The sequence below is a fragment of the Neopelma chrysocephalum genome, unplaced genomic scaffold (assembly GCF_003984885.1).
Source record: "Neopelma chrysocephalum unplaced genomic scaffold, ASM398488v2 Primary Assembly neopelma1_71, whole genome shotgun sequence".
Classification (NCBI taxonomy): Eukaryota; Metazoa; Chordata; class Aves; order Passeriformes; family Pipridae; genus Neopelma; species Neopelma chrysocephalum.
The window spans coordinates 13978509-14122687 of record NW_020897731.1 but is presented as its reverse complement, the minus strand read 5'-3'; the positions used below and the strand labels follow the sequence as shown (position 1 = coordinate 14122687).

Genomic DNA, 144179 nt, shown 5'->3' with positions numbered 1-144179 from the left:
GTTTTGAATGAGATTTATTATTTTCCATAAAAGCTGGCAGGTGGTTTCACAGTGGCAAAGCTAATTTAATAGTTCCCTTGTGCCCAGGGGTGTTTGTTCCAGTGGGTGAAGAATGGCAGAAAATTACTGCCTCAGAAATTATGCCAGTTCAATGCTTGTGAGCTGTGCTGTAAACCCAGATTAATTCTCTTATCCTAAAAGAAAAAAAATGTACAATCTTTCTTTCTAAAGTCAGAGAGAGACTCTGAGATAAAGCCTACCTCTGGAAAGTTTGTTTCATGGAAGCAGTAATCCTCATTTTGCCGTTACTTATGAGTTGGAAACTGCAGTGATACACTTAATCCAAGAGAAAAGGAGGACTCTCTGTCTCCCTGAGTCTGTCTCCTTTGTGACACTGAGGGCAGTTGACACAGAACCACACCCTCAAAAAAAGCGTAAATCAAAATTCAAGATACAGAGCAGAGGCAGCTCAAGTGAGCAGCAGCAGTACTTTCTGTAGAACACCCAAGAGGAAGCAAGAATTACTTTTATAAGTGCAAAGAACCGTGTCCCGCTGCTTGACTTCCTCTTCTGTTGAAAAGGACGGTTCGGCTCGTTCCTCGTTAGTTTTGTTAATAAACAGATAAGTCTCCCACCGAGTCTTCAAGTAAGAAGACATCTGAGATTACGTGTTCTTGGTTATCTACTCGACTGAGAAGAGGTATTCGCAATTATAAACATTATATTCATTATATTCATTAAATTCCTGAACTCCTTTAGGCTAAGAATTTGATTTGATACACAGGTTAAAATTGAAAAAAAAAAAAAAAAAGAAAATCAGCAATCCCTACTTGTTCTGCTTATGTACTCTAGCAGCTTCAGGTTGTTTATTGTTGTGGGTTTTTGTTTGCTTGTTTGTTTGTTGTTGTTGTTGTTTATTAAATTGGGCTTTAACATTTCATTACCTACTCATAACTGTTTCTAATGGCTTGCATTATCTATCCTCAGGACTGCTGTACTACCTTTTCTCCTTGGATGCTGCTGATTAGCCAAAAGCACGCAGCTACAGTGTTGCAGAATTTGCTCCCATCAGGACTCACCTTTGAATTGTGAAAACAACTGTAAAGTCATAGTATTAATAGATTCTACAAATGGAAATGTGAACGAGTATCTAAACAATTAATAGTGGTCTGTCACTAGACTCAGAAAATGCTTATTCTCTGGAAAAGTCTTTTTCCCTTGTGCCCAAAACCATAAAAGACCAAATGCCCAAAAGCATTTTTACTTTTTGCTTGTCCGCATGTTTATCTCAGATAATGAATCATCATAATGTTTTAATATGTATATGTCTGAAAAAATTATTGTATAATAGATAGTGGCTACAGTTTGTCCCATGAATAGAGCTGACAGTCAAGCACAAAGGAAAAGATTATTTCCTGAGCGCTTTATCTTTGTCAAGTGCACAAATGGTACTGACATACTATTTTTGAGAATTTAATTTTCTGCATATTTTCTTTACTAGAAGACTGGGGGATAGTGGGGGGATGAGATGTGAGATGGGGTGATTGTCCCAAACAAGAACCTGGCAGTCTGGTATTGGGAATCTACTTGTGGATAGGTGTAGTCAGGGGCCAATAAGGGTATTTCTGCACACAACGTTGGTGCCAGGTGAAAAAAACATTCAGTAATGTACCTGCATTTATAATCACTGCAATTTTGTTTCTTAAATGAGTGGGGTTTTTTTCCTTGGGTATTTAACATGAGTAAAACTAACTAAATAAATTATTTAGATTAAAATAACATAGCATTTAAACTCTAAGCTATAATTGCCTGTGCAATGGCTATGGCCATGGATATGGCTTTTGTTTCCTGCTATGTCAGTAGAGAAGTCCAGCTGCAGTTGCTGAAATACGAAGTGGGCGAAGGTCTAAGCATGGAAGCTAGTTTACCAGACTATAGATCTAAACTGGAGTTCAACTGTGAAGATGAGGTAAGTAGGAGCAACGTCTCTGGGCACTAAGGGACTGTGAATGCAGGGTCACATTTTGTGTCACCAGAAGTGTTTCTGAACACTTGCGTGAATGCTGCCGTGGTGGCAACGACTTCCATAGGGCCTGTGGCCCCTCAGGGCAGGTGCACTGCCCTGCCCATACAGTAAGCAGCTCCAATGAAGCTCTGATAACAAACCGGCCCCGTGCGGGTGTCGGGGGCCTCCGGTGAAGAACGATTGTCTTCTGCCCTATCTCCTCAGCCCTGAGCCCTGCTACGCCGTGGCAGCGAGGAAGGTCCCGGCACGGTGAGCACGGCCACAGGGGCGGCAGCGACAGAGGGGCCTTGCCTGGCCACAGTTGAAACCCACTGTTGTCAAGGAAGACACCTCCAAACCTGCCTGGGTGAGAGGCTCCCCCACAGGCACCCCGCTGAGGGTGGCACTGCACCCCGGGTGCTTTGCAGCAAATGACAAACGCAAAGCAGGAGTGTCAAGGAGTCATCTCCTTTAGGACACGATGCTCCGCGCCCATCTCGCCCCCTCGCTGCGCCCCAACGTTGATATTGCAGGGCTGAGGGGGCCGGGCTCAGGAAACCACGTCTGGGAGCTGCAATATTAAACTGCTCCTGAGGGCAGGGGGCGACCTCGGCGTAATCCCCGCTGGTGTGTGTAAGCACAGCCTGCTCCGTTCCCCAAGGCCGGGCCGGGGCGACCCGCACACACCACTCACCCCAGGCCAACCCCGCTGCCCCCGATCGCGCAGGGCAGGTCCCTGGGGACAGCCCCGCCCCGGGCCGGGTCGGCGGCCCCGCGCAGGCGCAGTGCGGGCAGGGCGCGCCCGGCGGCGCTGGGCCGGGCTGGGCCGCGCCGGGAGGGGCGGCGGCAGGGACGCCGCTGCCAGCGCGGAGGAGCGCGGGCGAGGCGCCGGGAATGGCTCCGGCAGTGACTAGCGGGGTTCCGCCGACTGCGCTATCGCTGGGCCCCACGGCTGCCTGGCTGGGCGGCAGCTCTGCTCTCGGTGGGTCGCTGCGGCCTCGGTCCTTCTCCGCGGGGGCACGCTTCAGCCCGCGACCCCCTCGCTCCCCGCCGGCAGCCCCTGAGCCTCTCCGAGGGCTGTGACCTCGCTGGGCAGCGCAGCCTCTGCTGCCGCTCGGGTGCCTCGGCTGACCCCGCTGCTTCTGCCGGGAGCCTCCCCGCTCTCACGGCCGGGGCCCGGGCGGGTTACGGGGGGATCCCCGGCGTTCGGATTCTGCGCGGCTCGCGGCAGAGCGGCACGGCCGGGTACGGTGCCCTCCGCCCTGGCCCCCGGCAGCCCGGGCAGGCGGGCAGGGAGGGGGCTGCGCCTCCGCGGTGACAGCGGCTGAGGTTTCTCCCGCCTGTCCACGGGGCTCTCGGGGCTGGCGCTCCCGTGTCCCTCTCGGGCGGGCTGCGAGTACCCTCCGCGATCACAGGACTCTTAGTGTCGCGACAGCCCCGGCCTGTGGATTGAGTAGTTGTGGCCACGAGTTGTGGGATAAAATAGAAAGAAAAGACTGTAATGAGCTATACAAACTCGAGGCTGGCGACTCCTCCGAAGTTGATTTTTTTATTCCAGAATTGGATGTCTCTTAAGATAGAAGTGCGGTAAAGAATTGTTTCTACTTCAGCCTCTCTCGTGAGTTTAAACTTGGCTTAGCGTTCGGGGTTTAGAAGTTAAGTTGACTGTCACCCTTGAGAACTGTGAAGAGCCCTCGCGCACATAACGGCCAGCAGAAGTTAGCTCAAAATTACATTTTTTTGTTTACATCTAACCCCAACTGTTATGGTACTAATAATGTAAAAGTGAAACTGAATTTGTTGCCTGTGTAGTCTGAAGTGCTTTTTTGTGCATTGTCTGTGCTTCTCAAACACTTATGATAAAAATTGATGCTCATTTTTACCTGGTGGGTAAGAGTGTACCAGCTTGTTTCAGAGTAAACTTTAAACTTAATGGAAAGAGTTAAGATGGCCATACCTACTAGCAAAAAATTAGATAATAACTGTTTCTAGTTTCTACTTTTTCTATGCTTTTTGTACATCTATATATTTCTTGGGGCAGGCCAGGTTGGACAGAAGGTTTGAGGTATCTACCGCCTGCTCTTTGTTTTCTGAAAGCAAGAGGAATGGAAGGCTTGTCATCCAGTCCATCCTTCTCTTTGGGAGAGTGGAAAGAAATAAGTACCACTAGGCATCTTGAATTTCAGATGCGTTGACTGGTAGCTAGTGCTACCTGAGGCCCTAATTCTTTTTTGGTATTCAGGTTTTGTGTGCAGAGGCAAGAGCAGGAGAGGAGTTGTGGATTTTTCTTCTCTTCTTGATCATTACTATCTTTTTTTTTTAACAGATAAAAAAATAATTTGTCCTTTGATGGTTGTTACTTCAGCATATTACTGCATGTTTCTACATGTTGGGATTATGCGGTTTGCCTACTACTGGCATTTTGAAGAGAGTGTAAACAGCTATTTTGGTAAACAAAAGGATGTGTATTCATAGGCTTGTAATGACTTTCCACAAGTGTTTATACTCAGGATTGCTATATTGAGCTTGAAGGCAGTTATGCTGGAGGACTGTTAGTATGCGATGTGCCTTTGTGGGATATAATAACGATAGCAGCAATTTTGTCTGGTATATCTAGATGAATAGAATGAACTTCTGCAAGCTAAAAGTTGACAAGAATAGCGAGAAATGTGAAACGTGTGAAAGAATTTTGTTCTTCCTCTGAGCTTGACAAGCGGCTTGCTGTCAATGTGTCTGCTGTATCACAAGATCACAGTATATCTCTTTACAGAAGAGATATACTGGTTTGGGTTAAAATTGATTTTTGACTCCTGTATACTAGTGAGGGTTGTTAGCTTGTGTAAATGCATTGATAGAATGTGCTTGGTAGCATTGATTTAATGCTGCTCACTAGATGCTGATTGCACTTGTAAATTTATCTGTGTTATGCAATAGTTTTAAATATCTGATGTGTCCAGGAAGGATTGTACTTATTTTTTTTAACAGCCAAACTGGTGAAATGTGCTTTATTAAATGCACATGGTGGCTGTTTGCAGTGTGTGTTTTATTTGAAAATTGAAATTTGAGGAAAAGTTTTCCAACAGAAATGAAAATGCAAAGCATCAATTCTCTGTGTTTTTGCAGTGGGAGCTATGTGCTGCTCAAGTAGTCACCAAAGCAATTACACCATATGCACTGCAATTTTAGCACTGGTAAATAGTGAACGTGAGCTTTTTGGTTCTGTATATGTTTGTGCAGCATTATCAACCACATGTTGTGCCTCACAAAGAATGGACTGAATCTCTGTTACTCCGTTAATATTTCAGTTTTTCCCTTTCTGAACAGGACAGAACTTCTCTAGATATTCTTAATGTATTTTTTTTTCCTCATTGAATTCTGAATAGTGTCAGATGCCTTCATGGTGTGACTGTTTGGACTGTCTGGGTGACTGACAAGATGATTTATTAGGTTTCGTCTTCCCTTTTGGTTCCTAACAAGCTCCATGTGGCAGTGTAGAAATTGCAATGCTTTAAAATAGTTGATAGATATGTGCATTATACAGTAATGCTTTTAGCTGTAGTTTGTTTGCTGTGAATAGGAGCTTTCCTTTCATAGCAGGTATCTCCTCTCTGAACCCCCACCCCTAAGAGAAGACTGCTTAAAACTTTTTGCAGACAATTTACTGGAAGTGTTGATAGGGTGTGTAATTCAGAAAAAATTGGGATTAGTCAGGGTGGAGACTTACCTTTCAGAGTAGAATGCTCTCCTTCCAGACTTACTGCAAAATTTGCCCTCAGTCATAATTATTGTAGTGACTTCAGTGAGCTGAAGACTCTGTCTCTAATGTAAGGACTCGTAGCAAGCTCCAGCCTGAGGTACTATGAAAAACTTGCTGGCTTGTGGTTGTGAGCACAGTGTTGGGCAGCAAGGATGCTGCAGGTGGGTCCTCCCTGAGACTTGCTGCATGTGTCTTACTATCAGCGTTCACAAAGTAGGTGCAGTTGGAATGCACTCTAAAGAAACGTGGTTGATCCTTCTGCTCGTTTTCTTGAGATACTGCTTTTGACAAATCTAATGAAGGTTTTGAAGTCGGATCTTAACAGCAATTCTTAATCAACCTTGCTTAACCTCTAAGGCAGTTGGCAGTGCTGTTATTAGTTGTCAGTATGTTCTTTCATCATGTGGCTTCCTTTTTGTCACCATGTTTCCTGCTTATTTCACTTATGGTTGTAGGTTCTGATTACTACAAGGAAGCTAGAAGTTGAGCGGAATTCACAAACTTGTTGAATGTTCTTCTTCGATGATAGGTGGTTTTCCTTTGTTATTGAGTTTATGCATATTCCCTGAAGTACAATTTCCTTGAACAATAGACAAAGCAAGTGGTAGGCAATAGGTTTTCTTCACTTAAGAGGTTTTTTTTCTAGAAAATAAGTGTTTTTTAACCTGTTCTTTACTGACTTTTCTAGTTTGTCTGCTCTCTTCTGTAGCTACCGCCTTACTAATAAGGCAGAGAAGCCCAAATGTTTCCTGAATATTTTTGTATGTGTGTGTTTTGGGCAGTCGTATATTTTGACTTGTTATTGAAATTCCTTATCATTTGATCTGCTTAGTTTTACAAAAGCATTTTGACTGTAGTATTCACAACAGATAAATACTATTTAAATCAGATAACTTGTAAAAAGTGTATTTAATTTGAAGTTGCATCAAACTGTTCTTATTCAATTTACTATTGGTAAAATAACTAAAAACCTATATTAAATAAGTACATGATTACCATCAGAGTAAATGAATTGCCTAGACGATTTCACTGCTAAGCACTTGAATTAAGAATCTGAAAAATGAAATTCGACTTTTATAGTAGAAACCTGTACTGCAGCTCTAGTTAGGATGGTTTACTATATCTCTGAATAAGTTGAATGTACTGAATGAAAGTCTTTAGGTAATTTAGAACTTTCTTCTTTTAAGAAAATATCCACCACGCCTAAAATACCAAGAAATATAAGCTGATATTTAAGTAATTTCACTAAAACTCAATTAAGTTTTTAAAAATAAAGTTAGTTCTCTTAAATTCCTGAGAGTGAGGTATTTGGTGTGTATTTAGGAAACTGAGCTAATAAACAAGGGGTTTTTATTTTTATGCCTGAACTTAAAGGTGATTTAAAATGAAAGAAAATTTTATTTTAAATGATACTTAAAATGAATGCTATAAATCAAAGAACACATCCAGATTGAGCACCCTGATTTAGTGAAGGTGTCCCAGCTAATGGCAGAGGAGTTGGGACTACATAGTCCTTAAGGTCCTTTCCAATCCAAATCATTCTATGATCCATCCACCTTAGATGTCTGGCCTGGAGGTAAGAAGTCTCACTAGAGTTAAATGGAGTTTAGAATATACTTCCTTTAGAGCCAGGAGAGGATGAAGCACTAGATATGATCATCAGATGCCTTTTCCTTGCAGGGGAGCTGGGCTTACAGGCTGCCTGACCATTCCTGCCTGTGGCGTTGCCAGCTTCATCAGTGCTTTGATGATGCCCTTCTAACAGTGTAGGTCTGCATGGTGAATTGAACCAGAGGTGATCCAGGTATGGAAGAAAGAAAAAGAAAAAAAAAATCACCAGAAAACCGCAAAAAAAAAGAATCAAAACTCAACTGTGGAAGCCATATCCTGTCTAATTATTTTGAACCTTAAGTGACGGCTCTTCTCCTGCAGATGTGAGAACTGGTGTGTTAGTAGTGAGGAGGGAGAGAAATGCATAAACTGATGTTGCTACCGAGGCATGTTTTCCAGCTATGCTTAGCTGAGATGTTTGAGCAGATCATGTGCCATATCTGAATATTTCATTTGTCTTGTACTTAAATAGGTTGTACATGATCATATTTAATTTCTTTAAATATTAATTAACGTTAAGACCAACAATAGTTTGTTTCTGTACACTGTGAGATTGATAGCTATGTTTCATTTTCATGCCTGAGAGCAGGGAATATGATCCTGTAACTCCTTGAACTTTATGGAGAAGAAAATAGCGAGTATATATATGGACTTATTTTTAGCAGGTAGATCGCTAGAAAAATCAAATTCATAAAATGTAAACAAAGCTGTTTAAAAGGCGTACCGTAAGATATAAAGGACATGGGCATAATGAGCAAAATCCAGAGTAACCGAATAGGATTCTTTATCAGTAGAGCAGAGAGAAGATTACATCATTGTTTATGGGCCACTTTCTGTAAATTAAACAATACAAAAACAAGAGGGATGTGCTTGAAGTAATCAGCTGGATGTAGATTATGCTTAGATTTAGTATAGAAGAGTTAGAAAAATATAGTGCATCATTTTAATGATTCGTTGTATGTTGCTTATATAAGATCTAAACAGTTTTGATTTTTGTTATTAAAAGGATTTATTTTTCAAGAATCTGAGTAGGTCTTCAAGCAGGATAAGATTAGGATTAAATATTTCTAGAAATTTCTCACGTGCTTTTTGAAAAGTTTGAGAATTGTCTATATTAATAAAAATGCAAAGCTTTGAGATAACTGTGGCTCATATTGGAGAGGTCCAAGTGATCGTGCCAAGTATGAAGTCTTTTGAAGTACATGCAGTTAAAACCAAGGGAAGAATAATTCTGCACCTCAGTGCAAGCAGAGTCTGAGATTGTGGTAGGAGGTACTAAAGGAGTTGTTCTGATCCTCCATTTGCATTGAAAAAGACAATAGGTGTGGAGGGTGAGCTGTTACCTTTGCAGGATCTTTAGCCACGCTTGGCAGGTAAGTTGTCTAGGTTAATCCCACTTTTTGAGAGCAGGATGAAGTAGAATGACCTCTCTAAGGTGCTCCCAGCTCTCTTTTCTGTGAGCTCATAAAACCTCGAGGGGGAAAGGTTTGTTACATAGTATTACCTTTGCTTATGGTCTGCTCTAGCTTCATTCTTCTCCCAGCCTTGAAGACATTGTAGTCTTGGCATATTTTTGGGGTCCGACATTATTTTACTAATATGGAGGGAATATGGTATTTAACTAGGATGTTAATAATATGTCTAGGCCATGTAAAAATTACAATTTAATGAAGGATGAAGTATCTTTTCATTAATGTGGTGATCAACCCCTCCTGCCATGATTTTTTAAATTTATTTGTGTATAATGACCATAAAATGGGCAAATGCTGAAACAGGTTGCCCAGAAATATGGAATGTTCTTCATTCAGATGGAGCTTACCTGAGCAACCTGATCTAATCAGTGCTGCTTTTAGCAGCATTTGGACTGGCGAACTTCAGATGTCCCTTCTAATGTAAATATTCTATATTTCTGGTAGTTCAAAAATCCCAGTTTATAATGTGGAATATACATCTGTGAAATTCAGAGCTTAATTGAAACAAAAATGCTTAATTATGAATATACAGTTAGTGGGGGACTGTGCTGTAGCTTAAATTCTTTGCACACAAAAATAATTCTTTCACATCCTGTTTCAAGTTTAAATATAAAATGGCTTCCAAATCTCAGACAAGCAAAGAATGAGCTCACCTTACACTGTTGAGTAGAGGGTAAATGTTCTTTCTTTTGGGAAATCCCACTGTCAAGAAAAAAATTAAGGTTGTTTCTCTCACACCTGATACTTTTTCTTTGCAAGGGTCAATACTAGATCCTGTATTTACTCACATATTAGGGAAGGATCCACATTTTGTTGTCAATTTTTTATTAACTTAGGACTGGAGGAATGATATGACATTTTTCTTGCTGATGTGAACTAGGAACAATGGTAGTGTTATTCTTCTGTGAAATATGCAAGCCCTCTATTTGAGATTACAAGCCTGTCAGGCTAGAATATTGTTGGTTCTTCACTGTTACATTGAAGAAATATCATGTGGGTTTTTTGGATGTTAGACATTTGCAATTGCTTGTTGAAGAGGGGCTATCTACTGCTGCAGGTGTAAGTTCTCAGCCAATAGAGTATGTGTTGTCCACACAGAAGGTGCATCGCATTGACACTGTGGGGATTTGGATGTGCTTGTAATTTTCTAAATGCTTTCAAGTGATTTACAGTCTATAGTGATAACTGTTTATTTGTTTACATAGATGGAGAGGCTCCCCAGGTTTTGTCAATCCATGATTTACAGACAACTACTTTGACAACTAAAACTGATGGCAATGATGGCAAGACTGAACACCTAGAGTATATTGCCTTTGCTTTGGTTCCTGTTTTCTTCATCATGGGTCTTTTGGGGATCCTTATCTGCCATGTCCTTAAGAAAAAAGGTTATCGTTGTACAACGGAGGCTGAAGAAGTAGAAGAAGAAAAACTTGATGAAAAAATAGGTAATCAAGTCTAATAAACAAGTTCCTATTTCTGTACATTGCTACTGCTATGAAATAATTTATTGTGAGACTTCTGTCATTCCGCTGTCTATATTTGACATCAAAGTAATATTAAGAAAAATATCTTTATTACTGTGTGCCGGTTGGATTTTGATCTTTGCCAATCAAAACTAGCAGTATTCCAATTTCCCATGCAAGTCCTTTAACATCAGTTAAGAGCTTACAGAGGGATCAAATTATCAGTATATTTGTTTGCAACTCCACAGTGCAGTTGGAGTCACTAGATAACATTTTGCATTCTACATGCTGTTTACAACAAAGTATTAGTTTACATAGTTCTATGTGAGGAGTAGCAAAAGGTTGCCATTTAAAGTCTAAAATCTTGGTTTTATGTTTAGCAATCTTGATTTGCACCTGTTGTGCTGTCATGGTCATCTCCCCTTCTCCTTATAAAACCAAGCCTTTGGACTGAATGCCTGCATTCTGTTTTATGGAATGTCTGCTTCTTGTAATTTTTTCTTAAAGATACCTTTATTTTTGTCCTAATGTTTGTTTGTGCCCTCGTTTTTATGGTTCCTTGTTCTCATCTGTTCTTACTTGGGGAAAATAAAAAGGCATTATCACTTGGGAAGGGATATAGTAACCCAGTATAGCATTTGGCTAAGTCAAAACAAGAGCCAAGTCACTTGTAAATACTCTCGGCCTCTTCCTTTCTTTCAGTCAATTTCTTTCAGTAGGTTCATAATGAATGTAAATTACAGTGGCTCTGTGGTAAGGGTAGAGCCATGTGGTGCAGTAATGATGTGTTGGTGTGTTCTTAAGCATTTACTGCCTGGGGCATGTGAGGAGTGAGTGGAACTGTCTGGTCTGTCAGTTCACCTGAGTGTTAACAGCAAGGGAAGCGGTAGGGTAGTGAAAGGGGGACATCACCTACATCTCAGTTTTGGGAAGTAGCTGTTTCTAAGTTACATTGCAGAGTTGCAGGTGTTAAGATGAAGCGTGGGTACAGAGATTTACTCATTTACTATGCAGTGAAAAATTTAGGGTCTTGCCTGTCAAACTTGCCTCAATCCTTTATTTTTTTAATAAAGCTTTATAACAATTATTAGGGAAGGGCAGAGTTGTGCCTCTTGGCTGTTCTAGTTGTCCCACTGATCTTTTTCAGCCTTCGGAAGTTATTCTGCAGAAGCTTTCAGTACTGTTCATGGGTGCTTTCTATTCCAAAAGTTTTCAGTTTTTTTTTCATTAAAGTAATCAGTTGTTATGTCCTTGTAGATGTGGTGAAAAACTGAAATTGAATTCTTGTCATATTAGAAACCAATAAGACCTATTTTAAAATAGTGACTTGAGACAGTTAAATGATCTGTTTTGTTTTGTTTTTTCTCCCTAATATTAGGATTAGAAATACTGCTCTCTTGTTTGTCTCCTGCTTAGTAGCTACAGAAGTTTTGATATATGCTTGTGAAAATACTGGGTTTATTTAATTCTTAGCTGAATTTCATAGAGCTGATGTATAGATCATGAACTTGTGTTGATATTTTTTCCTGAATAAGGACTGAAAAGTCTTATTAAGCTTTTCCTCCATTGTGACAATAGATCTTGTCTTTTTGTTTTTTAATGTAGTTTCTTCTGGTGTGTTTGGTTTTGTTGTGGCTTTTTTAAAATTTTGTTTTAAAATAATTCAGTTCTTGATTCAGAAACTGAAGATACTGACAGCATATTTATTTCTTTGCACAGAAATGAATGAAACTATACATGAGAATAGTGACACTGTGGGACAAATAGTTAACTACATCATGAAAAATGAAGGTATAGTATTGGGACATTGAAGTTATCAGCCTTTGTGATGGTATTCTGTAACAAGTATGTTTTTTTCAGATAATCTGAGGTGTGTGTTTTCATTTAATAATTGATTTGGTCATGCTTAGCTCTTTGAAATTGCCTTCACAAGGCAAAACTTCAAGCAGAATAGGGAAGTTTTTCTCTTACCCCAGAATTATTTTGTATGGTAAGATAAGGTCATGCATTCCCTCATACTTTAACTGTTTGGGTATTTGATTTTTTTTTTTTTGCTTCAACCTTTTCCTTTGTTTGTGAAGTAAAAGCTCAAAGTTGCTTTCTTAGTGTCAGTGTTTAAAGCCTGTGGAAACTTCTATGTTTTGACTAGATTAAACTTTTTGTCTTGAAGTGATTTTTGCAGCTCTTGTCTGATGAAAGATTTGTACCTAAGTGAGACAATAGGGTATACTAACAGTAATGATGAATTTTGGACATGGCATCTTCATGCACTGTGTGTGCAAAGTAAAGGATAAAGAGGAAGATATGACTGAACAAATAAAATCATAGTTAAGCACCCCATGGAATACTTGATTAGTTCAGAATGTATTTGTCCAATAGAAGAAACTTGTAGGAGACTGGATGTTTTTATAGTACAACAAACTTTAGCCTTTTAATTTTGTATAAATCAGAGTTCTAAGCATTGAACTGGCTTTGAATGAAGACTAGTCCTCTGGAAAAGTGGTATTTTGGGTTTGTGTGTGGGGCTTTTGGGGTTTTGTTGTTTGTGGGTTTTTTTGCTTGTTTGTTTAATTTTTTAAATATTTTTTTTAACTGTTAGGGCTTTGAGCTTGTGTATTTTTCCTTGAGGTTGGGATTAGGTAATTTGTGTGTGTTTGAGAATATGTGAGCAATTGATAGTGCTTGGGTGATAATTAATTTGCGTTTTGTAGGGCTCACTTTAACCGATCTTCTTAATCTGAAGTTACTTTAAACATGTGAGGTGATTCAGAGATCTTGTTTGAGAGTTCTGTGCAAATGGCTACGTTATATGGCTTGTATTGGGGTGGAGCTTTGAACTGTAATTTTAGTACCTTATGTTAAGGAATTCCTGTAGCATTATATTAACTTTTTTTCTGTAATTTTCTGTTATGCCTTTTTGGAGATGTACGTAATGCAGTCATCTTTCTTTTAGATGAAATTTCTTTGAGGAACTTTAATTTTGCTTTTTGTTTTTTCTGAAGTTAGAGCTGTTCACTTTTGAAGAGTTTTGTTTATTCTCATTGCAGCAAATGCTGATGTGTTAAAGGCCATGGTAGCAGATAGCAGTGTCTTTGAACCTGAAAGGTAATTACTTGTCATTTTAATGCATGTTTCCTGAGGCAATTAAAAACATACCCTTTCAAAGGATTTTGTTTCACAAACACTTTTAAGACTACTTGCTTGAGCTACCAACTAAGAGGATAGTAGTTAGATTTTCTGTGGTGTCTGACTCCCAAAATTTTAGTAAATGCCCTACATTGGTGTTATGGTTTGAAGCTGGCTCCCTGCCAAGTCTCCAAACCTTACCACAAGAAGTCCCCCCCACCCCAAACCAAGGGAGAAGAGGGGAAAAAAACCAAAAGAACCAAAAACGAGAGAGAGACAAAGCAATATATATATATTTACACTTATATTACAGTTATGTACAGTTGAAATATATATACAATTTCACAGGAAAAGGGAAAGGGGAAGGGAAGAACAAAAACCAAAATATATATATATATATACTATCCCGATCAGTAGCCCAAGGTCTATCAACTAAAAGAATTAGCAAAGAATATCTTACTACTCTCCTTGGGACAATGGAGAGTCACGCTGGGGTGACTGCCGGCAGCCTCTGCCTCCCAAGGTCGACAAGGCCTTACCAGGCCTCACTCTCCAAGCCGACAGACTCAACAACAGGGAGATCTGCACCTCCAAAGCCACCGGAAGGAAAGAGAGCGAAGGCGTCTCCTCCTTTCTTCTTATACCCCAGTTTACGTAAAAATCGTAGGGAACACTGGGTAAATCTGGGCACTTCCTTGGTTACAAGCTGGTCACCAAGGAAGGCCTAGGCCAAACTACCACAATTGGTGACTGGCACTTCTGGGTGTGTGTTTGAGGTGTGTGATACGGTTTTACTTCTTGTTGAGCTAAAGATTACTGGTTTGCTTCAGGGTGAAGTTACTTAGAAGGTGGCTTAGTCCAAAGCTACTCTGACTTGAAAGAACAGAGGCAGCACTTATTTAATTTGTGTGGATGTCAACTTAAAATAGACATCTCATTCTGTGTCTCCTGGTTTACTTTTTTCTATATAATTGTGGGAATATACATTGGCTGACCTATCTCTTACATTTTTTCACTGCACTCCTATTTAGGTAATTATGTAGAAAAAGTAGTTCAGCCTTACAGATGCATCATATGTGTCAAAGTATTTGTATATGCATCATATGTGTAAAAGTACTTGTATCTGTACATAAGTACTTTTAGCTATATCTACCACTACTTAAAATCCTCTTCATTTGTAACCCTGTGTTCATATTCAAGGCAGAGAAGATGGAAGTTCAAGTAGTATTGTGTCACCTACAAAAGAAGTGGGAGTATATAGTTTTAGCAAAACAAAGTTGAGTATGCAACCATTAATCATGTGTTCTAATGGTGAGAGTCTTTGTTATTGAAGAAATAAAATTGAACTTATAAAAGGATTTCTTCTCAAGTATAAGAATTATTTTTAAGCTTCTGTGGTGCAGTAGAAATATTTGTTTGAATATTTTGCTTAGGCATGTTTAATGTTATTTTGGGAGTTTTAAACTAGTTTCAGTGGTGAATTAAAATATGAAAAGTAAGAGGGAGGGGAAAATTGTTTGTTCTTACAGAATTTGACAGATATTCCTAAAGCTTTTGTAATCAAGTGCAAATCCGTGGTGTACCTAAGTTCAGTGCACTATAAAATAATTTCTAATTGTAGAATAATAATGGCTGAGTAAAATCTACACTTCTGCCACTTGAAGCCATTAGTTCCTGTCTTTGCTTCAGATACTGAGCAGATTTTATTTTTCTTAATAGCATTTTCTTATTTATTTGAAGACTATTAAATGTCTGCTGTCCATATTTTTATTTGGAAAATAAGCATCCAAGTAACTCCAGTCTTCTACAGCATGTTTTACTTCTTTAATTTGTTCTTTCTGTTCTCCTTTGGAGTCTCTTCAGTTTGTTAGTATTTTTCTTGAAATAACATTCCTAAACCTGCATAGTAGGATCAGCTGTGTCATGATTAATGCTGAGTAATGTAACTTTAGGTTCACAGGTTATGCTCCTGTTATTTCCACTGTGAAGTTTGTCCTTCTTAAGCAAGACGGTGTTCATGATTCCCGTTCAGCTCATGATTATCTTTTTCTGAAGAGTGGTCATCTGTCTAGTTGCTTTTTCATCTGGGTTTGTGTAAAGGTTTTCTGCTAAAACAATGAAAATTGTGTTGTCCTTACTGCAGTACATCCAGTATTTTTGGTAAGATTTCTGTACATGTGAGTGTCTTTCACACTCTCCTCTGACCATCCCAATTTCTTATCTTGTCCCCTACAGTTACTGAGGGTGATCCAAAGTCTGTGGGTACTTTAGCTATTCTTCTATTCTGTTACCCAGTGAACACTGAATATCATCAGGACCAAAATAACCACACTCTGTATGTCTTTCCAGTTTCGTGGTAACTACTGATACATAACTTTCTGTATGTCTTTTTAGTTTGGTTTTTTTTTTACAAGGTGTGCTACCTTACTCTACAGTTACTTCACCTTTCATGAGCTCTGATTTACTTTAGGAGAATGTGTTGCATGACAGTGTCAAAATGGATGCTGAAGTTCAAAAAAGTACATCTGGTTTCAATCTGTGCTGTTTTGCTGTTTTAGAATAAAATTGTATTTATTTGATTAGATATTCTCAAATGACTTTTGGTGGTTGTATTGCTTTTTCTTTCTTTCTAGGTACTCAAATTTTATTTTTTCCCTTGAAACTAAATGATAAGTTCATTTCTTTTTGTCACAGACATTTTAGTTTTGCCTCTTTTCAATATTATGGGACTATGCTCTTCTTCTGGGAGTTCTTTGAGATGCTGTAACAATTCTGAAATACTTCCATAGTTCTCCAAGTGTGAATGTAATCAGCCTATTGGATGTTTTCATCAGTATAAGTTCATGTAACTTGTTCTTTTCTATTTTAGGCTCATTTTTTTTCCTCTTCATTTCCTTGCCTTTTGTGTTAGTTACTGTAATCACATGACTGCTGATGAATTAATTTCTGGAAGTGATTTTGACTACAAAAATATGATATCTTAAACCAGACATTCTCACAAATAAACGATCCCTGAAAAAACTAGCTATTCACTAAACCTAACTGAAGGTTATATCTTATCTTTTTTTTTTTCATTTTTAAGAAACTGGATTTTATAGTAAACATTAAATTTCCTTTATACATTTTCTTACAGCCCTTTATCTCCTACCTCTCCTGAGAGTCCGATGAGTCCAGGGACTCCTTTGTCACCCGGTGCTGTTCCGTTCAAGCACAACTGCAAAGCTCATCACTTCCATACTGTTGGAGGAGTGGTAGAAAAGGATGTTTGTACTCGTTGCAGTCACAAACGATGGCACCTTATAAAGCCAGCTCACAAATCTAAAGAGAACAGAAGAAGTCGTATTGGAGAAGTTACAGTCCTTTCTGTGGGAAGGTAAGCCTTAGATCATTTTGCTGTATACTTTTCTTAGGAATGCTACAGTGGCCGGTGTTGGATCAGATATCCATTGATTCAACTCTGTTTATAGCATCAGTGATTTTTTTTTTCATACTCCTGTTAGTATTAGACTAAAATTATTTCTGGAAGAAATAAATGTGATTTTTTTTTTTAAGAACTATGTAAAAACATGGAGATTTACTGTGGATATAAATCCAGTGCTATTGCTCATTTGATGCAGGCTAAAAAGAAACAAGGATTGCATGCATAATAAGTTCCTCTGTTTCTGAATTTGGTATTTCTCAAGTAAGTGTGAGCTATAGAAGCCACTTCATTCTCCTTGTTATTTTTAATTTCTAACTTATGTTGTAGTTCTCTTTGAAAATTACTGTTCTAAGAAGTAGGATGGAATCTGTGGATTCTGCTTTAAAACAAAATTTCCTGAGAAAGTGTGATTCAGCAGTAGTGAGTATTAGAAAGACGTGTAGGTAATAGGAAGGAAGATTGCTCTGAAGTGAAGCAGGATCTGTGTGGGTGTCTGCTCTGATGTCTAGTTCTTGAGACCTGGAAATTTGTTCCTTCCCGTACAACCGGTCCTGAGGATGACCTAACTAATCTCTGGGGAAATAAAACTCAATCTTTCTTTTGTTTCCTTAAGATTTCGAGTCACAAAAGTGGAGCACAAATCAAATTCCAAAGAACGGAAGAGCATGATGTCTGTTACTGGCGTGGAGAGTGTCAATGGTGATATGCCTGCCACGCCTGCAAAACAAGAAGTGAGCGAAGCACCTGCCACGCCAGTGAAACAGGAAATGCAGGAGAGGAGAAGCTCAGAGTAAACCGCAGGTATCAAATATTTGGAACTCATATTGAAAGCGTTATGTTGTGAAATACGTGAAGTAATCAGTAAAGTTGAAAATGTATCAGTTCCATTTGAAAACTCATCTTTCAATTTCAAAACTCTCTACACAAGGCTGCAAAATTTATATTTGATCACTCAGTTAATGATAACTTGGTAAAAGCTTATTTACCCACCAAGTTCTTGCCTAATTGTTTTTTTCAGACTTTTTAATTAGAGTAGATGTTGAAATAAAAACTTCTTTGTGGAGGTGACATCACTAGTGCACAAAATAAAACATTTGCATATTAATTTTTGGCAATAAACAATGGCTCAGATTTAGTAGCAATGTGCTTATTACTCAAACAAGTGCTACTGACAGTTGTATCACTCGAATAACTACGGTGCTTCTTCCCTGTGCTTGCTGCTTTGTACTGTGTGCTTATTTGAGATGATTGCTTACTGGATACTTCTCTGATAGATCAGTGGAGCTTTGACTAGTAACAATGGAGACATATGAAACTGCCTGTATCACAGGGATCTAACTGAGCCAGGTGGTTGAGGTTTTCTTGTGAGTCATTAAACTTCAGTGAATTGCTTGAGGTACTTTATTATGCATGTCAAAAACATGTCTGGCATGGTTTTGGAATGGAACCCTGACTATGTTGGTTTTTTTAACTGATAAGAATGTTGGGGGAAAAAAACCCTGTAAGTTAATATGTTTTGCTTCTAATTGATGACACACTGATTGATTGATAATATGAAGGGGAAAGGTGATTTTACACAACTGTGATTCAAAATTCAGACTTGACCCTTAAGGAAGAAAGGTTCTGGGGGGGCATAATAAAGGTATTGGACTTGAAGACAGTGAACTAAGTGCACAGTGTTCTGTATGCCTAGAGAAAGGATAAAATTATGTTGTGGCTGCTCTGTCCAGTTTCAAACTCTTGGTAACTTCAAATAGGAGAGGGAAATGCACAAGAGGAAATTGGACCTGTTTACATATGCAACAAGACTCAAACCCCCTCGAGTATCTTGAGATTAAAGTAGAGAGCTGGTACGCAATGGAATTACTTCTTCCAACATTTGCTGGCAGCCCAGGTTTGACTGTTAAACTAATCAGAGTGTATTTGTCTGGCTGCTGTGTCACATCGTTTTTTTGAACCATTGCTATACAGGAAGAAAGACTTGGAGATGTGGTATGCTTCTGAATATTTAAAAGTTGTGGAGGGTAATGAAATAAATTGTTTTATTTGCTCAGTGGCTAAGAAGATAATAATAGGCTAAATTGCAAGGAAGTGGAGTTCAGGTTTCAAAATGTAAAAAGTTGGAATAAGCTATTGCATCTTCATCGCTGGACATTTGTAAGACCAGACTGGACAAATGCTTTTCAATGCCAGTGTTTTGATTTTTGTTCTGTAACAAGTTTTGGCAAGTCATAGCTGCCTAGTGGCTGCTGTTTCATTGTTTCTGTGTAATCTGTGAAGAATCTACAGATGTCAGTGAAAGGCAAACTTTACTCTTGGTTTCTGATTCAGAATTATGTCCTTGTGCTGAGGGTTTTTTCTAATGTTGGTGTGGTTTCTTTTTTATTTCTTCCCTTTTTAAAAATCAGTATTAGCTAAATGCAGTAGAAGATAACCTCTTCCTTCACTGGCTGCATTGGCATTTCTGTGCCCAGCTAATTGTTTTATTACTCCTATGACTATTGTTATTTCTTTTCTAGATGTCTAATGGTAACATCATTAGATTGTTCATAATATTGTTATTATTTAATTGAAGACAGGCTAGTTATCTTCTCTTTAAACATAAGAAATAGAAAGGAAGGGGCATATATGAAAAATTTCAGTGCACTTTGATTGGAAAAAAAATGTTTTGAAATCACTCAAAAAATGTTTTGTAGTCCAGTTTTCTTTCTAATTTGTTCTTTCCTCTCCTAAATAAGAAAGCTTTTTCCTGTAATTACCTACAAATTCTACCATTACTATTTTAATCTAAAAATAAGTTGGTCTCTAGAGAGATATGATAGTAAAACTATAAAAAAATAGTCCATCTATGGCAGCTTTTTATTGTAGAACCTCCCTTAGGATTAAAGTTTTGCCCCTTCTGAAAACAAATGTTCTAATAGCAGAGAAATGGCTCCGCAGAATCTTTTAATGGTCTCTCCAGTCCAATAGAGCTATTTTGTAAATCAGCTGGGAAATTAACCAGACCTTTTTGATGTGTACTACAAAAAATAAACATCTTGCTTGAAAGGCTTTGATACTGTTTACTAGCATGGTTCTAGATCAGTTTTTGTCCACTGCCATGAAAAGCTGTTCAGATGTATACAGGTACTAGTTAGACCTTTACTTCAACTACTTATTTCAGACTTCTCATAAATTAATGTAGCTTAATTTATTGAAACTGAACAGATAAGCAGCATTTAAGACTTTTGTGCCTTCAGTCAATAAATGTCTGATTAAAAGCCTATAGTTCTGGGAAATTTGGCTCAGATCTTCAGATGCAGAGGAAGAAGGCAAACACAGATGTGTGTTTAACTGCTGCCAGAAAAGGTTTGTTCTGTCATTCGGAGGCAGTAGATTTGTGCTTTGTGGCTGACTTTAACCACTGTTACTGAGAGTTCCTGCCTGAGATGGAATTCCTGAGTTGGGCAGTCCCTGAGTAATGTAGTATTGCTGGTTGCTTGTGTTCACTGCTACTCTCAAGTTCAGGGTTTTTTTCCCCTAAACTGACATGTTCTGAAGTGACCTTTGTAGTGTTTCAGCTTATCCTGTGCATTGCTGGCTGCATCATTTGAAGTTGTAGCATGTCTTCTCCGTGTCTCCGAGGTCCATGTTCTCAGCAGGCTCCATTTCATCAGTAAAGTTTATTTAAAATATATGTAGTGGCACATAAAAGAAGTAGTAGATACACAGCTGATAGCTAAAGTCAAAACTTTTGAGTTGACCTCTTGCACATCCATTTTAAGTACTGGGTAAACAAACACTGGTACGCTGAAGCTGTGTAACATTTTCCATTCCTAGTGCTTTGCACTGTGGTGTGATTTGTCAGTTTGTCCATGTGTTTGTCTGTTCTTTTCAAGAAAACCGGCTGAATTTTTAGTTCGTCTTTAGGATTTCACATGCTAAATGTGGAATGCGCTGCAACCACTTCATGCGATTGTGGCTTTTTTTTTTCCACTTCAGAGCATCTGCTAGCTTGTTAATTGGTCTGTTCATCCTAAAACTAATTTTGCTATTTAGGTTTATTTTTAGAATTGTTTTCTTCTCTTACAGGTGGAACTTTTAGAAGAAGCTTGTCTGTGAGCACTTTGGAGAAAACTGAAAACTCCCAGGAGATGCATACTATTTAAGGAAATGTATTTATGGCACTGCAGCATTTTACAGGTTCTGTGATGGCATTCATGCAAGGTTGAACACTTAATGGGTTTTGACCAGTAAAATCAGTTAAGATTTAGACACTTAAATACTGTTAAGCTGTGTGGACATCATACCAAGTGGCTTCATCTTGGAAAGAAAGCATATATACCAGTTTTTGGACAGGAAAGGTAAAAGCCTTATGAGGTCTTTGATTTTTTTTGTACTTAGACAAACATTTCTAGTGAGCTCAATATTAAGAGGAATACAATGACCCCGTGGATAAACTGCATTCACCCCAGTGGTCCATCTGGATTTTTCTTCTTCTGTTCTACCCACTCCTGAATTGACAAGTGTTTGCTGAGGATAAAAGCCAGACTTTTAAGGATGAAAATATTCTTTTAATCTAACTGCTAGGAGCCAAGTAAAACATACAAGGAAATAATTATGTCAACCAAATCTGCATCTGTGCCTTTAGTACATAAGCTCTCAAGCTCTGTGAAGGGTACTTCACAGCAGAGTGGTTCAGCTATATGCAGATGTTAAATTAAATTGTTGTTTTCCCCTCACCCCTTACCTTCCCCTTACTACTTAATATAGGCCGAAGAGCATATTTTCCTATGCAGTTGGATGAGCTCTTGGGAAGATTACTTTCCTCAAGGCCTTTTATTCTCCCATTTTCTTGTAACTACTCACTTGTATTTGAAGAATACCTAATAGTTTTGCTTTTTTGTTTGTTTGTTTTTACCCCCAGGTTCCTTATTAAGCTAAGGCAGCATATTTCAACCCTTAGATAAGGATATGGAATATTTGGCATATGGCATATATACTAAAGTGCTTCAAAGTGGCTTTATTGGACTGAGGGTAGCTGTTTTCATTGGCACCAAAATCTTAAGCCAGTGTCACTCCCTTCATATTTTAAGTGTGACTTACTGCTAAAAATACCGTGGTATTTTGATGTTAATTTTTTGTGTCTTCTTATGATCTCTGCTTTGTCCTATTACTTGTTTTGGGAAGGGAAATCTCTGTAATACTTAGCAAACTTTTCTGTGTAATAGAACTGAAAAATAACATTTGTTCTGAGTGCCTAAGAATGTAAGCTCTAATGTAATGCATTTTAGTAGAGATTGCACTATATTCTGAGAACTGTAACTTAATCTACTTTATGAACTCAATGAAAATCAGTGTATGTTTTTGAAATGGATTTATTTTAAATTAGTACCTCAGTCTTTGTAATCCAAGTGCTTTAAACTGTTTCTCCTTCATATCTTCATCAATTCATACAGTCTTAACAGTCAGTGTGTACAAAATTAATCTTGCTTGTGTATTACATACTCTTGTGTCAGGAAACATTAAGTTTTTCACTCTTGGTGAAAGCATGTGCTGCTGATGGTCGTCCTTTTACTTGTATCCCCAAGATATTGATTGGGCCTATTCAGCGATGCTATATTTGCCAAAAAAACACACCACTGCCCACCAAAACTTTGAAAATAATGTGTGTTTCTTTGTGGTGTGTTTTTTTTTTTAATTGATGTTTTTAGAGATAATAGTCTGTCCTTGAGAACCCAAAATAATTGTTTGGCTAGGACCAGAACCTGAGTGTTCAGCATCCCTGCTCCCCTTAATTTAAACTTGGCTTATGAAGTCTCTTCAGTATTTAAGTACAACATAAACACCAAGCTCACCTTACAGGCATACATTAAGCTTCACTTGATTATTGGTGTGAAGAACTAATATTTCTAGAAGATGTAATTAGTATTGATTATAGTAGTTAGCTTTCAGTTTCCAAGAGATTGATAGCTATGAGTATAAAATGTTGCTGGGAAAAGGGAATACTGGGCAAAACAAGCAGTTTCAAATAATTTTCAGAAAGGAATTACACAATTACAGACTGTTCCAAAAGCTTTTTTTAAAAAAAGGGTGATTTATTTTGATACTGTATTTTGATACATGATGGGTTAATACTGCAAATAAATTTGTCAAAAGGATGGAAGAAAGTTTAAATAGAAAGATGTATTTTTTTACTTATTATAAAAGTAGTTTCTATTTTGATTCCATTGAAAATACGTAGAATAAAGGGAATGGAAAGATGTTGGATATGTAAAACATTTACCTGTATAAAATGGTTAAATAAGGTATTATCAGACCTGATATGTTCAAGAATTGAATTTATGCATTGCTTCTTGAGTAAGAGAGAATTTAGAAACTGTGCCTGTTTCACTGCCTTTAACACTACACTGCTATTTTATAGGGGTATGGATATTGCTATATTAGTTTGCCTTTCTTAAATTTGCATATCAAATGTATATTAACAAAATAGTTTATATACAACTTTTATACTACCAAACAGTAAATAAAAAAATATTGATTCTTAAGCTTGCTCGTGACTTCCTTAAGCCTGCATCCATTGCGTGGAAATTAACACAGTCTTAATGTACAATGCAATCTCTTTGCATCTTAAGTTTTTGTTTATGGAGGTAGTAAGGTTAGATGGTTGTGTAATGTACTTCAGAGCAGTTTTATTTTCTTCAGAAAGGACAATTACAAATATTACTTTGGTTACATGTTTTATATGGAAAAGAAGGAAATCTGTGCTTTAATCCAAGCTGATATCTCATCAGATTAAAAGTATCAAGACTTTTAACTTTTTATTATATTCGAGATTAAGTTTTTAAAAAATATGTAACATTATTCTCAATTCTTTTTGTAAGGTAGGGAATGAAAAATCACAAATGACAGCAAGCTCTTGCAGTTGTTTCCTCTCAACCTGTTTCTTTCTGTGCTTAATTTGTTACATTATGTTCTCACAGATGACTGATCTGTAAATGGCATTAAAAATGGGTTTTGCTGTATGAATAGTGAAGGAGGCTTGAAGCAAGTTGTTATGGCTAGCTGAGATGTAATTATCAGTGTACCATCCTATTTGCAGGTTTGGGTTTTCTTAATTTTTTTCAGTGTTCCTACCTGTATCACATAGGGTCTGTTTTGAGCTCTGGAAATTCAACACACTTTGATTCTCATTTTCCAGGATTTTTTTTTTCTGTTCCTTTTTTTTCCTACATAAGAATTCTGTGTAGTACACATTTTTTATTAGATATGTACATATACTGAAATACAAAAGGATTGCTGTACTAAAGTTTGAGAAATTCTGTTATGACTGGACTGAAACAGAGAAGTCCTCAAAAGAAACACAAAGAATTTTTGCCAGATGGATTTTGGATTAATACTTCTGTTACTTTTCCTCCAGTACAGACACTTTATATTTTTAGTAAGACATTATTCCAAAATTCAGGATCCTCCCTCATGCTGCTGTAGGAAAACAGTCCAGGAAACTACTTCTATGTTTAATAAAATCTGATTTTACTAGTGAAGAACACAGAGCCCATGTGCAATGTGTTTTTGAAGCATGGTAAGGATTAAAGCATTTCTCTTGCTTCTGAATCTCTTTGTAAAACAACCTCATTGGACAAGCATAGTGTACCTGGTTTCTCCTTGCCATTTTATTTCTGAACTATTTCCCAGTTTGTTTTTTTTTTTGACAAAATCAGTACCATATATGGTCCCTGTACTCACAAGTGTGTTGTGTGTTGCTTGGTGAAAGTGCTACTTCAGCCAGCTGGTGTCGTTTTGGGGGAATGCTAAAGCACAAGTGTTTGTCTGTGTCCTTCAAGTCTGCGGATGGTTTTTACAGCTATGCAGTGTTTGTAGAAATGAACTCAGACTCCAGTATTCCTGAAGAGTGTGTGTGTACAACTTAGTGGGGAGCATTTCGAGCCTGCCGGAGAGATGAGGCTGCTTGTAGGGCTGTGTAGCAGAACCAAATTGAAAGGCACAGGGAAGGGAAATGGGCACTAAGTGTGATAAGAAACAACGGGAGAAATGAGTGTCAGATAAATTTCTTTTCTGCTTGTTTGGTTTTTTTTTCCCCCTACAAATGAATTGAGCTTGTACAAAATCATGTGGGTTAAAAAGTGCCTTTTAATGAGATTATTCCTTTCATCCATGAGAGGAGGACATATGATTTGGTAGTGCTGAAAGTGCCTACTGGGTTGGAATGTGAGACAGTCTCTTCTGAGGAATTAAGTTTCCTGGATGTTTAGTGGTTGTTAAGTACTCCCACCTGTGCCCCAAATGTAGTCTGAAGTGTGAATCAATTTGTATCTATTAATTTAGGGTATCTATGCACTTTAGGCCTGTTCTTTCCTTTTCCCTGCTAAGTGTGTAATGCTACTGCTAATGAGTAAACAAGAAAACAGAGTGGTTAAGCCTTGGTTATCTAATATTAATGAACAGTATGTGAGACTTGGACAGATAAAGATGGATTTAGATTTAACTTTTTTCTCAATATTTTGTGAACTCCTGTATTTTGGGATTTTGTTTGAGGGAAGTTTGCAGTTAGACTTGAAGTACTGGCAGATGCTGGATATGATTTCCACTTCTTTCATTTTCTGTATCCTTGTTGATTTTTTTTTTTTAATTTTAAGTTTTTAAAGGTTATTTTTCCTCTCCAGTGGTAGGGGACATGCACTAAGGTGCTGCTGGTTTGTTTACTTGAGTCATAATTTGATTGTACCTCTTGTTCTGGATGCTTCGTCTCCCCTGTCTGCACCACTTGACACAGGGCTGGCTGATGGTGGAGCTACCCCTGCACAGAGCTGCAAGGCAACCTGTCAGCCTCAGAGCTGCCTTCCTGGCAGGTTAAAGTCATCTGCTGAGGCAAAACTAATTGAAGGATATGTATGTCTGGAGCGAGACAAGGAAAAGGAAGCTGAACAGTTTGGAAAGTTGGAGTCTGTTCCACTAACTTTCAGAGAAAAGTAGGTAGGAGAGTGCCAGGCCCATAGTGCTGGAAGCAAGAAGATGGCAGATGCCTCTGAATAGTGGCAAGGTCTGAGAACTCTCTGCTGTGACAGTAAGCAGCCTCCAAATTATCTGTGACTGGGGGAAAAGAGTGGGTTGGTGGTATATTTGCTAGTAAGTTTAGGTAAGAGATACCAAGTCCCCTGTGACATGGACAGGCCTTTGTCCGAAGCCAGTTATGTGGGTAGTGCTTGGCCATCTGTTTCTGGATGTGCAGTCAGGCTTTGGCTCCATATAAGTCTTAGCAGGGTAGGCCTTGTTGTATTGCAACTGAAATACCTCTTAAATTATATCTGTGCAGCCTCTAGTGCTGTAGAGATGCAAAGGTATCAAGTGTAGCTGCAGCGTAGCTGCCTTGTACAAAGGAGAATATATTGGCAAATGCATTTTTCTACCAATGTAACCCCTCAGTTTTATTTGTGTAAACCCTCCGATCACCCCTTCCCTTGTTAGCTGTTCTTTCCTTGCCAATTTTCAGTCAGTCATCCCAGTCCTGTTTCTTCTGGGCTGGAGTTGTTAGGTGTGCAGCAGTGGCAGGCAGGAGGCACACGTGCTGGTGTGGCACAGTTGTGTGTTGGTGGTCTTGAAATGGTGGTCATGGGGAATAGAGAGCATTGGCTTCAGTAAGCTTTTCACAGCTGTCAGCATGCAGCAGAACAGCAACAGCAAAACAACTAACAAACCTAGCTGATACCTCCTGGCACTGATGGCAGAGGTGCAGCTTCGAAGAGGAGGCAGCAACTGGGATTATGAAAGATTTGGGATGATGGACTGAAAAATAATAGTGATACTAAGGGCAGAAGCAGTTTGAGACAAACTCTTGTCTCTGAACTGTTATGAAAAATTAACCATTGCTCCATGGGTGTCACTAGATATACAGCTAAATACCCAGGTAATATGGTTTGATTTTCATGCTGAATAAGATATTATTTTGAAATTATCATATGAAAATAGTATTTAATTACTGGTCTTCAATATTTTAATTTACAGTCAAAATAATTATAAAAAGCAGCAATGTTAGGAGAACCTTAAATAAAAAGACCCATAATATTTCCCAAATCTTATTTCCCAAGGATTCTACATACCTGTGTGTGTATACACGTACACATATATGCATAGAAAGCAAAGACAGGAATGCCTTGTTTTCTGTCAGATGCAAGCAGATTTTGTGTAGAGCAACTGAATTATATATTTGCTGGCAGCAGAGGGAGCTATGAAGCTTTTATTGATAATTCAAAAAAGTTGGAGTGTGTCAGTGTAAAAAATATTAAACAAAAAATTTGAAAAAGCCCTATTACGGGAGATCTGAGGTGCTTCATGGGGCAGGGGCGGAGCTGTGGCTAGCCAGGACCCAGCAGCTTGGCCCCTCTCCTGCCCTGCATTGGCCTGGAAGTACCTGCTGCAGTTATTAAAAGAAACAATGTAAACTTCTCCCTGAGCCAAATTTTTAATCAAAGCAATGAGGAAGAACAGGATCTGTGTGTCATATATCAAAACAATAGCAGCATGTATCGCCTGGTAATTAACACTCAGGCATGAATCTGGAAAAGTAATTCCCACTCAGGGTGGCGTATGCATATTCTTTTGTAAGGCTTTTGATAATTTATCTTCATTTTGATTAATGCTGAATCTTTAATACGGTTGGTTTTTTGCAGATACTAATTGGATGAGTTTTGTATGCAACTGTGCGTAAACAGCAGATTAATGAGTAAAAGGTAACAAAATGAGATTGACATTGTCCTGGCAAAGTATACTGTATACTTTTTAGATAACCCTTGTGTCACTTACCTACCAAACTGAAATTTGTTGCATTAAAAATCTGTAATATTCCATCTGTGCTGGAATTGATTCTGGAGAAACTTGTACCAGTTCTGACCACAGCAAAATCTCTTTATGTAGCACATCTTGTATTGAAAATAAAGAGATTTGCGTATATTTTTTTTCTGAAGATTGTATGGAAAAACTAATCTGAGCAATGTCCCCAAATTATTTAATCTGTTTTTTCTGGAAGAGGATCTCAAGTAAGAGCCAAAGAAGAGTAAAGCTTCATTTAGATACCAGCCTTTAAAATGTGAGATGGAAAAACCTAGGTTATTCATTCTTGGCCAGATCCCTACAGTTTGTCCTTAAATACTTAAACAGAATTTTAATCTCATCATATATTCATTTTGCTCTGTAGTCATCTTGCCTTTGTCACTTACCTTCCTTTCATTTTGTGCAAGTCTAGGTAAATTACTTGGTACAGTTCCAAATGTTAAGAGCAGAGGGGGGATAGGACGTGTGATCACAGATTATTGAAAATCTGGCCATGCTTGCAGTTAAGGTATATAGCTGAGGGTGTTGCCGTGTTCCTTTCTGCTTCTGCACCCTCATAATAATCAAACTAATCTCTAGCTCAGAATAAACAGAAGGAAGCTCAATGAGCAAATTAATTAGATTGGCTGACTTCACATAGTTTTATTTGTGGGGTTGGTTGAGTACTTAACTTGTCTGCAACGTGACAAAATATTGGGATGCTGTATTTCCTGAAAGACTTGATGTTTATCTATTTTGCTAAAGAATAAAAAAAGGTTTTTCAGTTGTTAATATGCAGTAATTGAATTATAAATTAAAGCAAAAACATGTTAAATCTTGTTTAATAATTTCAGTCAAGATTCAGAGCGGTTTTGATCACAATGATTGTGAGATGAATGCTTGAGATCTGTACTTCAGCAATTGGATTAAAAACAAAATCAAGACAAGCAGTATCTTTCCTGGTTCATAGAGTGAATCCTGTTCTCTAAATTGAGTTGTACAAGGAAATATTTCTTTTCTCTGACTAAAGGAGGAAGAGTTAGAGAGTGGGGGAATAACTACATGTAATAAAGTTCTAATGTGAAATTGGATTTAACAATAAAACTTTGGTATTTAATAATAAAACACTTAAAAAGTCATCACTGCTTATGTTAAGGCATAAAATTGCTATCATCTATTTCAACTTTTATTACAGAGTCCAAGAGGCCCTTTTAGTTTCTTCCAAAATTTCAACAGCTCATTGTTTGAAATGGAAAAAGCCAAAACAGGTGGGACACAGTTTACAGAAGTGGTCAGTAGTAGTATCATTTGTAGGGCAGGCAGTATTTCCTGTTTTCTATTCTGAATTCAACTAATTCGACTCAAGGATTGTCTGATCTGAAATTTAGAAAATAATTGTGAAGGTTCAAAATGAAGGAAAACTTAAAAACAAACCTCCCAGAGATGCAAAGTAAAATTGTTAATGGAGGCAGGATCCTAAGACTAATGTCTCTAGCCGTGTATGTGAGTGGATGAAATTTGAAAAGCCTGGCCAGGAAACAAGCTGAGGAGGTTCTGGTTTGATTTCATGATGGTATGGAAAAAAAAAGTCTTGGCCTAGAGCATTTGATGTTGGAAAGACCAGTAAAAAAGTCTTAATCTGCTTCTAATAATTACTCTTAAACATTTTGTGATACCTGTGTTCGAAAACCTAGATGGACACAATGTCTGAAAGGAAATTTTATCAACAGAATTTTTAAAAAATAAATTAGTTTTTAACGTAGAATGACTTGGTAAATTTACTTCCTTGTGTATTTAGCATATTAAAGAAGTTTTCATACATTTAATTTTGAAGTGATGCTCTTGTGCAACTTAGATGGATTCCATTTTCATCTACATGCAAGGAGAGATACTGCAATTAAAAAAAATAATATATTAAAATTAATTATTTCAATGTAATTAAAATGTACAATATAGGCATTTGAATAAATATGTGAAACACTATATACACAGACCTTAATAAATGTTGAAATATTCTATTCTCATTTAGAAAAATGAGATACATTGGCAAGAATTAATCTTTTGGAAAATTAAATCACATTTAGGAAATTGAAACTACAAATACAGCATAAAGTCAAGATTAACTTTTTTTTATTTCTAAATCAATGTTTCTTGTTTCACCCTTCAAACGATGATTAAAAAAATGGTATTTTACTTAATAAAATCTGAAGTATCTTTTAGAAAATAACAGACTTTCTGTTTCTGGATTTTAATTTTTAATGGAAGTTGCCATGGCAACGCTTGCCCAGCCAATTGCCTTTGTTCTTTAAAAAGGAAGGAAAAAAAATCTTTGTGGAATGTATCTATTTCCAAATCCCTGCTTTCTTGTTAGAATTTTGTTTGCTGAACTGAAGAATACTGCAGTGTCAAATTTTTGGTTCTTCTCTTGCTATGTTTTCCATAGGAAATAACTTCCTTGAGTTGGGTGGATTGGTCTGTCTTTCACTCCTGTTGTCATATGTGGCATTTCTGCAGTGATGTGAAACTTTTTTTGATAATCCAGGGTTGACCTCCCACTAAATGAGAAGGTGCTAAACTTAATCTTACTCAATGTCTCTTTGCTTATATACGAAAGATTACAAATTCCCTTTAAGCTGTGTTACGAGCTTTGGAGAATAACAAGTAAAACATGGGCTTCCAAGGTGCAAAATCTCATAGAAATACCAGATCTCATACTAGTTTCCCATCCTATTGCCTGTTCTTTATTGCTACATATGTCTTCACGCTCACCCATGTAGAATTACATCAAGTATAGAAACATTAAAAATAGATACTGGCCAATCAGCTCGCTCATGAATTCCTTTTGTATCAAAGGAAGACTGAAACATTTAAGCTCTTCTTCATAAGTGAACACTCTGAATATAAGAAACATAATTGGTTGGTAACTGAAGTTAGTGTTTGGATGTCTTACAAAGCTGTGTAGTTTTTGAGGGAAGTCTTAAAATACAGTTTACTCTTGCTTCTAGTCATTTTTTTCCCTGTAACTTCCTCTGTTTTCTCAAGATACTAAATTTTACTCTCACAACTGCCTGAGCAAAATGGATTCTCTAAGCTGGCAGTGTTTGTTTTTCTTTGCATCTATATCTGATGGAATTGAGTGAGATTTGGTTCTCATATAATTACTTAAAATCTTATTTTTATGCAGGAAATTGTGTCTGGCATTTAAAAATTTATTTCTGAAATAATTGATTCTTTCACATTTATTGTGAAAATTATCCTGCAGTCTGAAAAAATGACTAGGAGCTCCTGACACTGCTGTGACATGATAGAATTGAAAGGATATAAACACATAAGTATAAAATCCATATATTTTTTTTTTCTACTTTAAAAACTGCACTAGGCTTTTTTAGATAGCAGATAAGAGAAGTCTGAGTGTTGGTGTTACCTCATAGGTTTGTTTTGTGGAAGCTTTCCATGTGATGCAGGTTTGAGGTATGCATATGCCTAATTTTTTTTTTCTTTTTTTTTTAAGAGAAGCATTGACCAGTTATTTCCAATGCAGCAAATATACTTGTTCTACACTGGGTTTTGCCTCATACGTTTATGACAATGAGAACTTGGGCTGCAAGGATTGTGATGTCTGTGGCTCAGCTGCTCTCTTGCAGAGGGTTTCAGCCTGGTGGCCCATGATTGCAGGCAGGTACCCATAGAAGGGTTGCCTGGTTTGGATTGTCTGGGCTGGATCTCTGGCCAGGGGCTCTCCTCTAATATGTTTTAATCCTGAGGAGCAAGGTGAGAAACTTGCTGTGATTTGCATTTGAAGTTCAGGTTGGAGCTCAGGTTAGAAAAATTTGATTGAGTGGATATTGAAAGATTGGATAAGTTTTGTGGGTGTTCGTTGTATTTCTTTCTTTAACTTTTTTTTATGTAATTTTTTTTTGTGGTTTGTGTCATGCTGCAGCAGGGGCTGGTGGCTCCTTGGTGCTGGGATGTGGGGAGCAGTGGAGGCTCCCCAGGGACAGCAGACCTGGATGCCATAGCCAGAGTCTGTCCTGCCATCCCAGCCAGGGTGTGGGGCAGCTGCAGGCAGCAGGGCAACCCCATCCCAGACATCTCTGGCAGGGCCTGGGGCCAGGCTGGGCAGGGCTACGGGGAGCTGGGTCAGAGTCTGACCCCCATGGGGGCTGACGTGGAATGCTGGGCAGGGCAGGGAGAGCCCTGGGTTGGTGGGCAGGGACAGTTAGGCCTGGGGATACCCTCAGGGCCCTGTACGAGATGTCCTGTCATAATCATAACTAGTAATACACAATGTGCCAGTAGTTCACTGGCATTTGGTATTGTAGTAATCTTTGAAAGACAAATGTATACATAAAACTTGTATGCATTTATGAAAATGCTTAGAAGGACCTATTAAATTAGCAAAGTGGTAGAGAAATCAACAGTACTACAGTACTTTAAAAACATATAAAGCTTTTTTATTTTACAGATACAATATCGTGACTCTTGTCTGTAGCTGAATATAGTTCTCTTGAAGCTGAGACTTTAGGTTGTTTTAATTGCTCCTAGGGTTATCGTTAATGTTTTGAGAAATTGAAATACTGACTTAGTCTTGCACTTTAAAACAGAATTTGTATTTAAATGAAAATATTTAAATATCTACACATTACTGAAAACCCACCTCCTAATATTCTAATCCTTATATAAGTTAATGGTTAGACTAGGATTCAGCATATACTGTAGTCAGATACGTAGTTGGTGCTTTTTTTGTATCTAGTGAGGGCTATATCTTATAGTACTTCTTTAATGTAATTTTTGTATTCAGAAAATGCATAAAGTACAAAACCCACCAAATTATTTTTATATGATTAAAAAATTTATTTGGAGTTTATAACAGAAACTTGATAACCATAACATTTCAGTATAAAATGTCAAGCACTTTCTATTTCAACCATATTTTTGCTGAATTGGCAGCACCAAATTTGTCTCTACCTCCTTTTTTCCCCACAAGAACTGCAGCCCCTCCAGGAATGCAGCTGTTTTCAGGGCGTATGCTTAATTCAACTTGGAAGCTTGATCCTTTTTTCTGCTGTAAGTTTAAGGACTACAGCAGAGCCACAGAGGGGTCCACATTGGCTCTTGTCGTTTGTACATAAACAAAACACATCTTGCTGGGGATGTTTGAGACATAAACTGTTTGAAAACTGTATTGCTAAGACAACTGATGTGTGCCTGGAAGATTTAGTGGAGTTGAGAGGTTTCAGGCTGTAGTTCTACTACAGTTTTAATCTATCCAAACTGGTAGGGACTGAATTTTCATCCCTCTCCAGCACCTCTGATAGTGTGTGTACAATTCTTACGTGAGCTGTTTCAGCTCATTAAACCAACAGAAAGTTACCTATTCTCTTGGATTTGGCTAGACTTCTGCAGTTTTAAGGAACTGAAGCAGCAACATGAAGTTGAGGGGAGGTGTAAGGGGAGAGATTAGGTTATCATCCTAATGCCTGCTGCACATGCACAGGCTTAGACTTAATCAATAATGGAACCATAGCCACAGTGAAGTCCAAGCAAAGCTGCCTTCTTGATTTCACACTTCAGTAGATCATAGAACTTTGGCTCATTTATATATTTTTTTTTGAGCTAATGATGAAAATCTGTGGTTTCTAACTCCATGGCTTCAATAGTTCTGTTTTAAATAATGGAAGTTTTCTGAACCTGGAGCCTCCAGTGTGCACAGACCCTTATGAGGGTCAAAACCAAAGGAAACATTTGCATGAGTCCAGGTGAGGTGGGTATACAGCAGAATATTCTGTGTGGAAGAAGTGATGCTTTTCCCTCCTTGTTGGCTCCATAGAGAAGAGTATTACTATTAGCCAAGGGAGCATTTTTGTGCCTCGGGCAGTGGAAATTAAAAGGCTGTATAAAACAGCCTCTCTGAAGAGACAGAGGTTTATTCCCAACTCCTTTTATATATGCTGTTCATAACAGTTCTCCATGTGTGCTGTACATGTGTTCATATAGACCCAGAAATAAAATCTGGATCTTACCCAGTGTATTCGGATAAAACCTTCATCTAGTACTCGTCATCATCTTCCAGGTCTTCCCCTGCAGTTGCAGCTTCCAGTGCAGCCAGAGCTGCTGCGACTTCTGCATCTTCCTCCTCAATTTCTCCATTGATGTCTTTATGGTTGGGGTGTGTGAGTGCCTGTGTGACTTTGGTAACAGCCACTGCAGAGATACCACCAGTAATGCCCTCACTCAAATTTGCAGAGTCAGTTTCAAAAGGTTCAGTACTGCTCTCCTTCACAGGCAAAGGTGGGGTTACACAAAGGTCCTGGTTCTCTATTGCTGAAGGACCAGTGTTTTGATCTGAATGTGCACAGTGAACTGAAAAGCTGTCTTTTTCAACACAGTTCCCAGTTTGATTGCCATTTTGGGGGTAGTCAATATCTGGCAGTTGTATGGCATTGTTTTGTGTCCCCAGTATTGAGTTTCCTTTGAGAAACATGCTATCTTGTGCAGACTGGGTGTCTGCAATACTGTTAGACACATCGCAGGCTGCTTTCCTCTGACTGCCTGTCTCTACGTCAGGTTCTTGTCCAGACCTGTTTAATATGGTGTAAAAGTCTGTGTTGCTGGTTGAAGAAGCCTCTGACTGGCTGCAGGTTCCCTTTTCACTGGCTTCTTTTATCAGGTTTGTGTTGGGATTGAGTGTGGAGTGCCCTTCAGCACAGGAGTTGCCACCATTGACTGCAACATCAAGCTTTGCAGCACACTTCACAAGGCTGTCCTCTTGAAAATTGTTGCCTCCATGATTCCGGAGAGTTTCTTTTGTACTATTGATAGGATTTTTATTTTCTGTCCTATTTAGCTCATTCTTCTCGAGTTCGTTTTTGTGTTCTTCATTTTCACTGTTCTCTTTGAATTTGAATTTATTGCTGCCTTGTTCATTGTGTTTACAGCTGTCTACTTCATGGATGCATCCAGGTGATTGTACTTCTTCTGGATCAAAAATATAGCTGGAGTAAGGAAAATTTGTAGAGGAAATATTACTTATGATGTTAATCAATATAATTAGTAAGAAAGATTAAGCTTCATTTTTAACTTGAAGGTATTGAGGAATTAGAGTCACTAAACTTTACCTCGGGTCCTGAGAATGCGCTAAACCAAATGGAAATGCTGAACTGTGCTGTCAGCTGCTGTCTCCCGGGACTGATCATAACTAGCCCCTGTAGTGAGATTCACCAGGAACATAAGCAGGATGTTGGAGAATGTGCTGGCAGTTGCTTGTTTCCAGCTTTATTTTTTTTTCTTTTGGGAGTTCATTAGCCAATGAGTAGTCATCACATGGATTGTTAATTAGTATGTCCTCATGTAGTAGCTAAAATATCTCTGTTTTTTGCTGCTGTTCTTCCTTCAAGTCTTTTGTCCTTTTCTCTTTTTTTTTTTCCCCCTCCTGATTTATTTTCTTCCTCTTGCTCTACATTTTCCTTAACTTATCTCTTTCAGGGCCTCTCTCTCACTTTTCTTTATCTCCCTTCTTTCTCTAGTAGCACCATTTCCCCACCCCACTTCCTTACCTGTTCTACAGAAGTGACCAAGGGAAGGAGTAACCCCCAAGTGGGGATGAAATGTGGTCTTTATCAAACTAGTGAAGCTTCCTCTCTAGGGAGACTTTTAATATGGGAATAATTCCCACAACTAACTACATTTAAAAGCTATGATGGAAGCAAGGAACTATACGTTCGTTTTCATTGCTTAGGGGAGAGGGAGATCTGACAAAGACTGTGCTCCTTGTTCTACTGAATTGAGGGAAGTTCGTGCTACCTAAATAAGAAAAAGCTTTACTAAAGAAGAGTTTTCAATGTCACACAATTTACTCTGTGGGACAGGAATTATGGAAAGGGACCATAATTACAGTAAACAAAAAGGACATTTGGAGGGAATCAGTATACCTATGCTTGAAGATACTGTAAACTTTGAGAAAACTCCAACCTTTTAAATAGACTAATTTAAGCAACAGGTGTAGAGGGAGCACAGTCACATGGTTTCATGCTTTTCTTTTATTCAGTCTAAGCAACTCTTGTTCTATTGTACCTTTGAATCATTTTGCAGCACCTGCACCCCATCTGGATTTTCTTTAATCTGAAAAGAGAGAGGGAAGGCAAGGGAGAGAGGGAGTGAGTGAAGCATTATGAAATTAATGTATGAGCAATTGCATTGAAAATGATGCTCATGTTTAGAAGGTTTTTATTAGCTAAAAAGAAAGATGTCTATGCAAGAATGGATGCGGTACAGTTCAAGATCTTTCCAGGTTCCTGTCTTGCATTGGCAATGGCCTTTAACTGGGGAAATATCTGGAGAAGAATTTAACAATTCTGAGATAGTGGTGTTCTCCCAGAATTGTTTCCTAGGCAATTTTATGATTTGGAGAATTCTAAATCAGCGCAGTGAGTGTGGGGGGTTTTGTTGGTGTTTTGATTTTTTTTTTGTGTGAGGTTTTTTTTTTTTGTTGATTGGTTCTTTTTCTTTTCCAGTATTTTTTTCATTTGGCAGCTATTGGTGAAATTCTCTTCCATTTGTCCAGTTGATTTCTGGAACAGTAAACTGCTAGCATCTACCACATCCTTTACTCAGTTGTTTCACAGACCAGCCTTGCCTGTGTGAAGAATCACCTGCTTTTGTTTGACTTTAACCTGGTTCTTACTGACAGTATTTGGTGCTTTCTAGTTCTTCTTCACATGATCTGACCATCATGTCCTATTGTCACTATAGAACAGGTTCTATACTGCCCCTTCGGTTCATATACAGTCTAAAGAATCCTCATCTATTTAAATGTTAGCCATAGTGATATAATTTCATGCCTATAAATTGTCCTTGTGGAGTTCTGAGTCTTTTGCATTTCAACATCCTTTCCAAATGATGCGTGGGAACCACAAATGTAGAGTTCTCAAGGTGTTTGGAACCACAGATTTATTCTTTCCTAATATCTCCTTGTCTCCATTCACTTGACTCTGTGACAGCTACTGAGCAATGAGGTGACATTTTTGTGGAACTATCTCTTAGTGAGGCACAGACAAGTTCCCAGGACTGGCATTTTATTATATGCAATGTGTTGCACCTGCGTTTTACTACAGTAAATTCCAGAGTTTGACTAGAACTAGCAGACTGTTTTGCATTGTGTGTGTGTATGTCATTGCCTGACCCAGTGAGATGCTAAGAACTATCTATTATACGCTTCTTATGCCGATGTCTTTTATTATGGGAAGAAATGTTTTGCTAGTATGGACCCTTGAGAACTTTTCTGTTCTAAACCTAAACTGAAGTCCCAGATCAGACTAAGCAAAAATCCTAAAACCCCCAATACTCTTTGTGGGTTGGGGCTATCTTATATCAAATTAATCAAGTCAAGACAGGTTGTATAATATGTTTTGTCCATCGATATTCAGGCTCTTTCTTTTTCTCTTGAGATGCTCTACAACCTTGCATACTTTTGCCATTGCCTAAGGACAGCTGCTCACTTCCCATCAAACAGAAACTGATGATGTTTTCTGGAGTCATTTATTCACAAAACATTCAAGGAAAGTAGTATTGATTTATTCTTGCCAGGCATGGCCTGATCTGCGCACCAGCGATCATGCTAGCAGAAATGTAAATCAAAACTCTCCTTTTTTTTCATCCCCCTAAAATCTGACTGCCTCTGGTGTTTGCACTGAACTAAATACCTGATGTAGGTCTCTCATTCCTGGAGCCTCTAAGGGCCTACAGTCATTGAGCAGCTGGTTTTAGCTAGGGTAGAACTGCTCCTATACTTTTTGTCTTTGTCTGCATGGGAACTGTTCTGGAGAAGAAATTTCAATCAGGAGTAGCCAGCTTGATGTAACTCAGTGCTTGTTGGGATGGCTTGTAAGCCAGCTGCTTTGCTTCCTCTGCCTTGGTCCTGCTTCTCTCCTTGAAATGCACTCTCCCTTCCACATCTCTGCTAATCTTGTACTGTGTTCTCATCCCTCAACACCACCATAGCAGGAATTCTGCAATAACTGGCGAGATGATTGAGTGTACTTACCCTCCTTATGTGCAGTTGCTCTACATTACAAAGGTGTTTGGACTAGATATGGGGCTCATTTAGGCTGGCTGGTATAGCGATCTATTCCAGCCAAAGGGGAATTCTTAATACAATTTGCTTTGATCATGTTAAAAGCTGAATTAGCTGTAGCTCTTCTTTAGGTTAAGACTGGTTTGAAGCTAATACAGTTGAGCTAAGCCCTGTGTGGAAACTTGTTCTGGTTTGATTGACATCTTGAGTTTTAGCTTAAACCTGCTTATAAACTGAAAGAAATAAAAACTGCATAAAGTTGGCCAGCTGTTGATAGACTCAAGCTTCAAGTCTCAATGGCTGGCAGATTACCACATGTTAGATAAGTCGTTGTGTGATCTCTGTTCATGGGAAAGGCAATGTAACTTGGCTTATTTTAAGCCTCTTTCTCTACAGTCTCTACCAAGCCCTAACCTTCCTGTGGGCTAAGAGTATGCAAATATTATCGTGATTTAGCAGAGATGAAATAACTTCAATTGCTGTCAGTTGCTATGTGAACCCACTGAAATGCCCTTGTCTTGGCTTTAAAGTTTATAGGTTTGTATGATGACCAGTACAATAGATGTTGCTTCTAGCTGAGAGTGGGCACTTCAAGTCAGGCTGCTTCTGTTTAAACTTTTATCTGACAGATTTCCTACTCAGGGCTTTTATTTATAAATTCTGTGGTTTGTTTGTTTTTTTTAAGCACAAAATCTTGCTGATAGGTTTTAAGCATTGAGAAGTGCTAATTGCTGGCCTTTATTCTGTTGTAGAGACACTTGTAATATAAAGCAATTATACATTGATATTACTGTTTTAGTTTCCATAGAAAGTACTTTCCTTTTTTTTTTTTTTTTATTACAGCTACTGTTGGAAATATCTCTACAGCTATTGCATTAAGCTTTTCCACTGATGAGATACAACTGGATCTGCCCTCCAGCATGAATAGACTATTACATATGGAAAATAATGTATATTGTATTCTCTTATAAATTATTTCATATGCCTGAAATAGGAATATGGTTTTACAGTGTCACTATCTGAACACTGGCTTGTTTTTTTTTCCCTTGCCCTTTTCTTTCATTTATAATAATCTTTCAAATCAAGCTGGAAAATAATTCTGGGAAACAGTTGCTTTTATAGCATGAAAAGGCATGCTTTAGTCCTACTTATCTTGTTTTAGGTACCTAGCTCTAAAGACTTGTGTATTGTGTGATGTTCATAGTTCCATTAATGGAAAAACTACTGTCTGGAGCAGTTTGAATCAAGCATGTACTACAGACTTGAAAGAGGATTAGAGACTTCGCACAATGGATAATGGTATGTTAACTGATACTGAGTTTAGAAACATTGCATCCTTATAAGATGTTTATTCTGTTAGATAAGCTGTGCTGCTAAATTGATTAGATAGTTTCAGATAAACATGACATGATGTGGAATGCTCCCTTGAAGAACACTCTGGGGGCTAGTTCCACATCCCCCCTCCCCCAAAAAGAAAAAAGCTGCCTGTTTAAAGTGGCAGTAAAATGCTTGGACTTAACATTTAGATCCTCAGAATTCAGATCAAAACTGCCATTAATCCTAGACAACTTTGTGTGTGTTTTCCCCAGCCACCCCAGCAGACATTTGCAAAAGATAGACTAGATATTATGTCCTTGCAATGTATTAGATGAGTGTTCACACAGAGACCAAGAAGACCTGATGTTATGAAAGACTTTCTTCCTTTGAAGTAGTATGATACAGAAGAGCAACCATTTTAAAACAAGTTGGATAAAATTGTACTATGGAGGGAAACAGTAACTGGTCTTAATTTGAATAGAGGAGGATATGAATCCTATCAGTAAAACAAATGCTAAAAGGGGGGAGGTTGTTAAATACATTTATGGTGGCGCCTGCGAGCAGAATAAGATGAGACTTTTCTTTAGAAAAGTGTGAGACTATGGTGAAGATAACAAGAATAATGTCTGACTCCAAAACTGCAACCTTGCATTTCAAGCCACAGAGGAGCTTTAAGAGGAGTCTGCCTTGCTTTATCAGATTTGAGAAACACAAGGTATCTGATTTTCAATCATGTAATAACATAGCTTGTATTGTCTATTTAAACTGTGGCTGTGTAATGAGTAAACAAAGGCAAATGAGATAATGTCACAAAAAGGGTAGAAGAAATATTTTTAAGACAGAAAAATGGTTTGGCATCTTTTTCAATATTCTTGGGAGTTTACATGGAAACAGAAAAAGGTCAGTATTATTTTTGCTCATGGTGTATTTTTAATTCTATCTTGATTTTTATTTTTAGATTCTTTTTAAACACCTCCAGTAGCAGAGGCAGAAAGCTGAGGGGACAGCATATTAAAAAGGCTTTTCTAGTAGATCTCAAACTGATAAACTCTGACTTTGGGTCATTCTTTTTAAGCCAGTTGGTTTTTTTTAGTTTGTTTGGTGTTTTCCTATTTTCCTACCACACCCTGATGCTTCTGTTTTTGCTTAGCTTTTCCCTCTCCTCCCTCCTTTCCCACTCTAGATTACCAAGTAAGGAGTTTTTTCCTACATGTATATTATCTGGACTGCTGAACCTGAATGACGTATCCCCCAGGGGCCTGAGGCACCTCTTTCTGATGACTTTTTCCAGTAGAGGCACCTTTCAGACTTGATCCTGCCAGTGTCTTCCCCATCAGTTTTTTGTGTTTTGCAGCAATTTTAAAATCACTCAGTGAAACCCTTGCATTTTAAGGCTACTGACCTTAGCTACCAATCTCTTTGCAATGGATAGAAACCCTTGCTTATGAAGATTGTCTGGCTGCTTCACTATTAACACAAGCACAATTTACTTGGTATTTTTTTTGTTAATGAGGTCTTACCTAGATGCCAAATGCTAACCAGCCAGGAGACATATGCACAGAAGCAAATGTGGGAAGAGAGTGTATTTGCAGGGAAATGTGTGGAGAAGAAATATAAAGAATGTGGGGTGGGAATAACCTTAGAGAGCTCTAGCACTTGACGCGCTTCTCCTAATAGGAAGTGCAGTTCGCCTTCTGTGCTAAGTAGGCATTCATACCTCTCAGAAGATTTCAGATGCTGTCATCAGCATATGCCAAGGTGCAAGAAAGGGTCAGACGTGCCTAGGTTGTAGGGAAGTGCAATGTCCGGGCTAATAGCAGGAGGATGGACTAGATGACCTTTAAAGGTCCCTTCTAATCCAAACGATTCTATGAATCTATGTGTTCCTGAGTTGTGGAGCCAGAGGAATAATTGATCTGAATCACAGATAATTTCAAAGAGGCACAAAAAGATTGTGGGAGGGCTAATACAGATGAGAAGAATTATATTTAGAAATTTAGAAAACTAGTAAACATACAGTAGAAAAAAATACCAGCCTGTGGTAGAGGGAGAGAGAGAATAACGGAAAGGCTTGTAAAAGAAGAAAGAGCAGGAACATAACTTAGCCACACATAGTGCAGGCTAATCATTGCTACTGGACAAATATAATCTGTATGAACTGTCTCAATTAACTTAAAGTACAGATAACACTTCAAATCTTCTGTTTTTTTTTTCCGACCTTAGTCACTATTCTGAGACTAGAGGGGCTCCAAAGAGAGAGAGAGAGAGAGAGAGAGGGGGGGGGGGGGAACCCAAAACATCCTGGGCCCACAATTGTCTGAACAACCTGATCTAGTTGAAGATGTCCCTGCTCATTGCAGGGGCCTTGGCTAGATGACCTTTAAAGGTCTCTTCCAACCCAAACTACTGCAAATGACACCAAGTTGCAGATGACACCAAGTTGTGGGGGAGTGTTGATCTGCTGGAAGGCAGGAGAGCTCTTCAGAGGGACCTGGACAAGCTGGAGAGATGGTCTGATTCCAGTGGGATGAGGTTCAACAAGGCCAAGTGCCAGGTCCTTTGGTCGCAACAACCCCATGCAGCACTACAGGCTGGGGACAGAGTGGCTGGAGAGCAGCCAGGCAGAAAGGGACCAGGGAGTTTGGACTGACAGAAAGCTGAACATGAGCCAGCAGTGTGCCTAGGTGGCCAAGAAGGCCAATGACATCCTGGCCTGTATCAGGAACAGTGTGGCCAGCAGGACCAGGGAAGTGATTCTTTCCCTGTACTCAGCACTGGTGAGGCCACACCTGGAGTACTGTGTCCAGTTCTGGGCCCCTCAGTTCAGGAAGGATATTGAGGTGCTGGAGCAGGTCCAGAGAAGAGCAATGAGGCTGGTGAAGGGACTCGAGCACAAGTCCTATGAGGAGAGGCTGAGGGAGCTGGGGTTGTTCAGCCTGGAGAAGGGGAGGCTCAGGGCAGACCTCATCACTCTCTACGACTACCTGAAAGGAGGTTGTAGCCAGGTGGGTTTCGGTCTCTTCTCTCAGGCAACCAGCAGTAGGACAAGAGGGCACGATCTTAAGCTCTACCAGGGGAGGTTTAGGTTGGATATTAGGAAAAAATTTTTTACAAAGAGAGTGATCAGACATTGGAATGGGCTGCCCAGGGAGGTGGTGGATTCACCGTCCCTGGAGGTTTTTAAGATGAGACTGGATGTGGCACTTAGTGCCATGGTCTAGTAACCACAGCAGTGTTGGATTAAGGGTTGGACTTGATGATCTCAGAGGTCTTTTCCAACCCAGTTGATTCTATGATTCTATTATGGCCTGTGGGGACTAACACCACCAATAAAAACCTTTTTTTTTTTTTTCTGACAACAAAACATTTCGGAAAACCAATTCCTTTTCTCAAAAACTCCAAATCAGTTTTACTGATGTACCTGAAAGTTGCAGCCCATTTGGGCTGGAACAGTAACAGGATAGCATGTAGGTGGGAACTGAAAAAACTGTGAAAATTCAAGTAGCATAGGTTGTCTGATCCTTTTTGTTGAGTCTCTAGTGTCTTTGGCAACTCATGTCTTAGTGTGCTTGTTCTGGGAGCAAAAATTTGATAACAAGTCTGTGCTTATACCTGCATTCAGACCAGTACTTAAAGCTGGGCTGAAATCTATCTACTTTCATTTTTCCTGACTGAATCTTAATCTGGAAATTTATTTTAAATGTGCTTCACAGAAAAACTGAATTGACATATAAAATCTAAAATATGTGAACTAACCTGAGGAAATACTGTAATATGCTCCCTTATAGGAAGGGGATCCCACTTCATGGGCCATTTTTGTGTGTCTGTTTTTCTCTAGCTGAATTGACTTCAGTCTTTTTGTTCACACTTTCTTAAAGTGCAGCACTAAGGTGTTGTTTCTGTGCTTCAGCCATCTTGCAGTCCAGTCCTAGTGAGATACCTGGCTGTGCCATCCTGCTGACAAAATATGACCTGTGGATGGACTTTTGAGTCACCCTGCGCTCCTTGCTATCTGTGCTGCTCTGCAAGAAAAGTGAACTCTGCAAGTGCTTTTTCTGGTGCAGCTTAGTTTACTCTCCTGTTTTGAGAGAGGCAGGCTCTATATTTGGGAATAAGAAGTGTCAGAGTGTCTGCCAGAAAGAGCCTTATGCTATCCTGCCAGCACAAGGTTATTGCCAAGGTTATTGTTGCTTGTCCTATTTTAATTTATTTCACAAAGCTGAGGAGCTGCACAGGTCTACCAGGCACTTTTATTCTCCACCGAGGCCTTATTTGCCCACTGAGCAGTTTGCATGCGTTTCTAGTACAGCTAATGGGGAAGATAAGAGAAGCTAACACAGAGGGACTCATCAAAAACTTATAAAACTTCTTCAGCCACTGCCTAACTAGCTGACTTATGGCAGTCAGCTTTGGATGTTTGATTCCCATTGCCACCCTCTGTTTTTTTTTCCTTTTCAAATTGGATCCCTTGTGTTTCACAGATAAATGTGATTGTTGCTTGAATGCAAATAATCCTTACGCTATCATCAGTTGTTAACACTGATAATGTATTTTTTTTAATTATTTGTTCTCTTTCTCCCTGTCCAGGCTGAATCATGCACATGGATACCTTGTTCAAGGCAATGGCCTGACTCTGTTTTCATGACTCAAGTGTCAAACTTCTGGGTGATATTACACACTGACACTGTGTACAGACAATGACTGGGAGGAATTTGATGTGTTCTGTATGCTATTCAAGGTATGAAGGTTGAGGTTGGTTTTGTGTGTAGGGAATTAAGGATATAATTTAGGCTTCTTTCCAGTGAAGCCATGAAACTGATTTAGACTTGTAGTTCTTTCAAGGGACAAAAGGGGTTTTAATCAGGGCAGATATCAAATACTGGAGGTTCTCAGTCATCAGAAGCATGTGTTACTTTTTATCTGGAAATATGTAGAACTCACATATTTATGACCTCGTAAACTTTGATGCTTTGTATTCTGACATAGAGTAGTTCTTTCATTACTGGGGAACTAGGTCTGATATCACAAAATGTTTTTGCTTCATCAAGGTAATACATGGCAGGATAGCTGAATCCTTAAATGACAAAGGAATGTGACTAGTCACAGCACGGGGAGAAGCAAACCAAGTGACAGTTAAACAGAATTGTTTCTAATTAGCTAAATCCCACGCTTTTCAGGAGATTAAAGAGCAAAGTAATTGAAGATTCAGAGGGTTGGAGCACCTCTCCTCTGAAAACAGTCTGGAGAAAAGAAGGCTCTGGGGAGACCTTGTTGTGGTCTTCCATTACTTAAAGGGGGCTTATAAAAATGAAGGAGAACAACTTTTTACATGGGTAGATAGTGATAGGACAAGGGAAAATGGTTTTAAACTGAAAGAAGAAAGATTTAGATGAGATGTAAGGAGGAAATTTTTTACCCAAGGGGTAGTGAGGCACAGGAACAGGTTGCCCAGAGAAGTTGTGGATGCCCCATACCTGGAGGTGTTCAAGGCCAGGTTGGCTGGGGCCCTGAGCAACCTGGTTTAGTGGGTGCCATCCCTGCTCTTGGCAGGAGAATGGGAACTAGATAGTCTTTAAGGTCCCTTTCAACCCAAGCCTTTCTATGATTCTATGAATATCAAATACCCAAATAAACAAGCACTATGCTTGCCTGATGAACCATCAATACAGCATCAGCTAATTACCAAACTATGGTCTACTCACCACTCAGCCAGTGGGAGTATGTTATCATGATTTTAACTTCTTTTTGCATGGTGTCATCTGAAAATGTATGCATGTAGTAAATGTGTATCCAGGAAATTCGCAATAGTAGTGGTTGACAAAAATGTGCAATTACTATGCTCTTTGTCCCAGGATCATAACATTAGCAGTCAACACTAATTATCATGTACATGAAATAGTACTGTAATAGAATAAACTATGTATTATATATTTGCATTATTTATAACACCATCCAAGGAAGAGTGGAGTCTCCTAGCTGAGAGGTGTGTCTACTGTGCAGGGGTCAATTATGCCCTCTAATTGTGAGTGCATGCTGTGATATTTCTCAACAATGGGGAAGAGCATCCTGCCAGTGTGATGTCCAGCTACGATCTGATGAGAAACTACTTTGGCAGTCACAATGGTGAGAATAATGGGAATATCTGCTTACACTTGTATTCTCAAAGAGGTGAGAAAAGGTCAGATTTAATCTGCTCTGCTTATATTAGAAAATAAGTGCTCATTATCTTACATATGTGTAGTTGTACTGTCAAGAAATTATACCAGTGTAGTTGGCAATGGCAATACCTGCCGATTGTTATATGCCAGTGTAAATCAGCTGGAATGGGGAGCTTCTGGATCGCTGCACATGCAACATCAGAAACTGCTCCACTTCTTTGCAGCTGCTCTCTCCCCATGCCACGAGGCATCTATCTATGTTTTTCTCAGATCCTGATGGGTTTTCTGCTTCTACATTGCCCCTTCAAATTCTTGCTTTTTCATGCAGCTGTTTTGCACCAAACTAAGCTACAGCATTGGGCAGGTCCCAAGGCAGGGAAGCTTGGATGTTGCCAGTGCAGCATGAGCAGCGCACCTGCACTTGTTATTTGCAGGGGTGTTGGCAGAAGGGAAAGGAAATGAAAAGTAGATGCTATCAGTTTTACAAAGGTGTTTTGTTTTGTTTTGTGACTGTTGGTCACTGCCTAAGCTGATCTTCAAAAAAACTTAATAATATGCATTGCTATGTTAAGTCCTGCTAACTCCTCCTCAAAATGTCCTTCTGTCCAAACCAATAAGGACAGCCAGATCTTTCACTTATTTCTAGTGGCTTCCTGACAGTATTAGTTAGTAAATGAAGTGCTATGTTTTATTCTCATTATAGATTCCATTCTGCCAGCTCTTTTTTTTATTTTTTAGAAGTCATTCTTTTACTGTTTCATTCACTGACTAATATCTAATATCTCTGGTAGCTGTCGATTTTTTTCATAAACACCTATGAGAGAGTAAGGCCAAGCTTACATGGGGGTTGGACCTTTTTGTGAGGCCATTATTAGTGCAGTAGAATGGCCTTGAGGGGACATGGGCTACAACCTGGAGGTGATCTATACACATCCTTTTTTTCCTGTTACGCTTTTTGTAATTGATTTTAAATATTTATAAGATAATTAAAAGGAAATGCATTCTCTCTGACTGGTTCCTCATCACTCATAGCACTAGGTCACAGAACGTTTCCCTACCCCCATTATTTGCCATAGAAAATGATTGTTTTATTTTTAATGACTAAGAGTGGGGCAAAGGGTAAAACTCTCACAGTCATTAGCCAGTTTGCATAAAGGAAAACCAAATATAGCTTGTAGCATAAAACACTCATTTCCTCTTCAGCCACACTTGTTTTTTACATTTGGTCTTCCCAAACTTACATCACTGTGTAGTGTTTAAGTTACTGAAGCTTATATTTCCTCTCTCTTAAAATTGTTAATCTCATAAAATGTAATAGCTTGTTTAATTGTGAGGCCTAAAACCCTGAATCCTGTATAGTCCCATTCTGTGCAGAGGCAAACATAGAAATGTGCTCCTTCCTAAGGGATGCATGGTCTAAATGTGTGACAAGGCAAAAACTGAATATGGGAAGCAGATGGTCATGTACATGTGAAAGAAGCAATCAGCAGAGAAACTATATTTGATTCAGTAATTGTGTTAGGCTAAGCCCAAGCGGGGATCTGTGTTTGGCAGCACAGCTCAAAATAGTTATAGCCAATTTTTATGTTAACAGAGGGACTGTACCTGAATTTATCTCTCTTGAGAGGTTAAAGTGTCTCTTTGTAATCTTGTGCAACTTTGCACTTCAGAGGAAGAATTCTTGGGTTCCAGCCCTTGCTCGGAAAAACCTTGGTTGTATCCAATGCCTTTTTAAAACATTTAACATAGAAACAAATCTAGAATCAGGGCCTAGAATAATGCTGCCATGGGTCTACAATTCACAAGGTTCCTTTGCTTACAATTTGCCTGGAGCAGCTCCTTTCCCAGTGGCAGGCTTCAGCAGCCTGTTTCAGAGCATGCCATCAAGGATGTGACTTTGATAGCTGTGAGGTGTGGCTTTGAGACTGGGGTCGAACTGAACTGGGGATCCTCCTAATGAGGGAATTCTCTAACTCTTCAAATACTGTGTAAAATAATCACTGCCTTCTCGATGGTTTTGGCTTGGAGTTGATGTGGTTGCTGTGTTTTAGGATGAACATTGTTCTCTTTGTCTCTGCAAGATGAGGTCTTGATGCATCTGCCAGTCTTTGAAGTCTTAGCAACACCCTGTGGATTCAGGCCACAGGAAATCTGTATAGTCACACCTTAGGGCAAGGGGTTCAGAATCGCTCAGCAGACTTCCAGCTGAAGTGCCTTGTCCCTCCTGGCACAGGTACATATGGATATTTGATTATAAATTCTTGCTCTTAACTTGGACTCCCTGTTCTATCATGTCTTTCATGTATGTCATATATATGATGCAGTGAATCTTTCCAGGAGAAAAACTTGACTCATTTGCCCCATTTGTCAGTCTTGAAGGGATTCAGCAGAGGAAGTGGTTTGTCATTTTTATACCATAATCTTTCTGATAAACAAATAACATGTCAAGTTAGGTTGTAAAGCTGCATTTCTATATAAATATACCTCTTCTTAAGTGTCATACACGGATATGCAAAGATAAATAAAAAGAGTCTCAAACAGGGAATAGGTGTATGGCAGTATGTGAAAGTCCAAGCAGTTTTCTCTTCCTTTTGGTAATAATGTCTCCTTATTTGCTCCTCAGTTTTTAAAACGCAGCTACTGATGTCTTGGTTATAGATTTCAAAGGGTCATTGCTCTTATGGCTTCCTAAGAGAATAGTAGGAAGATGTCATACAGAGAGATTGTTTGACTTGATTGCATGAGGCTGCTGAAAGAGAAGTGCACGGCAAGTGATGTATGCCATAGCTGTTCAAGTTAAATTTTTTAGGTTTATTTTAAAATATGAAGTACCTTATAAAGATGTTGCAGCAAAAATAAAAGCTATAATTTGGAAATTCTCTTCCATGTTCACATTATGGTAGTATAGCTGTTGAAAGCTATTATTTGCTCCTAATTATTTCTGAAGTATTTGAATACTTCATAATACTCTTCTATTTCCTGTCTTCTCATATGGTTCCTATTCTGTAAATATGCAAGAGGCTGCTTCCTAGCTCTTGCTAGAAATATCTGTACTTTGAGGTGTTACTCAATGTCCGTCCGAGGTATTTTCCCTTGACATATTAGCTGGAGGATCAGACCTAAGTTTGAACTGTTCTACCCTGCTTCTGTGATATTCTGTAATTTCAGCCCTGTTCAGTGGCCTGGTCTGAGCATGCTGAAGACCACAAGCTTTTTACACTGAGTCCATCCATATTCTGTGTGTCTACTTGAGAAACAATCATACACTGAAATCCTGGAGATGTTTTGGGTTACTTAAAATATAATCTTGATGAGTCTCTCCCCTGACTAATTTCTGCCTAGTTGTCTACTTCATGGGAAACACTGAGGTTTTTATATGCATGTCATTTTCTTTATACTTTCTTTTTTTCCTTTTGGCTGAAATATTTCTCCTGGCATAAAAAAATACATACAATTCCAAATCTGGTGATTGTTTTTTTTGTTTGTTTTGTTTCCCTCAGTAGGTCTGTCAGACCTATCTTTAAATTATAAAGCAAAGGAGAAAAACTAAAGGTCTTATGATAACTTTCTTACAGTTGCTTCTAGTTCTGTCTACAAAGATAGCTGAAGAAGTGAAATTTCAACTTTTGGATGAAAGATGAGATACAAAGAAGGACCTAACTTTACAGGGCTCAAAAAATTTAGAATGCCAGAGTAGAGAGAGAGAGAGAGAGGACAAAAACACGATGCTTAATCCATAGATATATTAAAGTCTGGTAAATTTTGAGGACTGCATAAATCCAACAGTTGCTGAGAGGTCAAAGACATCTGTTAAATATAACAATATTTAAAGATGTTGCTGTCCCTGGTGAAAGATCAGATTGAAATTTTAGCTGAATTTGAGGAAGGGCAAATGCTGAGGTCAGGAAGGTACATTTGAAGAAAGCATCAATATGTCAGGGCCTGCAGTTGCATTCAGTCCTTGACACATTTGCTTTTGGCTATGTCCCGTTTTGGCTGTGTGTGAGATTCTGCTGAGCAAACTGATGAACTGGAGTGCCTGATGAGGCACAGCTTGGGGATCTCAATACCTGTCTGTGACTTAAACATGAACTAACACTAAACTCAGGCACTGAGCTGAAAACTGGGATATTGCTGGTCACTCAGGTCACTGATTTGAACTGGTATCATGGTCCCTAAGATCCTGTAGCAATGCAGGATCTACATGACAATGTGAATACAAAACAAATTCTCTCCTGGCCATGATGTGGCCTTAGTTTCCTGCACCCTCACCAGAGGGGACTGGGAGAATGTAAATAAGGACAGAATCTGCCTTTCGGAATATTTATTACTCTGGGGCTGAATGAGCCAGAAACTGCAGTTTGATTTTCTTTGCAGTACTGACAGGAAAGCAAACAAGTCTTTTTACTTGAATTTTTATGTCAGCATAACTGGCTGTGGAGCTAGCTGCTTGTTTCCTGTCTCTTGGCCCAGAAGTCACTTTTCCTTAACCTTCATTTGCAGAATCAGCTGAAGAGTATAAGCCTGCTTAAATATAGAAATATGTTCTAGATGTGGATTGTTTCTCAACTTAATGTATATATATAAATATATATATATATATATATATATATAAATCTTCATTCGCGAAGCCTAGCCATGATGATATATAAAAGGGCTATCTTTTGTTGCCTACTGAAAAAATGTTATTGTATTAGTTTTATGGATGGTGGTATCAATGAGAAATTCTACTTGGGACATTAGGAAAATGGAAAATGTCAGACAGTGAGCATGAAGGCTACAGCATACTGTCATAGGACAGGTTTTTTTTTTGTTTTGATTTGGGTCTTTTGTTTGTTTGGTTTGGTTTTTGTGTTTTTTTTTTTTGTTTGGGTTTTTTTTTACCCTGTTGAGTCTTCGGAAGTGGCCATGAAGAGACATTGCTGGAGTTTAGCAGGCCTTTATCCTTTAAGTATGCCATACACTTTTACTTAAGGGAGCAATATTCTGTAAGTAAACTTGGATGTCTATGGAGATTGCCTCAAATATAGGTATTGGAGTTTTTTGTGTATAGGCCTTTAGGCAGGATGTAGGCCAGACAGGATACGTGATCTCAGTTCTGGTATTCAATTGTAGCTTAGTGTCCCCAAAAATCATTTTGCCCTGAATATTTCAAATGCTTCTGGTTTGTTTATATCATCTGAAATATTGCTAGTGGCAGATATTGTGGTGTTGTTGTACTGCTCAGAACATCAGCCTCTCTTAATACAAAGAAAATTGGATAAAGCCATAAGCAATTTATATGAGTCAATGATTCTCTTCTGAAAAAAAAGTTAAAAAAACCCAAGCAAATGCTTCCCCCCCAAAACAAAACAAAACAAAACAACCCCCCAAAAAAAAACAACAAATGCATTAAGGAGATTTTTTAAAATTGTCAGGATATTGCGCTTTTGTGTTGACCATTTAATGGAATAACATGCAGCTTTTTGTAAGGAAACTGTCAGAAGTCATGGTGCTCTCCCTCTCCAACCAAATTAATCCTTACGTTTTTGTTTTCCAATTAGTTCTTTTCCCAAATCCCCCTCTTTCTTTTCCCCACTTGACTTAGCTTGTTCTTCCCATACCATTTGCCTGCATTTCCACATTTTCTCTTGCCGTTTTTCACCTCTGTTAACTGATTTAGATCAATTCAACTTATTCCTGTATTTCTTCTGTACAGTGTCTTTTTCTAAACTTCAGAGTGGAAACTGGCAAATTTGCTGCATCAGGAAGCTTAGGGTTTGGAAAGAAACATAGTTCAGAACCTGTTTTCTCACCAGTGCTTGCAGCAGCAGAGCATTGTCATTAGAAGCTATTGTGGAGTACTGCAGAGAGAAAAATAACCCAGAGGTGTTTTGTGTTGTGGAATGCTGAAGTTAAAATAGTGAATGGCCAGTAAGTTTTAAACCTACACAAGGAGAATAAAAAAAAAATAAGCCTACCTTTCAGATTGTACTCCATCGACTGCTTGAAAGATTTGTTTTAAATGTCTTGATCCTGCAATAGTAAAACACTTTGCAAATGGTTTCTTCATATGCACGCACAAGTAATAGGGGTACTCTGACATGTAGACTGTCTACTGCAAACAGTGTGGAAATATAACAACCTCCTCTTGGTACCATTGTGAATTCTAAATTTTAGACAGTGATCAAACAAATCACTTGAGTAGTGTGCTCATCCCCTTGAGCTGAATTGGAATGCTAACCTGCTTAAAGTGAGCATGAGCTTTGCTACAGTGGATTAGGACTCATATGAAGTGTTTAAACAACAACAGTAAAAGTAGAAAACTTTCAAAAATGCAGTATTATGGGATTTTTGGTTTTCTGGGAGTCAGGATATTTATAGTGTCAATTAAAACTTCACTGTGTGCTTGTCAGAACTTCACCCTTCAGATTTTCACAAATTTTGAAACTTAAGAAATGCCTTTGGCATTGCAGTAATATTCTGGGTATTGGTAAAGTTGTTGTTCTTTCAGATATGTGCTCCAGACTAAATGAAAAATTCAGCAAAATGTTTTCTATTAAGAATTTATAAAAATACAAATAAATTAATGAGATAATTGTAGCATTAGAGTGTAACAATACAGATGCTTTTTCTCCTTTAAAAATGTAAATATTTTCTTTATTTCTTGTAGTGAGTGGGATACACCCAAGTGGATCTGTGTGTGCATGCAAATCTATAATGACTATTAATCACCAAGTCAAGCTCATTTCTGTGTAACGGGCAATGTATTTTTCTGTGGATTTTAGAATTTGGGACATGTTCTTTCTTTTCGGCATCTTTCTGCTTTAGTGGTAACTTGAAAAATCTCAGTGCAACTTACATTACAAACCAGAAATCCAGGGAGAGTTGTACTTGCACCATTTGTGAAATCTGCAAGTCTTTTCTTGTAAGAGAGGGAGGTTCTTACAAGCTTTGAGATCCCTTTCAGAGAATACTCCTCCTAGGATCTAAGCCAAGGTAGTTCACTCCTGAATGGGGCTGGGGAGGGATAGTACAAGCAACATAGCCATTGCTTCTGCTGCTCTTTTTGCATACATATTCTGTGCAGTTATACTTCTCAGAATGTATAGGTAAATTGAAAAGTTCTTATAAAATTTCAGTAGCTAGCATCCAGGTTTGAAAGTAGCTCTGGCCGTATAGTTTCATGGTTTCTGTTTGCCTACAAATTCAAGAAGGCAACACTGCATAGTGTCTGATCCGTAGGTGATATTTGGAAGGTTTTCTGTTAATAGCCGGAAAGACTGAAAACTAAATGCAAATATAAGCAGCCCAGATATCTGATGTGACTCATTGCTAAGAAGAACCTGGGATTCACTCAACCTTAATTCACTGCATTGCTCTGTTGCCCTACAAGAAGGTCACTTTACTTGCCTTGTATGTCACCATTTTGTATTCTTCTCTATGTTTGTGCTGCACTTTGGAGATTTATAGCCCTATTCAATCTTACCGTACTGTTGCAAAGTGCTGAGAATATTTCTGTGCATCTGTTAAAGGTGACATCAGTACTGTAGGTGGAGTAAATAATAAAGCTTATGAAGAATGAGTCATGGTGTGTTCCTGTTTTTATGCAACCTTTTACCGAGGGCATTTTAAATCTTTTTTTTTGCATTAATTCTGTTTTTTTAAATGTAGTTGTCATTATTATTACCAAGTAGATTCCTCCTTTTAATTTTTGTTTTGATCTCTAATTAATCTTACTTGCAGTGTAATTCTGTCTCAATGCCCTTACTTGTTTTGTGTAAGCTGTGGTCTGAAAATTTATACATACAATAAAAGGAAAATAAAAATGAAAGGAAATGGCCCAATGTTGAAAGGATGCAGACTTTATTTAACAAATTCAAAAGATGTAACCTGTTTAACTAAACTTTAAAATGCATTCTTAACTGCTGTGAATTCCTTTTGTCTGTTTAACAAATTTTGAAGCTGTAGGTTAGCTATAGGGTTTTCCATTAATTTATAATTGGGGTTTGTTTATTTTCAATCTTCTATGAAATTCCTATAATTCCCTGGAAATTTAAAATGGAAATGCCAAAAAGGAGAGCTGATGGAAATCACAGCTGTTGGTAAGTTGTCAGCATATCCATTATATCATGTCAAATGATAACTGGTTTCACTGTCAATTTCTGATGCGTGTAATTGGATTTTGACCCAAAATTAGAGTGTGCAGGTTTTTTTCTTTAAGGAAAAGGGGAGCCAATCAATTAGCAAACCTGTTTGCTTATAATGTTAAAATGAGTGCTGAAAACTCAGTCTCAAGAGCAGTATATTTAACAGAAGAATAAGTGTAGAAGCTTCAATTAAACCAATAGTTAATTTTCTCAGTGTCAAATACGATTAGGCATAGAGCATTCTATATTTGTACTTAAACTTGAATTAAAAATATCCTTTTTTTTTATTGTATTTGGAGCTTTTTCCTCTTCTGCTTGGTGATAGTTTGGAAAATGCTTGTTTATCCTGCAAATTACATTCAGATATCTTAATGAAATACTCTCTTTACCATCATCTTTGCTTAGCAATGTCCCTTTTGAGATATTCTGAGAAACCTAATACTTGTCTGGTGTGTAAAACAGTGTTTGTAAATCAAGGTGTGTTGCCATATCCTGCTCACTTTTGTTGTTTAATACTTTTTATGTTGCTGTGTTTGAGACAGAAACATGAAGCCTTATACCCAGCCACTCCAACTTATTGTACAACACAACTACCAGTGACCTGAGACCCAGTCTTTGGAATATGGCTTACCATGGTGATGTAGATTGTTAAAGCAAGTGACTAGTATCTACATGGTTGTCATGGATCCAAACAGCAAGTAGTTTTTCCATTCCAAAATAACCTGGAATTTAAACAAAATCATAAGGCTCTCAGAAGTTCATATTTACATTTTCTATTTAATTTAGTTGCTGAAAAACACGCTATCTCGAAGTCATACAGTCAAAATTGAAATACCTTAAACCCGCTTTGGCATAGACCATAGGTACACTTCAGACCCTGGGTGTGTTTTGTGCTGGACAAAATCAACCTTTTTGGCACCGAGCAAATATTTCCCTATGTAACTTCTCGTGCTGCTGTTGAATGTCTTTCTAGGTTTTTGGTTTTAAAGGTTGTGTCCTCCAGTGTAAGTGTGCATGGGGTGTTGCATTTTCTGACAGGCTGGAGAGTTGCCACTGATCCATCCACTAATGCCACTGATCCATTAGGAGCTCCCACCCTGCAACTTTCAAGCACCACACACAGCCCCTCTTTATATAATGTGTGAAGTTGACCAGCACTTTTCATAAGAAAAGTCTCCTTCCCCCTAACAATCAAAGAGAACTAACATATTTTACTCAAACAATACGGAGTTTAACTCTTCCTTTCCAGAAATCATAACTTGGACTTCAAAGCTGAGCTGAAGATCAGTTGATTGTAGACACTACTTGTTTTCCTTCGTTGATAAAAAATGTTAGAATTCTATGGTAACCCTAGGAGTTTGAGAAAGTTCTTAGCTATCAAGAGTGCCTTCAATTTATGCTCTGAAGTTTGCATTCCCCTCACAGTTTCCTCCCCTTCTCTAATAGCCTTGGCCCTTGTGCTTTTGTGGTACTGCCCAAATATTTTCTCTACTGCAAACTGTCGTCCAATAGCTTTTTCTTTTGGGTCTTTAGGATCAGTTCAACTCTTCATTACAGTCTTTCAGTGGAACAAACCTCTGATTTCCATGCATTCTTTGCAATTCTGCCCATGTGTTTCTCTGTAATTGTTTACAGATGGTTGTATTAATGTGCTCTCAATGCACTTTGATGGTAAAACTGTGACTGACCTTGCTAGGAGTGGATTCAGTGTCTTTAAGATTCTGTTGTAAGTTCAAGAAATGGAGCAGTTTTGTGAAATCAAAGCTAAATTTGAAAATGCTAAATTGTTTGTATGAATGCTTGGAGTGAAGAAATAATCTTTCCACTGTAAAACTGCACACTTCTCTCCTGGACTCTATAGGGATGAGGAAAAGTAAACATGTGGGTAATGACAGTTGTCTTGGTTCACTGAGGTAATTGAGGGGGAAGAGAAACAAATAGTCAATTTTCTTTACAAAACGTACCTAGGAAATATAATCATGTTGAGGTGAGTAATTCTGTCAATCTTTCATGAATTTAAAAAGTTTTTATATATCAGAATGATAGCTCTTGAATTCTGAAATCTGTAACTGAAAAGGTACAGGTTGTTTTTTTGAGTGGTAAAAACAAGCTGACAAAAGGAGAGGTCTTGATCCACAGCTGAAAATAGGCTGTTTGGAAGAGCTGTGTGGTCTTGCCAGTTGTACAAGAGATTTCTGGAGAATTACCCTCTTTCCATTAGCTGAGGCACCTTAGGATGGTGTTGTCTGTTTAGTTGATCCTGCAGTCCATTATCATGTGTCATTCATGTCTAGATAGAGGTTCTTAGTTATAGTCATGTCTTAGTGAGGCCCCTTTGGGTCACTGGCAGCAAGAGATAATTTTATGTTCTGTTTGTTCCACCACTCTTGTAGACCATGCTGGCTACTTTCTATTTCTTCCTGGCAACTAGTGATAATGAGCTGTTTTAGATGGTATATCCTTGTTCATAGCAGGCTTTCTGGTGCCTGGACTATGAATCACAACAAAATAAATTTGCCTTATGTTTTACAAGGTGTAGTACAGAATCATAAAATAATTGATTGAAAGGCAGTTCCAGAGTTCATCTGTCCCAGCCTTCCACTCTGTCAATATAGAGTCTATAAGCGTGGCATGAAACACAGAACACCCAGGTTTAGCTCTGAGAAGCTTTGATCTTTGTTGGCAGTGTCAGCAGCAGCATGTGGCTCTGCTGGGCAGGTGATGCAGTGTCAATATAATCTGTCTATGTTTATATAGTTCTTTACTAGTAAAAATCTCCCAAAAGCCGAGGGTGAAAGTTCAGTATCCAAAATTTTCCACTTCTGTCACAGTTTCCTGTGCCTAGTTTGGATGTTAAATGTCTTCTGGTTGCTTACCTCCAGATTTCAGCCCCAAATGTTAGCAATCTGTCTCCTGTTTAAAGAACCTAGGAGAAATAAAAACCACACTAGTGTATTGCTGATATTTTGCATGTATTTGCTGTGGCAATAGAGGCATTGATATGCCCTCTAGCTGAAGGTATTTGTGGCAATTTCCCTGAAACTCTTGTTAAAAAGATATTTTTTTGTTGTTGTTGCAGCATATAACACTGTTCTGCAGGCAGCTTTCCCTCATTTTAGAATTTTTGTTGTTGGGACACGCAAAATAATTATGAGATAAGAAATCTCTTATAATCGGGACCTTTTGCAGCTTCATCCCTTGCTTGGGCACAGGGATAATCCGGTACACAATTCCTGTAGACACTATTCAGCCAGCATTGAGAAACCCTGACAGACAGTCAGCTGCATGGAGCAGCTCTTTTTCTTTGTAGAAATTTTGGATGTGCAGCCTTTTGTATGATCAGAATCTGAGAAATCAACCTATCCAGATGCTTAAAAATGAATTAAGGAGAGAGAGTGAGCAAAACCAGCTCCTAGTTCCTGCAGCAGTCAGTGCCCATAAATCAGCTCCATTTTTCCTTTTGAAGCAGGACAAGAGCATGAATTTAATTAATGGGTTTTACTTGCACTGGAAACACACGGTAGAGAAATCACCATACCCACACCTTTGACAGATGCTGTAAACATACAAATGTTATTGTGTATTTACTCATGAATTGTTTCCAGCATCACTGTGCTAGATAGAGTTGAATGCCTCGGGCAGGTGGCAAGCCAATGACTGCAACAAATCCTTGTTCTTTGAACACCCAGATCAGAAACTCAAAGGAGCAGCAGGTTAGTTCCTGTTTTCTTGGTTCCACCCGAGTTTTGCTTAACAAAGGCATTAATAATGACTGCTGTAGAAAACTCTAGGTGAAAACAAAAAAGTGGGTTTGTCTGTTTTCCATGATTGGGAATTTAATTATAACATGAAAAAGAAAATCAAATAGGTTTATTCTGCCACTCTGGTTAAAAAAAGGGGGGGGGGAATTATTCTTTTCATAACTGTCTCTGCAATGGATCACCAAGAATGTCTCTGTATTGTTTGATTTTTATTGTATTTTTAGTTCTACCCTGTTAAGTAGAGGGGTTAAGAGACACAGATCAGGCTGGATCAGATCCCAGTTCAGTGCTGTAGTCATCATCAGATACCTCAGAAAAAGCTATGCGAACAGCCCTGATATTATGGGGAGCTAGTATTACATAACTTTTACATCACATCATGGCTTTAAATCTCTTGTGTCTGAAGACTTACATTCTCCTAAAACTGTTAACTTTTTAAAACTGAAATTTGATTTTGTCACATTCACTATTGTGATGCTGTATAGTGTTTGGGTTGTTTCAATAGAAACTCATTACACTCTTTCCCTTGGTAACAAATTTATAGGTGGCAATTGCACAGACTTGTTATGTTGGAGGAAGAATTTTGTTTGCTCCATTCTGAGCTAGTCCCTTTTTTGAGCTGATTGCATGTTCCCCCATATTTATGTTGTTATATAACAAGATGGCTACACTTTCCCTTTAGTCTACAGTGCAGTGTAGGATTTCACTGTCTAGACAGCTAGAGGACTTAAAAAATGTGTACTGAGAAATGTGTCTTTATTTTTGTTGTTGTTGTTGTTTGTTTGTTTGTTTGTTTGTTTTTTAATAAGAAAGACTGGGAGCATTATTTGAGCTCTTCTATATGGATGGGACTTTTTGGTTAGTGTGGATGTCTGAGATGTGAAGTTAATTTCTAAGAAAGTTGGAAAATAGTGGTGCTTTATTGAAATACTGACAAAATGGTTTAATGTTGCTTTATATGCCCTGTGTTGCCTACCGGTGTGAGAGCATTCTGAAAACTTTAGATGCAGAATGACATCCATGCTCCTATGATTACTTGAACCATGTGATATTGTACTAGCAGTATGAGTTCTACCTATTTTGTTGGTTTTGTTGCTGCTTAGAGTTTAAGGACAGGACCTATCTGGGGATTCAAGGAGAATCGAGCCTCTAAATTTCAGAACAACATTACCAGACTGGTGGTGAATGCAGTTATGAATATTTATCTGGAACTTAAGATTCAGAATGAGTATTGAAATGTGCAAGCCACTGCACATTTTAATCAGGCAAAATTCTCAGACTTCTCTTCCTTTCCCTATGATGCTCATACCCTGACAAGATCCATGATCCTCTCAGTGTTTTAAAAAGTCATGCCAAAACAAAAATATCCATAATAAATTTAAGTCAGAAAATGCTCTTTTCTATGTTTTAATGTTTAACACACTCATACCTGCATTAGCCAGTTGCTGACACTGGTAATTCTGGGAAATATTCACAGAGAATGCCAGACACCAGGCAACTCATCTTTGTGTTTGTTATAAAAGAACATTTTTTCATTGAACTGTAGAATAAATATTTTACCTTTCTCATCTATGTATAACATCTTTAATCAAAGACTTAGATAATTTCTTAAATTATTATTAAAGCTATACCTGACAGTATTTTATTATGTAAAAAAAGTCATCAATCTGATTTCATCAGCACAACTTTGTGTAAAGGCCATTTTGCACACTCTGGGGTCTTATGTAGGGATGGTTGAAGAAGTAAATCATCATCCCATCCCCAGCTGTTGGCCTCATTACTGGGTAAGGCCATTTTCAGTGTAAGGAATATAGAAGATGCTGCATTTTCTTTACTCCTTTTTACTAGGATTTGCAGCACATATTAGTGTGAACTGAAATTTATTGCTCTTTAGCCTTCATTGCTGCATGTTCTACCATGTCTTCTCCATGGCAGTGGGCCTTCCTCCAAGGGGAAGAAACTTGCATGATCCTTAAGCTTGGTATAAGTTGGACTGTGAATCACTTGTACTTCAATGTTAAACTTGGCTCTGTGTTGTTTTATTACTTGATTGCTGAAGCATCTGACAAATTAAGGGCAAGGCCTTGTCTGCAAGTCATACCCTGACTTTAGCTGTTTGACCTGTCTCTGCATTGTGTCAGGAGCTTCATGGGGGTGCACTGGGGCAAAGGCTTGTTTTCAGCTTTTGTGCTTAGTGGGAAACACTGAGGCTCAGTGCATGAACCATGTGATGCTGTGGTGTCACTGAGCAGTAAGAGGTGACTTAGAGCTGGGCGGAGCCAAGGATGTGCTGTAAAGCCTGACCTCATGCTGTTTCTCTGATGCTCAGGCTCAGGGGAGACCTCATCACTCTCTACAACTACCTGAAGGGAGGTTGTAGCCAGGTTGGGGTTGATCTCTTCTCCCAGGCAACCAGCAGTAGGACAAGAGGGCATGGTCTTAAGCTCTGCCAGGGGAGGTTTAGATTGGATATTAGGAAGAAATTCTTTCCAGAGAGGGTAATCAGGCATTGGAATGGGCTGCCCAGGGAAGTGGTGGATTCTCCATCCCTAGAGGTTTTTAAGATGAGACTGGATGTGGCACTTAGTGCCATGGTCTAGTAACCACAGCGGTGTTGGATCAAGGGTTGGACTTGATGATCTCAGACATTCCTTCCAACCTGGCTGATTCTATGATTCTATGATTCTGCTCCCTGCAGGCCCTCTCTGCAGACCTGCTGTAGATCTTTTCCTTGCTTACCCTTACTGGGGAGCTTGTGTTTCTATGTTCATACAACATCTATTTATTGGGGAAGGGGAAGGGGAGATGTGTGTGCTGCAGGTGTTTGTCTGCTCTTTCCACTATGTTTTTCATTAAAACTGTCTGCTGTGGCGTGCACTACCTGATGCAAATACATCCATGTGATTAGCTAGTCTTGCCAGCTTTTATCTGGGTTGCAGCTATCTTACTTAGGGCCTGTCTCTGTAAGTGGTATTCTGAGGCACCCAGGCATCTCCCAGTCTCTGACTATTTTCAGGCAGTGGTGACAAAGCAACATCAAATTTAGCTACAAAAATTAGGATGGTTTCTGAAGTGTAATTCACTGTCATAAGCTCCTAAGCTTTTGTTGGCAAAGGGCCATGGGGAACCACCTGTAGAAATACAATCTCCCTCTATTCATGTTTTTGAGGATGTGTAAATGGATGACATTAAATCAAGGGTTATAATTTAGACAGTGAGAAATTTGCAGACTGATTCTGTAAGTTGAAAAATCCCTTGAGGAAACACATTATGTCTATAATCCTGTCAGTCAGAAGATTAGAGAGTCAGTCAAAAACTAACTTAGGTAAATGGCTTAATAGTAAAGATTGTGCTAATAAAGGTAAGAAATGTATTTTGCTGAAGGCTACAACAATTGTGGAACTTTGAAGAATGGTATTTCTTTTCCAGAAGACGTAGTAGAAAAATGTTCTGAGCTATAATGAGTTAAACATGATGCTTCTATTGCAACATTAGAAATAATTGAAATTACATAAATTTGTGGTTGAAAGAATCCCAATGTTCTTAGCTCTAGGTTATATATTTGGATAACATATGCAGCCTTTAGGGCTCAAGTTTCAGAGTGGGACTTGTTCATCATAGTTTGTAATTGTGTGAATATTACATTGACACAAATGAATGAACCAATGAGGAACAGAAGTGAAGTGCTTTGGATGTCATTTTGAATACTCAATGCTAGCAAACACAGACTTGGGAGCAGGTTTTCCTCATCACTTTTGTTATATGCATATATAGATGTATATATTCCTACTAGCTGTGTTTAGAGTGTGGAAAGTCCTGCACTATCAAATTTAGTTTTTAATAGTGTACATTCCTCCAGAAACGTAAGTGAATCACAGTGGCTGCTGCTTCTTTCTCCCGCTTTTGGTAAGGTACATCCTACTTTTGCGAATGAGTTTCTGTTGAGAGACTGGAGCCAAGTTTTCTCTTGCTTCAGAAGTACGATACTGAGTGGAACAAATGGATAACCCTTATTCTATAGCTGACATACGTTTAGGTAGCTCATCTTACATCAGAAATCAGTGTAATCAACCTTTGCTAAAAATTACACATATATTTGATTTACAATTTGTTATGAAATACTTGCACCCACAGTGTGAATACCCCTGTCACATCTAATAATGGCCAGTCTTCGCGAACGAAGATTTTGGGAAAGGTCTTTTACCTTTCCAGCCTGTGCAATGGATTTTTTAGGTGAGACACAGCCTGCGCTGAACTGAGCCCACCCTTTAATCCTAAGGTTCATCTGCCGGGGCCAAGCAAGCTTGGACAATGGAAGTGAGGTCCTCAGGACGTAGGTTTGTTTAGAGTGACCTTCTCATAGATGGATGGCCTCACAGGGCTAACGGGCTCCATCTGCCCGGGGGACTGGGATTCGAACCTGGGTCGCAGAGGTGAGAGTCCTGCATGCTAACCACTAGGCCACCAGGGGTCACATCTAGGGGATGAGGATTGCAATCTAGGGGAGTTTGGCTTCCTAGTGTCTGCACTGGGGCAGCAAGAGCATCTCATCCTGGAGAGCCAAGGCTGGAGCTGCTGTCAGTGAAGTGAAGTGTTAGTATGAGTCTTACTCAAGGCTTACTGCTTTTCCTGAAGTTCCTCAACTTGTTTGTGGGAGGTGTAAAGCTGTACCCAAAGGCCAGTAAACCGCATTGCTGAAATAGTTAATAGCTCTACGCTTTTCTCCTTCTGCTTTCTGTGCAGGTAGCATGCTGCACAAAACAGACCAAGACCAGACTGCAGTGGGGGAGCTCCTCTGGGTAAGAAACACAGGCATATTTGTTAGAATTTAATGTGCACATAAGGGCCGAAAAGGCACATAAAATCCTGCTGAAGCCAGCTTCTCCTTGTCCACTTGAAAGCTCTAGCTGTAACATTGGCAGTATTTTTATCCTCCAGACAAATAAAAGCTCAGGAGGAGGTATCAGCAGTGAGTCCTCTAAGCAGAGCAAAGATGAAGATTTTGAAAGTCGTTTCAGTAAAGCAGGCAGTAATGAAGAAGATTTTCAAAATGAAAAGAATTCCCTAATGTTGCCTCTAATGCCCTTTCAAAGTGGGTAGCAAAGGCGTTTTTCAGACAAGCTACTGCAATTCAATTAGACTGACCTAATTTTTATTTCTTTCTGCTACAGATTTCCACACTGATACAATTTAGCTTTCTTAATATCCTGTTATGGCTTGGATGGGACTTGGGTTACAGCACTGTTAATTGAGAGAGTTTAAATACAGGAAATGTTCCCTGAATGCTTGCCTTGTCTGTATGCTCATTTGAGCTAAGAAAACTGAAAAAGGACTTTTTGAATTTAGGCAGATGAAACATTTTAGAAGGAAAGCAAATGCTGTTGCAGCCCAGAGCAAATGCTACTGAGTATGACTTATGCAATATATGTACTTTTTCAATGAGAAGGAGTAGAGGTTATAGGCCCACTCTTTTATATTTATATCATTATCTTTGTGCTGACTGTTCACAGTAACATACTAAGTGGCACAAAACTCTCACTAAACACCTATAAACTCAGTCATGTGCATCACATCCCACAGTTAGCAGAATTGATTATGCATTTAAAGCAGCTTTATCTAGAAATACAAGTTCTTACTGGGTTTTCTTCATCAGCTTCTGTTTTCTTTATTTAACCTAATTGAAAGCTGCTTTAAAATGCATTGATGACATCAACATTTGGATAAGATTCTGAACTGATGGTTCTAGATTCCAAGCCTTTGAAATAAATGAAAGTTCTTTTTGAAGCATGAAATTACTTTTTCTTGCAACTTCTTCCTTAATTTAAAATTGCTAATCCTATGAGACTCATAGTCCAAGCATCTGCTTAAGACTGAAGCCTACTTTGCCCATAGATGTGGCACTGTTGTGAAGCAAGAATAAACTAATAAACCAATTTTAAATCAGTGCATCATTCTTACGTACAAAATTGCTTCAGTTTAACTATGCCAGTGCAACATCACTCTTTTTTTAGAGCTGTGTATAGTACACATTGGTCTTTCTATGAGCTGCTCTAGGCAATGGTTTTGCAGCTGAAGCAATGCTACTGTGGCATTTAATACAGCTTGGATTGTCACATTTCCAGTGCCAAGAGACCCCTGCAGTGCTCTAACATGAGACTGCCTTCTTTGCCAGGTGTTAGTATTTATTTGCAATCTGCATATGCAGGATTGAAAACAAAGGCATGGTTTTAAATGGTGAGAGAGATTCTCACTGTTTGCAGTCTTTGATCACTTCATCTGTAAAGAAGGTATTTATTTCTCTGTTACAGTTTTAACTTACTAGCTGGTATGATTTGTTTGCATTCCAGGGATTTTAAGCAGAGAATGCTCAGTATTCCTTTTGATTTTACACTCACAAATGCTATGTATCAAATCTTGAATGAGATTTATTGAAATTTTGGAGTTGCTGAGGGTGGGTAAGTCTGTAGAAAAGACTTCCTTTTTCTGCAGTGTAATCAGATATGACTTTTATCAGTTCTTCAGTCATGTGGTTTCATTCTTTCAATGGATGGTTCCTCAGCTTTGACAAAACCTATTTTTTTATTGTTAAAATCAGTTAAAGTCCTGGAGCTCTATTATGCATCCCAAAGCAAATATTGATACATTGCTTTTCTTTTACAAATCACACTTAACTGAGGGCCTAAGTTAAATGGAACTTAGTTATAGGAACTAAGGCTAAATATTATCTTCAGTAATAAGGACCTTTTTTCTCTTAGCTCTTTAAGCTTTTTCTCAGGTTCTAGTGGCAGGGATGCTTGTATGGACTGGGGACACCGGAGCCTGTAAGGGTCTGTGCTGTCCCTTGCACTGCAGTGTTCTAGGTCTTTTGGTGTGGTGATTCACTATATACACTTCCCAGATTTTGACATCTAGAGACATTCTTATTTGTTGTATATATTTTTCAAATGACATGTGTTAATAAGGATGAGTAGGGAAAGGTAAGTCTGGTTTACAGAAGCCACAAAAAAATGTAGCTTTGTTCTGATTGAGAAAACATAGCTTTCTTGTGGTTTCTTTTTAAAATTCTTTGTGAAAAGACCATTTCCCCTTTAACTTCATAGCATGATCTTTGTGGTGATCTTTAGCTATTTGAGAGAGCTTTGAAGTTCTTGGACCCCTGGAAGAAATATTAGGGTTTAGTTTTTGTGCTCCTTGTCAGTCTGCTAGTTTGATATCAAAGAACCGAGCTGCTGTCCCAGTGTGGATCACAGTGCTGGTAAGATTAGATAGTGAAATGATAGGAAAGAGAGTTACTTACTGAGACCCAGATAGCTGCTAGATTCTATCAAATCCTACCTTGTTCATGTCAAAAAGACATCAGAATTCATTTCAGCTAGGATGGACAGGCAAATCTGCATAAATATGTAATCAGTGCTCTCCTAACCCTTCTTCTGTCTGATCAAGTTTCAGTCTACACATCTCATTGTGATTAGGTGAGAAAGGGGTCTGAAGGAATAAGATATTTTTGTCCTTTACAGGAAAGAAGGCTTTTTCACATTGTGCTATCTGGCATATTACTTCCTGAAATCCTTTAAATGCTTATGTTTTTATTTTCTCTGTAGCAAAACTTTCTTGCAAAAGTGACATATGAGTGACTTGCTGTGTAGTTTTCTGTCACAATTAAATTTCTGTGATACTGAACTACTGCCAAGAGCTGTCCCTTTTCTCACCTATTCCTTGTCCTATGCTGTATATATTCAAAAGGAAAGTGACCTCGAAAATTCATAATGAACAAAAGTGCTGGAAAAAACACCAGTCTGCTGTGGCTAGAGCTTAATCTGAGCCCATAAGGTGAGAGCTGGTGAACCAGAGGCCTTGACATCCGCAGAAACTTGGCTAGTTCAAGCTGTATTGGAAGATCCCTTTTTCTTTCTTTTTTTTTTTTTCATTTATTACTTTTTCAGCTAGTAGAAAGTTTTTCAAACATGAAAGAATTGTGGAAACTTGGGAAATCAGTCTTGGGAAAAGGATGTCTCCACAGGCAAAGCCTAAGAAGAAGGAAACAGGTGGCAAAGATTAACATGAGGGCAATTAGCTGTGTGGTTTGGGTGGAGCAATGACTGGGGAGGACAGCTTTGTGAATAACAGGCCTGACTAACTCCCAACAGTCTGTTTGTGGCTTTTCTGCTGGCACTGCCTGCCTGTGCTCTCTGTTGCTCCAGCAAGAGCGGTCGTGGGACATAGCTCCAGTCCAGCTTCAGCAGCAGTCAAGTGCCACAGCATGGCAGAACAATTCATAAAAACCTTACCTATCTCTGTGGGATATTGGTGTTTGTTATGCATAAGACTTTGCCCAGAAAAATCTGTTTAGCTGTCTTAAGTCCCATTACTGGACTTGACAGCAGGATGCTCATGGCAGGTCCCTTCTCTTTGAGGAAGGTGGCTTGACAGCCACATTGTCCAAAGCAGTTTAAGGTTTTCAAACCTGGTGTTTCCTTTGTCTTGAAGAGTCCCTGCTGCTCTGGGTGGGCTCTGAGCCCCCCTTAAGCACAGTATAGACACTGGAACCCACTGCTGTCAAAGCCACATGAGGCAGTGGTCACCACAGGCTGTGTAATAACCTCCTGATGTCACCCATTACTTGGGATTTCAGGTACCTGCAACTATGCACCTTCTAAATCCAAAGGGATTAAAACTTGAACATTTATTTCTCAGGGATAATGTATTCTCTACTAATAAGCAAGGTGGAATTGGGTTGTGCCTCCTTATTCTCCCAAAAGTAAGGAGGTGCCAGAAGTCTAGATCCAGTCTGGATCTGTCTAGGTAATCTATAAATATTTAAATATAATATGTGTTATTAGATGTCTCTGGGACAGACGGATCAATGAGACCTTTATCACTTACAGTGCCAGTAGATGCTGCTGTAACACAAACAAGAAAATGCTGCAAAAACCTGATAGTAGCTCAGAGACAAGGCACCTGTAGGTCTCTTTATATAGAGAAATCCTACAGGAAGGGAGGGGGCAAAAGACCTGAAGTATAATGGGAGCTGGGTAATTGTATACTGTGAGTAACAAACACCTTGGAATCTTCCAAACATCTCACCTGGATGCTTCAAAAAGGCCATTCATGGAAAGCTTTGTGGTAATCAATTGCAATCTTTCTTCCATAAAGAGATCTTCAGGCCTCCTGGAAAGCAAAAGAAGTGCCTGGAGAAAGTAGGAGGGTAAAGCTCAGGCTCTGGTACAGGCTCAGCTTTGTTAACAGGCCTTTCAAAAGGGCTCATTGACATGAGTGCTAAATCATGTTTGTGTTGCATTTTGCTGGACTAGAATTACAGTGTTTCTCACTGGAAGAAAAGAGTAATGCCTCAGTAAGGAGAAGATTTTCTGCATTCAGGCTTTTCTAGCCTTTATGATGGATGCTCTAGCCTTTGTTTTCCACATAGGTGTGTTATTTTTCTCATGGGAGGGAAAGTAGCAAAAGATCTCTCTGTGTGGGAAGGAGGGTGAAGCTAGTTCTGCAAACATGCTTATTTCAAATACCACCCTAGAGAGAGTCTGCAGATTTTTGTAGACTGAGTTCCATGTGGTAGGTGGGAGGGGGTTTCTGTGCTATTGATTAATTTCAAATTGTGTGGGATTTTCCTGGCATAAATGCATGGGGTCTTTGCCAATTTAAGCTTAATTTTCCTTCTGTCAAATGAGGTGCAAAAGCTGTGTGATGAGGAAGTTTTGAGGATGAAGGACTCCAAAATCTGCAAGGCTTGATGCAGCTAACTTTTCCATTTTGTCTGGCAGAAGGAGCATGATTTTTCCTGGAAAGTAGTATATTTACTCACATAGTTTCTTTTGCAAGAAACTTTCTTTTCCAGAGTCTTATTCAGGAAACCCTGTATATCTTCTGGAGTACAAAAGGCTTTTTTATATCTTTCGATAATATGCTCCTTACTGGGAATGCCATGGAGATGAGGAAAACCAAAACAACCTGAATAAAGTACAAATTCTGCAGAGCAATAATAGATTTGCACAGGTTGGGAAACAGGAGGCCAGAAGGCTCTTGATGGACTCAGTCCTTGGGTTAGAGAATTTGTGCCAGTATCTAGGTGAGTTGTTCAACTGTGTTAGCACTGCACTGCACAATGAGCTCTGTGGACAGAGCAATACTGCAGGCTGTAGGAAAGTGAAAGTAGAACTGAACAGGCCAGAAAAAAATGTGTTGTAATGAACAAAGAAATTTCAGTCTACAATTAAATTTATTTCATGTCAAGAGCAGAATACAAATCTAGGCTCTTTCTTGGCATGGTACTGAACAGTATAAACCCTGTAACACAGAGCATACCACTGCTGGATTTTTTGTCCTAAGTGTACTTTAGAGAAATTCAGTCAGGTTTACTTTATCCTGACAAATAGTCATTTAATGCAGCTGTTACAGCAGTGCAAACCACAAGTTTGCAATAAGTTCTTCTGGGGTTCATCTCAAAACACTGGTATTATGAAACAATTTTTTTTGCAGATTTGTCTTTTTTTTTGCATCAAGCTAGAATGACACAGAGAGTGGAAAACAATTTCGGAAGATTAGAAGAATCAGTGGTTTACGAACTTCAAAATTGTTTGACACAGGCAATTTTAACATGTGTCAGCTTAACAGGTTTAAGCAAACAGAACCCACAGGGAAAACAGTCAATGTTGATTTCACTATTTCAAAGGAAATTTAGGTAGATAGAGGAAAAAAAATCTATTTTGTGTGGCTGGAAGACTGAAAACTCTCTTGGGAAGATTTCAAGTTATAACTGAATCTTCAAATTGGAATGCATACAGAAAGAAAAGATACTGAAACCTGTTTATAAATAGCTCGAGTTTGCAAGAGTTACATCTTTGGTTTGTTACTGCTAGGCCAAAGTGAATCGTACACAGAGGAGTAGGTATGACCCACAAAGCACATGCTATAAATTCATTGTTCAGACAAAACATATATTTTTCTGGCAAGACTGAAACAGAGGATGATGAATGAACTACTTGGCCACCTGCCCAAATTCATAGCTCCTAGCAGGTCTGAGAATCAGACAGCTATGCATAGGGGGCACAGTGTTTGGGCTAAGGCATACACAGAAGAATGGGGTTGGAGAAGTAAAAGTAAAACTTGGAGAAAAATATACTTGGTGCAGATGAGTTGGGTTTGAAAGAAAAATTTGACTTGGCTCATCTTAAAAAACAAACCAACCTCACACAGTTGTCCTTCATGGAAACAGTGGTAAAAATAACTTTACCACTTTCATCATTATTCCTTATTTTTGCTGCTTTTTAATTGGATCACAACATGAAATCCAGACAAGTAATTTGGCTTGCGTTGGAACACCTGGAGAAGATCCTTTCCTCAGCAGAAGAATTTTACATGTTGTGGGAGCAAAATTAGTTTATTCTGTGAGCAAAATAGTAATACTGCTAGTTATGTCAAGTATTGGTGGTCCACAGTTCAGATGCCTAGCATGTAGGGGCACCAATCAGGTATTTTGGTGAATAGTTAGGCTAGGGTGTGCCTGGCTCAAGCAGTTATTTCTGAGATGATCTTGTAGTCTGTAATCTAGTACTGCTTAGACCTACTCAGCTATGGGAATGTTTGAGAAGGATCAACTATGTACACTAAAATTAGGAAACCTTCTAAAACAGCATAAGCCATATAAATCAGTTTATTTATCAGATTATATCTGTGTCTGCTCTCAGATCAGACATAGCCTGAAAGTTATTCATGTATGCATTTCTTTTTCCTTCATCCTTTTTTTTGGGGGTGGTGGAGTGCAGGGTGTCTTTTCCCCCAGTTTCATTGCTCAACATGCTTCCCCTACAAAATGCTCCTTCTGCCTAACAAGTACGGGAAACATACCGGGATGCATTTTTTAACCTCATTGTTCCTGAACATTTCACATAAAGAACGGTCAGCAGAGAGTAGAAAAGCATGGTTACAAAAGATTGTGAAAATGGATAACAAACCTTTTAAAACCAAAAAATATAGAAAACACTAGAAGTCATGCTCAAAAAATCTTCAAACAATGACTGATACAATACCTTAATAAAGACCCTTTTATATGATATGACTTTTTCTCTTACATGATTTCTTTTTTGTTCAAAGAGGTTTTATTTTCTTTTAAATATAGTGTTTAGATTAATGTGTAAAGCATAGAGATAATTTAATCTAGAGCTGTTTAGAGTGTGGGTGAACTTTTCTGTTTGGTTATTTTAAACCAATTTCCTTCACAGACATTGAGTGATGATGGGTGGCTAAGGGAATGATTAGGCACAACAATTTTGTGAACAAGAGCAAAGAGCTTTTACATTGTAATTACAATAATTATTTCTCAGAACAAGGCAGATCCAAAGAATTGACCACTGCATTAAAAAGGTCCAAATGTGGCTAAGATGTGGTAATGGTGAGATAGCAACTGCATTTCTGTAGAATTATTGAATTGCTGATCTTGATTGCATTTGCAACCTTTTTTAGTCTCTCAGTAGAATAATACTTGAAAGCTATAGTAAAGTATTCATTGCCTTAAAAGACTTAGTGTTGTCTGCCATTGAGCCACCTTAAAAATCCTTTTTTTTTTCTTGCTGTTTCTTTTAATCCTGTGCAAAGGAATGGACTGTATTCACCAAAATTATCAATGAAGATTGCACTATTAGGTGTAACTTACTGGTCTATGTTTTGGCTGTGGAGTTGCTCGTGATGCTGTATGCTAACAACAGGCTGACATTTCCAGCAGAACTCCTTGTTCCAATAACTGTAAATGGTGTGTTGCAGGTCACACTATCATAAAGCAAATACCTGCTGCCTGCGTTGGAATTTTATTTATTGGTCAATTTAACATACTGCCCTGTGACAAGAAGGTTATTGACACTGGTTTGGATTTTTAAAGTATGTTTTTATCTAGAAACAGATTTGACTATTAAAGTGTTTGGGAGACTGATTCAAATTCTGCCAAGGGGCTGATTTAGCTACTTGCTTCTCAAACCTGGCCTTCCCCCACATGCAAGATGTGAGTAATTATGTGCTCTGGGCTAAATAGGTGCTCTCTCACTGTGGACTGACTGAAATCAGTCCAGCCACACTGATTTCAGGGGTGCCACTGTAAAGCTTTATGATGGAAGGATGGCAGGGAAATGAAACAATGCTAAGGCTTTAGTTTGATGGTGCTGGTATTGGCTGTGAAAGCAGCCCTAGCATCAAGCTCTTTGCCCTTGGCTTTCCTCTGTTTTCTTAAACTGTCTTTGATGTTTTTTGATCATCTGTGCACTAGCAAATCCATACGTTTGTACTCTGTATAAACGTAAAGCAAATGGAGAAGTTTTTATAGAAGGTCATTAATGGGATAATTGCACTGAGCATTAATTTTTAATGTATATTGGTAAATATGGATTAACCTTTTGGCAATCTGTGTGCATTCATCCAAAGCAATGGAAAATACCCCCAATACTGCCTTGAACATTGTAAGGGGCAATAGCTCCTCAGGCCCCTGGTGGCCTTAATTCAGGGCTGAGGACTGTAGTTTCTGTTTCATTTGCATGAAAATGAAATCTTATGGTATTTTTGGTCTTTATCCCTTTATCCACATTTTTCTCTGAAATGGTGCGTGGCAGCTGAATCTGTATCTTTTCTGTGCAGACACTGCCTATTCATTACTAATATTCAGTGGAGACACACACGTACTCTGACAACAAAATGCAGGGCTGATATCAAGCCGTGCAACATCTGCTAAATTCACATGGGGAAAAGGAATATGAAAACAAATACACAAGGGCACAGCTACTGAGATGGTAAATATTGTTTTTTCCATGCCACACCCAAACCAAAAATAGAGACAGAGGGGCCCTTAACAAAGCTTTATCCAGGTTCCTGACAGCTGACTGCTTGTTTTCCACTGAGTTATAAGTGAAGAAGACTGCCAGTTTACTTCAAAAGCATGAATTAACCTAAGACTTATGCTTTTACTATGAGTAGATCAGAAGTAGAGGAGAAGAATAGCTCCATGGAAATTTGTAGTGTTAAGATCACATAAATGCAGTTGCTATTAAGTTTGCTCACCATAGAGGAGTAAGAGTGAATAACACTTCTTTTTGAGGAAATAAACTGCCTGTAATGTGGTGGAGCAGCATGGATTCACAGCTGGGCAAGAGGAGCAGCAGGCAAGGGAGCCCAGGCTGGCTGTGGGCTGCAGCCCCAGGACTGGGAGGTGCCTTGGCATGATGGACCTGGGTTTTGGTGGGGTGTCCTTCTGCACAGCTGGGCTGTAGGAGGGAGCACACAGCCCAGAAGAGAGAGGAGGAACTTGCTGGGTGAGTGTGTCGGGGCATAGGTAGTTTTTCTGCATCCTAGGCTGTTGCACAAAGCTCAGGTGCTTGATAAGGTAGATAAAGCTGGGCACTCCCAAATCTACTGCTGATAAAACAGTGTTTCAAAGTGGCTGTGGGATGAAGGGGGAAGTGAGTGTAAGAAATACGTTCCAGTCAATAAATACAGTCATTGCAATAAATTCAGTGGGGAGGGTAGGTAGTCAGGGAAGGAACAGACCCATAGTCTTGAGGGGTCCTCAGGACTGTGGAAATGTGGCTCCATATGGCTCATTTGGGTCACTCCCTGCCTCTCCTGCCTGAAAGCTGCTGTCAGAGACTCTGTATCAGGGTGTATTGTAAGAGGACATTAATGCCAACCTGCCTGGGCAAAGTGCCTTAACATCCAGATGCACGTGTCCTGAGCATGGGAGATTGGATGTGAAATAATCTATTTTGGTATGGTCTGGAGAGCTTCTGTCCAGCACAGGCAAACCCATAGTGCTGCCATGCTGTTTCTGCTGGCAACAATGTGCTGGGTAGTGCTGGCACCGCTTGCATCAGGTTATTTCTTTTTCTCCTGTCCTCTGTCGGCAGTGTGAAGATTTGATACTGTTCCCACTGGAGGCAGTGTGAAAAGTTCACAGGTTGGACTTCACACTGAAAGGGTTTTCAGTCACTGGGTGTGTGTTATTCTTAAATGAGATACACTTGTCCTCGTTACTCAGCCCTTTCTGAAAAGCAGATTACCTGTAATAGCAAGGCATTGGACCTTGTTTGCATAAAATCACACAATTAACTGCTCTTTAATGGAAATACACAAATTATTAAATAGTTGGGAAGTGATGCAAAGTTGGCCCAAGCCCAGCTGGTAGCATTCAAAAGAGTAAGCCCCAAGGAGATGGCTTACTCCTCCTTGCTATCCTAAATGGAAAAGTAACTTATGTGAATTAATAATAGAGTATTCAACCAGAAATATTTTTCTAACCAGAAAGCATCTGTGGCTTTGCAGCAAACATCTGTGATTAAAGTGAAAAATAAAAATTAAACAAACTTGTATAAAAATGGTGGACAGAAAAAAGTCACACAGAAAAAGAAAACTTTTGCCTTTTTCTTCCCTGCTGTGAGTGATTAAATGTTTAGTTTCCAAGCAATGTATTCAGTTCTTAATAAAATTTTAAAGTTCTTCCATATGTCTAAGTGAAAGTGACTTAGAGGAGAACTCACAGGAAAATTGCTGCCTTTTTTTTCCTGTTTACAGCAATCCCTTTTGACCTTTCTACTGAAACTCATTTATTTTGTCCATTTTGATATCAAATATTCAGTAAGTAAAACTGCATTGTGTTTTATACCTGTTCTCCTTAGCAATACATCCTGCTTGCCAGCACTTTTCTGTAGCTCAGCAAAAATCAATGATTTTCATGCACCATTGCTTGGGTGTGAAGTTTTGACATTGCTTCTCTAGCATGATCAGGTGCTAAATGAGGTGCTCCTGGTTAAGGAGCAGTGGGGATTTGGCCACCTGCTCTGGTTAGCCACACCCTCCGCATCACAACTTTGTTTTGTGGAGGTCATGGGCATACTCTGCCAACAGGTGACCATATATAATCCTCAGAAAAACAGATCCGAAGGAGAAATTGTAAATTCCAAACAAATATTTATGGCCTGACTACATTTCATAATGTTTTAGTGGATTGAGTCCCTCCCACCTTAAGTCTAGTGAAACAGTATCGGTGGAAGATGTAGACAATGCTGAGGCCATGTTTAATTGGATACTGTGCAAACATAGCAAAAGACCATCCCTTCCTGAAAGATGTGAATAAAGGCTTTCCTTGGCTTTCATTCAGTGAAGTCTGAGAGCAAATACTTTTAGCAAGTTTGTTTCCTTGAGCTCAGGTACAAACAACAGTGCGGTTAGAGAAGGGCCTCAACACTCGGAAATGTTTACCTTGCACAGTGACCACTTTTAACCAGGCTTTCCAAGGAAGGAGGCCACGGTTCCCTTCACTTGAAGCTTTTGCTCTGTCTTCCCACCTACCTAGAACTGTGCAAAAATCATCAGGTTGATGATTTTTGATATTAGCCTTAAATCTAGTACAGGTTCCCTGAGATCTGTGAGCTTTTTGAAAGATTTGAATTGGCTTTTGACTAATGCTTGTCATAGCTCTGGTTTTGGGGTACAGACGAAATTATTCCAAACTTCTGGTAGTGTTTTCATTTTTATGTTTGCTTGACTTCTCTAAAACTCAAGAGAAAAGTTCTCCTTTAGGTTTCCTATTGTCTCAGTTTCCAGGAACTTCTCTCTTTTTTTTTGGTTGTGAGCAGGAAGTATTTGATTTGTGTGGCTTCCCTACGAAACAACACTAGATTTAATTCTACATTGATGTGACAAAGCAAGAGAATAGGTTGGTTTGTTTCATCAGAAAAAAAGAAGAGCAATACAAATTTCTTTACTAGATGTAAAATTGTGGGTATAAGAAAATCTGAACTACGAGTACTAGCTAGCAAACATCTCATTTATATTCCTTTCTTTAGGAAAGGAGTAAATGCTCCCTCTCATTCAATGGCCACCTTTCTGGTCACAGAGTAATAGTGTGCATTTTACCTTCCACCCTACAAAGACACTCTGTGTAATTAACATTCAACAAATTTAACTCCTGAGCTACTAAGAGCTGGTTTACCATGACACACCCAATTTGTACAAATATTTCTTAGAAGAGACTGGCCATGGCAGGCTTTCTTGGTGTTTCAGGTGCAATGTTCCTCCTTGGTGAAAGCCTGTGGTTGGCTGTTTTTTGGGAGCTGGTGTGTTCCTCACTCCCCTGAGATTTAAATGTAGTTTAGCAAATAAGCCCCTTATCTATAAGAGTTTCTAAATAGATTTTTGTAAGTAATATAAGTTCAGAGGTCAGTTATAGTAAATTCAGAAGAGTTCTTTGAAGTGTAGTGGCTTATTGCTACGCTCCCACCAGCACAGCTGTGAGCGACTCTGTCAGGAGGCTGGTACAATCAGTTTGATAAAAAGATACTTGATGTCTCAGGCTGATCTAGGCTGATCATACTTGGATCTTGGCCCTCCTCAGCTTAAGACCTACTATGTTTCAAGGTGGGCATTCTGAAAGTGAATGACAATTTTTTGAAGTGCCACTGGTAAACTTGTTTGGACTCAAATTTATTTTAAATACTGGTAATGACAAAACTATTTTTTTTCCCCTGAAGAAAGTTAAGAGCTTATTGAAGCAGTTGCTTCAGGTATAATTATTTTCTACTTCTTTTAGTGTCTCCCAGCATTATGTGTGAAGAAGAAAAAGAGATGTGTTTTATAGAATAAACTGCGAAAAAATTACATTGTCTGCAATCACCACCCAATCACTGTAGGAGCAAAACAATAAACATTGCCTGCTGCTTTTGTGCAGTGGGAATCCTTAGGGAATGGAAATCTTACAATGCATTAGAGATCTTTTAGTAAATTTAGATTCTGTAGCTCTATAGAATGTAGTCTTTAACTGAATTCCTATAAAGAGATTAAAATGCTGAGTATTTAAAACATTGTCTGAAAACAATTACAGTTTAAAGAAAAATCATGATGAGAAAAAGATCTTTGTGGTGAAAATGCTAATGCTCTACACTGGAAAACTCCTTCAGCACTAGTAAAAAAAAATGAACTCCTGCAATATTGCCAGCAATTGTAAGTGAAACCTTATCATTCCATGTGAAAACTGATATGCTTTAATGCAATTTAAATTCTTGATTTAAATAAACTGATTTTAACTGTCTTTCCTCTAAGTCCGTATTTTGTAATTTTTTTTCTCCTTTTATGGAGCACTGTTGTATTCCCCATCTGCTTTTCATTTGCTTTTGCAAGATTTTATTTTTAAATGTACCAAATTCTAGGTACATTCTAAGTACAATTCTAAGTACAGTGAGGAAGCCGAATCCATTAAAATACACTTTGATTTGAGTGACTGAAACAATGTGCAATTCATGGTATAAGTAAAGTCAGAAGAGTTCTAAATCCCTTCATTTCAGACATCAAAGACATATTAACTCCCCCTTTGCCCCACATACTCCAACACAACCCTTTCAATAACTAAGAAATCTTCAAAAATATTACTTCTTAAATAGAGTTGGCTTAAAAATTGTTTTGTTTGGATTTCCACTGAGCCAACTGTGTTTCTGATTGTAAAAACAATACTACTCTACAACAGGTGGAACAAATGAGAACAGATATTTTCAGGATAAATCTCTTAGGGTATTTTGAAAGGTGCAAAAGAAATAGAGTGCAAAATATGTCTTATAAACAATTTCTCTAGAAAGCACAATGTTACAAGTTTAAAGGAAGAACTTTTCCTACCTGCAGGTTTTGTGTGGATCAGGAAGTGTAGCTTTTTCTGATTACAATCTTCCATGGCTTAGCTTGGCTTCTGCATTTGAATGTTAAATATGTAAGAATGCCTTGTTTAGCTTGGGAGTTTGCATGACCTCTTAATGAGACACTGTAGTTAGTGTCATTGGGTATTAAGGCATCATGTGACTGTAGATGAAAATAAAATCCTTCAAAGTTTGCATTTAATACTTCCTAGAATCTGTAACCCTTTACCTGCAGGCTGAATAAAAGCCTGATAGAGCTCACCATTTTAGTGTCAGGGTTATAAAAAAGAAGTAGAAGAACACGTGCCAAATAATTCCTTTCCTTGGAGGCAGTCACAACTACCACAACAAAGTCCGAGCCCGTCAGTGTATTCATGCTACCATTTGCATATTCTTAAAGTTAAATCTCCCCATATCACAAACAGTGCTGGAGGGATTTGGCAGCAAGTTCCTCTCTTACATGTTGGCTGGCAGTGTTTATTCCCCGCTATTTTGGGTGATTCTCTACGGAGAAACTCAGCTCTAAGGTATATTTGCAGGCATCACGTCACATTTACCTGTGAAAGCTGCTGACTTTCCTGGAATCATTTTGATTTGAGTGTGGTGCTTCCAAAAGTGATACAGAAGGTGTTCTACTGCCACAGCCCAGTTAAGAGAGTGTCCCCTGTGCAGGAGGAGAGTTTTAACTTAAGCACGGAACTGGGTCAGGTGTGACCTTTAATATATATCAATGTACCTGGAATTTAAAAAATGCCTCCCGGAAAGAACAGGCTCTAAGATTGCGTCACCTGACTGCCTGTGTCACAGCCGGGGGGTGCCGAGCAGGGCTAACAGATCCTTCTTGATAGTACTTTGGAAATGTTCAGCTAAATCCCTTCTTTGTTGCCTTTTTTTTTTTTTTTGAGGTGTTAAGCCTCATGGAAGCAGTTGTATGAGATTTGGCTGCTATATTGAGTAGGTTTGCTGTTCTCACTCTAAATAATGCTGGATTTATGGTTGCCTCCCTGCTTTGCAGGGGTTGCATCCTTGCTTTCCCCAGAAGGATGGCATGCTTCCCCTCATATCTGCTCTGAGCTGGAACTGAGACTGTCAAACTCGTGTCAGCAGTGGGCTGGGGAAGGCAGGCAGGTCCCGTGCCTGGGAGCAGGGACTCAGATGCGCTGCCTGGCTCAGCCCCCTACTGCAGGAGCCAGCACACACGGGGAGTGAAACGTCGGATGCCAGCAAAGAAATTAATAAAAGCTGCTTTGGATATGGTTATTTTAAGTAGAGGGCTATGTCATAACGTAAAGACCAAGTATCGTTTACAGGCTGTGAGCTGCAAAGCTCTGCAACAGCTCTTTGGCAAATTTTAAATTTTTTTCTTCTGCAAACAATTAGTGTTAGCTGAAAATGGACTTCAAAAGCCAGGAAGTTTCTTAGTACAAAACTGTCACTAAACTCTCGAAAGGCTCTCTGGTCAGTAAGTGAAGAATTGTTATCCCCAAATTGTGAGAGGAGGTGAGGGAGGTAGGAGATGCAAACAGTTTGGGGCTACCTCTGCAGCATGGAGTCTGATGCTGCGTGTAGCCCTGTGCACAGCGTGTGTTTGTACCCTGCCAAGCCGGAGCTAACCCCCATGGGCCAGCTCGGCCGTATTTTGCCTGTGGTATTTTGCCATTGTGCTCGTGGCTGCTGGGCTAATGAGGTGGGCTAATAGGCTGAGAAATGTCCCAGTTGAAAAGCTGAGTTGTAAGCAAGGAGGCCACTGGAAGCAACTTCGGGGAGGCTGCCTCCCCTCTTCTCCTGATACTTGGCCTCCTTCTCAGAGCTTTTCCATGGGTACTGTATTTTTTGTTGTTCCTCAGACTGTTCATTCTCGTGATTTCTCAAACCCACATCCAGTATTTCTGCAATAATAAAGTTCTGCCCTAGCCCCTGCAATCCCAAGTGTGCTGTGCTCCTGAAAGCTAACGTTTTCTATGAGTATGTGCAAACTGCTGGGATCTTTTTGGGATGATTGCCCGACAGGTTTTCACAGATGTGTCCTGCAGGAAATGATCACTTGTCTCACCAATCCACAGTCCTCGTTCAAAAACACGGGTGTGACAACATTTTTTTCAAAGGAAAAGTATTTGAGACATTCAGCCTGCAGAAATACTCTTTTTCCTTTAATCTCATTCTTGTATCTATTTTGGCTGAAATTTTCTGGAGAATGTTCCTGCTGAGATATAAGGCTGCCTTGAAAAATTGCAGCCTAAAAGGTTAACTTTGTGCCTTCATATACTATTGTCAACATGATATTACAGTGGGACATGCTGGGCAATTTACTAACAGGCAATTGTATAACATAGACAAATGGCAGCAAACTACCCTGTTCTGTTTTCATCTGTGCTACACCATCTGGATTTTTGCAATTCTGTGTATTTCACTTTAAATATGCTGAATAGATCTATTTCAGTCTAGAAGCTTTCTCACATCCACTGAAATGCACATGGAATCAGACATTTATGGTAGAAAAGCAGGCAGATGATTTTATTTATACAGTATTGTGTGGTGAAAGCTCTGACAGTGGGAACATGTGAACAAAAATCCATTTTTGTATATTCACTGCTGAGGCTGGAGAGGAGATCAGTGAGCTGCCAAAAGGGCAGGTGCTGCAGGTGGAGAGTGTATCAAGGCTGGGAACATGTCAGGGGCTTTGCTGAGGATGGGGGCATCACTCACCCTGGTAAGCAAGAGCTGCATAGGCCTGGGATGATGGGACAGTGGAGGCAGGGAGAAGGGCTTGGTAGGGGCAGATTTTAAAGTCACTTTGGGAACCATCTGTGATTTTAAGAGCATGTTATGCTGGACTGGACATGTTGGAGGAACATTCCCTCACACTCTTCTGGTTATTGGCCTGGGTTTTCGAGTGAATTGAGCACTGCTTAGCTTGTCCTTGATAGTGAAAGGCCCTTTTTCACAGAGGGGTGGTGGTGCAAGCTTCCCCTTCTGGAGAAGCACATGATAAAATGCTTTGGGGAGGCTGGAAAGGCAAACCACAGGAGAAAATGTAGCTCACTACTCTCCCTGCACCCATGCGGTGACCCAGGAAGAGATATGAGCAATGTCCACAGCAGGGTACAAGAACTTGAAGGAGGTCATATTTGTAGCCTAAAGGCTTCATAGGGATTCTTAGTAACAAATCCTTGCTAATGAAACCCATCCAAAGGCCCTAGTCCATATTTGGATGATTACATAATCAATTTTATGGTTATATGAAAAATAATGTGCAAAAAAGTAAGATATCTTTGGTTTTATAATTAGGAGAAATAAAATTAGTCTGTCCTTTTGCAATATTAATAGTTATATTAAATCAGGTTTTTTTAATCTTTAATCAACAAAATAAAACAATGCAGATTGTTGTTAATAGCCTAATAGTAGTGCCCCAAAGGACTGACTTTATGATGTATCATACAGACACACATATAGTTTTTGACAAAGGGCAAACTCTCAGGATTTTAAGCTGAAACAGTACACTCTGGATATGAACACTATTTTAGCAATCAATATTTGCTTTAAATTCTCTTTACAAGATGACTAAAACTTCTGTTTCCACAGGTAGAGGGCTTGAGTCTGCAGCATGGAGAAATCAGGGCTGGGGAGCCACTGAAACCTGAATGCCCCCTGAATGCAGAGTTTTCCAGGCTACATGTTAACTCACATTCTGATGTTATCTGATAATAATGTGAAAAAAAGTCAAATGGCCACAGGCACTTTGAAATGAAGGCACGGGCCGTGCATTCCCCAGCTGTGGTGCAAAGGAAATGACTGATAAAAATATTTTTTCTAGCTGACCTCCGGCTTACCTTTGTCTGCCAAAGAATTTCCGGCTAATTCCGCTTTAAAGCTTTCTTGCAGCTACGGCCTATTCCTAGAATCTTCTGTGTCAGAAAACATGGACCCCGTCTGAGCCTGTTTATTGACGCACTTTATCTAAAAAAAAAAAAGAAAGCTTTGTACTAAATATGAAAATAGTGCTCCTTAACAGAAAATAAATTGCTCTATTCCTATGTAGGGCTAGAATAGCACTTAGTGTTTGGATGGCTCATTATTGGAGAAACTACTTAGTCTCCATACCTGTGGGTAGATATACTTGGGGACTGATTTGTGAGGGGCTATGGAGCACTCACTCTTGTAGTAGGAAGTATTTCGACATTGAGCAGCCTAATGCCATTCAGTAGCCTGTGCCTGCCTTTTAGGCTCAGCGTGAGGAATCTGACCCCTGAGAAATGGATTCAGAAAGCTGGAAAGCTGAATGAGATAGGTTAGGCACATGATGTAATTCTTGGCGATGTCTGATGAGGGACTAAGAGTTGGACTCGATGGTCCCTTGTGGGTCCCTTTGAACTCAGCATATTCTGTGGTTCCATTATTATTCTATACTTCATTGCCCCCCAAAGTTAGCCACTCTCTTGGCAGATACGAGATGTATTTTACTCTTCCAAGATAATGAAAGCACTAACTTTCCAATTTTAATGGCCAGTCTTCGTGAACGAAGATTTGGGGAAAGGTCTTTTTACCTTTCCAGCCTGCGCAATGGATTTTTTAGGTGAGACACAGCCTGCGCTGAACTGAGCCCACCCTTTAATCCTAAGGTTCATCTGCCGGGGCCAAGCAAGCTTGGACAATGGCAGTGAAGTCCTCAGGACGTAGGTTTGTTTAGAGTGACCTTCTCATAGATCGATGGCCTTACAGGGCTAATGGGCTCCATCTGCCCGGGGGACTGGCTGGGATTCGAACCTGGGTCGCAGAGGTGAGAGTCCTGCATGCTAACCACTAGGCCACCAGGGGTCCCCTAACTTTCCAATATTACACAGGTTATGCACAAGGAGTTCAAGGCTGAAATGTGTGAGTTATGCACTGCGTTTGAAAGAAGGTGGAAGTTGTTTACCTTCAGGACAGGATCCTGGGAGCCATGGTTCCCACAGGTCCATAGCTCCACAGGTCCGAAGAGAAGTGGATTTCAGGTGCTCCTCTCTCTTCTGTGCTTTGTCCTGGGTAGTTTACACAAGCCTTCATGTCTGCTGACTTGCATACCAGCAGTATGCAATCTAGTCATAAACACCACCTAAGTATGGTATTTTTTTGGCAAATCTCATTGGGTTTTTTGAATGCTTGATTTAGTCAAGTGACAGGGGAAAATACTGAAATTTTTCCTTATGAATATACTCAGAAATTATTTAAATACAGGCCAAAGGGAGCTGCAAAGGCCTTGTGTCTCTCTGCCAGAGTGAAATTTCCCTGAAATTAAGGGACATGTACAAGTCTGCTTCCATAGTTTATTAGTACAAACAATGCATACACAAGACTTTATATTGTCTGAAGACTGCAATAGATTTCTAATTTAACAACTTTGTAACAAAATTTAACTAAATTTGACATTTATGAAAATATAAATCTCTGATTGGGTAGGTTTTCCCAACAATACAAAGTTTACATAAAAACATTCAATATGATCTATTAGTTGCAAACAAGTTAGGAAAAATCATTCAAGTCACTTAATATACTATATTGGCTTTTACACTGAACATTCACACACTACATTAAATTCTAGCTTAGCATTCATTTCTTGGAAATCTGTGACATGGGGTTCTGATTTTAAAAATAAAATTATTCTGTTGAAATAATTTGAAAATATATCCACAGATGTGCCATCTTTAAGATATGTAAGGAGGGGAAAATTTTCTTATCCTTTCAGATGTTGTCCAATATATGTTTTTACTTGAGAAAATGTAAATTTTTTTACAGCATTTGTCGTTATTTCACAATTTCTTCCTTGAAACGGTAAAACTGTACAAAAGGCTCAAAACAGTTCTAAAGCAGAAAGTGAAGCTTGTACATATGTGGAAGTAAGAAAAACTCATTACAAACTGGACCAGTAAAGGACCTTTAAACAGCCTTTATGTGTAGTGGAGGATTTCACCACATATACTGAGTCCCAGAGTGTTTGGTCATTTGATCTGTATTTATCATGGGAAAGAACAAAAATGATAGTAAGGCAAATGTTATAAGGATTAATACATGGCAGATCTGAAAACTATTAAGATTACTTTAGGGATATAGGAGATACTTTAGACTTTCTTACAACAAAACAGATAGCAACCTTTTAACATAAAGAAATTAATGTGTTTAACTGTTCATCTGTAACGCTCTTTGTCTTTGAAAAATTTTCATTATGACCTGACTAATACACACTATGAAGACAAAAAATTTCCCCAAACCAAAAATAAAACCCCAATCCCTATACTTCTTTTACAACTTATGTTTTTTATCATTTTATCACAATACAGAAATCTGAAATCCCTGCATGCAGTTAAAAAAAAAAAAAAGCTTTCAGCCCATTCATTAAGGTGAAACAAATACTTGTTGCCTCACATGGTGACATGTTTGCAGCTGACTGGCACCTACTCCATTCAACTCAAAGAATAATCCCAATTAAAAAGAAAAATCAAATAAGTATTTTTAAAATGATGATGGAATGTATCAAGTGTTCCAGGTTGGCAGGTGACATCTTGTCATCGCACCATCAAGCAGAAAAACGCATTTTTGCAAGTGGTTATAAAGCCGACTGTTAGCTGTAGACCCATCTAGGTGACTTGGAATATAAAACAGTGGTCTGACTCTTCTCACCAATCATGTGGAGGTTTAGTTCTAGTTAAAACAGTCTGTCAAACCCAAATGTGATCACCTGACTTCTGTAATAGCATAACAATTTTGATAGTATTGCTAGAAATTTTTAATCAAGGCCCTGGTGAAATTCTGGACTGAACCTTGTATTCCGAAATTAAAAAAAACCCTGCAGCCCATTTATATTTACTTTTATGTTTACATAAGTGTAAGACAGAAAAAAACCAGCTGGTCTGCCCTCTGCTGTTTCTATCTGTCTTCCAAGAAACACACTGATTTTTACATGAATTCAGAAAACATACCTATGCAAGTATACTATTCAGATAAGCCCATCCAGATGGTTAGTCAGTTGTCAGAGGCAAAACTGTGTCCTCTGCAATCTATGGCTGAGCACACTTTCTCATAGCAATAGTTGTGTTTTTTGGTTGGTGTTGCTTCACTCACCTCAGGCTCTATAACTGTAATGGGGCTATCCCTTGCAAATACTTCTGTTGATTCCCTCCAAATGCAGTCTGCAGCTGCTTTGAAGCTATAATTGTGACATTTTGGCCTAATCACTTGTGTTGTGTTATTGAAAATCTGACGGCTGTTTGAAGTAGCGATTTTGATTTTCAGTGCAGCATCAACTCGATCCACTACAGTGTAAGTACCTATACTTCCATCATCAAATCCAATAATAATGTTTAAATGTCTCTGTGAGAGTGTAAGAAAAGTGGGAGTTTTATAAAGAGAACAGGCACCAATGTTTTTGCCATCAGCCAGCCTCATTACAATTAAGCTGGAGACCGCACCATTATCATCATCTTCCTCACCACGACAACAAATGTATACAAGGTAGCGGCCATCACGAGACAGCCTCTGCCGCCAGATGACACCTGGAGCGTGAACCACACGAAGTTTTCCACTGTATAAATCAAGCACATTGATGTTCTCATCACCACGCGTTATAATTCCTAGCTTCCCATTTGGAGATATTTCAAAGTCTTCCAATTTTTTTAAGAAATTGGTAGGCAATTGTACACGCTTGCAGATGACTTCTTCTGTTAAGCTCCAGATATTCACGGTTTCAGTAGATGTTATAAATACTATAATATCTGGGCAGTCTGGTATCAACTTAATATCCACAATGCTTGCACCATCATCACAGCAAAACTTCTTTGTTATGCTGCCTGTCCAGAGACTCACAGCCAAGACTTTGTTCTTTGCCATTCCGACTACGAATGTATTTGCAGTTGTTATAAATGCATTCTGTAAGGCAACTAAAATATTGCAAACTCTATGTCCTGTGGCCAGTCGCCAAACTCTGGATGCATTTTGCTCACAGAGAGAGACTACAAATTGATCATTATGAGTAATCATTAGTTCTGAGATTTTTTGTCCATTAATGCGGAAGATATTTTCACCACTAACAGTGTGCCATACATACTGACTGCATTTGTCATCTGATGTAACCATTATCTCTCCAGAAGAGGTCAGCACGCAGTTTTCAACAATACCTTCATGCTTGAACACAGCTTCAATGAATCCGGTGCTGAAGTTCCACTTATGGACAGAATCTGATCCATCCAATGTGTATATTAATTCACCTCTGGCTGGCAACACCAGCCTTTGGATAGGCTTGCCAGATTTGTCAATATTGGACATAGCAGTTATGATGTCTATATCCCAAATAGAAAGGACACCACTGGTGGATAAGGATAGCAGCATGTTATGATGATTCGATTTAATTAGCCTGACTATAGTTCCTGAGATTTCCTGTAAGCTTGCCATACACTGTCCCGTATCTCTTCTCCAAACAAAAATGGCTGAGGTATTTTCCATTGAAGCAATTATACAGTTGCTATTTTTGGACAACACGGCAGATATAAAACGCTCATTGTGTTTAGCTCTAAACTTTTCAGCCACCTTCCACACACGAGTGTCAAGAAGTTCAATGCTGAGAGCCTTACAAATTAAAATTGCACTTTGGTCTTCAGAAAGCTCTATGCTGACAACTTCACTGTCTTCCCTTCTACAGTCAAAGTCATCTGTAAGCTGCGGATTTGCAATCTCCTCCATATTCCAAACAGAGAGGCTACCCTCATTGTCCACCATCACCATTTCTTGGGCTGTGTCCAGAATGAGAAGGAATTTCACAAACCCACTTGAAAATTCAGAGGTCACGGTGGTCAGCTTCTCTCCGCTGCCCAAGTGAAAAATGGTTGCAGTGTTCAAATACTGTCCACAGAATGCATAAACTCCATCTGGAGAACACTGCACACAGGTCACTTCGTACCAGCAGTGGAAGTGATAGAGAGGCCAGCCATAAAGCAGATCTATTACCGTAACATCTTTGCTGGCCTCCAGCCAAGCAAGTGCATGGTTGACTGATAATGTAAATCCATTTATAAAAGTGGAGCCCCCCCCAATTCCACAATGTTTTGATCCCTTAATTTCCACCTCAGACAGAAGACAGGAATTTATGTTATCATATATCAAAAGAGTGTTGTTTGTTGTAGCCACTACAAGATACTTTTCATCACTAGTGAGCTTCATCCCTAAGATAACGGATGGAGCTGTTGTAATTTGCCTTAGTAACTGGCGGGTCTCTACATCCCAAGTGCTAATGGAGCCATTTTCTAAAGCAGCAATAATTGTGCTGGGATTAAATGTAGGCAAAATCTCAGTGACATGCATGCAGCTGGATGACAATGGCAGGCGCTCAGGGCTGTAAGTGACATCCATGGAAGAATGCAAAGGGACGATAGAGCAGTACTTGGGTCCATCCTTGTCACATTCTAGGAGGAGATGTCGGAGTTTGGGCAATGAACTTACGACTGGGAGAAGCCTCTGCTGCAATTCAGCAGAGAGTGAACCTGGGTATTTTACTACTTTGAACTTTATACTGCGGAGGGTACTGGCCAGAAATTTCAGCTCCTTTTCTTGAGAGTAGGTGTAAGCCAGTTCTATGTCAGAAAGTGCTTTATCGAACTGCCCTATTCTAATCATGGTGTACAGCCAGCTGAAGTTCATAATGACTCCATACAGAAGATCATCAGTTCTTCCACATCTTGTCAAGTGATGAATAAGCTCTGTCATTTTTCTGTGATTGATAAAAAAGATATCAGGTTCTAATGGATTACACTGAAAGACCCATGGCTGATCTGGTGCCTGCCTGTCAAAAGCAGTCTGATCCATGCAATGCTTTTCATCCTCGTTCAGGCCTCTACTGTCATGGTCAGGACAGCCACTCAGATATTGATCATTGCTGTAAAAAGGTTTTCTTCGTCCACCAGACCAAACACCAAGGAAATACTCTGCCATGACTGTGTGCATTTCACGCAAGTCTTCTTCATTGTGCAGGTACAATTTCTGGGCAATTAGTTGCAAGTGTCTATTTGCCCAAAGAAGCAGTGTTACATTTTTCACCTGTCGCTCTATTAAGTATCCTTGTAAGCCCTCCTTAAGCCTTGCAATATATATATATGGAATTCTCAATGGATTACTGTCTCTGACACTCTCATTCAGTTCATACATAACACTGTTGTCAAGGGCTAAAATATCTTCAAGTTCCATTTCACTCAGGCCAGATCTGGACATAGTAATGTAGCCAAGTGCTCTTGACAATAGTCTTGATCCACACTTGTTTTCCAGTGACCAAAACAACTGCTCTATGCTTTCATGGACAGTGACACAGAGGGAGGACTCATCCACATCCTTGTGTGATCTCCAGTTCCTGACCTCTCTGAAGGTTAAGTTCACAAACATAGGCAGTGTGCACTTGGAGAATGCCTGATTGACATAGATTTGTTGCCCTGATGTTACTTTTCTTTTAACTCGCAGCAGTTGATGTTTCAGTACTTGACTACACATCTTTCTGTCCCTTGCAGTCAATTCAATATAGTTGCTTTCTTCATGAATAAGGCACCTCAGTTTTTGCAAGATCCCATGCTTGTTTGGCAGTGTTGACAAAATTATCCGTACTGAGCGGGGAAGGTGAATGGGAAGCCACCAGAGCTTCCTACCATCATCACTATCTGTTAGCTGTTCTAGGGCATCAAATATTATAACCAGTGGCCTGTGAAATGAAGACTCATTCAAGAGATTTATGAACAAGTCCCGAAGGTCATGAATCTTTTTTGGGTAACTTTGTACGAGGCAACGGTAGTTGACTGCTAGTTGTTCACAAATGCTCTGAAGTATATTCTTCAGATCTGTACTTGTTTCAGTGGATCCCAAAAATCTTATAACTACCACAGGATCAGAATCTGGTCCCATCTCTTCTTGCAACCAGGAATAGGCCTAGAATATAGAGCATAATTTAGTTTATATCTCAGTGAAGCACAGTAACAGAGTTTATAAATAGTGATAGCCTATATATAAATAAATCACTTTAAAATATTACTAGTTGAATAAAAATGCTTTCACTTGCAGAGTTTGAGGTGAGTTGATTTACGTGCACTGAATGAAATTCAAAGCATATATCATCTTTTTTTAGCATAGGTAATATCTCAAAACACTAAGACTCAGATCCACAAAAAGTCTTATGTCAAAGGGGACGTGACTAGAATGAATCTAGTCCATGAATCCCAGGGTATTCTTGGCAAAATCTGTGTCACTTCAGAAAGTAAGTAGGTAGAGTGTCTTATAAATAAACTTCCTTAGACACCATGCAATGTCATCCTTGGTCAGCCTACCATCAGAACATGTTTAACACAGATTCCCAGCTGAATAAAAATGAATGTCACTAGAGGACAGGGATCAGAGTACAAGTTGCCCTTAACTAGCTGGTTACCTTAAACCCTGGCCCACAGAACTACACTCTGCCTTGGTGTATGTCTTTTGCTCTAAAACACTGCCACAAGGAGGAAAAAGTATTTGTCTTTTGGTTAGATCACTCTAAGCAAGTGAGGAATGTGGTTTTAAACCTTCCCCATTTGTGGAGGCTAACAAGCTCAGTTTTTTTACTTGCCACATCTTTTCACCACACTTTATGTTATTATAGAATTTTAAAAGAAAAGCATAAGCAGAGTCTCTAGGTTGACTTATGTACTCAGATCTGAAACAAGATCTTAATTTGCAAATCCCAATTTCATATACACAACTAATGTCACTCTATAGGAAGCATATATTGTAAAAAGTATTGTTCCCTTCTCTATTTCTTTCTGCCTGATATGGCTGTTTCCTCGCCCACTATGCTAAATTCTCTGACCACCCTGCAGGGAACTCAAAATTGTGACTCCCAGCTGAAGAATTAGGCTTAGAGATGCCAGCTTGGTCTTTTTCTGCATCTGGTCCACCCTGGCACAAAGTGTTTCATTCATTTCCCTGTAGTAATCAGCTCAATGACTTAAACAGCATATGTCAGATAAATAAGTACAGGTATTTTTGCAGATTATTTCAGATAGATTTGTAGCAAGTGTATTAGACTAATTCTGGAATAATTTCTGATGAGAACATGAAATGGCATGACTTGGAAAGAAATACTGCATTTGTGTTTAAGACTAAAACCAGCACATGACGTTTAGATGGTTGCAGATTCATAGGACCTCAGTGGAACAAGAGGGAGAGATCATTCTACAATACGCATTGTTAATTCAAAATATATTGATTTCTATTAGGCTTCTAAGAGCTCTGTTAACCTTTTTTTGTTTTGGCTAAGCACGTGATACAGATATGTTATTATGGGAAGGTAACTATTTTTCTGCATGTGTATAATAATATGCTGAATATACCTTTTATTATTTTTATTTTATATATTGAGGGCTGATATCCGATCTGTTGACAAAAGGAAGAATGAAAACAAAGTTGGCCTTTACACACAGTAATACTCCCAACATGACATTATTATGTAAGGTATTTATTTACCTTCTTTGCTGCTTCAGCTAATAGAAGAGTCTTCCCTGTGCATGGTCCTCCATATATGATAAGAGGGTTAATGTGTCCTATTTTGCTAGGTAAAACATACTTGTGAACTATGTTTAATGCCTCACATCTATATTCATAAAAAGTGGAGTACGTTTTACACAGTGATGAGTGTTGAAGAACTTCATCATACAGTGTGTCTGTCTCCGTGTCAAAATTCTGCTGCACTGTAGCTTGGATTATATCAATCATGTCTTCATAGAACTGTTTACCAAGTCCCTCAATGTAATGGTTCTCCACTTCTTGGGAGTAGCCCAGTTTCATGTCACAGTGAGTGACGGATGTGTACACTCTCAGATTGGACGATGCCACAATGGTAGGAATGAATTCGTCCCTGAGCTTGATTAGTTTCTCATGGGCTTCAGGATCTCGTAGAAACTTCCCTGCTGTATGTACCACATCCATGTATTTTCCCATCTCTGGAATTTTAACAAAGCGCTCAATGTTGGCAATTTTCCGAATGTAGCAAACACACTTCTTTAGGAAAGCTGGTGTTTGTTTACCCAAAGCAAAATCAAGTTCATCTTCAATAGCTGAGGATGAAAAGAACATAGAGTCTCTGTTAACTTTTCTTTATAAACATGCCCTACCCCCAACAGGCAGACTCTTAAATGATTGCATCTGTTTGTAAGAAACTGAAAAAATGGAAAATTTGCTGGGTGCTTTTCTATGGGTTTTTGTCTCAAGCAAACATAACAAACCTTTTTTTCCCCTCTCTTTAATTATATGAGAAATACCAACAAAAATATATTTTCATGTTTGAGGAAAGGTTGACAGAAAAGACAATAAATGGATAACATAGGAATTGTTAGTGGGAACTTTACCAGAGGAAAGATATCTCTTTGCTTGGCTATGTTTCATTTTTCCTTTCTCATACAGCAGTTTCACAGCAGTCTTAAAAATCTTCTTAATCTCTTCTGATATATCTTGCCATTTGTTCTCATTCATAGAGTTTGGAGAAGATTCCATCTTTTAAGAATATCCACAGTTAAACAGTAGTTATAATACACACATCTACAACTTCAGAAAGTAACAGTCTAATATTCAAGGTCAAAAATAACATAGTAACAGAGAAATACATACACTAAAAAAATAAATAAGGGTTAAACTTTTTATACTGAAGGTGATCATAATGTAGCTACTTGGAGTATTTTGTGAATTCCTAGTGTAGGCAGCTAATGCAATATTTTTCAAGAATAAGGCCAATAATACCTTTGTAGAAAGAGGATTTTGAGAACCAAGCCTGAAATAATAAAGCCACAGTAATACTGCGAAAATTATCACTCCTTTAATGAGAAGTAATAATGCTAATAATTTAAACTTGAATATTAGCTACCATATTTTAAAAATACAAGATTATATGTGACATTACTTTCATTCATTCATTGCTATAGTAACAGTAATCTTACTGTCATCAGAGAGGAACTCTAATATAAATTCACTAATCCTTTCAGATGGTATCTTGCAAATGCCATGATGGAGGTTTCTCTTAGGCAGTTGGGCTTTACTTACTACAGATGAAATCTTTAAGGGGTCTCCAGTTTTCCTGGAGGGTGTAACAGGAAAAAGAACAACCTCCAGGACAAGCTCCCTAGCAATAGCAATAGCAATCTGTGTATATTTTATTACTTTCTGTAAGTTTATGAGACGTAAGTCTGTGTTACATCTTTAAGTTATGTTACATCTATGCCACACCTTTAAGTTACAACTTTAAGTTATGAACATTTTTTTACCTGGTCCTGTGTATCAGTAGTTTGAAGAAAGGTATAAAAGATTAATAAAACCCTCGAAACCAATACAGTATGCATTCAAAGTGAAGTGAAAACTCGTTTAAGGACTTCATTTTTTGTACACTAAAATCTGTCCTTTGTTATATTGGATGTGCAGGAGGATAGAATTGAGCCCTGATAATGTACAGTTTTCGTTGTCATCAATTAAAGGCAAATGCCTGTTTTAAAAATAATAATTAACAGTGTTCCAAAATCTTGTAATACAGTTAATAAGTTAAAAGTATGATACCTAACTCAAGACATGCTAAGCACCTGTTAGAGAGTTTTCTTCTAGGGGGATAGAAGGGAAAATGTGTAATTCCTCTGCAAGTCCTGTTCATTGAAACCTAGCAAAAGCACAATACTAAGTAGAAGAGCCTGAGCTTTCCCTGTTACAACATTAGGGAAGGAAAGAGAAATCTGTACAGCTGTCTCACTAGCCCCAGTAGGTCACGGATGACCACAGTCCCCTTCCTCGAGCTGTTATCAGAGAGCACATCAATGCAGGAGTTGCGTTCCTTGGTGTTTTGTGGCTGCTCCCTTCACCATGTATGGGAAAGGAGCATCACAGCAGCAGTTGCTCAGGTGTGGACAGCACTGTAGAAGCCAATTCAGAGACAGCAGCAAGTGCCTGGCCTTGGGGACTCCCTGGCACTAACTGACAGAGAAGAATTTTGTTGAGCAGGTGACTATGACTTACCGTATTCTGGTAGTTCTTCAGCATTTCAGATTTTGGTCTGAGGTAATATGCTGGTGGCACTGCATTCTCATCCCTGCAGTACCACTCTTCTAAAATCCTTGTCTCTAGCTTGGCCTCTACAGCAGCATCCAGGATCATTTCAAATTCTGATGATTCAACTTCCCCTGGTATTCGTATGTTCCCATACTTCTCTCCCAACAGGCCCTATGTATTTACAGGAAAGTAGGGATTAAATTTTTCTTTTTCATTATGCAAAAAAAGCCTCCTCAGGGTCTGAATTTCATAAAAATAAGTCTAATAGTAGTTAATCACTTTGAAATTACTAGGAAGGGAAACAAATACTGTGAGATGAATTACTGTAAAGGGTACTGTATTGAACTGTATCTTACATGACCTGGTAAAATTTCAAGTAGGTGTATTGTCTTTCACAATATTAACTGGTAATAAAAATACAAAGGCATTCTGTGGGAGCCCAAACCCAGCTTTCAGCAAAAGGAAAACAAAGGCTGACAAGAACCCATGATCTGAAGGAGCTGGACCCTTCTCACAAGACCTGTTAAAGTTCTACCTCATGGATTAAGCCTGGCTCCAGCAGAAATCAGAAAGGACTTTTTGAGATGATTGTATCAAATCATGTCTAAACCCCTGTAATCCCTCTATCTCTCATGTAATCCCACTAGGAGAAAAATTAACTATTTGGAAACTGTAGTAAAAACTTGTGTAACTCCCCAATTAACATAGCCTGTCCCCTTCATTAACATGTCCAGCCAGAGATGCCCTTAAATTGTGTTCTCGTGCCCAATAAAGTATTCCAGTTCCCCCATGACTGTGATCGTTTTAGCTTTTATTTTGCAGACCGCCACTGCATTCAAAAGAAGTAATTAAAAAATATCCAACATACTTAGCACAGTTTTGACTCATGTACTACTGAGTTCCATTAGTCACAGGTAAAGATTAATCTCACGTGAAAAAGCAAATGTCAAAATACTTTTCTGTGGACAAAGGATAAGTATGCATCTCTGGATTCTTTACCTCTTGCCTTTATTCTTATAAAAGTTCATGTTCTGTTTGATGAAAATTCACATGATGTTATGCACAGTTCATATTGGTGGTATTAAAAATGTGGCTTATACCAGCAATACTAAGGATCAGTGTTGCAGAACCATGACTGCTTTGCTGTTTTATATTTCTTTGTTGTCTTTGCCCTGGTAGCTGTTCATTGAATGAGCAGTGGGGCAAGAAAAGACCAAATACTGAGTAAAAATGGATCAAACCCCATTTTAGTACTTAAATGTGTATCTTTTGTATAAAGGTAAAGGTTTGTGGAAGTCAGTTTTTAAACTGTGGCACAGGAGATATTTCACTTTCAAAAATGAGGAATAAAATAGTGGTTATGGTACTCTAAATACTCTTTTTTGAATTTATTTATGTAGTTTACTATCCATAAATATTCTATAAAAATATGACTGTAATGTCCTGGACTTTATAGTGTTATAGGAAATTACTGCAATCTTTCATCAATTTTTTTTTAAATTTGTGATCATCAGATCAATTCTGCATTACATACTTGGTCCACAAAAGTCAGTGAGAATTCTTACTTAATTTATGATGGGATTTTTTGAAAATTCTTTCCTAATTTTAAATATATTCAGTAAAGATCTTCAGTTAATGAGGAAGACTTCATGCAGAGAGGAACCAACAGTATCAGCATTTTGATTTGAATCAGAAAGATCTCTTAGTAAAGTGATGCTAATGCAAATACAGTAGTACCCTGAAGATGTAAATGACCTTGTTTGTAAATAATATCTAAATATTCATTATTTTTAAACCACTTATCATAATGGGAACCTGTTTCAAACTCTTCCAGCTGAAGATCAGCCTGAAAATCAATAACTGATGATGATGAAGCCTGCTTCACTGATTATAAAAGCATAAAGCAGCAGACCACTTTTCTGAACCCAGTTGTGTTGGCAGAAGGTACTTCAGTGGCTTACCATGCCAGATGCTGCAGCCTCAGAGCACAGACATCAGAGCAGTGCGTGAATATTTCCTAACCTTTTTCAGGGAAAACCACCTCAGTTAGCTCAGACCACACTTCACATCGTGTAAACTAACCTGGCTGAGTTTTGCCTGGAGCAGATTAGGAAGAACTCACATGAACTACCAAGCTGGCTTTGATGGCAAGAAGTTGGCATCCTTCAACAGAGGAGCAGTGAAAAAAAGCTGGTGGGCAGGAACAAGTCAATGTCTGTCCACTGCTTAGGAGAAGCGAAGGAATATAGGAATTGTGATAGCTCATACAGCCAGGTTCCAGTTTCTGACAAGTCACAGCACTTGAGTTCTTCAAAAGGCTTCTCCAATAGAGAGGCATTAGGGGAAAGTTGGGTTTGCCTGACTGCCCATTCAGATCCCACAGCAGGTTGATTCAGGGTGCACATCAAGGAGTCAAGAGATTGTAGCAAATCTGTTCAGTAACTAGAATTATATAATAATTTTAATGAAATGAAATTATCCAATATTTTTATAATCTGAATTTATTTTTTCTATCATTCTAACTAGTAGCTCCCCTCATAGAGAGAACTATGTTGCTTCACATAATGAGATAGCTGGGGAAAAATTTTGAAGCTTTTACTGTTCTGATCTATTCATAGAGCCCTATAATTTTTGAATTCTGAAGCTGCAGAGGTTAAACAAAATATAATATTATGTTCCTTCATTCAACTGAGGTTAATAACTCTTATTAGGACGAATTGGAAAGCCTTTTCACATTCATGTTGATGTAGAATTCTCATAAAATTTCTCTCAGAGAAGCTTTTACCTTACATAGAAATTATTACTGAGAGTTCACTAGGCTACATTTTTTCTGAATTTAAGTCCAATGGATTCAATAGATAGTTGCCTGAGTAAAGATCAATAGCTGGGCCCTTCATTAACAATACTAAAATGTTAACATTAATATGTCTGATTTTAATGTACTGCATTTAATCAACTACATTTGTTTTAGAATTATTCTGTGTACTTTTCTGCTTCTCTGGTATGGTTTGTGCTGTTCTCTCTCCACTGTACTATAGGCAAATAACAATCGGTATTACTTTAAAATTAAAAGACAGATTTTTTTCTTTCATCTGTCACTGCAAAAGACATTATGTAAATAATCTCATATTAGGGATCATCCTCCTGACTACTTGAGCAAAACACAATAAAAGCAACCTTTGATATGATCCAGCAAATCTTAAATACTGTGCTGAGCAGGTCATTTAGAGCAGGGCAATCTCAGGCACTGCACTGATAGAAGTCAGCTGAGGTTTTGGTATTAGTACCTGACTCTATGTAGCCAGCTGAAGAATATTTTGGTAGAAAACTTTATGTTGTAGAAAGTCTTCATGTAGTCATTTCAGTGCTTTCTGATAATTTCAGACTAGCCTCAATCTACAGCCCAATTTTACTGGCCCTTTAACTAAGGTATTGAAACACAACTCCTTTTCATTTTTCTGGAGAGGATTGAAGTAACTGACACTGTTTTTCTAAAGGACTGTGGGATCACACCCCAGGCTGGAAGCAGGAGGCATGCTGAGTAAGTGCAGCTGTTTTCTACTGAGAAACTGATTCTTGAATGCTGGGTTACACCACATAAACACACCAGGTTCCTGAGGAACAGTCCTCTAGATGCACTGCAAGTTTTCCAGTAGCAGTGGCATTAGTAAAGAAAAAAAAGACTAAGGAGTATAAACAGATTATATGCATTTGCTGTACTTTTAAAAGACTATTTGTTTCTAGGGTTACATGACAGCCTTAGGATGGGTGCATTTGCATGCACAGGCTGTGAAAACTACATCTTCCCCTGTTAGACACAAAGGTGAGGCTTGGAAGTAACTCCTTCTCTTTTGGTATCATTATGGTTAAATTTATATCTGTATAAGTGTAGTCTATTGGGGTACCACAAAACCACTCAAACCTTAAAGGCCTAAATGAGAAGATCTGAATTGCACTTTTTCTCCAGGGTCTTCAGTGTCTGAACTGCATCCATGCCAGAGGCTTTCAGCAGCCTCTGAAAATATCTGCTCCATCTTCATTTCCCTATAGTTTCAAGTAAATGCAGATTTCTTCTTAGAAAAATAAAGAAAAATGAAGCAACAGGATTGAAAGAAAATACAATTTTTCACAATCTTCATGTTGTTTCATATTGTCTACAAATAAAAATTAGTATTATTTCAGACCTTTATGAAAAATATTATAGTACGCTACAGTAAGAACCTAAAACTTCAATTTGTGATAATAACATTGCAGCATTTTGATGATTATTATAGGAAATTATTTTTAAAGGGAACAGTAATGTTTACACTGTGTTCATTATCAAGAGACAGTTTTATATGCAGACTCGTGAATCAAAATCTCCCACCTGATGAGTCACTTTCTTTTAATAGTAAAACTTAAATTAAAGATTCATTAGATTGAAGGTGATTGAACTGTATAAATCTACCAGGCTGACAAACATGTATAAAACCCTCATCAACCATATGTGTCTAACAAAACTTTGCAGAATTAACACAGAGCAATCTAAGCAGTAGCCTTGCTAGCTTTCATAGAATCACAGAATCATAGAATGGTTTGGGTTGGAAGGAACCTTAAAGATCATCTACTTCCAAGCTCCCTGCCATAGGCAGGGATACCTTCCACTAGACCAGGTTGCTCAGAGCTCCAGCCAACAGGGCCTCCAACACTTCCAGGGGTGTTTTGTTAAGCCCGAGGCTGAAGTCACTATTAAATGAAAGTTAAAAAATTACTGTTTAGATCAAGATGGGAAATATTTTTCATTCTATTATTCTTGGTGTGGAAAGATATTAAAATTATAGGCACAGTCACAATAATGACCAAAAGGAGAAAAGAGAGAAGATTAGGATTAGATCTTGAGATATGAGGGATTCACAATGCTTTAGTTCAGACATCATCACTAAAATGTTCATAAACCCTAATACTAGACCTTATATTAAAACAGAACAAGTTGAAGTTCTAAATTGCTCAATTCCAACTAAGATATTTTGTGGTAATTTTAATAACAAACAAGCTGTCCAATAACAGCAAGTTATATTAATTACTGGTTTTGCCAACACAGAAAAGATCTGATCCAATGATCTTTTGCTGGGCATCATGGAATCAGTCCTATTTCTCGGGCTTTGTGAAGTTCCACATGTGACACTGAAGTCCTCTCTGCCTTTTCTCAGAGCAGTCCTGGATTGCCAGCTTTTTGAAGAATAAGCATTCGAGAAATCATCTTTGAAGGAATTAAATCTAACCACAATTAATTTTTTAACTGTATGTCCAGATCTAAGCACCCCTTAAACAATTTGGTTTTGAAAGATCCATGTTTTTGCAAGATCCATGAGGGATTAGGAAGTATTATTGTCCTCATGTGACACAGGAGTTAAGTGCAGGGAATTAAGCCTGAGCAGGGACCCAGAGCTGGGACAGGTACGCAATGGTTAGATAAAACCACGTAGTGGAAGCTGTTGTTCCTGATTCTCAGCCCTGTCCTTCTTGCTGAAACTGCTCGCTACTGAACCAGAAAAGCCTTGCCCTCTAGTGATGAGGTCCTGAGTGACTTGTATTTCAACCTGCTAAATTAATGTAAGCTTAAACTAAGATGACTTATTCGAAGTAGAACAGCTCCATTAGGAGAAAGGGTATCTCACATTATTGAAGATGTGTTGAATACTTCACACTCTGGCCTGAAAATTGTAGTTTTCATGAGTACCCTAAACTAGGGCTACAAAGTGAATGAATCTTCTGGATCCCTCTCTCTTCTGTGGTCACTTGCTCTTCATTGCCTTCTGTGAATCCTGGGGTTAGAGACCTAACTCCCGCTTCCTTAGCCTGCACTTCTAGGCTTCTTTCCTGTTGTAGTAAAATCTTTCTTATGATATAAACCTTTTTGTTTTCCCTCTTTAAAGCCATGGATTTCAGTCAAATAGCCATTTTTCTCAGGGAAATGTGGGTTTTTTTCTCTACTGCTTACTGTGATGTTCATACATGTGTTAGCTGATAAAAAGTATGCTAGTCTGTAGTGGATCAGACTTCTATAGACAAAAGAGATACATAAAGAAAAAACACAAGTAAATGATTAACACTTCTATTTAACACCAGCTTTAAAACACATCAGATAATCAGATGCCAATACCCATCAATTTCTTTCAATTGCTCTATATGTATGTATGAAGACAGAATCACTTCAGCATAACTACAAGAAACGCTCCACTGTTTTCAAATCTTACTTATTACATGCATAGTGGCTATATTCTATGTCTTGTCTTTCATATTGAATTTGGAGGTGGTAAGACAGTGCATTGCTTGTGTGAGCCTGCCTAAGTAGCACATTAAAGTCAAGGAAGGCACTCAGAAATGTAACACGTAGGCATGTTTAACCTGTCTGCAGAAATGGAGGCTTAAATGACATAACCAAATATACAGGTAAACCACATCTTGAAAGTCTGAAACAAATGGTCAGGGGACCAGTTTTTAAGGGCCTTTTATTTAATATCCCATTCAAAGAAATTTAGTACAACTATAGGTCCTTTAGGTTTCTTGCCAGTATATTGTAAATCCATTTTAACAGTGTCCTATAGAAATTATGTATGTGCTATAAGATGTGCAGGTGCAGCCAGAGTATTTTGGTGAAAAAAAAAAAAAGAAAATCAAAATAATAGGATTAGCTGGAACTCTCTCAGAAATAAATATGATTTGAATTGAAACCAGGATTTTACTACCAAAAACGAATAGAAAAGCATGTCCTATATTATTATTTTTTATAACTTAAGGGAACAATAGCCAACTCAAATTCAAAGCAAAAGTGCTAATGGCTAAACAACAACAGTGAATCATCTGAAGTAAAACCCAGAAAAGTATATTTACTTAAGTTTAGTTTCAATACACTAAATAATTTCGGTAAGGAAAAAAAAAAAAGTGAATTTATTTAAAATCTCAATGGAATATATATTTTAACCGCTTCTTAGGGCAAACTCCAAGCCATTAAATTGAGCTGTACTGAAAACTGAAAACAAGATGAAGAAAGCTGTAATAAAATTCTTAATCTAAACCAAGTTTTAGGAAGCTGGAATTCCAGAGTGCCCAGGAGATGACCTGAAAATAGCTGCTTCTACTCCTTTTTTTGTACTTCCAGCTGCAATGCGGTACAGTGTAACGACCTTGTGATACAAGCAGAGAGAGAATATCATCTAAATAAATAAATACATTTGACTGCTTTTCTTGTCTATCAAAGGAAAAAAGTTATGTTGCATTGGTATTAAAACGCCCAAAAATACCACCATTAGAAATAAAAAAAAATATGAAAAAAGGACAAAAATGTAATCTGTGATTTCTGGGATTTACAGGTCAAAGTGCCTTCAGAATAGCATTTTTCTTCTCCTGCCAACAGTTGTAAGGCAGTGCAGCTTAGCAGACAGAATGTTAGAGCTGCTGCAGATCTCTTAAATCTTCTTTCGACTTTTACTGCTTCCTTCTCAGTATGGAAACTTGTTGATGCTTTTGCCACTGCCTCAGACTGTCTATCAATAAAATGAGGCTAATGATAGCTTGCAAAATAACCATTTTATTTTAAGTATTTCTATTTTGAAAGATCTTGTGTATTTATGTATCAGCAGAGATGGAGCTGTTACTTTACATTGTTTGTCCTGTTTAGTTTTTAAAGGAAAAATGATACCATAGCACAGTATCTAACACTTCCATTTGCTTTTTCTCCATACCTAGGTCATAATAACAGTGTCCATACCTCAATCCTTTGGTTGAAGCCTATGAGTAAAAAGATTTAATTTTAGAACTTCAGCTGACTGTATAAAACATAAGAAATACAGGTTTTAATTGAGATTACTGAAGTGAATAGGAAGTTGAAGGCATAAAAAAGACATTTCTGATCTGAGAAATACATTGTTTTTCCACCTGCCCGGATATATATTTATGTTCCTTGGCTTGAGAAATATTGCAGTGCGTTGTTTCACAGAGCCATGCCCTAGTTGCTCTCTTCCTTTTTTATCTGGAGGCACTGCAGAAGTACCCTGGGGGGGTGATATGAGTTTAAGAAACTTGAGACGGGTCTTGGTTTCAGTTCCACAAAAAACAAAAAGGGCTATTGAACTCCTTGTAAGAAAACTGACTGGAATTAGGACTGGAAGGATAAGGTGCAAGTGCTGAATCTTTTGCTGTGAGTACTGCTCCTGACATAAGATATAAGAAGAAAATGATGGTGGAGTTTCTTGATGCTTGACCTGTCTTTCAGAAAATTAAAGAGAGTAGCCAAATCCAGCTGTAAATGTACCACTTCCCTCAACTCTGAACTTCACCCACAGTGCAGTTTTAAATCTCAAAGCTTTTCCCTAGTGGTAGAGAGATATGAAATAACGATGAGTAATATTTCAAGACATAGTGGGTAGGAGCTAACAGTCCACCTTACAGAGGGAATGTGCTTCCTCAGAAGAAATTCATGACCTACTTCCCTGATACACTTTGCTTCATCAGAACTCTCCTTTTTCCTGGCTGAGAAAATACCAGTGGTCTTCCTCCACCTTCTTCCTGTCTTCTACATGATCACGAAGCACCAGTTTAGCTCATTTTGTTGCCGGCTCTTTGATCAGCCTAAGCATAGATGCAGGTGAGAAAACCAGTCAAAAAGAATACAATTAGGGAAGAGATCTGTGAATAAAAGTAGGGTAGAGGAAGGATTGGAGAAGATTTTTCCTACCTCTGCCTAGAGATTTGAGCTGCTCACTCACTTTGATTCTCCTCCAAACAAATGCATTATTCTCACTGTGCTCTGTTTTTGAAATTGTGTGGGAGATTTCTTGACAGACATGTACATTTTTCCTTTCACATAAAGCTCAGGTCCTTGCAGGTAATTTCTACTGCAGTCCAGATTTCTGACAACTCTCTGACAGGTCCCGTAACACTTTACAACAGTAGAACTGGGTAGAAAAACAAACCACAAGGGTTAGGTTTAATAAAAGACTGTAGCACATATCCCACATTAAAGCCAGTAACCTTCTCTGTGGAAATCACTACCCTGCCTACAACGAGTGGGAAACATACTTTTCTTGGAAACAGCAAGGAGATGAATATTGTCTTTTAGAGGAGGGCATGGTGGTGTAACCTCCTCTGCTTTGTAAAATAATCACAACACTCATCCAAGCCATAAAGAACTGTGAAAGGGCTTGAAACCCTGTGTTGCACCTCAGAGGTGAAGTGTGGCTAATGGAAAAAAGCTTCTTCTAGTATTGCAGTTTAATATGCCTTACTGAGCATCCAGGGACACAGGTGTCATGGAGACAGAAAGGAAGATAACTCTGAGCCTATCACTGTAGTCAGCTGGGAGGCCAGGGCACTGGCTTCTGGACACCAAACCCCCGAGTTAAATGCTAACACTCCTCTGCATTCTTACTGCCCTCTTTGGTATGCTTCCTATGCAAGTGGCAATATCTTTACTTTCTGGGAAATATGATCTCGCTAATGTTTATCAGAAAGGCTGTTTAGTTTCTAAATTTCCATTTTGGGATGGAATTTGTATGACAAATGATGAGGTAAAGAGCTTAGATTGAGATAAAGTCGAGCATGGCAAAAAGGGCTGAATCAGACACTTAAGGGATTGACAGAGACGCATTTAGTCTGTAGTAACCTCCAAAGTTGCAGTAGCTGTGGAGGGGTTTTTAGGACTGCAAAACCTATCTAAATCCCACTGTAAGCACGTACACACACTCTTTATTGGAAATAGACCTATATATTTATGCTTTTTTTTGCAACATAATTAAGATATTTTTCTCACTAACATAAGGAGCTGCCATGAAGGTATTAGAAAGTGTTAATTATGAGTATTATCAGAGGGAGAGATTGCTAATAGTATAATGGAATTTTTAACACCCCTCCAGATTTTAGGAATACTGAAGCTAGTTATAACATGACATGACATTTCACTGCAAATTTCTTTTTTCTATTTCTTTTCCCCTTCTTATTAAAGCTAAACAGATTGGTATTTATTGAGTCTACAAATGAAAACTGATTTTGTAATTAAATGTCAAGAAAATGATTTCACAACTGACATAGAATAATGCAGTCACTGGGAGCCTGATATGACCCATGACTGTGTAGTGTGCACCTAAAACCACCATTAATAATCACTTTATGTATAACATAAATGAAGGCCTAAAGGCAAATTTTTAGTATAAGTGACATTAGTTCTAGGAGATTGTAACACACCCAGAATTTACACTTTATCACAGTATGCAAAACAAGTACCAGAACATAACATCAACTCTGCTTTGCAAGTACATGTAGAATGGCCTAGATTATTTATTTTGACTAGTTCCTTGATTTTGATGATTTTTATTTAAGATTTTTGTATCCTTATGTGGTAATTGTAACAAAACATTATTTTTTCCAAGCTAGCTGGCATTGGCTTTATGGCTTGTTTTTTGGGTCAGTTGGTGGCTGGTACTCTCTTAAATTTATCAATCTAGTCCTTCAAAGATGAAAAGAAATTATTAGAAAATTCCTTGCATGAGAAGGAATAATTTTCCTTTCCCTACAATGCTAGCAGTATGATGGCCTAGTAAACTTAAGACTGATGCAGAATTATTAGTCCCTTTTTAATGTTCTTAAATGATTTGCATGCATTCCCTACTTTTCACATGCTTGGAGGGAAAGAACTCTTTTTACTGTTTATTAAATTATAAATTTGGAGGAGGATAAAAAGGACAGTAGCACAGTTGCATGACAAAAAGAACTATTTTCTATGAAAAGAATCTAATAAATCTAAACTGCAATAACAATTAAGGAAAGAATGCAAAAATGTGGAAAGGATCTTCAAAGAAGCTGAACTGAGGGAAAATGACTACAGCAATCAGTGTGATAACAGAGATAAAGGCTTTCCTTGTCTCCATAAACCAAACCCATTAGGCACTTGACAAAGGTTACAGCTTATCAAAACCAGCATTACTTAAAGTGTTCAGTGTGTCAACAATCTTTACAGTCATTTCACATCACCAAACCTAGGTCTGTTATTAACCTGTTAACCAAAGGATCTCTGAAGTGGATCTCTGTAAAAGGGAAGGTGTATACTCTAGAAGCAACAGTATTAATATCTCTCTTTGAATTTACCAAATGCCTGCTAAATACTGTAAAGTATGCTGTTTCTTTACACAGAAGTAGCACTGCAAGGTTTAGAATCCCCTCCACGCCCCTCACTTCTGTAGAATAGCTGATGTTTGATCATTTGTAGGGCAGATCGTTACATCTAGCTGATGACAATACTACCTCAGAAGATGGTTTGGTAAAGCTCTTGAGGGTCAAGAGACACTAAATCTCATAAATGTCATGCAGCCTATTTTCTCCTCTACAAATAATAAAGAATGATGAAAATATGACTTGATGTTAATCTTGTTCTCGCTAATATGGTTATTCATATTAAACATAATACTTAACCTTTCTGGAACACAGCACCAAAAAATATATTTCTGTCAAGAAAAAGAAGTACAGTGACTTAGCAGAAAACATGTACACTCTTCTGGTTGAAAATGAAAGCTATTTTAAGACTACATAAAAAAACATGCAGTTTCTATGTTCCATGGAAAAGCTGTCTGATGAATCTTGTACCTATTTTCAATGGGCCATGTTTAAAAAATGGGTAAGTATTTTAGATTTAGAGAATCAGAGATGATTCACAGGAAAATACATTCCCATCCCTAAAGCAGATGAAGGAATTCACTTACAATGGCTTAATCATATAATATCCCCCCATCCTTGATTTCACTTTCTGTGTATATCCGTTGTTCAGAGACAAACTACACTGAAAGGGATAGACACCCTTTAGCTCTTAGTCTGGAGGATGTGAAAGAAGACCAAAGCTTGCTGAGGGGAAAGTTGCATACTATGACTTTAAAATTTATCACTTTATTTGCTTTGAAGGGTTTCAAAAAATAGGCAAAGCTCTACTTTGACATTCACAGAAAAATCTTTCCTCTTGCCCAAGTCCACATAAATCAGGATTATTGTCTGCAGACATATACTTTACTCCAGATCAATGCCAACAAGTCCTATGGAGCCATTCCTGATATGCTGAATGAACACAAACCCACTTATGTTAGAGGGAGTCGTTATTTGGATGGGTTTTGAATCAGATGACGAATGAGAATAAAATTCATAATTTGATATTTCTTTCTTGGAAGAGCTGGACTGTTGTACCATGTCTGGCTCCAGCTATTTCTCCCCATTCACTTGAAAACTACATATAGAACTGCTTCCTTGAGGAAAATTAAATACTGAATTGCCCAAGCACAGGTAACTTCAGTTGAATTTCCAAAAAGCAGGGGTTGCTTAGCATTCCCCCTAAACTAGATGTTTTAGTATAGACACATTTGACTGACTTTAGCCTCCCTAACTTAAATTGTGTGGCAATTTTCCCAGGAGAGCAAAAGCAAAATATAATTCATGCATTCCAGAACCCATATATATTTACTTTTCACATTAGGAATAAATCCTAGAGTAACATCAGAACTGAGATGGGAGTTGAGGACATTCGTCAGAGCTGGAGTAATATAATTTGGAATTTTCTCTGAGCTGGAATGCACTCAAAATTAATTATCAACCATTTGTACTAAGCAGAGAGAGTGTAGCAGTGTACTTTATGGAATGATTAAAGCATGCATTATACAGTAGGAACAAAAAGATACAGACAGTAAAAAACATTTCTCTCCTCAATTTACCATACTTCCTCTTCAACTTCAGGGTGATTTAAGGACATGGCAAATATTGTAAATTGCTAATACTCTTTGAAAATTCTACGGGAACCCCAAATTTATAATGCTAGGTCTTTAGCTCTGTGAAAGCGGAGTTTTATGCTTCCCTAGGGTCTGTTCAGGAAGGGATGCATGTGTTGCTCTTGAATTCAGTCCTGTCCATCGCTATCTTCTGCCCTATCTTCTGCCCTTGCCCTGGACTGAGAATGGGGAAAAGAGCTTTTAGGCATCCACAGTTGGTCTGTGGTAAGCAGAGCTTCAGAAACACACTGTGGGATATCTCAGCAGCCCAGTGAAAATGCAAGGGATGATGCAGGAGCTCAAGTTGTTTAGATGTGGAAATTCTTGAGGACATGGGGAGACTCATTGCAAAATATTTGGTGTTTCTCATATTTCTAAGTGGTCATCTTCAAAGGTCAGCCCTGTTCTCCATTAGCAAACAAGGAAGATTATGGTTATAGATACCATTACCAGGTTCATTAATGCTGAAATTAACAAGCTGACAATAATTTGAGAGGGATAATGTAAATTACAATGGCTGTTCAGAGTAGGTAGAAAATGTTTTTACTATTCTTTGGACCAGGTGATTTGAATGATGGGTGGAGAGAATCTCTAAGGTTTGTAAAATCCCAAACATATTTAATTGAGCAAACCTTTACAGGTAACAGACTACCATTTCATTTCCATTTCTATTTTTAATTTTGCAATCTTCCAGGAGACAGTCATGCAAAGACAGCAGTTCAGGCAAAGACTGTGTGGTGCCACACAGATGGAACAGAGCACCCACGTGTTATAACTTGCAGGGTGTGTTTGAAGAGAAGTGCAGAGAAGCCTGACAGTTTTCTCATCTGTACTAAGGCGTTAACAACAGCAAGTCAGTTCTAGAGTATTAGTTAGGGAATATCAGTAAAAGGGAAATAAACTTATTCTGCAAATAATTACTATAGACTAATGACACCCGAAATACCTCATGGCCTTAACTGAAATCAAGCACTGTATTTGAGTTCCTAAATTAGCAGTCTAATGTCTCCTTGCTGTTAAAGGAAAAACAGTTATCCAGAAGATGACTCAGGTATTACTGGAGGTATCCGTATCTTCCTATTTATTGTAAAAGATGTCAAGACTAGATCTGTAATAGATGAATCCTGTTCATGATCAGTGCTAGTTGTGGGATCATAACATAACCTTTATTGTCTCTCTAACATCCTGTCTGTGTTGCCATCTCTTACAAATTCACAACGTAACGTAACATAACGTAACAAAATGTAAAGGTTCCAGTGATGCACTGAATGCATTTTTTCTTTGGTATCATTGTGCAATGCAGAGTTTATAAAGTTCACAATTTAATAAATACACTGCATTTTAATCTCCCCAGGTAGATTCCAAAGAAAACTAGTATGATTTCTGCATAAAATTTGTATGAGAAGTATTTTCCCCACAGAAATAGTACCTTTCTCCTCATAAATGAATCTTGATAAATTACTCTGTAAATCAAAAATAGCATGGTATATATTTACCTATAGTAAAGGCTATGAGTATTTAAATGATCACATATAATAGGGACTGATTTTGCACAGCAGAAAAAAACCCAAACAAAAACACCAACCTAACAAAAAGCCCCAATCTAAGCAAAAAACCAAAAAATTCCCCTCTCCCTTAATTGAATCAAGTGTTAATAGAGCTCAGGCAGCAGGTAAGAGGGGGACTATACATTCTCAAAGACAGTGTTCACAGCAAATTAATTACGCCTTTTTTCAGAACTGCTTTCTCCTTTGTGTTTATGAATATGTGTTAATTTAGATTTTGTTGCTTCATATCTGCAGAAAAGCTGGGGACTTCCAACGTAGGCACTGCACTAATTTAAGAACTGAATTTTGTTTTCTCTCCATCTGATACTACAATGCAGGCACAAAGTGCCATAAAGAAACACTTTCTAAAATCAATCCATACCTAGTAGTTAATTCTGAATAGTCCAATTTAATCCCAGATCTGTGTCTCAATTCAAAAAGTGGTAATTGAAAAGTACAAAAAAAATACCCAGCTGAATGGAAGCAGCACATTTTATAGAACTTTCTCAAGAAATGGGAAGTTGCCCAAAGCCTGCAGTGCCAAAGTCAGTTTTTAATTATGTTACTATAAATTAAAACTAATTGCGCCTTGTTGGAGTAGAATCATCTTCAATTTGTGTTGTAATTGAAATAAACCCCATCTCACTACGGTACAGCAGAGCAAAAAACAAATGTGCATAAACTGATTTCTGTAGTTTTGCCAGTCATTGGGAGAGCTATTACTTTGGCCCATACTTGGAAAACGTGAAATAAATATTGAAATCGTTGGCGCACTGCAACCTCTTTGCTAACTGTTTTGTTCTGTTTAAAAATTCTGATTTGGCTTGATTTCTTTCCTTAGTAACAATATCAGGCAGGCAGTTCTTAAAAGCTTCAAGATTCTGAGCTGCTAAAATATGCAGCAATGGTTCATGACAAGGTTTCCTTCACTGTGAAAGATTTTACAACATCCATATCTAAGGACACTGGGTGCTGCTACAGGAAAAACGCCATGCCTTTCTGTTCCAACTCTGTTTTTTCATCAAGGGAAGATAAAAAGCAGAAAAATAAACCCAGAAAACTAAATTTAGTCACATAAGATGAAAGACACCCAACCTCTCTAGAGATCTGGGCCAGTGTGTGCTTGTGAAAAACAGTGTCACAACATCATCAAACCCATTCAGTACTCCAAGCGCTGGGCTCTTACGGTCAAGCTGAGGAAAGCCCTTGTTCCCCAGGCCTCTGAAGCTAAATAACAAAGTGAGACAAGCAGGTGAATGAATGAGAGCCAGAGAGATCTTTTTAAGGGTGTGATAAAAGTACAGAATGACACAGCTTGCTCTTTGTCAAATCTTTGGCATGGAGATACGTGATCTCCAGCTTTCATAGCAGGCAGTGTTTTGTATCCCTTCCAACCCCAAGGGATTCTGTGGTTCAGTTCACTAAATCTTTAACATTCCTCCCTTAAAAAAAAAAAATCAAGGACTTCCAGGTTTTTTTCAGAACTCTTCTCTGTCTTACTATGACAAGTCTAAGGATTACAGATCACTTAGCTACATTTATGTAGGAGAGGAGAAAAATACCGTTTCTAAATTATTTTCTTAGCAAATGTATTATAGAAAATGAAATTTGGAATAGCAAAGGCATGGCCTTAAGATTGTTTTGCCATGAAGTCTAACAAGGGACCATGGAGAGAACAATCAGTTGTATATCAGTATATCACAGACTGTCTCCTCAGGTTGTCACTGACCTCCAGTCTTTTCACTTGCTAATACCTGATATCCTAACTTGTTGTGGGTTTATGACCCAAAACAGCAAAGGCTGATCAGAGCAGACAGTTTTTTGCTGCTGCTGGTTTTTCATTAAGTCTTTCTAGGCCAGCCGATAGTGTATGTGTGAGAAGTACCAAGAATTAATTCATTGTGGCCTCCTTAAACAAGTTGTCCACAATTCTGTTGTAATAGTAGTACGGTCATACTCCTCTTGTTATGGGGACCAAACATAAAAGATCCTTCCTTCCTCTCCACTAATACTGAGTAATCACTGTTAATCTACAGAGCTGTATAGGGAAACATTTGGATGCAGTATAGCAAATGTACAGCAAGGAATATATAATATTTTAAAAAGAAGAAATTCACACATTTGTTACTGAATCATGCATGTTAGGATAGATAACATTATTTTTTTTTTGTAAAGTAAAACATTATTTTTATACCCACAACAAAACATGGACCTGCAGAACTTTTCAAGCAGTCTTCTAACAGTTTCATACGAGTCTTTTGCAGCTCTGGACTGTCCCACTCATCTGCTTCAACTCCCCAGTATAAGTCTATGACCTGGAAAATAGTATGCAATATAGTTACTTATCATATGCTCTTGCTACTGATCAAATTAAAAATTAGCTTTGTCAACATTCCATACACTGCCAAGCATTGCTCTACAGTGCAGTAAAAACCAATGAGGTCTATATCCAGTCCTTACACAGACTAGCAGGGTTTCCTCAGGTAAATGACAATGCAAGCCTCTCACTTTCCCTCCCAGATAGTCCCTTCTGGGACATTGTCTCATTTAATAGTCATATTTTTGTGCAGAGATTAGCATGACGAGATCTTGATTTGATGTAGTTTTTATTTGCTACTAGATTGCATATTACGGACAGGTAAGAATAATGACAAAAACGTTGAAAAAAATCCTGGCTCCATGAAAATTAATGGGAGTTTCACTGTGGATCACAGTCAAGACCATGACTTGACACCCTGTGTCACTTGTATCCACAGGATATAAACTCATCCTGTGCACGTGGCTCGAAAAAAAGAATAGGTATTGTTCTATAATATTATACTTCCTTTGTTAGTTGATCCTTATACTTTGGAAGCAGAGATTTTATAGATATAAAGTGGCAAACAGATTGCTGTCCAGATTTTTGTCTGTAGCTACTGACTCAGTTTTCTGATGCTAATTAGTTGCAAACAAACTCCTGGGAGAAACTGGAATATGGATGTTAAATTTATTTGAGGAAATTAAGTGATGAAATGTGATTTCACTACACATTTTAACTAAAAGGCTGACTTTTTACTCTGGGAAATTGAATTTAAAAGAATAGGGATCATATGTATGAGTTTCTTTTGGTACAAAAGTTATGGCACGTGCTACTACTCTTTTCATTTAAGCTACTATTGATTCTTAACATCCTGTATATAACTTGAACAAAAACAATGAAGTCCAAATGGACAGTTAAAAAAAGCAATCAAAATTGTATTAAGACATTAATATATTACAATATTATTTATTGCGATATTGATTGTACTGTGGAAGCACTCTGATGTTTCTATGAGTAACAGAATCATAAAACTAGCTGTTGTCTACACAGATTATAACATCAGCTTGAAGACCTAATATAAGGACTAATAATGAGTTGATGTAAAAGTAATATTCATCAGTTTACAGCTGGTTAATCTTCTTGGAATTATACCAATAAATACCAAGGTTTAAGACCAAATCCTATGCCTATTTATGCCTATGTGTAATTTCACTGTCAACTGTCTCATTGGTTATTTCTGCCAGAAAAGTTTGGGATGCTCCTCAGTGTTTGCTGGAGCAGACACATTGTTGCTAAACACAAGAGGTAGTGTCTTGTGTGACTGATGATGAGTGAAAAAATCCAAGGTATGGAATGCATTGTAGCTTACACTGCCAAGAAAATACACTCAATATCTTTATTTTTTACAGAAACTGTGTTCCAAAATTTTGCTGGAACATGCATTTTCTATGGTACAAAACTGCATTTCAAACAGCCTTCCTATTTCCCTCATTTGCACTGATTTCTTTTTCTTTCTCTTTTAGTCTCATTAGGAAAAATATGTTCCTCGCTTCCTCTTTCCTTTCTGTAATTTATTAAAAAAACTTTATTATTGAATTTCACATTGAATTCAGCTGTCTGATTACCTGCATTATGTACAATAAAGCTAAAATGTGCCAGTCATAAAATCCTTTGCATACAGATCTTAGCATACAGTCAAAAATATGTGAATTACTGGTTGAAAGAATTTATTGTGCGGCTCAAGTTCTTCTGAAACATAAAGGCAATTTCTATTTTAATTAACTGTTCAGAAATCACGTTAATTCTGTAAATGTGAAGAGGAAATTCCCTGGAATACCAGATATTGTAGGGGCTCAGCAGCTGCGTTCTGTGTGTTATTTTTATGGGGTAACACAATTTTGGCACGTAGTATCTTAATGTGTTACAATATTGCCCTGCAAAAGAAAATATTTTATCCATAAAACCTCTGAAGACACCAAGAAATTAAAAATTAAAGTCTCATCAGTTATTCTTTATACTAACTAAAATGAATAGGATTTACAAAATGAAAGAAATGGAACAAGGAGACAACTATATCTGATGTTGAAGCATATTTTCACTTACACTTGAAAAAATGGTTGACAAAAACACACTCTAACTTTCAGAAAGGCTCCCAAGATGATACGACAACCAGTGCCCTGTGCAAGAGCTGCTTACACACAGTGGACTGACACTGGTCTAGTTCAATTCCATATTAGCCACCTAATAGAGTTTTTGTTCATAATTCAGTGTTTCGTTTTGCTTACTTTAGCTTTTGTCCTACCAATCTTACAGTTTCACAGATTTTTCTGAGGAGATGAAATAATTTTATCTTTATCACTTCCAAGAGCTTAAAAAAGGCACTAAAAAATTTAATTCATGACAAATTCCACTTTCTTTCTAGCATATATATCTCCTGGTGGAAATTATTTGAAACAGTTAATTGTTCTGAAGAAGAAAAGAGTATGCTGCTAACTAACTATGGTTAGTTATCTTCCCAAAATTTTCACTTACAACCACTTTCTTTAACCTCTCCATCCTCTCCTATAAAAATACTGTATTTCAGGTCAAAACCACCATGCACTCTGGAAGTCTTTTACTCAGATTGCTTGCTTTCTGTCTTCACCAATATCTATTTTTTCGAGAAATATTTTCTGATTCAATGAAAAGTCCATTGAGCAAACAAATTCATAGTATGATTGAATACAGTCAGTTCTACTTGCACACATATGGTGATTATGTTCTTCCACCAAATTGATGATCACATGCTTTGCAACAACTAAAACACTTTTGAGTGCACCCAGATGACTCACTGAACGCTGGAGTAATGCACGTACTCAAATGCATTTCATTTGGGTCATGATTTATCAGGTAGAGGGTGTCCTGAATAGTGCATTTTGTGATAGTGACACACAAGGTAGTTCTCGTTTGGTCAGCAGAAGATTACATATCAGGATGAAAAGTTATGTGTTCTGCTCTGTACCGAGAAATATAAATTTATCCCTTTATCTGAAAACTACATAATACTTTAATGATCCCATTGCACTAAAAACTGTAGTCTTGATTTTTCATGCTAACCTCAGAAACTCAGCTTATCAGGATTAGCATAGGCAAAAAAAATATATTTTGCTAAAGTCTACCTCAGAGCCTCTTTCAAAAGGCTTTACTATTTTCCCTTGGTAATTTTTGTGCATTTTCCTACTTTGCTTCCACAGAAATGTGATAGCTTTCTAGCTGTTTTCAGAACTATGTCAGTGGAACTGTCTCTCAGACCTCATATCACATAAAGATGCTCCTGGTGTTGAAACTATATAATAAAATAATTTGCTCCCATGAATATCAACTACAGTAAACTTAATTATTCATCCCTTAGAGACCACATTACAATCTGTTTGAAGAAAGATATGCTTCCTCTCACAAAGAACTCAGTGGATTACGATCTACTTGGAAAAGACATTTCCTTCCTGTCATTGAGATGTCTCCTCAAAGATGACTGAGAAATAAATGACTGATATTTTCCATGAATATCACATAGTAGTAATACGAGAAAAATATTATTTAAATATCTTTTGCCATTCCTTTCATGTACTACTGCAGCTGGGACTTCCCAATCAGCTGATGAGCTAGGACCTTCAGATGAAATTCTTTTATAGCCATAATCAAAAATCACTCTGGAATTTACCACCATGCAGATTCAGCAACTTCCCTGTGACTCAGGGAATTAAACCCAAATATCCTAATTTAAGAACTTTTTATTTTGATTAAAAACCAGCTGCATGTGCATCAGGAATAATACACTGGGAGGAACAGGATGTTGCATAAAAGGCATTAATTGTTTCCAAGTAAGCTACACTCTGGAGAGATGAGTTAGGGGTGGGGTCACTAAGGATGTGAGGAAGGCTTGAGGATGTAGAGCCATAATTTTTGGGAAACAACATTTTTACAACATTGTAAGCTGTATTTGTTTCTCTTAGCAGAGAGCCAGTTTCAGGCCTGCTGACATATAAGGGACTGTGAATTAGGATATAACTGACTTAAAGTACCAGTGACTTTACAGTAATGCCAAACACACCTGTTTTAAGTCAAATGCAACTGTCTTTATTACCAGTTGGCTCTTGCCAATGATGTGTATGGGTCTATGTCTCTTATAATACAAAGGAAAATATGAACTGACTGGAGCAATGGGAATGTTACAATTGACATTAAAGGAAGAAAATTCCACAGTATATAATCACAATAAAAATGTTCCATGTTCAATTCATTTTGGTAATCCAGTTTGTGTATTCACCTAGTTAATTTATTTTCCACATTACAGTGGAACTTAAGTATGGTTTCCAGAAGAACAACACAGTAATTCAGATGTAAAATTATTTCTTCTTATATACTTTGAATATCTAAAATAGAGGTCATTTCATTAAGTTTCTAAAGCTAAGGCCATCAGTTTGTTGCCATATTACTTTTACTATCAATACAATGTTGCATTGTAAAACTGTATGTTTTCATCTATTCAGAATTTACCTCAAATCTGCTTGTAAAATAATTTAAGTACATCAAAAGCTGAGAGAGGTAGGCCTGTTTAGCCTCTAAAAGAGATGAATGAGAGGGGATCTTATCCAAGTATACAGATATCTTAAAGGTGGGTGTCAAGAGGATGGAGCCAGGCTTTTCTTGGTGGTGCCAAGCAATAGGACAAGAGGCAACAGGCAGAAACTGATACACAGGAAGTTCCATCCGTATATAAAGAAGAACTTCTTTCTGTGACGGTGACAGAGCACTGGAAGAGATTGCCCAGAGAGTTTGTGGAATCTCCTTCTTTGGAGATATTCAAAACCCATCTGGAGTCAATCCTGTGCAACCTGCTTTAGCAGGGGGTTGGACTAGATGACCTCCAGTGGTCCATTCCAACCCCAACCATTCTGCATGTGATTCTGTGAAATAAAGTTTTTGAAATTTTTTATTTTACCAGTGATATTTAAAATGGTTATCTGTTCTAACTAGAGTTAATATCAGGAAAAACTAATGCAAGATTCAACACAACAAAACCTACCTGAAATTCCAGGCCATAGTTTTCCCTGCAGAATTCTCTCAGCTTAGGATACACATGTTCTCTTAGGGCGTTCCTTTCTGCTATTGTATCTGTGTTGGGGAAAAAGATGTTATTAACAATATTTATATAAACTCTGTTCTTTTAGTCAGGCTTACAGATTTATCCCATAAAAAAAGAGCCCTTAACACATACACACAGAGAGCGCTATGGAAATCAAGTGCTGCGATTTAATCCCCAAATTGTACTTTGTACAAACACATGGAAGCATTTGCATGTGCAACAACACATGTAAAAACACATGTGTTTGTATTTGGCAAAATTGTGCTTCATACATATCTTAGTATTGCAGCCTATTTCAATACAGTAAAGCTGAATTAATATCGTAATTCAGCAGTCAGAATTTCTTTATCAGTTCTATTTAATTTTCAGAAAGCTGAATTTTACAAATAAGGAACACTATAGAACAAAGAGATATACTGAAGATGAAAGAGATCTCAATACTTATGTGTTTTGATAATGAAGTACAATATGGCAATGACACCAAAATTATTATTAAGTTCTGTCTAAGTTAATCTAAACACATTTATGTAAAGCATATCACTCACACATACTGTCAAATGTGAAGTGAATTGGGTTAGTAATGAAATCTGGTGTAGATAATAAATTTTGTTCTCTTTCACAACAAGACTAAGATATGTCATGGATTTTGCTAAATTGTAATCAGTGTCAACTGAGTTGAGATCAAAAAGGGATGGTACTGTTGCTAAGTTACTTTCAAAAATAAACCACAACTGTTGTAAACCCCTAGGTTTGAGTGCCATGTGATGAAAAATGAAGTGTTAACCTACGAATGATGAAGAATATCTGAAACAAAATAATAGATTAAAACTGATTTGACATTTCTCATGTTGTTGCAAACGAGAGACATGTATGCAAATCTAACAATGCTTTAGAGCCACAATCAGAGACACAGCTGATATATCTAAGTCAGAGGTCTGTTCATAGAATCATGGCCACACATTTATAATGGTTTTTATTTTGAAAAATTCTAGGAGATGGTGAAAACTGTAATTCAATTTATTACAACAATGTAATAATATCCTTCTTACTATTTAAGTATATCTTTGAAATATTGCACAAATGTGTGGTATAATTACCATTTATTTTCATAAACAGAAAGCAATCCAGAGAATTATTTCTTGTGAAATTTTCATTAAGGTAAGGCTATACCACAAAGGCTGAAAAGTGCAATCAGGACTTTAATTCAATTTATCTGAATTACAGCAGTTCTTCCTTCACAAACTTTTGATGGAGAAAAAAGTCAAAGATGTAGTAGTTTCCATAAAACATCCTCTGTAAGTGCAAGAATATAATATTATGTATTTATGACTTTATGTTTTAGACTGTACTAACTATGCTTATGTGTTCTGAAGACAATGGTCCAAGAAGCATTGTCAAGTCCTTGCTCCATCACAAGCTTTCTATTGGACTGTCTGCATGCCACTCAAGGCAAGATTCTAAATCTGAAGTGCAGAACTTTTATAATCCAATTTGAACCCTGCTCTGTGCTACGCTTGGATGAGTGTGGCCTCACGTCCCCTCTTCTCACTTCCTCTTGGGAGGTTATTACACTCCTCTTCTTGACACTGAAGAGGCTGCACCAGGAGCGTTATCCCCAGCACATCCAAATCAGGAGGATGGGGAAAAAACTGGAGAGCCTACTGAAGTAGAAGCCAAAAGCATGTGGCCTACAAGGAGAGACTGGGGGATTTGGGTGTGTTTAGACCAGTGAAGACTGTAAGAGGGGCCTAATCACAGCCTATAACTACTTCTCAGGCATTTACAAAGATGATGGAGCCAAGCTCTTTGTGCCAGTGTCAGAGAGTACAACAAAAGCAACAGCAACATATTACAGCTTGGGAAGTTCAGGCTGGACGCTAGGAGAAGCTACTGTGCCCTTGGAGTTCTTCAAGACTCAACTACACGAGTTCATGGTTGACTTGAGTTTCTGTTGACAGCACTTCAAGAGAAAGGTTAGTCATAGAATAACAGAATATGCTGAGTTTGAAGGGACTCACAAGGATCATTGAGTCCAATTCCTGGCCCTCGTACAGTGCCTGGGAAGATTTTTGCTACTGTCTGGGCTAGTGGGAGCAAAACTGTAGAGTAAAATAGCTGGTGCCAAGGACATAATGTCCGTGCCATATGTTTTTCAGGGGATTTTACTTTGGATTGAGCTCAACCCTTACAAACATTTAGAGTGCATTAGGTGAGTTCCTGGAGTTATCTTCCCGTTTTTCATCTGAAAGGAACCCAATGCATGCACACCAAGACCGCTCCATGACGTGAGTCAAAGTATATTAGACAGTGATGATCAAGAGATTCACCTCATCTCCAGATCTGAATACAGACATACCCTATAAATATTTAGGAATGGAGTGAAAAAAACAGCGTGTTCAGCCCAGAACTGCCTGTGTTAGTACATAAGGAAATAGAGGGATGGATGGGACTCTCCCTCCTTAGGATCCACAGTCATTAATTTTCTCTCATACTTTAGTGCCTAAGTCAACCTTTTCTTGCAGAATGTAGTATACAGCTAACAAGGCCAATTAGCTAGAGGGTTGCATGGTGCCAACATAGCAATATTATTTTGGCTCCAAAGCAACTTTTCTCAGTGCTATTTTAGAGTCACTTTACTGCACAGTGTTGCTGTACCTTGTGATAAAAGCTATCTGTGTAGTTGGTTTCATTTGAAATACTCCACTTTTTTTAACTTCACAGTAGCTGAGACTCTTAGATCAGTCAGTGATAGAAGACTATATATTCTATACTTTGCCTAAACAGAGGTTAATTTTGGCATGCAACTTTGTGAAAACACAGAGTGTCATATCTTCATGATTTAGTAGAATAAACTCTGTTAAAACCAACTTGTAGTAAGTTACTACTCAGTTACTGAGGCAAACGAAAATGATTCATGCCTTTTTAAAGGGAAATCAATCATGACTACAACTTCATTATTAAGGAGGCAACAATGCAGAGTTATTATTTGCTGTTACTTAAATGTGACAGTAGACTGAACAGTATTAATAGGGATCTAAAATAGGCTAAGGTGCAGGAACCAAAAAAAAAGGAAGTATTGGAAAAAAAAGCAGAATTTAACAGCAAACATGATTAAATGATAAATGAAAAATATTTTGCCTGAGGTTTACAACAGATAAAACCATATTCTGCTACTTTCCTTTTATGCCCATAGGATTTATACTGCAGAACCACGCTAGCTCTAGTTTTAGAATGTGGTGCTGTTCCCTGAAGCATAATGTGTAGAGTCTTGTTCAGAAAATGAAACAACACACTGCAAGAGTAGTGCTACACTTGTAATATCTTACAAATGAAATAGATAAAACATTTCTTCAACTAGAACTGTGTTCTAGATAAGACACTCAGCATACCCATCCTGTGTTTTTATTCCTACCTTCATATCTAATGGAATTTGAGTCTGGTGCCTATATTAATTAATTTTAAGAATTCCTGTATTTGTAATAAATTGTGAAACTTTAAGGAAACAGAAGTGCATATAGTTAAGATGAACTATGGTAATTAGTATGGATGGCAGATAAGCTGCTTTGATTAAATATAATCTAACTTGATTTAAAGTGACAGCAAATCTGTGAAGCTGGCAGTTCTTAACAACAAAAATGTCACACAGGCAAATTCCACCTTCCAGGCTGCTGCTGGAGATGAATGGATTAACTAAATTACATTCTTCTAGCAGCCAAAAAGAGACAATAGTTGTGAGATGAGCTTTCTACACCTCCTAATGTTAATTGTGAAACTCAGAAATACAAATGATAGTCCACAATAAACTATGGGAATGAAATTACATCTGCAAAAACATAAGACAAAACTTAAAAAAAAGCCAACTTTAAACTTCTTTCCAGTATTTAAATGAAACCAAAACCCAACAGTCCTGTGCAAGACAGTGTTGCTGAACACACATCTTCCATACAAGAGTTAACTCTTGTTGCCTCCTAAGCCATTCCATAACCACACTCTCCTGCCCACTCCTACACTTTGAACTGACTGAGAATGTCAGTGCAGCCCTCCTTCTCCTGATACTCCCCAGTGTAATGCTGAGGATGAACTGAATTACTCACATATGCATCTACATCCTTTCTGCTGTCTGTTTAAACATGACTGTTTGTGTGCAGTGTGATTTCTGAAGGCTTGTAGCTCAGTTCAATCAATGCCAGTTTCCATCAGAGTATGTCATGGTGCTGCTTCTCAGCATGAACTATTTCCATGCCAAAGTCTGACCTTCAAACCCTTCTGCTATTAAAGTCACTTATTTTAACAGAGAAAGTACATTTTACATTCTTGTGTTAGTAAACAGATGATATGTATTTACAAAGAGTTTCCAAACATTAATCTCTGGGATAAAATAAGCCATGGAACATAGCCTTATTGAAGAAAATTTCAAAATGAATATGCAAATGAACTGAGTTATCACGTAAGCCTAATGGAAATTGCTCATTTTCAAGCACCAGTTATTCTGTCCTAAGACCAAATATATTATCTTCTTGCTAGTAGTTGTGCCGGTCTGAGTTCAGCCACAGTGGTTGGAATGGCTGTTTTCACGTACATGAGCTGCAGTCACACAACTCTTACTCAATCTAGGCTTGATGCAGCTAAACAGGAGGTTGCTCAGCCTCATGCGCCTATTCTGTGTTGTGCAGGGGGCGCCCATGTGGGGACCATGAGCCCCACTCTATCACCTTCAAGGGAGCAGCACATTCAAGTTGACAATCTGTTCACGGAAATGTAACCTGTGAGTAACCTTACCCATGTATGATGCAAGCTACGGTCCTCAAGTAGAGGAAAATCCTAAGCAGGGAGGATGTTTGCCCTGCCACTGTTTACTGACAGAGGAACACTGCATTATCCAGCTTGGGGGAGCCAGCAGAAAAATTGCTGACTGACATAACAAGTTGAGGCAGGCAGCTGAACCTGGAAGAACCCAGGCAGAAAAAGAAGAAGAAGAAGAAAAAAAAAAAGCTGCCCTTGCAGCTGTTCAAGGCACTGTAGAAATGAATGTCATATGGAGTCACAGAGCTGCCAACAGGTTTCATCTCCAGTTTGTCACCCAAGAAAGAGCAGCTCCTTGTATTCACAGCAAAAACAATTTCTGTATCACCTCCTCCATTGTTGGTGTTCTCGTGATTTGCAGTAGTGGGTCAGGACACTTGCTGGGGGTATTCTCATCACTTCTTTTAGCCTAATTCTCTGTTAGCAGTGTCCTGCAAAAATTCACACCAGTATGTTTATTAACATGGGTTGAGCACAGAGGGTAATAGTGGTGACCTGTCATTTGTGGGGTTCCACAGGACTCCATCTCAGGCCCTGTGTTCTTCCATATCTTCATAAATGACTTTGGATGCAGGACTGGAAGGGATACTAAGCAAGTTTGCAGATAATGCAAAACTGGGAGGAACTGTTGACTTCCTTGAAGGCAGGGAGGCCCTGAAGAGAGACCTCAACAAATGAGAGGACTGGGCAATCACCAACCATATCAAGTTCAACAAGGGGAAGTGCTGAATTCTGCACCTGGAATGGGGCCATCTGGGATGTTTGTACAGACTGAGGAATAAGATGCTGGAAAGCAGTACCTTGGAAAGGCACCTGAGGGTCCTGGTCAAAGGCAAGTTGAATATGAGTCAGCGGTGCCCTGGCAGCCAGGAGGGCCAACTGTGTCCTGGGGAGCATCAGGCAAAGCATCACCAGATGGGTGGGGTAGGAGATTGTCCTGCTCTGCTCTGCACTTGTATGCCTCACCTTGAATACCGTGTGCAGTTTTAGGCACCACAATATAAGAAAGGTATTCAGCTATTAGAGAATGTCCAAAGGAGGGCAATGAAGATGGTGAAGGGCCTTGAGGGGAAGCCATATGAGGAGCAGTTGAGATTGCTTGGTCTGTTCAGCTTGAAGAAGAGGAGACTGAGGGGAGATGTCATTGCAGTCACAACTTCCTTGTGAGGGGAAGAAGAGGGCCAAGCACTGATCTTTCTGTGTAGTGACCAGTGACAGGACCCAAGGGAATGGCAGATGTTGTGTCAGAGGAGGTTTAGGTCAGATATTAGAAAAAGGTTCTTCACCCAGAGGGTGACTGGGCACTGGAACAGGCTCCCCAGGGAAGTGGTCACAGCACCAAGACTGACAGAATTCAAGAAGTGTCTGGATGATCCTCTCAGGCACATGGTGTGACTCTTGGGGATGGTCCTGTGCAGGGCTAAGGGTCGGACTCGATGATCCTTGTGGGTCCCTTCCAACTCAGCATATTCTGTGATAATGCTGGAGTCTCTTCTGCAACTATGGAAGCCCTGGATGAGCAGAGAAGTTCTGATCTAGTCCCGAATGCATGTCCACTAAGATACCTAGCTATTTGTTTTCTCTAAGTATTGTAAATGCTTAGATTTGATGGAAGGGTAGGACAGATTCTTGCCATAGGATTTTTTAAAATGCATTGCAATATTAAAAAATGTGGATATTTTATAGCCATTGTCTATTAAGTGCAGTGAGAATTTCTACACTTTAATTATCTAAGCTTAAAAATTACTTAGCAGCAGTACCAAGTAAGGAAGTGGCTGCCAAGCCTCTTAATGCTAGTATGTTCTTGACTCATATGATTTTCAACTGAATTATTCCTTTTAAGCTGCCTTTTTTACTAATAATGCACAAGAGCATTGTGTATTACCTGTGCTACCAAAAACTTTGATTAGTAGTAGGTAAAAAATGTCCCTAAATATTATGGAAACCTTGTCTCTGAAAATAATACCATAATAATAAGTAATCTGCATTTCTATAGTGCCTTTCATCTGAGAATCGCAGAGCGCTTTGCAATGAGTTTGAATCATGTAGCAGGTAAGAAAGGGAAAAAAGACTTGAGCTTGCAAGTACCCTTCCCTTCCCAGAAAATGAACTCCATAGACACTGTTGGCATTTTTTTCCCTTGGAGTTTCAGTGAGTAGAGAGCATTAGAATAAACACTCAAAGCTTCCCAAGATGAGGTAGACTGGGAGTGGGAACAAGTTGGTCTGGATCACTTCTCCCAGTGTCCCCTCCCCAAACAACACTGCTAACTTTCACATCTCTACTGGTTCTCTAGAAGGCAAATGAGAAACTGGACAGACTGAAGACCATTCATTAATTAAGCTAAACAACATAACGGACTGTAACCCTTCAAATAAATTCTGACTAGCAAAACACCGCAACATTACTGTGATGTACACATCTGTGTTTTCCCACTCTGCCTCATGGTGGGATCTCTCTCACAAGATGTGCAGAAAGTCTACGTGTCTCATTTCTTAAAAAACATAAGTACAACAGTGGACTGAGTATTTCAGCCCAGATAAATGGTTGCTTACCACAAAAGTCAGATGAAATAATGAAAAATAATATTAAAATAGTATGCAATTCTGAAATGTGTCTCTCAATTGGGAAGAAATGACAGGATGTGACTACAAATTTGTGGTCTACACCAGAACATTTAACAAACACATTTTCAAAACAAAAGACATAACTATCTGAGGCAGGATTCAAAATTTAGGGTGTAATTTTAAGCCTAAAACCTCTAGTTGCATCAATTACCTCTTCTTTTTTAGCCCCAAATCAAACAATATCTGATTTAAAATGAGGCATAATTTTAAAACCTATTTCTCTGAAATGTTCCCTACTGTCAGTTCAGTAAGATGACACATTTAAACAAGGCATATACAATACGCACACACAAACATATATAATATGTATTTTCTTTTAAAATGGTAATGTTTTTACAATTATAATGGCCAGATTTCACAGCGTCATCTTCTAAAATACCCTGCATCTTGACTATTAATACGATTAACCAGTGCCACCTATTGGTTTAACACTTACACCCAAAAAATTAAAAAAAAAAAAAAAAGTTGACTAGTAAAATCAGAGGGGTCAAGACCCATGTTAAAATACAGAATTTGGGGGAAACATCAGTATTGAAATGATATGACAGAAGGGAAAAGTGGTTCCTATATTCAAATATCAAGATTTAAATTTTCATTATTCACATGATTGTCTTCCCAATTTAAAGCAAATGTTGGTTTCTGAGAGTTCTATTATGTGTGCAGTATGCTTACACGAAAAAATTTTGGAGTCTGATCCAAAAGTCTGTGCAGTTAATGGAAAGATCTGCTAACCTCAGCAGATTTTAAAACAAGTTCTATATTTGTGGCACATATTGAAACCCCTACCTTTTGATCCTTACTGACTTCCACAGAGTTTGGGTGAAATCCTTCAATCTATAAATAAATCGATCAGTAAATAAACAGTATGGACACTTAAATCTAGTGGTTATGGTGTAGGTGAAGACTGAAGCAGAATTTTATCTCATAATGTGTCCTAATTAACTAACCTTTGGGAACACAGCACCCTTACAGGTAGGTGTTCTAAAATAAAAGAAGAAGAATTAGGTTGACCTGGAATCCTTTCCCAATCCTGCAAATGATCCCTAGACTGCAGCTAGGGTACCTAGGCATCCTTGTGTCCCTTGACTGTGATTTGTGACAAACACTGCAAATGCAAATGCATCTGCATACAAATGGCAAGCAACAGCAGGAGCTTTAGTGGCACCATGGGCTGAAGGCAGAATCTCTAAAGGGGGAGAATTTTGCACTCTGCAAACTGCACAAGTGGAAGAATCCAACAAAGTCTAATTCTTTCAGTTAATAAAGTAAGCTAGGAAAAGCTGCAGGAAACATGACAATTTGCAAACAATTGCTGTCATACAATTAAATGATGTGACAGGAGGAACTGAAGACACAGCACATTTAGAAACACCAAATTTAAGTCTGAAAATTATCTCTGCAGAACACCAAAGCTTATTACAACTAAGCACTGGAAAACAACAAGGCCTGCAAGGACAAGAATTTGCAACTATGATCAAAATTAATATGAAAGAAAAACTTCTTGTGAAATCTGAAGGAGGAATTCTGAATGAGCTCTGCAAAAATGAATAACAGAAGACAGAAAAAGGGGGTCAGTGCAGTAACAAAATTATGTGCAAAAATCCTACTAATTTATTAAGAGGTGTCAACTCACACTTCCAAAAATTATGAAATTTCCTAGAAAGCAGAAAAAAGGCTGTACAACAATGGAAAATACTTCTAACACTTCAGTTTTGTGTACTGCAGTAGTTTTACTACTCTTCTCCTGACATCCCTAGAGCAAAGAGAAAACAACCAGGGTATGTTACTAAAGCACTTGAGGTAATGAGGCTGTGGCAATCAATGAAGCAAAGGGATGTCACAGACATTTGGCCTCCTAACAAGTTGCTGATTCAACTGCTGGAAGTGAATGAAGTAGTATGTTGTAGGCTTTGAGAAGGCATAAAGCAGTGGTGAGCCACAAAAAAAACATGAGAAAGCCAGTCTCACAAAAGCACATAAGTATTTCACAATACAGTCCAGTGGAGGCCTATTAAATACACCTCATTCTGAAGAAATTCCAATAAACACTCCTATGTGACTTTGCATCTGGCAGTGCCACAAAACTATGGAAGAGCTCTGCAAGCACTGCTGGCTCCCCTGTAAAGTTGCCCTTCCCTTCTCTAGACATTCTACTTAAGTTCACAAGTCACAAAGTTCTAATCCAGGTGGTATTCCTCCTCAAGCTCGGTGGAATATAGCCACAGTTTGGGTCACTTCAAAACTCCTGGTCAGTTGGGCCAGCTGGAAAAGCATGACTGATAAATGCAGCCTACTCTATGGGCTTCAAGTGAAAGATTTGAAGACTTTTATGCCAGAAGATGAAAAAAGTCTTGAACCTGACACTTTGGGTGTACAGAGATGCCCACAGAAGTGAGAGGTGCTGCTTGCTATCAGTGTATTAAGTTTGCATCAATACAGTAGGAGTTTTCCTTGAAACAGATTATTTTTTCTTGATGCTAAATGGAGAATACTATTAAATAACATCACTGCACAGTCAGAATAGCTCTTGGCTGCTGTAGAAACTGTTATCAAAGATGGAGACATTAAATGACAACCCTAGCAAAGGAGAGCAGCTGTAAGAGGGCATTAAGCCCAGAACAATGAGGCTACATGAGGGAGGAATGCCACAAACTGAACTACATCTTGCCTAAAGAAGAGAATCTCAACTGATTTCTTTTCAGGACTACTTCACATACTGACAGACAATATCTGCCTAGCTATTACCACCCACTTACAGGCCCTGTGGTACAACAGTTTATAACCTGAGAATTCCAGGTAGGGTCTGTGCTAAAACTCACTGAATGTGGCCAAATAATTCACAAAACTGGCTTGTTTTGATGGTTTATGTAATATCTGAGAGCCAAACAGTGATTGACATGTAAAGGAATAGAGATTTATCATATCTCTGTTCTCCCTTACCCTTCCCAATTCTAATGATTCATCTAAGCATTATTTTTAGTGAAGATTATATAATCCAGTTGAAAAGGCCATTTTAAATAAATTCTAAAATGTATCTGTTTTTATTAGTCAAATATTTTTCTGATGCCTTGATGTTACTAGGTAATGTTTTCTTGCTCCAGGTTTTATTTATTTCTTCTGTTTGCTAACCACATATTGTTGATTATATGTAAAGGTAACAGTAATTTGCAGTTTAACAATCTTGGGGAGTTAGCAATTGAAAAAGGACAACACATGTTCTAGTCTCTTGCTTCATTTGAGACGCAGATGTAGTTGAAACAAGTAAGTTTAATTTCTCACAAATATCTTTCACAAGTGTGATACAGAAAATAATATTTAAAGATCTTCCAGAACTGGCATACCAATTTAATCAATCAGTGACTGAACTACAGGCTGCCTCCCAGATTAGTGCTTTCAAATTACTTTGGCCATCTTCCCCAACTCTTTGCTCTTATTTTCATGATAATAATACCAATGACAATACCTTTAAAGGAGGATGCTATACTCTCAGTGGAAGTGTACAAGCTGACTGAAAGTGTGGACTTGACTTTATTTCCATTTCTTGCATTGCCAGACACTATCAGTCTTTACGAATGCCTGCAAAGTTATTTGTCCCTTGGCCACATAGATAAAAAGTCATCTTTTGCCTTCTACACCTATATGCGGTTAAACACAACTGAATCCATAACTGGGATCTAATCTATTTTATTTGAAATTACTCTGAATTTACAGAATGACTATGAGGAGCTGACTGTGGCATTAACATTGGAACAATATACCACCAATGGAATTGCTTAATAGAATTATATAGTATTATGCACGGTTGATTATAGAAAGTGTAAAATAGAACATTTTTAATTAAAACAGGTAGAGTGTAAGGAGATAATTTGCATTTTTATCTCTGTTTTCTAAAAAAAGGAAGGAATAAACGATGACCTGTGTCTTTTCAAAAGTATTTTAAATTCATTGACTGACATTAAACAAATCTTACTGAGAAATCACCAGGTAAATAAGAGAAATCGTGTAAATGAGTCTCCTCCTTCCACTCATAAATAAACCACCAAAGAAAAAGATGTAACATGAGCTGTAATATTAAACATTTCATAAATGCCTCATTTCCAGAAAAGCTTCACCTGAAACCAGCAGACCACTGGCAGGACATACATCCATGGTAAAATAATGTTTATGGGCATTTATTGCTTTATATAATCTACCTTTTGCATGAATGCACAGATGGAGTTCCTGACATGGCAAAAGGATGAGGAGGCAGAAACTGGATTTGAGAAATTTATGAATAATTACATACATAGTTACTGAAAGTTACTGAAACTCATTCTAAGCAAGGAAATTTTCAGGACAATTTTTATTTTTGGTCCTTTTTATTGACTAGGGAGCTTATTGTGTGTCTATGTATGCTGCTGTAAGCACTACTGTAGGGCTACGGAAGACACACCATAGCACTATGCTGTACAGTCTGCTTTCCTGTGTATTTTCTTGACTGGTTTGGAGATGGGTCATGAAGAGCTAAATAATCTGTCAGGAATGGCACAGGTATGTTTCCTTCTGCTTCAGGCAGGTGGACAGATATGAAGGCCTCAAGAGGTCCCTTACAGCCTCCTGGTCTGTGATTTGCACAACAATAAATGACTAATTAAATAGCACTCTAAGGTCCCTTGGACCTCTGTTATAGCCACACATACCTGCTTTAAATGGCACATCATATAACTCACCAGCACTCATTCTGCTAACCATAGATTGATTAATTCATTATTCCATGTTGTAAATGGCTTGCATTTCAAAGTAAATCAACATCCAAAATTGCTAGTGTCTTCATGCACCTAGTTAGGATCACATAAACAGAAATGCTTCAATAACTTGCTTCAAGAGGATTGCATAATTGTTCATCACTTTTAATTGTAATACAATACATATATAGGTAAATCAAGACCATTATCTAACAATAATATGAGTCTATAATTTTTCTAGTATTTTCTAGTAACCACTCCTAAAAAGAAGATCAACACTTACTGCTCACTACTATCTGAGTGATCAGAAATATTATGGGAAGAAAAATGAAGGAGAAAAATAGGAATTTTCTTCCAAACATATTACTTTGTCTTTTCAGAACAGTGCAAGTTATGAATCCAGCCACCAGGACTATTTAACAAAATACTTTCCCTCTGATCTTCTTTTCTAGAATTTGTGGGGCCTTTATTAAACAACAGTATGTACAAAACTTAAAAATCTTAAGTCCTTCATTTCAAGAAAATCACTTATAAAGTGTTCATATGTGATTAATGTTATGTTTAATTATGACAGTAAAGCAAGATCCTCTAGATGTGTCATGCTGGCATAGTTAGGTGTGGAAAATTCTTGATAATAAAATAACCCTTAGACTAGAGTCCTGCATGCCACACTGGACTCCTTTAGATTAGACTCCATACTTTAGGCTTCTTAGATTATTAAACACTGTCATTTCCTTATTTATTTCTTATTATGGCTCCATTTTAATAACCCCATAGAAATAAGGACATTCAGGTACCTAGACCTTCACAGTTAACCTCTCTATATACAGATAGACAAAAATGGATCATTACAATGATGGTTTTGGAGAAAGTTATTCTTTCAGGGAGATATGCTTTTAGGTACCCTTTCTCCATAGATATTTCCACTTTTGGTTTTTGAGATCTCTTCTTTGGCTAAATACACATAGTCTTGTTCATAAAGAATTCCCGCTGAAGTTCACATGATCAGGCTTTTCACTGGGCAATAATCTACCTCAAGATTTGGAAAGGTTGCTACAAGTACCAAGAATACTGACTAATTAGTAAAGCAACTAGTCAAATTCATGGAAGCAAAGGGCCTCACAGGTTTATTAAGCACAAAGAGATAATCTTCATCATTTTGTTGTGATTTATTATTCTTTCATCATACATCTGAAATTGCTAGGGTCAAAGGAGGAGTATTGGACTCCTTTGGTCTAACTCACTAAGTCTGATCTTATTGCATTTGCTTCTCATTTATCTGTTATGTAATAGCTGATGTGCATAACTCTGTAAGTATGGATAACTCCTCTCATCTTAAAGTATTTAACCCACATGGGTATTCGATGGCTTTCAATCATTTAAAAGTAATCTTAATCTAAGATCTTAAACTCTGAAACTATTTTCTTTACGTTCAGATTTTGTACAAGAATGACTGTAGCTGCTCAGGCATGAGTGTCCTGTCTCCAACAGCGGGCAATAGCAGCTGCTTATAGAGGGAGTTTAAGACCCGTTTAGAAATAGAGCAGGCATTTAATTATGGTGGTCGTGAGACCAGAGTTGCGTATGTTCCTTGCCCAGCACAGCAGCATGCACATGGCACTCTGCACTGACTTGGGCCTTCCTACTCTTTACCTTGCTACACCGCTTGTTTTCAGCTACCTGTGATTGAGCCCTACTCCCCTTTTGACTAAAGATTTTGTAAGTAAAAACCTTTCTCTCTGATACAACCCTTATATTAACAGGAGTAGTGTCAGGCCAGTGGAGTTATTTTAGAGTAGCATTGACACAACCATTATTAAATTGGGTTCTCTAATTCTGTCTATTATTATCCCTCCTTAATTAAAATTCCAGTAAGGGGATAAAGGAGTTGCTTTGAACAGCACTGCCTATATTAAAAACTGCCAGATTACTCTGTATTCCATACACATGACTATCTATGATATTATATTTATAGCTACCACCTTCAATATATTAAAACCCTAAATTACTGATAGCTAAATATTACTAATGTATTCTTTCTGTAGCCTGAAAGGATATGTCATCACAAAATACTCTTTCAGCAGATGAAAATTCAAAGAAATTTCAACTGTTTCAGATGAAAAGAACTGCAACGCGGGCACTTCCCTCATATTTTGGATTAGAAGTTTAGTAACTTCTTGATCTGAAGTTTTCTTTATGTGATATATATTTTAAAATTCTCCAAACAAAAGTTGAAGTATAACGTGAGATTTTCTCTTGCGTGTTCACAACTCTGTGGATACAGGCCCACATAGTCATGTATGTAAGTTTCTTAAGAGGAATTATTTCGCCACATATGCTCAGAGGTAAGACACCAAGTCATGTACCCTTTGTACTGCACTACTCTTAGTGATTACACAAATCCCACCACTGAATACACGTGGCCTTCTTGAAACAGTGTTGCAAATCCTCTTTAATTTTCTGCACAGCAGACTGTTGCTCAGCTGAGCGGTCATCCCGCCGCCCTTGATCAGGCAGGAAAGAAGCTCCCCTCTGTCGACAGGGGAAGGCACCAGAATGCTGCCTGCATGGTGCTGCCTCTCATTTCAAAGGTCTCATACCTTGCTGAGGGAACAATTCACAATAAGGACCTGATTCAATACTGCTGCTGTCCATCATTATTTGAGAAATTAATGTCACATGGAAGTTGCACACTTATTTCACTGTCCCTCACTGTATTTAGAAACTGTGTCAAGTGTACAGGGGCAAGAAGCTCCTCTTTGTCACTGAAAGCAAGCCACTTCCCCCAAGAATGAGGCACTCTCCAGTGTCCTATGTACATCCTGACTGCTAGGTATTTCCAGTTTAAAAAAAAAAGGATGTATGCATATACATCTATATGTTTGTATATATACACACACCACAATATATGGAGCTAGTCTAGCACATGCAAATACATCTGAAGAAAAACAGTATTTGCCAAGTTAGAAAGAAAAAACCCAAATTGTAGGTTCTGCTTTGTTTTAATACTATTTCTTCAATTCTAAGAAAAAGCAGTCATAGAAACTAAGCTCCAGGTGCATATAACCCTGAATGTTTACAGGTTTACTTGTGGATAAAATCTAAACTCCTCTGTAAAGCTTTTGCTTTTACAATAGCATTCAACAAAACCTACGCCGTTCTTCGGTAATGCTAGAAGTACAACCTTGAGTGTTGCCCTTTGAACATAAAATACTCAGTCCGCACAAGAAAACTGAGAACTAACAGCAAGTTTGAATATAGTCTCTGACAGTGTGGCTTGAGTTTCACACATTCATTTATACAATTTTACAGTTTATAATTTTATATAATTTGTGTATATGTGTGCATATGTTTGCATAGGCACTGTAGACACATATAAAATTACAGAAAATTACAATCTTAACATTTTAAATATTAAAAAAGAATGGTCATGTGGTTAAAAAATTTAAGTGCTTTTTTAAAAAGTAGATAGTGTGAATACCTAATCCAAATGTTTGGAGCTTGTAACTCCAGGTGTTGCTTAGCAGGGAGGTGAGTGGATTTCAGGTAATTTTGCTTATTTCTAAATATCAGGAAGAAACCACAAAACCAACAAACTACATAGCTTGCTCTTTTGCTAAAAAACCCCCACCCCATATCTCTGGATCATAGTCTTGTCCTCAAATGCACATCCTACCTTTTGAACACATGAATGAACAATTTTGTTGAAAATTAAGCAAAAGTTCTCAATGTTTCCACTTGAAACATTTGGTACATTTAGAGCAAATCCTTAGCCCAGTCCACAGGCTTCATAAGCAAAGGACCCACATGAAGAACAGAGGAACATGAAGAGCAGGTTTTTTTCATACAGATTATCAACAGTTTTTCAAGTTTATCTGCTTGACAGAATAAACTTCAATCCAATTCAGTCTTCACCCTAGCCCAAAACAATACTTTCTTCTAACAGGAACAAAGGCTTGAGGACCTCCTTAGAAGAAAAACATCTTGTACTGGTTCTGCTTGAGGTCTACTCGCCCTGACTTGCAAAAAAAGTTAAAAACCTACATGAGACTTGGCCATACAGCCTCAAGGAGAGTCAGATCTTGCTTTCTGCTGAACCTCACCAACAGCAGATCTGTTCCATAGCACAAGAAAAAGAGAAACCTTCATACAGAGACAGAAGTGCTGAAAATGGCAGGTTTCTTTCCAACTTAAATTGTTGGTATCTCTAACTTCTGGGCCTCCTGAAATAAGATGTATTTCAAATTAAGGTCCACACCAAACTTGGGTACTTGAACCATGTTTCTCCCCCAAACTCTGAGATACTTTATCTCTAAAACTACTGAACTTCTTTGACTCTTAAACACTACTGTGATGTGCGTCACACAAAACCATAAATAGGTACAAAATTAGGTAACCAGAACTAACACTTAGCATAAAAAAAGTCCTGGAGTTATTTGTCTCCACATCTCTACAACACCTCCTTTGCAATTTCATACACTTGAACATCTGTGGTTTTCTTTAGCTAAGGAATAAATTCCACTCGGATTATATAAAATTGTCTTTATAAAAAGATCTTCATGTAATGTATCCAAGTAGGGACACCATATGGTATTTTGGGCCTTGTCAGAATGGACCGTCATTAACTAAGTATTATTCTGACTTTTGAATATTTTCCCACATTATCATTTCCTCAATTATATATTTTATTTAAAGGTAAAACAAATTCAGGTAAAAATAATATAATAGACCTGGAACATACTGAGAATGCAAGATTATACCTTTCTCTTATCACATATGACAATAACCTTGTAATTAAAACAATCATAACTCTTCAACTGTTATGAATTATCCACCATCATGTTCTAAACTACATGCACTAAACTACAAATTCACATAACTTTTTTTTGTTTCACATGTACATCAATATGGATAAAAATACATGTAATTCCTGAAAAGCAGCCTACAACAATAGGTCCAAATAAAAAGATTGGACCCATTTCCACAATCATTATTTAATCTTTTTCTAGTCAGCAAAACTAACTGCTGGTGAGAATTTTGTGTTATGGATCATGAGAAAGGATGTAAATGAGCATCAAACATTTGTACTTTATTAGAGTCAAGTGTTTTTCAAATTAATACAATGTTCTGGATGATGCATGCCAATGGAAATAAACTAAGGTGAAAAACTCAAGAATAAATCAAGAAAACACAAAGTCATTCAATAGCGTAAGACAAGGAAATTTCACTCCGGCAATTTATGGGGAAGTTAGTGAAGTTCCAGCTCTACGGGTTAGTTTTATGCTGTCCTTTTACAATGAGGTCATTGAAGTGACGGTAATATCAGTAGTATCTTCTGTTAGAATAAGATTTTCATTTTACATTTCTACATGTACATAGGACTTCATACTTTAGATTGTTAATCGTGCCAAAACTGGTAGCCAGTTTTATGGTTTTGAAAAATGGGTACTGGAGGCACAGAAACCATGAGGAATTAAAAAGGGCAGTTAAAACAAAGCTTGTTCATGAACTTGTCACAATTGTTTCTGTTTGTACAACAGAAATGTTTTATAGGCTAAAAAATATTAACTGTCAAAATCCAGTAAAAGCAATCTGGTGTTGGAACTTAGGAAGTATGTAGAGGAAAGTGTGCAGTATGTAACTGAAATAATGGATGGAAAAGGGATCATCCTTACCATGTGAAGTGATAGGTGCAACCCTGTTTACACTTTGAGATAAGGCTGGCTAACACCACATATGTCAGAACACACTCAAATGCTATATAAAGGCATTATCATCCTGTCTTTAGTGGAACCACCTGTGTGTGGGATTTGGCTTTATGCACATGCCTTGTCAGTGAATTCATTTGTTTCTACTAAATTACTAAGACATCTTCAGAAATAAAACTTAAAGAGCTTAACTAATCACAGAAATAACAAGACTTTAAGTCAAACTAGCAAAGGTCTAATTTCCCCACTTTCAGAAGAACCAACAGGATCTAAAATTATCAGTTTTGGCTGCACTTTCTGATTCACTGGATTTCACTTTCAAGACAAATTTCTAACTCCAGTTAAGGCACCTGTTTCAACCAGAGCTTGTACTATTGCTTATATCACCACATAACTTCAAATAGTGAACTGTGCAACTCAAATAATTTTCTCTTTGAAGTGTTGACAGGAATCATTGGAATGCTCTGAACCTATAAAGGGCTGATATCACAGCTCCATGTAATGGGACCATATGGAAGTTTATACTTGTTGTATTTCATATGAACTATATGTTAATGGCAGGCATCTATACAGGCACTCGAGTAGCAGAGAAACTGTCATTAACCGACTGCTGTTACAATCCACAGTTTTCTACATGGAATAGTAAATAACAAACTTTTTACAATCAAATGAATATGACTTACTTTCCTTATCACTTTGAAGCAATAAAAATATCTTAAGAAAACCAACAAATTGTTTAAAGCAAAATCTTCAACTTCTCCTAGCCAAAATGCATATTCCAAATATGGCTGATTGCTTGTATCTACTGAAATGTGAAAACAGTCTTATTTGTATCTAAACAATAAAGCAACTTCAATGTTTCTAAAGATTCAGGCATTTTCATTATATGAAGATGGATTAACTGATATCTACAATTTGAGCAAGACAATACTGTTAACTACTAGGGGAAAATACAGTTTCATTAATCTACAAAATTTCCTCTAGCAAACAAGACTGCAAATGGAAGCAATTTTGCTCCTGCTACCCATGCTCGCTGTCTCCACTTATTGTTCAATTTTTAGGGATTTCTGTTGAAGAAATTTTTCAAATAACCTTTTCCTAATTGCATAATAAAACCAGAATATATTTCAAGTCATACTAAAGTATTTTTGCAAAGAACAGACCAGACACTAATTACCAGAGTTCTCCCATATACACTTATTAAACTGAAATAATTCAAGAAAACTAGTTTTAGGTTTGTACACTTTCAGTGGTAGATAAAGTTTTCTTGTGACTGCTAGTAGGATTAATCCCTAAGCTTCTCTGACACCACAGTTCAAGTCTATCTCTGGGAGTCTGGGGACTCACTGTCCTTTTCAGGGATGCTCTGCATCAAGAAAAACAGGTATAAACTGTACTGATATGCTGAAAATTAACAAGAGGCCTTGGTCATGCAAATATACATTGTAGTTTGGGGCTTGAATGTGGTAAAAGGTTTACTAAGTAAGAAGAGTTTAACCTCTTGCACTGTGAACTTTTTCAAGTGTTTTATCAACAGCATTTCTAAGTACCTTACTAGATAATATCTAAACCCCATTGTAGGCTACTTTTTCTTATTTTTCCATATATATTTTTTCACAGGCACATGCAGTTAGTAATACTTCAGCAACAGCGCTATCATTGATAAACAGTAATGGTTGTTTCTCATCATTTAGAGTCCTAAACGTTCATAAACAAAATCTGTAACCACTCTGAAATTTCGATCCCATACTATAATTTTTAAAAGCAGGAGCAATGTCACAGATAAAATACTGGACATGAGGAGTGGTAATCATTCTGACCATGTGAGACTGGAAGGAAGCTAATGTAGATCATTCTAAATGGACCACATTGTTTTCTGTCTCTCAGTGTTGTTTTTTTAAGAGCTGATATTTTGGAATAACAATGCAAGGGTAAAATTCTACAAACATCTTTAAATCCAAACTTTTAGAATGGGTTTGATTTAGTGGATTTTCTAATTTAATGAATATCTAGCTAACATACCAAGCTATCCTAAATGCCATTCATGTCAAATACAGAGGCATCAGTAGCTTCATAAGGCAATGCTGGCAGAAATCCATTTCTAATGAGGAACATGTCTTCCAAAAATCCACAATAGTTTTCTTTCAGAGTCAAATAAACTTTTTTTTCCAGTTATCACTATTTATATATTTCTTTGCTTAAACGGCAACAATAAACTGCAAACATCTTCACGCCCCCCTTAAGAATATCATCTTTTTAAACAAACAGGGATGTTGGATATCAGAGCTGAGAGTTTCCTTGTGTCAAAAGCAAGAAGCGCTGGAGGTGTGGAAATTCTTCAGAGCAGCACTATGCAGATTTTTTTTGCTTGTGAGCACTATTTCTCATACTCCTGTAAGTACTGGTGCCAAGACAATTTTCACTTCAAAATTCAAACTGTTTTGTTATTTCAGGCATGATTTTCAGATCTCTGATGTTTGCATAAAAGGTGACAGTATTGTTGATTTAGAAGTGTTGGGGGGGAAGGCGGTGGGTGGTGGTGTGAAAGATAATCGTGAATACAGTGGGTTCATTTTTTACAGACAAGAAACGTCATAAGTGTGAATGCCTAATTTATTATTTCCGTGCTTTAAGTGGGAATATGCTTCAGCAACTCCAATCTTACAAGTGGGAATGACACCTCCTGAATGTATGTAAATTCCTCGAATCAAAGGGTAATTTAAAAAATAGGCTTTAAGTAGCGGGATGCCTAATCAACTCAGATACCGAGTATGCGACCCCGACTTTAAGCAGCTAAAACTGCAGATTTCAGTGAATGCTTCCTTGGAAGCGGAGTATAGCCGGGATCAAAGGATCACATTAGCTGTAGCCTCAGCCGGCTGAGACCTGCTTTCATTGTGCTATTAAATCAATCGGAAACTCTAACCAGACTCCCCAGGAGAGCTCTTCAATACATCCCCCCTGAAAAGTCTCCCCTTCGCTAGAAGGCAGCCCGTTTCCACGTCCCTGGTCCTCCCCCGTGTCCTACAGTTCCGACAGCGCAAAAATGACAGGACATGCCGCGCATCGATGCCTTTCAGGCGTGTCATTTATGGACAAAAAACTTCAGGAGCGGAGTACACGGTCGCCTCCGAACCCGAACACCCACACCCCTCACACGGCAGGGACAGCCGCGCCCAGCGCGCCCGCCCCACACCCGCGCGGCCACCTCGCCCCGCGCCCCGCACCGCCCGCCCCCGACTCGTCCCGTTCCGTCTCGCTGCCCCACACCGCGCCCTGGAGCCCCTCGGGGCTGGCTGCGGAAAGGGGCAGGAGCCGGGCTCGCCCACGCCGCGGCCCCTGAGCGAGGGTGCCCGGGAGCCGCGGCCGCGCCCGGGGAGCGGCGCGGGCGCTGCGGGCGGCAGGGGGAGCTGCGGGGCGGGCGCGGCGGCCGCGGTTACCTTCGGGGTTGGCGCTGATGAAGACGCGGACGCTCCTGCCGCTCGGCGCCAGGTGGGACGGCAACGCCGAGAGGTTGCCGGAGAACGCCGCCCGCCGCAGCGCCGCGTCCCGCGGGCAGGGCAGCCTGCCGCCCGGCCCGGCCGGCCACATCCCGCCGCGCTGCAGGGCGAGGAGCCGGCTTAGGGCAGCCCCTGCACCGCCGCGGCGGCGCCAGCGGCTCCTGCTGCCGGCTGGCCGGCAGCGGCCATACGGACCCTCCGGCTGCCCGGGGCCGCCGCCTGCCTGCGCGGCGGCGGCGGAGCTGGGGCTGTGGCCGGGGCTGTGGCCGCCGCCCGGCGACGGAGCGCGGGGGCAGCGGGGAGACGAGGCGCCGTCCGCCCCCCGCGCCGCTCCCCTGCGGCCGCCGGCGGCGAGGAGGGCGCAGGAAGAAAGTTTGCGGCGGAGCGGTGCCGGGCGCGGCGGAGGCGGCTGCGGGACGGCGGCCCCGCGGCGGCAGCAGCAGCCGGACCCCCAGCGCCGCCCGGCCCCGGGCGCGGCCCCGGAGCAGTGGGAGGCTGAGCGCCGGGAGCACGGTGTGGCCGGCGAGTCCTCCGGTTCCCCCTCCGCCCGCGAGGGTTTGAGGTGTCCAAAGCGGGGACGTCTCCGGTGAGGCGGACGGCGCCTTCGCTCCTCCGAGTGTGTCACAGCCGCGCAATCGGATTTTTATAGGAAAACTGCTGCCGGCTTATCCTTTGGGCTCGGAAGAGTTCAGAGCCCTTCTTGTGTTGGGTTCCGTAATCTCCTGCACAGGAATCCCACCTGCTCAGATACAAAAGAGAGATGCTCTTGCTGCTTTTTTCTTTGCTTTGTTTTTAATCAGTTATTTATTTATCGGAATAAATGAAAAGCTGCGGTTTGAAGAATGAAAGAGGCAGGAAGCAGCGAGCCACGCCGCCGGCGGGATGCGGTCCCTTTGCAGCAGTCAGTGGCGGGGCATCCCGTCGGGCAGCGCCGATGAAATATTTAGGAGGGCGGCGGGGTCGGGCGGCGGCGCGGTGCGGTGCTGCGCGGTGCTGCGGCCCCAGCCCCAGCGGGCGGCAGGCCTTCGGCGAGCCGCGGAGTTTAGAAACCTCCCCGGGAGGGGCGGGCAGGCAGGCAGGCTGGGACCTGGCAGCACGGTGGAGAGGAGGGGCTGGAGGGGCAGGGGAGGGGTGGGCACGGGGCTGCAGCCAGCCTGATGGGTCTGTTGGCCGTGGGAATCCTTCCTGGGAGGAGGATGCAGCCTTCGACAGAGGGATCTGCAAGTGTTTGAAAGGCTGGATAGAAAAGTCTGACGCGGGCGGTATCTATATATTCATGTGCTGTAACTGATAAAAAGCTGGTTTGTGTATTTCCACATGTATAGTACATTATGTATAATGTATATAAAACAACCTTATTGTGTTTTTATACACAGTATTTAGGAGCCGAGATCTTCCTCTCGCCTCCCCGCTTTTCGGTACTCGGTTGCGTTACCCTCCGTGTGGTCCCAGCCGGACGAGTTGCTTGCTGTGGCAGCAGTAAGGGACACTGAGCTGGCTTTCACGGAGGTAATGCTACTAAAGTAGGCAAAAGCAAACTGTTCAGCTCGTTTCAGAAATGAAGGTGACAGCAGGATGGGTTCCTTAAGTACTGCTAAGCAGATTTTTGAGAAAAAGCCCAATTTCTTAAAGAAATAAGGCATGTGCAGAATTGCATCCATGTGTATTTGCATATAAGGGAATAATTTTGCTGCTTTTTGCTTGCTGTTGTTTTATTAGTTCTGCACCCCGTAAGTTTTGGGCTGATTTCAACCAAATGAAACAGAGGGGCAAATTTTGAGATATTAATTCTCAAAGAAAGAACATTCCTCTAAGTTCTGTGAACATAGCTGGGCAGGAGAGAATATGCTTATGTGCAAAGAGGAAAAATAGGCAGCATATATTTCAACCATTAATATTGAAATGTCAGCATTGAACAGAGGGCTTGTGGGACTGTTGGGAACTGAATGTACAGGAATTGGAAAAATCCGACTTTCAATAAAAATGCATATTTCTGTAGGATTCAGCGATGTCCAATAAGGAGCAAATCTCACTTGAAGCCTGTCATGGTAGACATGCATATTTTTCTTCTCTGTGGATTCTCTGGTGCTCTGTTAAGACAAGCCTGAAGCTTTGGTATAATTCGGTTAAAAAATCTGATAGTCAGGAGATGCAATTCTGTAGGAAATAAGGCTTCATGCATGTCGTTGCCTACAAAATTATTGCTCTTATCTGCACTTCCCTTACCCTTTGTGTAGCCAATGTGCTTAGGCGTGCCTTTTTCTGGCTTGTGTCACTAACAGGTAATTTCTCTAATTCAGAGCTGAAAAGCAGCTCCTTGAGGCTGCAGACAGTTAATGAGTGCACGAAGGAAATGATTTATAGTGTGGGCTGAGTTATGTCTTACGTACTTTGCTGGCACTAACTCTCAGCTGGGCTATCTGCTTTGTTTCTTCTGCATAAACTACTAGGCAGCTCTTAAATAGGAATTTGTTTGTGGAGGCACCTCCTGGTAAGGATACAGAGACTCTCACTTCATATCGCTGCTGCCTTAGTGTTATCATCACTTTCTCAGACAGCTTCTTTGGAAGATGAAGCTCATTGATCTACCCCTTTACCATTCCAGCCATAATGCAGTGTTTTTTTTAAGACTCATTTTGGCAGTCATTTTCACTAAGTTGAAAACTTGACTTTGAATAATTTGAATTCTTTTGGAATTTTGTTTTTGACAGCATTGACAAAAACGTCAGCTTTTAACTGAATATATTGTTTCATGAACCCAGTCTGAATGAAATCGGACCAGGCATATCACTTCCAGCTGTTCCCCCTGTCTGTTGGTTGCCTGGCTGATACGGTGCTGGTGGCAGGCATCGCTGCACTGCATATGAAGCAGGTGGTCTGTGCAGCTTGCAGGCTGCCAGTGTGCAGTTCAGAACCTGTGCTGATCTGTATTACTATTTTGATCTGTACACTGGATTGCTTTTATGCATGACTCAGCTTCCTGTCATGGTAGCTGCCACCTCTGTGAAAGCTGAACTGGACAGATGCCTTAGAGTAGTAATCTCTTCAGCTGTCCAGCTTCAATCTGTTTGTGTTCGGGGCTCAGTGTCCCCAGCTTTAGCGCCTGTGAATATAAAATGCCGGGAATGGAGTACAGTGAGGCTGAAATGGAGAGGATAAAGAAATGACTGCAGAGAAACTAATTTATTGCTTTACCTGAGACTTTATCAGTATGAAAGCACTCTGGGTTAACTCAGTTTGGAGATTAGTTAGTAGTTTTTCTTAAATTAAAAAGAATTATTTTGTTAATTCAACAAGAAGAAAAACAATATAAAAATATTATGTAAACCAAAATAAAAATCATAAATAGGGTACTTCTGTGTTCATTATAAGCATACATCAAAATTATCCTGTTTTATATTGAATAACAGGTTTTTTTAATTGTTCACTTAGGAAAATGTACTACTTTAGAAGGGATATTTTAGAATCAGTGTCTGTATGTGAGTTGCAAACTAGTTATGTGGAAGCCACCTGGGCAGAAATTCTCATCCTGTAGAAGATTGCAGAGCATTGCCTGAAGGCATGATCTCCAAACTTTTCACCTTAACTTGACTCTACTTGGAGAAGATCTGTAGTATCTGTCATTAAAGTTAATGCAAGAAGTATCCTTGTGCCAAACAGGAGTAAAAACAGATATATAATTCTGCAAGTGACTTCATATAAACATGGCTTGATACTGAAAAGCACTAAATCAGCAAAGTGGCAGGGAATCTTTGTGCATATGCTCTTGGTGTATATTCTTTCCCTTTCAACTGAATGTTTATTGGTTTATCATTCTGTTCTTATTTGCTCCATGTTCAGATATATTTAAGTGAAGCTACAGAATGCATCCCTTGGGAAACATGAGTAAAAGGAAGTTGTTCCTGATGGCCTGATCCTGCTGTAATTCAAACAGAGTAGTGCTTTATTTCTTAAGCAGTACCACAGGAAATGGCAATGTATTGAAGGTAGCAAGTACAGTTCAGTAGTCCTGATCCAAATACACGGAGATCAATAAAAAATACAAAAGCATAATAAGGGTTTGCAATTTACAATCAACTTTTTGAGACATATCATTCTGAGTCAAGTTGTGTAAATAAGCATTATAGATCAGTTCTGATAGTTTGAAGAACTTGGGAAGTCACCTGAGTGATATGCTGTAGGCAATGTTGTGATACAAACTTAACTCTGAGAAACAAATTTATTCTATCTGCAAGCTAAATTTATGCACTTGTTCATATGTGTTTTAATACTTTAATACATACTGTGAAGTGTGCAAAAGCACTTGGTAGTGGTTTAATTTCAGTCTCACTGTGATCAGTAGAGACATGCTCAGTACTTCTATTGAAGGCATACTTGAAGCTGGCACTTCCTATTCCGAGTACATGTCAGGGTCATAATAGCTGAGGGGCGGTTTTTATATCTTTCGGGTAAAGTGTTTTGCCCTGCACTAAAATACAGCCACTGAGGTATGAACTAGGTACTTAAGATACCCATCAGTTCTCCTCAAATTTTTAGAGCCTGGTTCTGCCAGGGGCTACATGGTCAGCCTTCCCATTGTCTTCACTCCAAAATGGTAGCTATTTGAAGGAGTTGGGGAGGCAAAGTTTTAAGATCAGGTCAAAAATCAAAGTTTAAGGGTCAACAAGTTGAACAATGTCTCCCCTTTCATGTAGAAATTATAAGGTTCCTGTGTAGAGTTACGTCATCTGATGGAATACTAACTCAAAGCTGAGTGTTACTTTGCTGCTCCCTAGTAAGCTGGCCCAGTTTTATGAGCAGGTGAAGCAGGCAGTTGCCTAGAGCGACAGACAAAAGGAGGCAATAAAATCCCATTTTAAGCAAGAAAGAGACCCTGTGACTCTGTGCCTGTTTGTGCCAGTTTAATGAGGACTCGGTGCATTCTCCAGGCATCATTTGCCTCAAGATGCTGATGTGCTGAGACTGAGCAAGCTCCTTACCACAGGAACAACAGCCATGGTCCTGTTGTTTGAACATCCCACCTATTTGTTCTTATCTCTGCTTCAACTTGCTGCTGCTGAAACTGAGTGGAGAAACTATGTGCTCCTTCTCTGCTCCTTTTTCTTGAGAGTGCTGCATTACTATTGCCAAGATGGTTGGATTGGCAGGAGAGCAGGGACAGATGTGCTGAGACTAGAGAGCTTGCAGAATTCATGCTTCACTAAAAAAAACCCCTTTATTATTATCCTTGCAAATTAGGAATGACAGGCTGCTGAGACTTACTGAGTTTATATTTATGTCAAGAAACTGATGCAAGAAATAAGACGTCTTAGCAAATCTTACATGGGTACTGGGTTGCTATAAGGACCTTTTACAGCCATTTCAGGGCTCAGTTAATGCTGCTTGATGTGGATTTCCACTATCCACACAGTTTTGAGTGCTAAAAATGTTTCCTTCCTTCTCCACTGCTTTGTGCTCTGATACCTCTAGACTTTTTGCATGAATCTCTTCAGTGCTGTGAATAGGTTGCTGTATCAGGCTTTTCTAATAGATAGACTGGGTGGAGACTTCAGCATCACTGACAACATGGTAACAAACTGTAACAGATAACCTGTCTGGAGTGACATTCATTTTGCCCTACTGCCCTTCAGAGGAGCTTTTTGAAGCAGCAGAGTTTTATGAGCTCAGTGCAGGGTCTGGGATACACTGTAGTGCTTTGTGTTATGTTCACAGTTAGGTTTATTGTATCATCCAAAGGCATACACTGAAAGCATTTTGAGGTCAGCCTTCACCACACATAAAGGTCCATAACAGAAGGAAAGAAAGTGTTATTTAGATTACAAGAAAAAGACAATCTAGTCTCATCTTAAGTAAGAAGAATTTGGAAAGCATATTACATTTCATTAGACTTTGCAACTTTAGTTTCACCGTGTCACATCAGAAGGAGATTTATGGGAGACAGATAATCCCACATTGGCCCACTGTAATGTTCTTACACTTTCTCTGAAACACCTACATTACTACAGCCAAAAGAGAATGCTAAACTTGAGTCTCATAAAACAAGTTTGAGTTTCTGTGTTTTTTAATCCAGGAATACATTTTTCTTGTGGGTAATCCTGTATATAAAATTCTGGTAATTTCTCTATGTTCTCTGCACAATTTCATATTTTATTTTTTTTTTCCGTTTTGAGATTTTTCTTTTGAATATAGAGTAATGTGTTAGGTTTTCAAATCACTTCACTTACACAAGTGCTAGGGAGGGGACTCCAACCTAGAATATGATTACCAAATATGGAGGCATAATAAAATTCTAGTTTTCAGGAGCTGCCAAGCAATGTGATTATGCGCTTGTACAATATACAGATTAATTTATATTTCAAGGAAAAAAAAGAAGTTAATACCTGGTTGGGATTGTACCTTTATAAGCACAGCTGTACTTAATTTCCACATCCAAATTCCAGTTACTTTATTCTAAAACTTGCCCCATTGGGAGCCTGCCTTAATGCCTGGAATGACAATGGTCTGGAAATCAAAGAGGTCTGCACCCTGTTTTTGCTTATTTGTTTTTTTGTTTTGGTATGGGTTGTGTTTTCTTTGAAATGGAGCAAGGCAAACATAGCCTTTTCTCTTAAAATGTTGTAAGTGCCCACACCACATCTTTATTTCATGTTACATTTGATTGAAAGGTTCTTCTCAGCTCATGATGAAAGCAAGGAATTGGTTTTTGTGTGTGTTGGTTTCTACTGGAAGCTTAAAAAAGCCTGTTTAATTCATGCAGAATTAGTGTTCTCCTGCACACATACGTAGATGTACACTCCCAAGGATACGTGTATACACACATGTACACCCTCAAAAGAAACACAAGGACATATGGATAACTAAAGTCAGACAGAGTACGCAGTAATAAGATTTCCATGTTAGTAATTCAAATTTGCCCATATACCTTTAAATTTTGTCCTGTTGCACATAAGCATTATAGCAATCTTTAATTAACTGACCCAGTACTCTATTTTACAGTCCCTTTTCATAACTCAGTGCAGACAAGAGGTGTGTTCATTTAATGAACAGTTTTCAACTGTTAATCAGGATGTGTTTGGTGGCATGCTTGCAGCTCACCGTTCAGACCCTTTTAGAAGCAGTCATTTTCTTCTGAAGTCTTCCATATAATTTCTTAAGATAGTGAGTATATAAGCACTTCCAAATTCTGAGTAACACACAAGACAGAGAAAATTTCATTATTGATGCAAACTTGTTCCATTGAAGCACAGGAAAATTAACACCTAAAGTATCAATTATTTGGATGCCCTCTCTGAGGTACCAAGGACTGCATTTTTTCAAAGTGACTGGTATTAGATACTAAGTATGAGACACAATTTTTATCAGCTTTGGTTGTAGCTGAGAGTGTTCAGTGTTTTCGTGTTTCAACCTTAGGACTTCTAAGGCAGGTCCCCAGACAATGAAGAACCTAGAATTAATGACCATCCCATAAAATTTAAATGAATTAATTAGCATCATAGAAAATCTGGAGTGGAAGCTGGGATGGAATGTAATTCCCTCCCTCTCTGGTGCAATGTTCACTTTCTTAGCCATGAAATGATCTTTTCTTGTAATTCCTTGCCTCGTTCCTGTGCCTCCTAACCTCAGCTAAAAATTAATGTGCAATCTGCTTTATTTCGTGGTCCTGCATCATCCTTAAATGTTACCTGCAGTTAAAATAAAATAGGCAAAGTATACTCCTGAGTGTTTTTAATTTATTTAGTAAGCCATATTTTTTCCTACCCTCAGAGTCTTCTCGCATGCTTAGTCTGTTTTCCTAGGGACTTTATCCTGCTCCTCTTTCCATTTCTTTCTCCCATTCAGCTCATCTTAACCAGTCCTTTTCATACAGTTCCCAGATTCTTGTCCAATATGTCCGTCTCTTTCCTGTATTTTCCGTATTTCCCACTACCTGTATTTCCCCTCTTTAAGCTACAGGTCCTAATCTCTCATTTCACTCTTTTTGTACAATCTCAGTATCTGTTGTTCTTCCCCCCCCCCCCCCCCGCCTCCTGCCTTATCCTTGTCTCTTTGGCCAACGACTCATTCTTGGCTTATCTGTGCCTGTGCTTTCTAGGGTTCATTACTTTGCTCAGCTGTTTTGAGCTTCCCTTCTCCTTAGTTCCCCCTTTTATTTCATTCCTCCCTTTCCCCTCTGCCTGCTCTTCTCTCTTTCACCCTACTGCTCCCTGACAGACACTTCCAGGGAAGGGAGCTTTAGTCTTTAAGAATATATACTGATAGTGGTGACAAACATGGTAAAGTCCCATATGATGAGAACATTTGAGATGGACCTAAAGGCTCCTGGGTCTAGAGGTTGCTTATGGCAGCAAAGAAAACACACATTGTGTTTCCCGAAAGGGAATGCAATCCAAGTAAAATATGGAAAGTAAAGGAGGAGAAGGGACAGAAGGCTGAGATGTTTCTCTAAGTCTATCCATGTTTCTGTGACACCGCTTTTACATAGATTATTGTGGCAAGGAATCTTGGAATCATATCTGAAACAGAAATTAGGAAGAGGCTGAGCCTACGGATTATGTACCTGTCTGCAGCTGAGTTAAGAGACACCCATCTGCTGTCCATAGTTTCATGAGTGTTTTCTTCTAAGTGAACTATACTTTCTGCACAAGTGGCTAGTGAATTTTAAATGCACGAGTGTGGCAGTTTGAGCCACGTTAGAAATCTAAAAATCCAATTTTCAGGCTTCTCCACCCCCTCCCACAATATATGCCGACACCGAAGAGAAACTTTCAAGTCAGAGGCTTCTATAGGGGAAGGGGAAATATATATACATTTATTTACACAAATAAATACTATACAAACTAAAGACAACTATATATATTACATTTCTATCAACCAGTCCTTTCAAGCCCCTCCTTTAAGTTTAGTCCAGGAAAGAGCCTTTTCAAGGCTGGAAAGTAACCAGTCCCTCTGTGGGAGTGTTCTGGGCCTGAACGCTCCCCCCTCACCAAGTTCCAGTTGTTTGTTGCAGTCTCTCCTCCTCATGAAGTCCAGGAAGATAGCTGTGAGTCCTTGCTCTCCTGCTGCAGTGTGATCTCTCTCTCTCTCTCATACCTTGGTTCGTAGGCTGCTGCAGTGTGGTTCTGCTTATCAAGTGTCCACGTCCTGGCATGTGTATTTCTCCTCAGGTTTTCGGTTGTCCTGCGTGGCAGAGACATCCTCCGGGCCCCTTCTCCCTCTCTCTGGGCGGGGTCCGTCTCCAATTTCGCTTGGGACTCTTTCTCCCGAGTGCCGGGCCTACCTCCACAGCCCATCCACTTGGCTCAGCTTCAATGCTGAGCCTCTCCTCCACTTTCCAGCGGAGGGAAAGGAAAAGCCCCCCTCCACAGCTTAGCTGTAGAAAAGGAGGGGGGAGAAGGCTTGGCTACAAAAGCCTGCCTCTCTCCTCTTACCTCAAGTCAGGTTCAGGTGCTTGTGAGTCTCTTCCCTCACTGCACACACTCAAAATGCTGCCTCTAACTGTGCTCTGGCTTAGGCAGAGCTGGGGGGGGCCGCAGGGCTCCCCTCTCCCCCCCGGAGGGGAGAGAGGGAGCCCAGCCACCCCCCGGCCTTCCACACCTACATGCAGCAGACACCAACAGCAGAACTCTTGCCAACAGTTTCCGGTGGGCTGTGTATATATGATTTTGAGCAGAAGCGAACAACAGGAGTGGTGATTGGCTCTTCAGGGAACACTGCCCTGGCACCCAATCACCTCTGAGTCCCCCTCTTCTCGAGGGGGGGCCAATCTCAAACCATGACAACGAGTCAAAATATTCATGTTACAAGGTTGCTGATGAATAAAGCTTAACCACCTGATTAGACATCTGTGTCTGTGTGTATATGTTTATTTGTGCACATTACATGGAAAATATATCACTGCTCTCTGATGTGTTTGTGCTAATAGAAAATGAAGCCATTTGCACTCCACTGCTAATGTGATTTTATGGGATTTATTGACATGGCAAGTTTATTTTAGACATATGAAGACCTGGGGGAGTGGGATTAAAATAACCACATTAATTTCTCTTCTTAGTGCTAAGAAAGAAAGAAAAAACTCCCAAACCCCATAAAACTTGCTAAGCTTTGTTTTACCTCCAGGGGTTCTGGAAAAGCAGCTGTCACTTTTTCAAGTCTTACTTAGTACATACTATCATTTTTCATCTGGCTCCTGAATTGATACTGCAGCTGTGCTGGGGGAAAAGAAAGCTTCTGCCTTCCAAGTC

General features: G+C 38.8%; 3 protein-coding genes across 8 annotated transcripts; 1 reads left to right on the top strand and 2 right to left on the bottom strand.

Moving 5' to 3' along the window:
• Window positions 1-2871: 2871 nt before the first annotated feature.
• Window positions 2872-23382, top strand: RELL1 (RELT like 1). Of its 2 annotated transcripts, XR_003534769.1 has the most exons (8): window positions 2872-2987; window positions 10051-10290; window positions 12028-12099; window positions 13356-13413; window positions 16568-16807; window positions 17469-17656; window positions 20927-21198; window positions 21762-23382. XR_003534769.1 is itself a non-coding variant. In XM_027686406.1 (7 exons), exons 1-6 carry the CDS (start codon window positions 2900-2902, stop codon window positions 17647-17649), a joined length of 879 nt encoding a protein of 292 aa, XP_027542207.1. In that variant the 5' UTR covers window positions 2872-2899; the 3' UTR covers window positions 17650-17656; window positions 20927-23382. The 2 variants fall into 2 exon arrangements, 1 of the variants encoding a protein (XP_027542207.1); XM_027686406.1 differs by having other exon boundaries at window positions 20927-23382.
• An 8735-nt stretch (window positions 23383-32117) lies between these two features.
• On the bottom strand, window positions 32118-76070 carry CUNH4orf19 (chromosome unknown C4orf19 homolog). 4 transcript variants are annotated; one of them, XM_027686402.1, is made up of 6 exons: window positions 75753-76070; window positions 56214-56263; window positions 53969-54059; window positions 51169-51223; window positions 35735-35782; window positions 32118-34656 (listed from the first exon to the last, which is right to left on the bottom strand). In XM_027686402.1, exons 5-6 carry the CDS (start codon window positions 35764-35766, stop codon window positions 33711-33713), a joined length of 978 nt encoding a protein of 325 aa, XP_027542203.1. In that variant the 5' UTR covers window positions 35767-35782; window positions 51169-51223; window positions 53969-54059; window positions 56214-56263; window positions 75753-76070; the 3' UTR covers window positions 32118-33710. The 4 variants fall into 4 exon arrangements, with proteins under 4 accessions (XP_027542203.1, XP_027542204.1, XP_027542205.1 ...); XM_027686403.1 differs by lacking the exon at window positions 51169-51223; XM_027686404.1 differs by lacking the exon at window positions 56214-56263.
• A 4990-nt stretch (window positions 76071-81060) lies between these two features.
• Window positions 81061-134340, bottom strand: NWD2 (NACHT and WD repeat domain containing 2). Of its 2 annotated transcripts, XM_027686438.1 has the most exons (7): window positions 133879-134340; window positions 112517-112605; window positions 107351-107467; window positions 90794-90997; window positions 89149-89293; window positions 88268-88857; window positions 81061-86701 (listed from the first exon to the last, which is right to left on the bottom strand). In XM_027686438.1, exons 1-7 carry the CDS (start codon window positions 134027-134029, stop codon window positions 82766-82768), a joined length of 5232 nt encoding a protein of 1743 aa, XP_027542239.1. In that variant the 5' UTR covers window positions 134030-134340; the 3' UTR covers window positions 81061-82765. The 2 variants fall into 2 exon arrangements, with proteins under 2 accessions (XP_027542239.1, XP_027542240.1); XM_027686439.1 differs by lacking the exons at window positions 107351-107467; window positions 112517-112605; window positions 133879-134340 and adding an exon at window positions 92909-95371.
• Window positions 134341-144179: the final 9839 nt, after the last annotated feature.

Coding starts and splice junctions, on each gene's coding strand:
- RELL1 (XM_027686406.1), top strand. CDS start 2,900: ATGGCTCCGGCAGTGACTAGCGGGGTTCCGCCGACTGCGCTATCGCTG. Junction 2,988..10,050: donor GGGCGGCAGCTCTGCTCTCG/GTGGGTCGCTGC, acceptor TTGTTTACATAG/ATGGAGAGGCTCCCCAGGTT. Junction 13,414..16,567: donor AGTGTCTTTGAACCTGAAAG/GTAATTACTTGT, acceptor ATTTTCTTACAG/CCCTTTATCTCCTACCTCTC.
- NWD2 (XM_027686438.1), bottom strand. CDS start 134,029: ATGTGGCCGGCCGGGCCGGGCGGCAGGCTGCCCTGCCCGCGGGACGCG. Junction 112,606..133,878: donor CATCAGCGCCAACCCCGAAG/GTAACCGCGGCC, acceptor TCCCCAACACAG/ATACAATAGCAGAAAGGAAC. Junction 89,294..90,793: donor TGAAGAACTACCAGAATACG/GTAAGTCATAGT, acceptor TATTCTTAAAAG/ATGGAATCTTCTCCAAACTC.
- CUNH4orf19 (XM_027686402.1), bottom strand. CDS start 35,766: ATGGGGTGCAGGTGCTGCAAAATGATTCAAAG. Junction 34,657..35,734: donor TGCTGCAAAATGATTCAAAG/GTACAATAGAAC, acceptor TCCTTACTCCAG/CTATATTTTTGATCCAGAAG.